This window comes from Dama dama, chromosome 21 (assembly GCF_033118175.1).
Source record: "Dama dama isolate Ldn47 chromosome 21, ASM3311817v1, whole genome shotgun sequence".
In the NCBI taxonomy this organism is placed as follows: Eukaryota; Metazoa; Chordata; class Mammalia; order Artiodactyla; family Cervidae; genus Dama; species Dama dama.
Genome location: NC_083701.1, coordinates 70,927,955 through 71,048,226, shown reverse-complemented (window position 1 = coordinate 71,048,226; position 120,272 = coordinate 70,927,955). Strand labels below are relative to the sequence as shown.

General features: G+C 38.3%; 2 protein-coding genes across 5 annotated transcripts; both read right to left on the bottom strand.

Moving 5' to 3' along the window:
* Positions 1 to 9,240: 9,240 nt before the first annotated feature.
* On the bottom strand, positions 9,241 to 40,145 carry C21H8orf88 (chromosome 21 C8orf88 homolog). 4 transcript variants are annotated; one of them, XM_061122870.1, is made up of 7 exons: positions 40,009 to 40,145; positions 31,923 to 32,021; positions 29,512 to 29,559; positions 28,902 to 28,975; positions 22,779 to 22,851; positions 18,837 to 18,943; positions 9,241 to 11,026 (listed from the first exon to the last, which is right to left on the bottom strand). In XM_061122870.1, the coding sequence occupies exons 2-7, from the start codon at positions 31,999 to 32,001 to the stop codon at positions 11,003 to 11,005; spliced, it is 405 nt and encodes a 134-aa protein (XP_060978853.1). In that variant the 5' UTR covers positions 32,002 to 32,021; positions 40,009 to 40,145; the 3' UTR covers positions 9,241 to 11,002. The 4 variants fall into 4 exon arrangements, with proteins under 4 accessions (XP_060978853.1, XP_060978854.1, XP_060978856.1 ...); XM_061122871.1 differs by lacking the exon at positions 29,512 to 29,559; XM_061122873.1 differs by lacking the exons at positions 9,241 to 11,026; positions 18,837 to 18,943 and adding an exon at positions 20,364 to 20,485.
* A 13,146-nt stretch (positions 40,146 to 53,291) lies between these two features.
* PIP4P2 (phosphatidylinositol-4,5-bisphosphate 4-phosphatase 2) lies at positions 53,292 to 116,929 on the bottom strand. Its single transcript, XM_061123813.1, has 7 exons — positions 116,771 to 116,929; positions 87,109 to 87,257; positions 79,922 to 80,028; positions 78,543 to 78,666; positions 71,397 to 71,449; positions 56,151 to 56,241; positions 53,292 to 55,467 (listed from the first exon to the last, which is right to left on the bottom strand). Exons 1-7 carry the CDS (start codon positions 116,874 to 116,876, stop codon positions 55,324 to 55,326), a joined length of 774 nt encoding a protein of 257 aa, XP_060979796.1. The 5' UTR covers positions 116,877 to 116,929; the 3' UTR covers positions 53,292 to 55,323.
* Between the last annotated feature and the right edge of the window lie 3,343 nt (positions 116,930 to 120,272).

Sequence of the window (120,272 nt, the reverse complement as noted above, 5' to 3'; positions counted from 1 at the left end):
CAAGAAAAAAAAAACAAGAAAAAAATTTTTTCTCTAATTAAAAAAATCGTAAAAATATATGAAAATGAAAGTTAAGGAGTAATGGGGGCGTAATAGGGAATTTTAAAAGAAAATAAAAGAGAAAAAATTTAAAAAAGAAAAAAAAATTTTTTTTTTTTAAATTTAAAAATGGTATATATATATATATCTAGGAATGCCTCTGGAGCTGTTACGGTCAGTGTGGGTTCAGTTCAATTTCAGATAGCTCCTCGTTCCAGCTTACCCTTCTCGATATCTATAGGCCCCTTCCGTTATAGTTGGTGTTACCTACAGGGATTTTAATCTGTTGCACCGGTCCTTTCTGTTTGCCGTCTCTTCGGTGTCTAATTTCCGCCCTGACACAGGTGGGTGGAGGTGGTCTCTTATTTAGGTTGGCTAGTTCAGTCCTGCTGCGGGGAGGGCGGGGCGCTGCAGACAGATATCGCTGTGTGTGGGTAGCGCTCACCGGGTTCCGGCCACACTGGGTTTGTCCCGGCTCACGGGTGTCTGTGCTTTCCCTCGTCTACACTACTCAGGCTCCCGGCTGCTCTATAGGGAGCGTGCCCTGCGTTGCGTGCGGTTCCAGTTTTCGGGTACTCCACAAAAGCGCGGACTCGGTTGCGCCTGCGTTTTGTGCCTTCCCCGGCCTGAGCGGCTCAGGCAGCCAGGGGCTTGACGGGCACACTCTCCCCGGGTGTGGCGCGCCCTTTCCCCTCCGTGGCCCCAGTCTCAATTTCTGCGTGCGCCAGCGGCTTGTGTTTGTTCTCAGGAGCTGGCCTCTAGCCGCGACCCTCCCGGCGGCAGATGTCGACCATCCAGAATCTCAGGAAGTCTTTGGATGGAAACTGGAGGCCTGTTTGCAGTGTGGGAGGGGATGCCGTCTCTGGGCCGAGTTTGCCCCTTTCCCCTCCCCCCGGCCTCCTACCTCCGGCGGGGATGGGCCGGTCCGCCGCAGGCTAGCTCTTCTCTGGAGTTTCCCAGTCCCTTTGTTTTGCGAACGGCCGGCGGTGTGTTCTGGCCGGTTAATTTTCTCTCTTGCTATCCCACAGTTTAAAAACGCTCCCTCCGATTGCTCTCAGGGCCTTCGGGCCTGGTCCTTACCCTAGGCAATGCCGCCCACTCCTCTCCGTTCTGCCCCCACACGCTGGTGGCGGATGCGGGCATCTGGGGTACTTTTCTGCTGGGAGTTGCTTTTAGGCATGTAATCTGTGGGCCTTATTTAATTTTTCCTCCCAGTTAGGTTGCCCTCCGAGATTCGAAAACTTCCCTCAGACTCGCCAGTGCGAGGGTTTCCTGGTGATTGGAAACTTCCTCTATTAAGACTCCTTTCCCGGGACGGGTCTCCGTCCCTAGCTCTTTTGTCTCTCTTTTTATCTTTTATATTTTGTCCTACCTCCTTTCGAAGACAATGGGTTGCTTTTCTCGGCGCCTGATGTCCTCTGCTAGCGATCAGAAGTTGTTTTGTGAAATTTGCTCAGCGTTCAATTGTTCTTTCGATGAATTTGTAGGGGAGAAAGTGGTCTCCCTGTCCTATTCCTCCACCATCTTGGCTCCTCCTCCAAGAAAATTAAATCTTATACTTAAAAAAAAAAAAATTGCTAACCCCTCAAGCCAGGTAGTATGTGTCCTTACTCCCATGGACATCCTCCTTTCATACACTCACTTCATAAAATCTGCATTTGTAAACTACGGGAGCATAGAAAACTGTGTCTAGCTTGGGCACTGTTGGATTCCTAGTGTTTATCACTTGGCCTAGCGTACATTAGGTGTTCAACTGCATTTGTTGAATGAATGAAACATTTAGAAATCTCTTTTGTAGATACTGATCATTAAGTGTGAAGTCACTTTGCTCATTTTTCACTTCCATGTTTTTAGTTCATTAGAAGTCTAACGTGTATGCTACCTATTGGATTTACTGCAGATATCCATGTTCAAGACAATTTTAGGGCTTATGCTTCAACAATCCTTACATTTCATTAGAAAGAAAAAGGAAAAAGTGTTACATTGATATTTACTATAGCTGAAATAAATTTTAGAAGACTTCTGAAACTCTGAAACACATCTCTAATTCTTAACGTTATAAATTGGTGCACAGATTTGTATAAATCTGGCAGTATAATATAGTTTTTACTGCATAAAAATCTGTCTATATGTATATAATTAAATTTTTAATGATAGATGAAATTCATTTTTATATGTGGCCACAAATAACTCTTGGCTCAAAATGGTATTTGTATTTTAGATAATCCTCACTTATACCTTTATCAACACTATTTTTCAGTACTGAATCTAAACATAGATATGAAAAATGACTATTAGACTCTTGAACTATTGAATTTCCAGCAGATCATACCTTATGTTTAATCAAAAATGATAAGTTAGAACTTGGAAAGTCAATTATAAAGCCAATTGCTTCCTCACACAAATTTTCCTATTTCTTTAAGTTGGAAAATGGAGACAGAAAAGATGGTGGTAAAATCAAATTTATAAACTACATTCTCTTTAAAAATTTTGCTTTCTATATTTCATGTTAAGTATGTTTTAATTAACACTGTCAAATTAATAAAGCCCTTAGAACTCAAAGCAATCCAGAAAGATTTTTCTTCTGAGAAAAAGTTGTTAATGAAAGCATGTTGTTAACATTTAGTCCAGGAAACCTCAACTTTATTCAACAAATATTTAAAAATAATTTATTTCCATAATAGGAACAGCAGTGTGGAGGAGGAATGATAAGTAAAAAGCAGGAAAAAAAGAAAAATATAAACCAAAAATAGTGAATTTCACACAGAAGCAAAGGAGCAGAGGGTGATTTGAGTAAAATACTCGTTATAACTTGTTAGTCACTTGAGCTGTAATATTCAAGATGTGACAATTTCCTATGCATTTTGAAGTACTAATTGCATGACAAAGTACTTTTAACCTTGACCCTGTAAGTTCTATGGGCTTTCATTTATTACTCATTAATGGGTTCAGACTCTTCTGTATCTGGACATATAAAGATGACTCTTAGCTTTCAAGGAAAATGCAATCAATTAGAGCAGATAAACAAGTAATTAAAGGGTGGTCCTTCCTGGTGGCTCAGAGGTTAAAGTGTCTGCCTGCAATGCGGGAGATCCGGGTTCGATCCCTGGGTTGGGAAGATCCCCTGGAGAAGGAAACGGCAACCCACTCCAGTATTCTTGCCTGGAGAATCCCATGGACGGAGGAGCCCTGTAGGCTACAGTCCACGGGTCGCAAAGAGTCAGACACGACTGAGCGACTTCACTTCAATATAGCTTAATTTATACTATAATACCAGAAATGCTAGTTTTCGTCACAAAAACATGCTAGGGAAATGATGCAAAAACTCTTCCTCAGGTTTTCATATGCAGATCCTAAAACAGTAATCAGATCCATTTCTTAAAAACTGCTGTTAGTTGTGCTTATAATAAGATATGCATTCTATAGCAATGATACTTAAAATTATTTTTGTATCTTCTCCCATATAATAAAGGGCTTCCCAGGTGGTGCTAATGGTAAAGAACCTGCCTGCCAATGCAGGAGACCCAAGAGATGTGGATTCAGTCTCTGTGTCAGGAAGATCCCCTGGAGGAGGGCACGGCAACCCACTCCAGTATTCTTGCCTGGAGAATCCCACGGACAGCGGAACCTGGCGGGCTACAGTCCATGGGGTCACACAGAGTCAGACAGGACTGAAGGAACTTTAACAAGCACACACGCATACAAGAAAAGCAACACTGCTTTAGTCAGATTTTACTTGACGTTAGTGTAAAACTTGGTTCTTTTCCCAGAACTTATGTGTGACCAGCCTGTTTTGTAGTTGACATCTCAGAGTAATTGCACAAGAAAACAGGGAAACAGTTAATTTAGCATTTAATATTGTTGGGGGAGAGTAAACCAGCCAAGATGGTGTGTCCAGGCTCTCTTGTGCCACGTTTTCTGGTCCATGAGCTGGACTTCAAAAGATGAGATTTGGACAAATAAAGATGGAGAAGAAGGGCCCTTAGAGGTGAATCGTAGACATGGACAACAATTCCAAGAAATGTTAAATGTGCTACATTAACTGGTGCAAAGATATGACTAAAGCGTAAGGTTTATATATGGTACACGTGCAGGGAGAGGAGAGGAGAGGAGGAAATGCGAATTGAAAATGTCATAATGTGGATTTGAACAACTTCTTGCAGTAATAAAATGGAGTCATTAAAGATTTTTGAGAGGGATAGTGAATGCTCTAATAGTGACTGTGACAGGAGGGGAAAAGGTGAATGTCATAGAGAGGAGAGAAATTAGGTAGGTAAGACAATCGTCAAGGCATCTGAATCAAGAAGATATCTATAGGGTTCCCCTGCAGATAAAGGGGACTGAAGCCTGATGATGACTGAAGCCTGGGATTGGTGACAAAGTGTGTAGGTAAGAAGAAAATACCTAACAGAAGGCAGGGGAACTGCCTTTTCTTAAAGGGCTGGAAGAGAGGAGCCTCCTTTCATTTAGGAGACTGAGGAGGACCAGTCAGAGATAGGAGAGTCATACAACTGAGCCACAAGGCAAGCCCAGCAGAGTATCAAGGAAACCACAAGAGGAGTAACATGCAAGGTACAGTGCTTCTTAGGGGGCCTCTATAGCAGAGCGTGACTGAAGAGCATGGGACTGCAAGTTGGACTTGACAAGAGAAGTTTTAATAAAACGGCAGCAATTTTAAAATTAGAGTGGATTTTGATGGATTGGGTAATAAATCGTAAGTGAAAAAGTCAATTCTTAAACTGAGGCTAGGTGAGGTGGTGGGGGAGATCAGGTGTGAATGCTTTAAGTTATCTGACCCTGACAGTCTCAGCCTGAGCTTTAGTTATGCGTTTACTCTAGATCTAAAGGACATGTGAGAGTTGGACCATAAAGAAGGCTGAGCACTGAAGAATTGATGCTTGGTTTTTTTTTTTTTGTTTTTTTGGTTTTTTTAGGATTGATGCTTTTGAACTGTGGCGTTGGAGAAGACTTTTGAGAGTCCCTGGGACTGCAAGGCGATCCAACCAGTCCATCCTAAAGGAGATCAGTCCTAAATATTCATTATAAGGACTGATGCTAAACCTGAAACTCCAATAATTTGGCCACCTGATACGAAGAATTGACTCACTGGAACACACCCTGATGCTGAGAAAGATTGAAGGTGGGAGAAGGGGACGACAGAGGATGAGATGACTGGATGGCATCACCAACTCGATGGTTGTGTTTGAGTAAGCTCCGGGAGTTGGTGATGGACAGGGAGGCCTGGCGTGCTACAGTCCATGGGGTCGCAAAGAGTTGGACACGACTGAGCAACTGAGCTGAACTGAATTGAAAGGACATGTTTATCTGGCCTAGAGATGGTAAACTTTTAGAATCTCTTTCTGTATATCTTAGATTTAACCTTCTAATAAGGAAGCCAAGAATATGGTTGAAATTTCTCATGATTAACAATTTGAATCATGCAGTTTAAATTAGGATGCACCATAGCTTTAGGAAAGTTATGAGTTCGTAACAAAGGCTGTGGAAGACCTCAGTGACTGCCTTAAAGTTACCAAAAAAAGTTTTAGCTTAACATTATACCAGACTTGAACGGTCTGTTATAAATGAGATGAAAAGAACTCAATAACCTCTAAATACGACTGCTACAGCTGTTGTGCATAGACATGCAGAGAAACAAGAGGCACATCTTGTTTTCACATCCCCTATCCCAGTGCAGGCTCCTCTGTCTATGGCGTTTTCCAGGCAAGAATACTGGAGTGGATTGTAATGCCCTCCTCCAGGGAATCTTCCCAACCCAGGTACTGACCCAGTTCTCCCGCACTGCAAGTGGACTTTTACCATCTGAGCCACCAGGGAAGCCTGAGAATAGTGGAATGGGTAGCCTATCCCTTCTCCAGGGGATCCTCCTGATCTAGGAACCAAACCAGGGTCTCCTGCCTTGCAGGGGGATTCTTTACCAGCTGAGCCACCAGTGAAGCCCCAGTCTACTCTCTACTTTTGTTTAAATATATTCACTCTTCTTAAATGTCTCCTATGACTTTATCTTTGATGTGTCTTTTAGCTCAACTTTCAAAGTTCACTATTACTCTCAGTATTTGCTGTTACATTGCTACATTGTAAACTAAAACCCTTTAGTCACAAAATCCTAATATATGAAAAAGTATGCATATATATGAAAATATATGAAAAAATATATATAAAGGAACAAAATTGAAAAAATATTTAAAGTGGTAACTTTTAGACTATTACTTCATAAGACAGCTTTTGTCAATGTCATAAGTTATAAAGGTTAAATAAGTGTTTTGTGATTTTTAAGTATCTGATTTTCCGTGAGTGGAATTTATTCTTCAGTAATACCTACTCCATTCCCAACTCATGAGGCTGTAACTATTCACTTTATGTTACTTAAAAAGCTAATGTATGATCCAATATGGCTGAAATACTTATAAACAGAGACAGACAGCAGGGATGCAGGTGCATAGAGAAAAGGCCACAAGGACACAGCAAGAAGGTAGCCAATAGCAAGCCAAGGAGGAAGGTCTCAAGAGAAGCCAACTCTGCTAGCACTCTATTTTGGACTTTTAGACTCTAAAACTGTGAGAAAATACGTTTCTGTTGTATAAGCTTAGAAAAGTTAGTATTAATACATGAGCATATACCAGCCTTCACTATAATTGATAGACTCTTTATCCATCTGTCAAGTTATAAACTTTTTTCGCAAGTGAAAAGTTTTGTGAAATGGTACCATTTACTAACGCAACACCATTATACCATGCATTAGTATCACCATTCCATGCATGTAAATTAAACATACCAAGAAAAGAGGGCAGCTTTAAGAAAATGTGGTTCAAAATTTTTGGCACATGACCCAGAGGTCTAAATTTTCTTATGAAAAATAGACATTTGCATTTAAGTAATAAACTCAGCAGTGGCCACAGGACTGGAAAAGGTCAATTTTCATTCCAATCCCAAAGAAGGGCAATGCCAAAGAATGCTCAAAGTACCATACAATTGTACTTATTTCACATGCTAGCAAGGTTATGCTCCAAATCCCTTAGCTAGGCCTCAGCAGTATGTGAACCTAGAACTTCCAGATGAACAAGCTGGGTTTCGAAGAGGCAGAGGAACCAGAGATCAAACGGCCAGCATCTGCGGGACCAGAGAGGAAGCAGTGGAGCCCCAGAAAAACCTCTATTTCTGCTTCACTGACGACAGTAAAGCCCTGACTGCCCCTGGAGAAGGAAACGGTAGCCCACTCCAGTCTTCTTGCCTGGAGAATCCCAGGGATAGAGCCGCCTGGCGGGCTACAGTCCATGGGGTCACAAGAGTTGGACACGACTTAGCGACTAAACCACCACCAGCACAAAACCTTTGACTGTGGATCACAACAAACTATGGAAAATTCTTAAAGATATTCCCATCTCTTTAAGAGATCAGACCACGTCACCTGTCTCCTGAGAAACATGTATGCAGTACAAGAAGCAACAGTTGAAACCAGACATGGAACAACACACTGGTTCAAACCTGGGGAGGAGGAGGACGGCGCTGTACACTGTCACCTGCTGTTTAGCTCCCATGCAGACCACATCATGGGGAACGCTGGGCTGGACGAGTCAACACTGCCCGGAGAAACAATCAATAACTTAAGATGTGCAGATGATACTCTTCCAAAGGCAGAAAGTGAGCCGTTTGATGAGCATTAAAGTGCAGAGTGAAAAAGCTGGCTTAAAATTCAACATTCAAAAAACTAAGATCATGGCATCTGGTCCCATCACTTCATGGCAAATAGAAGGAGAAAAAGTGGAAGCAGTGACAGACTTTCTTTCCTTGGGTTCAAAAATCACTGCAGATGGTGACTGCAGCCATAAAATTAAAAGACACTTGTTCCTTGGAAGGAAAGCTATGACAAACCTAGACAGCGTATTAAAAAGCAGAGACATCACTTTGCCAACAAAGGTCTGTATAGTCAAAGCTGTGGTTTTTCCAGGGGTCTTTCCTTGGAAGGAAAGCTATGACAAACCTAGACAGCGTATTAAAAAGCAGAGACATCACTTTGCCAACAAAGGTCTGTATAGTCAAAGCTGTGGTTTTTCCAGGGGTCATGCACAGATCTGAGAGTTGGTCCATAAAGAACGCTGAGTACTGAAGAATTGATGCCTTCAAACTGTGGTAGAGAAGACTCATGAGAGTCCCTTGGACAGCAAGGAGATCAAACCAGTCAATACTAAAGGAAACCAACCCTGAATATTCATTGGAAGGACTGTTGCTGAAGCTCCAGTACTCTGGCCATCTGATGCAAAGCTCCGACTCATTGGAAAGACTGATGCTGGGAAAGACTGAAGGCAAAAGGAGAAGAGGGTGAGAGAGGATGAGACGGTCAGATAGCAACACCGACTCAATGAATATGGTTTTGAGCAAACTCTTGAAGATAGTGGACAGAGGAAACTAGGAGGCAGGTCCATGAGGAGACATGACTTAGTGACTAAACAAAAACAACAACAATAATTCAAATATTTTAAAACCAAAATTTTAACCTAAGTGAACAAAGAATTATAAAATATGTATAAAACTTCAGGGAAATAATAAAATATGTAGCGGACAAAAAATATCTAACTATTTTACAGTTTCAACCCTAGAATGACTAATATCTCAGCATCACTAGATCAACTAAGACTATGTACCTTATATACTCTGCTGTACAAGCTCATAAATGAAATATTTTTAATATAATTTCTTTATTCTGATAAATACTGCTAATGAAAATTCAATGTATATAGAAATTTGTTACCATGTTATTCTCTAGTCCAAATTCCTTTGAAACTAGAGGTCCTCTGGGAAGCAAATATAAAGTGAATTTTTCCTATTTTTTTAACTGTTGGATAACTCAGACAAAAAGAAAGGCTGAACTAAAATTTTACTTTTTAAATATAAAAATTTATATAACATAAACTAATATAAAGTCTAACAAAGAACTTTATATACCCTCAATCAAGCCAAATAAAATTAAAGAATTTTCCATAGCTTCTACTAGAAGTAGGCAGTGAATACTGAAATACATAGTCATATTGTGTGTGTGTGTGTGTGTGTGTGTGTGTGTGGTAATTTATGTGAAATACGTGGTTATGTATGTGAAAACACTATGAAACAACACCTGGCTCAACTCTTTTAATTTATATACAAAGCAAAGAACAATATGAATAGAGATATACAATGATTATTTAAATACACTATACGTATGTACAAAGGCAAAGAGATAATAAAACAGTCTCTGCAGTCTCACTCTGATTATATACAGTAAGAAAGGATCAAAAGAGTTTGAAACCTTGGGGACTTTTGATATACAAACTCTTCTTGAAAATGTTGGTTATAAATGATTACAAAAATACAAATTATAGTCAATCAATATATTCTTCTGGCCGGTCCATTTCAGTAGATTCAGAAAATCCATCAAATCCTTTGGATACTAGGCAGTTTCTAAGTGGAATGGTAGTATGACTTTAAAAGGGTTCTGCCCTCAGTAACAGTGCTAAGTAAAGGGTACTTTATAGATTCCAAATTGGAATAGGTTCTATCACGTTTTTTAAGCAGAGTCAATAGCCTCTAAGAATAGGTAAATAATAAAACAAACCAAGTTAATTATATGGTAAATCTTTTTTATTACCATTTTAATTGAGATGACCCTAGCTCTTCTATAAATTACATGTATTTTGGTGTATGTATGTGACAGTGTGTGTTTATCATACACATATAAATACTAGAACCTATGATATAAACAGAAATAATAGGGCAAAAACAAGTGAAAAAAATTGGACCGTGGGTTTAAACTCATTTTTAAGTAAACCAATAAATTTATGGCTAGTAAAGGCTCTTTTTCCTATTTAAAGAGCAATCTTTTTCTGGGGAACAAAACAGTGAAAAGTAGTATAATAAAGACCAAGATGGGAAACCTTGGACTAAAGTTTGAATCCGGGTAACAAGCCCAAAGACATGAGAAGAAAAAGGTCATGGTTTTAGGAGTTCAGCATGCAGTTTAAGATAAACTTTCTGACAAATGATGTCCTTGGATTCCTTGCCAATGGACCCAGGGATCTGAGAGATTCAAACCAGGGAGAGTTTACACTTACCTTTATATCAGCAATTTTCAGTATCTGTGACATTGCGCTGGAACTTTTTTTTTTTTAAGAAGAGTAATATCCAGAATGAAAAATTGCAGATTTATTGTATAAAATTTCTAGGAGCTTTAAGTTTAAACCCCCAGATTCTTTATCCATACATGTTCTTGCTATAAGAAATTACAGAATTGAAATTTAATGCACCTCAATTATTTGCAAATGCCTCAATTATTCCTCTTTTGGAAATAAAAGAATCTTAGACAATGTTGTTATTATCACAAACCTAGAGATCAATCATATATTTGAAAAGAAATACCTCTTAAAATATTCTACCTCCTGTCATTAAGAACCGTTCATTGAACATCCTGAATTATTCTAATCCTCTAGGGAGATTGTAAAGATCCTTTTAAGTGCTAGTATGAAATCAGTGGGAAACAGAACAAAAGCAACTTTAAAGCAACAAGAAATTATGTATCATATATACATCATAGCAAATACTTTATATTTGTGAATCTTTACAGCTTACATTTCCATTCCATTATTACAAGTGGTGAAAAACAAAAAATTGCAAGTAGCATTCAAATTATAAATACACAGTCTTCCCATTTCACTCACCAAATTCTTACTTTCCAGTGTTACTTCCCAATTTATGCAGAAAACTGCCTACAAAGCTGAAACTGATTAGAAAATTTTTAAGGTTTAAAATCTCTTTCTCATTTTAGGAGAAACCAAATACCCAACCATCAAAATTAAAAATAAATTGAATTGGCACAGTCCATTACAGTTATTGTTACTAGATCCACTTCATTTGCAGGTGTCCAAAATAGAAAATGAATAATTCTTTATCTTCAAATACATATGTTCTTAAAATGCTACTTAAAGCTTTGGTTGTTTTCCTGTAATAAAGAAGAAAATGTTAATTTACCAATTAGGTTGAATGAATGTAGCTTTTAATAATTATTTTATTGAACAAATTCTGTGGCTTACTGTTTGCAGATCTAAATGCATGTTTCTATAGAAACTATTAAAGTAACTGGAATTTGTCAAATAAAACAATTTTTCATAGAAGAACATATGCAAGTCATTTTAAAACAGATTATATTCCAAACCAGCTTTGTTTCAGTAGTACCTAATTTTTTAACAATGTTATTAATGCAAAAAACAAAAGTAAACTCAATTTGAGTGTATATGATTTGTCCAAAATAATGTGAACCCTGTAGGTTCCAAGGCTGGGTTGCTTCAGGCCAAACAGCTAACAGGGAGGGACAACATCTCTCATGGGACAACAGCCCCAACCATCAGCAGAAAAGCAGATTAAAGCTTTAGTGAGCATGGCCCCTGCTAACCATACCAAGATCCAGTTCTACCCACCACCAGTCCCTCCCATCAGGAAGCTTGCACAGCCTCCTAGGTAGCCTCATTCACCAGAGGGCAGAGAGCAGAGGCAAAAAGAACTACAATCCTGCAGCCTCTAAAACAAAAACCATAACCACAGAAAGTTAAACAAAAAAGGGAGAGGATCATAAACAGATGAAGGAACAAGATAAAACCGCTCCAAAAAAATCTAAATGCAGTGGAGATAGGCAACCTTCCAGAAAAAGGATTCAGAATAATGACAGTGAAAATGACCTGGGATCTGGGGAAAAGAATGGAGGCAAATTGAGAGGATGCAAGTAATGTTACACTAAAGCTCAGCCAGTAAAGAATCTGCCTGCAATGCAGGAGACCTCGGTTTGATTCCTGGGTCGGGAAGATCTCCCACAGAAGGACATGGCAACCCACTCCAATATTCTTGCCTGGAGAATTCCATGGACAGAGGAGCCTGGCGGGCTACAGTCCATGGGGTTGCAAAGAGTCAAACACAACTGAAGCAACTAAGCAAAAGTACTAAAGAACAAACAGAGATAAATAAAATAACTGAAATATAAAATACACTAGAAGGAAACAATAGCAGAATAACTGAGGCAGAAGAATGGATAAGTGAGTTGAAAGATAGAATGGTGAAAATAACTGCTGATGAGCAGAATAAAAAAGGATGAAATAAATGACGACAGTCTCAGAGACCTCTGTGACAATATGCAACATACCAACATTCAAATCGCAGGGGTCCTAGAAGAAGAGAAAGGGAAAGGCCTGAAAAAATATTTGAAAAGATTACAGTAAAAAAATTGTGTAGTATGGGAAAGGAGACAGTCAATCAAGTCAAGGAAGCATAGAGTCCCAGACAGAATAAACCTGAGGAAGAACACATTGAGACACATAGTAATGAAATTGACAAAAATCAAAGACAAACATAAAATATTAAAACAACAAGGGAAAAAGGACAAAAAGTAAAGAGGAACTCCCATAAGGTTATAGGCTCAATTCTCAGAAGAAACTCTGCAAGTAGAAGGGAGTGGCATGATATATTTTAAGTGGTAATAGGGAATAACCAAGAATAATCTACCCAGGAAAGCTCTCATTCAGAGTTGGTGGAGAAATCAAAAGTTTTACAGGCCAACAAAAGCTAAGACAAGTAAAATGATAAACAAAAGCACCAAACCAGCTTTGCAACAAACGTTACAGGAATTCCTCTAAGCGGGAAAGACAGTACCAACTTAAAAAAAAAAAACCCAAACTTATAGATATAGGTACTGTTATATCAAAACTTCCTTAAAAAAATAGGAATAAAACCAACATATGACCCAGCAATCCCACTACTAAACATATACCCTGAGGAAACCAAAATTGCAAAAGGACACATGTACACCAAAGTTCATTACAGCACTATTCATAATAGCTAGAACATGAAAGCAACCAAGATACCCATCAACAGATGAATGGATAAAGAAGTTGTGGTGCAAGTAAGCCAGAAAGAGAAATATAAATATCATATACTAACACATATATATAGAATCTAGAAAGATGATACTGAAGAATTTATTTCCAGGGCAGCAATGGAGAAACAGACATAGAGAACAGACCTAAGGACATGCGGGCAGGGGAGGAGGGAGAGTGTGGGACGTATGGAGACACGAACATGGAAACTTACATGACCATGTGTAAAATAGAGAGCCAACGGGAATTTGCTCTATGACTCAGGGAACTCAAACAGGGGCTCTGCAACAATCTAGAGGGTGAGATGGGGTGGGAGATGGCGGGGAGGTTTGGGAGGGAGGGGACATGGGTGTACCTATGACTGATTCTTGTTGATGTTTGACAGAAAACAACACAATTGTGTATAGCAATTATCCTTCAATTAATTAAAAACAAAATGAACCAAAAAATCTTCATGTGTGCTCAGTTGTTCAGCTGTATTTGAATCTCTGCAACCCCATGGACTGTAGCCTGCCAGGCTCCTCTGTCCATGGGATTTTCCAGGTAAGAATACTGGAGTGCGTTGTCATTTCCTATTCTAAGACCTTCCGGAAATCTGAAGACAGAAAAGAAAAAGCTACCCAAACATAACAATAAAGATGGTCATCAAACCACAAGAGAACAAAAGAGGGGGGAAGAAAAAAGGCCTACAAAAACAAACCCAAAATAATTAAGAAAATGGCAATAGAAATATATATATTGATAATTATCCATAAATGTAAATAGATTAAGTGTGCCAGTGAAGAGACAAAGACTGGTAGGGTGGATACAAAAACAAGACAAGTATATATGCTGTCTATAAGAGACCAACCTCAGACCTAGAAACACAAACATAGGGGAAGTGAGGGGATAGAAGGTTTACCACACAAATGGAAATCAAAAGAAAATGGAATTATCAATACTCACATCAGACAAAATTGACTTTAAAACAAAGACTGTTATAATAGACAAAAAAGATACTTCTTAATGATAAAGGGATCAATCTAAGAAGATGTAACAATTGTTAAATATATGCATCTAACACAGGGGCACCTCAATATATAATGGAAATACTAACATCCATAAAGGAAAAAAATTGACAGTAACACAGTAATACTGGAGGACTTTAACTCCCCCACTTTCATCAATGGAGAGATCATCCAGACAGAAAATCAATAAACAAACACAGGGCTAATGACACGTTAGACCAGATACATTTAACTGATACTTATAAAACCTCCCTCCTAAAGCAGCAGAACACACAGAAGCAGAAGCTGAAGTGCACACAGAACATTCTCCGGGACTGACCACATGCTGAGCCATGCGAGGTGAGCCTTGATAAACTTAAGAAAATAAAGTCATATCAAGTATTTATCCAATCACAGATCACAGCACAATGAGATCAGAAGTGAACCACAAGAAAAAAAATTATAAAAATACAAACAGGAGGAAGCTAAGCCATATGTTACTAAACAATGGGTCACTGAATAAATCAAAAAAGAAATAAAATATGCCTAAAGACAAATGAAAGTGAAAGCACAATGATCTAAAGCCTGTGGGATCCTGCAAAAGCAGTTCTAACACAGAAGTTTATAGTAATACAATTTTACCTCAAGAAATAAGAAAAATGTCAAGTAAACAACCTAACCTTACAACTAAAACAACTAGAGAAAGAACAAACAAAACCTAAAGTTAATAGAAGGAAAAAATCATAGTGATCAGAGCAGAAATAAATGAAATGGAGACAAAGAAAATAATAGCAAAGAACAATGAAACTAAATGCTGATTCTCTGAAAAGACAAACAAATTTGATAAACTTTTATCCAGACTCATCAAGAAAAAAAAAAAAAGGAGAAAACTCAAATCAATACAGTTGGAAAAGAAAATGAGAAGTGACAACTGTCACCACAGAAATACTAAGGATCATTAAGAGGTTACTACAACCAACTACATGCCAATAAAACGGACAACCTGGAAGAAGTGGAAAAATTCTTAGAAAGGTAAAGCTTCTCAAGACTGAACCAGGAAAAAAACAGAAAATATGAACAGACCAATCAAAGAACTGAAATTGAAACTGTCATTAAAAAAAAACTTCTAACAAACAAAAGTCAAGGACTGGATAGCTTCAGAGGTGAATACTATTAAACACTTAGAGAGGAGCTAATCCCTATCCTTCTGAAACTGTTCCGAAAATTGCAGAGGAAAGAAAGCTCACAAACTCATTTTATGAGGCCAGCATCACCATAATACCAAAACCAGACAGACACCGTAAGAAAAGAAAATCACTGATGAACACAGATGCAAAAATCCTCAACAAAATCCTAGCAAACAGAATCCAACAACACATTAAAAGGATCATACATCATGACCTATAGTGGGATTTATTCCAGGAATGCAAGGATTCTTCAGTATACACAAATCAATCAATTTGATACACCATATAAGAATAAAAACCATACAATCATCTTAATAGATGCAGAAAAATCTTTTGACAAAATTCAGTACCCATTTATGACAAAAACTCTCCAGATAGTGGGCACAGATTGAGTATACCTCAATATAATAAACACCATATATGTCAAATGTGTAACTAACATTGTACTCAATGGTGAAAAGTTGAAAGCATTTCCTCTAAAACCACGAGTAAGACAAGGATGTCCACTCTCACCAAGTTCATTCAACACAGTATTGACAGTCTGAGTTACAGCAATCAGACAAGAAAAATAAAGGGAATTCAAATTGGAAAAGAAGTTAAACTTCTCACTGTTTGCAGATGACATGATACTATAAACAGAATATCTTAGAAAGATTCTACCAAAAAACTACTGGAGCTCATAAATGAATGTGATAAACCTGCAGGTCACAAAATTAATACACAGAAATCCATTGCATTTCTATATCCTAACAATGAAAGATGAGAACTAGAAATTCAAGAAACAACCTGATTTATCACTGTAGAAAAATGAATGAAATACTTAGGAATAAACTTACCTAAAGAGACAGAGGCCTGTATTCTGAAAACTGTAAGATGCCAGTGAAAGAAACTGAAGACACAAACAGAAGGAAAAACATACCATGTTCATGGAATGGGAACATCAATATCGTCAAAATGACTATACTACCCAAGGCAATCTACAAACTCAATGCAATCCCTATTAAATCACCAATGGCATTTTTCACAGAATTAGAACAAAAAATCTTACATTTTGTATCGAGACACAAAAGACCCCAGATGGCCAAAGCGATTTTGCGAAAGAGAAGCAGAGCTGGAGGAGTCAGGCGCTGACTTCAGACCGCATCACAGACGCAGCAGTCACAGCAGCGCGGCACCGCACACAGGAAAACAGGTCAACGCGACAGGACAGAAAGCGGAAATAAACCCGCGCACCTACGGTCAATTCGTCTGTGAAAAAGGGGATGACCACACACTGGGGAAAAGACAGTCTCTTCAACAAAGGATGTTGGAGAAACTGGACAGCTACATGTCAAAAAATGAAATTAGGTCATTCTTTAACACATACACAAAAAAAATCTCAAAATGCATTAAAGACCTAAATATGAGACCAGACAGAATAAAACTCCCAAAGGAAAATATTGGCAGAATACTTACTGACATAAATCTCAGCAATATCTTTTTCATTCCATCTCCCATAATAATAGAAATGAAAACAAATATAAACAAATGGGATCTAATTAAACTGAAAAGCTTTTGCACAGCAAAGAACACCAGAAAACAAAGTTAAAAGACAACCCCAGACTGGGATAAAATATTTGCAAATAATGTGACCAGCAAGGGTCTCTAAAATGTACAAACAGCTCACAAGGCTTAATGTCATCAAAACAAACAACCCAACAAAAAATGGGCAGAAGACCTAAATAGATGTTTCTCCAAAGAAGACATACAGATGGCCAACAAACACATGAAAAGATGTTCAACATCGCTTAGTTACTAGAGAAATGCAAACCAAAAATACAACGAGGTATTACCTCACACCCGTCAAAATGGGTATTATCAATAATCCACACTGAAATGTTGGTAGGAATATAAATTGGTACAACCCTAATGGAGAACAGTATGGAGGTTCCTTAAAAGACTAAAAGTAGCATCTGGTCTCATCACTTCATGGCAAATAGATGGGGAAACAATGGAAACAGTGACACATTTTATTTTCTTCAGCTCCAAAATCACTGCAGATGGGGACTGCAGCCATGAAATTAAAAGATGCTTGTTCCTTGGAAGAAAAAGCTATGACAAACCTAGACAGCATATTAAAAAACAGAGACATTACTTTGCCAACAAAGGTTCATATAGTCAAAGCTATAGTTTTTCCAGTAGTCAAGTATGGATGTGAGAGTTGGACCATAAAGAAGGCTGAGTGCTAAAGAATTGATGCTTTTGAACTGTGGTGTTGGAGAAGACTCTTGACAGTCCCTTGGACTGCAAAGAGATCCAACCAGTCCATCCTGAAGGAAATCAGTCCTGGATATTCATTGGAAGGACTGATGCTGAAGTTGAAGCTCCAATACTTGGGTCACCTGATGCGAAGAGCCGATTCATTAGAAAAAACCCTGATGCTGGGAAAGACTGAAGGAAGGAGGAGAGGGGATGACAGAGGATGAGACGGCTGGATGGCTGCCGCCCATGGGGTTGCAGAATCAGACAGGCCTGAGCGAGCGGACAACAGCAACAACAGAGCTACCATGTGACCCTACAGTCTCACTCCTGGGCATACATTCAGAGAGAATCACGGTCTGAAAGGATACGTGCACCTCAACGTTCACTGCAGCACGGTTTACAACAGCCAAGACGCGGACACAACCTAAGGAGTGGATAAAGATGATGTGGTACATATATACAATGGACTACTACCCAGCCATTAAAATAAAGAAATAATGTCATGTGCAGTAACATGGATGGACCTGGAGACTGTCATATTGAGTGAAGTAACTGATGGAGAAGAAGAAATATCATATGACATCCCTTATATGAGAATCCAAAAAGAAACGATACAAATGAACTTTACAAAACAGAAACAGACTCACAAACTTAAAGAAAAATTTATGGTTGCCAGTGGGGTGAGGATGGGGTAAGGGGTGGTTAGGGAAGTTGGGATCGACATGTACACACTGCCATATTTACGATGGATAACCAACAAGGTCTTACTGTTTAGCACAAAGAACTCTTCTCAGTGCTATGTGGCAGCCTGGATGGGAGGGGAGTTTGTGGGAGAGTGAATATATGTATATGTATGGCTGAGTCCTTTTACTATCCACTTAAAACTACCACAGCATTGTTAATTGACTATACGCAACAAAATGTTTCGAAAAAATAAAGGCAAAGAAACAGCAAAGTCATGTGGCAGAACATGTTGTTCTACTGTATAAAAAAAGTACATGAACAGGACAGACAGCCCGTAAACAGACCACACATAAACATAATACTAGATGGCAGGCCTATCCTTCTGCAAGATATTGCTAGGATGACTGGATATCCATGCAGTAAAAAATAAAACTTCATCTGTATCTCATAATATATAGTAAGATCACCTGTGTATCTCACAACTTATAGTAAAATCAATCATAAAAGTTAGTTGAAAAACAAAACAATAAGACTTTTAGAAGATAATGTAGGATCTCCTTCCATGACCTTTCAACAGAGAAGTATTCCCTAAAATGTAATTCCATCCTATTTGTTGACAAGAGTGGTGATTACTTACATAATTGGTCATATATTTAGATTTATGTACTTTTCTGAATTATATTTCACAATGAGAAAGATTAAAATGTTTAAAAGGCAAATATTTTAGAATTAAAATAGTATGAAAATCTCTGGTATATATTTAAAATGATACAAAATTAGAAAATGCTTACTGGTTTCTGAAGGATAATAGGATGATCAGGCAGAAAGTCTGGTTTTTTTCTGCAGATGGAAACACTTGAGAGCTTCAACAGGAAATCTCTGCTGTATTTGATTCTCTCTGTAGATACGGAACATCAAACGTAATGTTATAAAGCACAGAGTCTCTCAGAGCACCTTTGACTCATTTCTCACTGGATGTCCATTATCAGTCCGTTATTTTATAAAATGTAAGTAGTTTTTAACATAAAGCAGAAGGGAGGGGCATAAACTCTGACAAACATCTACTGCCTCCCATTTTCCTTTTACATGGAAACAAACCCAATTAGCCATGGAAAAATTTCAGAACATTGGAAATGCATGGCTTCTTTAATATGGTTATTCACAAGTAGTAGAAAAATCTTATAAAATATAGCAGGTATAATACCTATTGGGCAATTCATATCCTGCCAAAGTGGAACTCTAATAAGCCTATCTTTATGTTTTTGAATTAACTTATGAAAAATTTATACAATCAACATGAATTCAAGAAATATCTATTGTATACCTATTGTGAATCAAGGACTATTTGAGGTAATGGTGACAAAGCTCCAAGATAGGATCCCTAACTTTAAAGGGAACAATGATTCAGATACCTGCAGATTTCTCATCAGAGACTATCACCATCTTGGTCTATACTGGACATTTTCTGGGCCAGAAATAGTGGAGCTGTAATTTTTAAAATGCTAACAGAAAAGGACTGGCAACCGAGATTTCCATATTGTGAAATGATAGAAAAACTATATATTGCTCTGGTTCCTGGTACAGAGATTCTTTTCCTTTTAATTTCCTAAGTGATAAGAACACTAAGAGCATCTTTCGTTCTAATATTTCTTTCTTGACCCTGGGCTCCTAACACAGAGCTCCTAAATTCCTTAAAAATTTCTGGGTGATTTGGTCTTCTGTTTTAGTGAGATGATTCTTGGTGGGATCCTGGGTAGTGGCTGGTCAGCTAAAAGACCAAGCAATGATGAGAAGCGTGGACCTTTCAGCCACATCCCTACATCCTCTGAAGGGGACAGGGGTTGCAGACTGAGTTAAAGATAGTTTGTGCCTATGTGATGAAGCCTCTAAGAAAATCCCCAAATTACAAGGTTTGGGGGACTCCCTGGTGGCTCAGTATTGAAGAATCCACTCATCAATGCAGCAGATGTGGGTTTAATTCTAACCCAGGAAGATCCCACAGCCCGTGGAGCAACTAAGCCCATGCACAACTACTGAGTCTGCGCTCTAGAGACTGGGAGCCACAACTTCTGAAGCCCGTGCACCACAGAGCCCGTGCTCAGCAACGGCAGAAGCCCCGCAACTACAAGCCCATGCCCTGCAACTCGAGAGCAGCCCGTGCTTGCCGCAGAGAGAAAAGCCCATGCAGCAGTGAAGACCCAGCACAGTGAAAAATAAATAAATGAAAATTTAAAAACAAACCTGTTTAAGAAAAAAAGTTCAGGGTCTGGAAAGTTTCTGTATGGGTGAACACATCCATATACCAGAAGAGTGATATTATCAAATCTGTGGGGAAGAAACTCTTGCACTTCGGGTCCCTTCAAGACTTTGCTTCATGTATCTGTTTATTTGGCTATTCAGTTGTTTTCTTTTCTTTTTTAAATATTTTGTGGTTTTAAAACTGGAGGATAATTATGTTACAATATTGTGATGATTTCTGCCATATATCAACATGAATCAGCCATAAACAAACATATGTTCCCTCCTTCTTAAAACTCCTTCCCACCTCCATCCCCATCCCACACCTGTAGGTTGTCACTGATCACAGGCGTTGGGTTCCCTGCATCATACAGCACGTTCCCACTGGCTATCTATTTTACATATGGTAATGTACATGTTTCAATGCTACTCTCTCATATCATCCCACCCTCTCCTTCCCCCACTATGCCAAAAAGTCTGTCCTTAAAAAAACTTGACTTAAAACTCAACTTTCAAAAAACTAAGATCATGGCATCCAGTCCATGATGGCAGATAGATGGGGAAACAACGAAAACAGTGAGAGACTTTTTGGGGGGGGCTCCACAATCACTGCAGATGGTGACTGCAGCCATGAAATTAAAAGACGCTTGCTCCTTGGAAGAAAAGCTATGACCTACCTAGACAGCATATTAAAAAGCAGAGACATTACTTTGCCAGTAATGTCTAGTCAAGGCTATGGTTTTCCAGTAGTCATGTATGGATGTGAAGAGTTGGACTATAAAGAAAGCTGAGCACTGAAGAATTGATGCTTTTGAACTGTGGTGTTGGAGAAGACTCTCGAGACTCCCTTGGACTGCAAGGAGATCCTACCAGTCCATCCTAAAGGAAATCAGTCCTGAATATTCATTGGAAGGACTGATGCTGAAGCTGAAACCCCAATACTTTGGCCACCTGATGCAAAGAACTGATTCATTTGAAAAGACCCTGATGCTGGGAAAGATTGAAGGCAGGAGGAGAAGGGGACAACAGAGGATGAGATGGTTAGATGGCATCACCAACTTGATGGGCATGAGTTTGAGTAAGCTCCGGGAGTTGATGGACAGGGAAGCCTGGAGAGCTGCAGTCCATACAGTCGCAAAGAGTCGGACATGACTGAGCAACTAACTGAACTGATGGTTACATGATACTGTACATTTATAATGGCTTAAATAATGAGTTTTACTTCAATAAAAAAGATGAAAAAAGAAACCTAAGGATTGTAAAGAGGATGTCTCCAGATAAAAACAGTAAAATTCATTCCAGGACAACAGTTTCAGAGCAGTACTGAAGAGGAATTAATCCGTACTGGAACCAGATAATGGAGCAGTCTAAAAGAAAAGTCATCTCCAGGGGAAAAAATACCAATTCATACATTTTACCATAAGGAAAATATAGATAAGTGTGGCAGAGTTGCTGGAGCAACTGATGGGCAAAATTAACAATAGTTACATAGAAAAACAAGGTGAACATGAGCTCCAGAAAAAAGGATGGATTTTATGAATCAGGTATGTACTTTTCAGCTAGGCTACTGCAATTACACAGTTATATATAATATAAAGAGTGATAATACTCTAACTGAAACTTAAGTAACTATATGGTGGAGAGGGGGTAGATAGAAGAGCTGAAGAAATGAGGAGACTGATGTGGAAGATATAAGGCCTCATCTTCCAAAATAGGTTGTCAAAATATAATATAGAAATGAAAAATATAGAAACAATTTAAATATTTTATTTAGAATATGGAGTTAAGTACTAGAAGAAAATGTTAACAGGGTTTAATTACATATAAATTACATATACAGACTGGTTGACAAAATTTGGAAACTACATTAATAAAAAAAACCTTTATTTTAATAAAAAGTAGCTGGTGTGGGAGAGACTATCAGTTTTTCCCAAGAGCAGTTCTTCCATCTGCTTCTGTGATAAAGTGAGCTGGTTGCAAAGCTGAAGATTACATTTTCCAGTCTGCTTTGTATAGCATGACTAAGTTCCAGCCAATGAGACATTTGGTGGAAGTTATATACACAACTTCTGAGTCATAGTTTTAAGAATCTTCTTCCTCCCTACTTCCTTCCTGATGGCTAGAAGGAGAATGTGATGGCCGGAGCAGAGGCATTTATCTTGGGCATTAAGATAGAAGCCATGTATTAAAGATGGTAAAACCATAGGACAGTTTAATACTGGGGCTAGTAGCAACTTCACAGAACAGAATTAACACGCCAGCTTAAAATTTTACATATTACAGAAGATATAGAAATAAACTTCTATCTTGTTTGTCACTGTAATGATAGTCTCCTCTTTACAGCAGTCAAACCTATAATTTGTAATATACAGAAATCAACCAAAAGAATATAATAAAATTTCTAACATACATAAGGTTTGCAGGTAAGCAAATATTAACTGTACATGAATGCTAAGAATCTCTTATGAAAGTTGGTAATTATGGTAAAAATTTACCTTTTTTAACTGGAGAATGATGTTGTTGTTCATTAAGACCTTGAGAAAAGGCTTGCATTCCGTTCGTCTTACACTATTGATAGAAGAAAAAAATACACTTTTTAGCTAAGGTTTTAAAATTTCATATAACACTTTGTTTTTAATCCACTTTATTTTTCCACACGTTGTTAGGGAGCATTCTAATTTCATCCTTTTACGTGCAGCTGTCCAGTTTTCCCAGTACCATTTATTGAAAAGACTGTCTCTTCTCCACTGCATCGTCTTGCCTCCTTTGTCACAGATTCAGTGACTACAGGTGCCCAGGACTATCTCTGGGCTTTGTACCCTGTTCTGTTGATTTGTATGTCTGTTTTTGTGACAGTACAATACTGTTTTGATGACTGTAGCTTTGTAGTATAGCCTGAAGTCAGGGTGCTTGATTCCCCCAACTCCACATTTCCCTCTCAAGGTTGCTTCAGCCATTTGTTTCCATAACACAAGTTGCCTTAACTGTGGTAATCATCATATCACAATGTGCATGTATAATAAATCACCAGGTTGTATGCCTTTAAAACAAACCATGTTGTATAGCCTAAGTGTATTCAATTTGTATTTGTCAACATATCTGAATAACACTGAAAAACAGTAAATTTATTCTATCATGCCTGCACATATTAACCACTGAAAATGGAGATAATTTCAAATCTTTCATAGTATTTAAGAAAATGCACCTACTAAAATTTTCTAGAGTGTCTCACCTCATTTAATTGTCTTATCTCATTTAATTGTCATAGTCTTACAAGGAAATAAGGAAAGCGTTACAATTGCCATACTACAGGCAAGGGAAATCAAGACAAAAAGTATTTAGTAACAAATCCCAAAGTACACAGGTAAGAGGTAGTTGAGATAGCTTTTGAAACTGATGGCTACTGCATATAGTTATTAAGAATGTGCATCTGAAGGGGTACCACTCATAGCATGGATATAGCAGATTTCCTACCAGATGGCAGCAAATTATCTTATTTTAACAAAATCTACACTTTTGTATAATTTTCTGTTCCTCTTCTAATTCTTGTAAAGGCACCAAGTGGGCAGCAGTAGACTTTTTAAACCCACTCATTTATCAAAAACAAAGTGCTTGTTACATGACTGACAGTGTGCTTTGTATTGGGAATACAAAGATGGACACAACAGCCCAGGATTCATTTTTGGAGGACCCATAAACTAAAGGTAGGCAGAACAATAAAATACTAAATCACAATAAAACTTGAGAAGTTCTCTAAATAAAGATATGCTGAAAGTACAATGGGAGGAAGGGGCATCAAATTTGACTTAAAAATTTCAGGAAAGGCTTTACATAGGAAATGATGCATAAACAATACTTATAGGGTTAATAGGAGTTAGAACTGGATGACTGAAAAATGTATGTTTATTGAAGAAAAGCAGCCTTGAGCTGGAAAGCATGGTACTAAATAGCTAGCTTAGGGAATGAAAAAAGTTGAATAGGCTTGAGTAAAGCAAAATAAACATCAGGCTTTTTCCCCCAAGGCAAGGCATGTTGCAATTTACAGTAAAATACCCCATCTGCATGCCCAGGTATTCTATTGACCCTCTTCAATTTTCTAGCAAAAATGTTTCCAGCCCCTCTCACTCATCTTACACAAATGCACACCACCAAAATAAAGGAAGAAAGACAGGAAGAGACAAATTCATATCAACATCCATTTCAGGGTGAAAATTTAAACAGGAAGATTTATAAACAATATCAAAAGAGAAAATCTAAACAGGAAAAATACTCTTAAAGAGCTAATTTCTGTAGTATGAAAGAGCTCCCAGAAAACAATGAAGCCTATAAAAAAGGAAAGGGCAAAGGCCTTGAATTGGTAAATACAGATGAAAGGAAATTCATGTTACTCTTAAACAGATCAAAAATGGCCACAAATTCTTGACATTCTTTCATTTCTCCATTGAATCTGAGCAAGATCCGTGACTGCTCAAGACCAATCTAAAAATGACAGGCTAAAAATGACAATCTAAAAATTACAAGCTGGTTTCCAGGCCTCAGTCTTGAAGCCCAGACATTGTGCTGTAAAGAGCCCAAGCCCTTTGGAGAGGCCATTTGTAGGGGCTACCTCCAGTCTACAGGGCAGGTAAACTCTAAACCAAGAGCCAGCATCAACTACCAGCCGTGTGAGTAAGCCATCGGGCCATCCAATCCCGTCAAGACTTTAAAGCACTCCAGGCCTAGACGATATCTGACTGCAACCACATTACTGAGAAATGGCCACTGAAACGCACTAAGACCACAGACCCATGAAAGATAGTAATAAGGAGTTGTTAAGTCAATGTTTTCCGGAGAAGGCCTGGTGGGCTGCCATCTATGGGGTCACACAGAGTCAGACACGACTGAAGTGACTTAGCAGCAGCAGCAGCAGCAAGTCAATGTTTTGAAGTAATTTTTGTGAGGTAATAACAAAAAAAACAGACTAAAAGAAGTTGTTCAGACAGAAGGAAGGTAATGCCAGACATAAACATGGATTTACATAAAGAAATTAAGAGTGCTGAAAAAGGAATAAATGAAGGTAAAATAAAATTCATCCTTATATTTTAAAAAATTATTTTAAAAGATAGTATACAAAAGCAAAAATTAGTAACAATGTACTGTGTATTTATAGTACAAACTAAAGTAAAATTCTGACAATAGAGAAAAATGGGAGGGAATACACTACAAAAAGGTTATGAGATCTAAGAAGTGAGTTTAACAAGGTCAATGTACAAAAATCAATAGTATTTCCATATTCTAGCATCTAAAATGTGGAATTTGAAATTTATAAAAAAAAAAATACCACTTACAATAGTATAAAAAAATACAAAATGCTTATAAGTTTGACAAGAGTTCAAGACCCCTATTTAACAAGGTCACTGTACAAAAATCAATAGTAATTCCGTATTCTAGCATCCAAAATGTGGAATTTGAAATTTATAAAAAAAAATACCACTTACAATAGTATAAAAAAATACAAAATGCTTATAAGTTTGACAAGAGTTCAAGACCCTTATTCAAGACAACAATGCACAGAGAGAAATGCCTTGCTTATGGATCAGAAGACAATATTAAGATGGTAATTCTTTTCAAACTAATTTTCAAATAATCAGAATTCCAATAAGCCTTTTTGGCAGAAATTTACGGGTTCATTTGAAACTTCTGTGGAAATGCAGAGGACCCACAATAAGAGAGATAAATCTGAAAAACTATAAAGTTAGTGAATTTTCATTATCTGAGTTATCAGAAAGCTTATCAGAAAGCTACAACAGTCTGTAAAATTTGATGTGGACCTAAAGATAGGTAATCTAGGTAATCTAGTGTTCAGCAAGATGGCTATAGTTGACAGTACTGCATTGCATACTTGAAAGCTGCTAAAAGAACAAATCTTAATGTTCTCACTACAACAAAAACAACAACAAAATAGTGATTATGTGAAATGAAGAATATGTTAAGTAAACTCATTGTGGTAAACATTTTGCATTATAAACAGGTATCAATCAAATCATCACATTCTATACCCTAAACTTACACAATGTTATATGTCAATTATATATCAATAAAGCTCAAAAAATACATTATAAATCAGTAGAACATAATGAAGTTTAGAAATATTCACACAGTATGATATACTGATGTCAACAAACTCTCGATTCAGTGAAAGAAAGGTATACAACCCAAACAGTAAAAACATGCAAAAGATTTGAACAGACAATTCACCAGAAAGAAAAAAAGAAAAGAAAAAGACAGATGGCAAATAAACTCATGATAAAATGCTCAATCTCATTAATCATTAGGAGAATGCAAATATAAAATACAATGAGATACAACTACTCACACACTAAAATGGCTAAAAATTAAGACTGACTATACCAACTGTCAATAAGGATGTGAAGTAACCAGGACACTCACACACTACTGGTGGTACAACCACTCTGGAAAACATTTTAGCAGTTTCTAAACTGATTTAACATGACTCATCAACTCCACTCCTGGTTATTGTGTGTATGTATACAGAAAGACCTGAACACAACTATCTACAGAGCATTATTCATAATATTTATCATAATAAATAAACTATCCTATATTCATACAGCAGAATACTATTCCAAATTTAAAAGAAAATCACTACCAATATTTAATCTCAAAAACATTATGTTGAGCAAAAAAAAAATCTAACACCAAAGAATATATTGTGTGACTTCATTTATATGAAATTTTAGAGCAGCCAAAACTAATTTATAGCTAAAGAAAGCAGATGAGCAGATGCCTGGAGCAGGAGGGAGCACTCGGACTAATGGAAATGGAAATAGTAAGTGACTGAAAAGGAATAAAAGAGCACTTCTGGGGAAGCTGAAAATGTTCTATGGCTTCATTGTGTGGTTGGTTACGTGAGGTATATATTGATATTTGTCAAAACCCATTAATGAATGGATTCATTTTACTGTATGTAAATTATGCCTTAACAAAGTTGGTTTAAAAAACACAAAGAGTTGGTAAAAAGTGTCCTTCATCACAAATCATGTGATATCTCTGACATAGGTTCTGGTAGCTTTTGCATTACACTTGAAGCAGCAGACAAAATTTTTTTCTTTATTTTTTTTTTTTCCCTGCCCGCCCACCCCCAAAATTTTAAGCTTAGAAGTAAATCTAATTAATTTATTTTTTATAAGGTTTTGCAATATTAACATACTCCTTTTTACTTTCAAAAGAAGGTCAAGGGCTCCAAAGAAAGTTGTTATACTATACAATATTCTTACTGTATTAAGAAGGTAAATTTTAACTGCTGGGACAGATTAAACAAAACATTACAATGGCTTAAAAATTTATATAAAACAAGAATAATTAAGATATCAAGGTACTGACACAGAGATACACAAATAGATCAATGGAAAAGTAAAGTCCAGAAACAGTCCCTATTTATATAAAGATTTATACAGTAAAGATGGCATAAATCTATATGGAAGGAATATTTAATGAATTGTACTTTACTACTGACTGTATGAAAAAAATTGACTCTATTTATATCATATAAAAATTAATTTCAGGTAGATTATACACCTAAATATTAAGGCAAAACTTTAAACTTTTTAGAAGAATATGTAGGGAAAATGTCTTTTGAGCTTAGGGAAGGGAAGACTACATAAACAATGACACAAAAAGTGAAATCATAAAAAAAAATTGATAATATGCCTACATAAAGATTTTAAAATTTGAAAAAAGAAACACACAAAAATAAACAATTCTTTCACTGATCAAGAAAAATTGGCAAACAATATGCAGTCATAAATCACAAAAGAGAACATCCAAATGGCCAAATTAAACATAAAAAAAGATGTTGCATTTCAAAGCAATAAAGAATTAAAAATTAAAACCGAGAAAGATACATTTCTCACACATTAAACATGAAAAAAGTGAAAGTTTGCAATAACAAGGCAAGGCTATAGAAAAATCAGAGTACTTAATGCATTGTTTGTACAAATCATTCTGGAGAGTAATCTGACAGTATATAGCAAATCTACTCCAGGTTTATATTGCAGAAGACCTTTCAAACATGTATAAAATATAACATATAGATGGATGTTTATTATATAATAGCATTTATCATAAAATATTTATATTTCTATTATAAAATATAAACAAGTATCATACCACTCAACAAAAAAATGGAACAAGAAATGTGGTAGCTTTACACACACACACACACACACACACACATATATACACACACACACACATACAAACAAGTCTGTTTGTTATAGCAAAAGTACTAATACATTCATGGAAACAATGACAAATTGAGGATACTTATCCTGGGGAAGTACAGGAAGAAAATGGGGAGGTTCAAGGATATACAGGTGTTTTTAACTATATATGTAGCATCTTTTAATTTTCTAAAATAATACAAAATACTGAGATTTGAAAATGGTGAGCAATGGGCATAATGAGTAGTTTACTCTCTTAAGTGTATGCCTGAAATATATCATAACTTTTTAAAGTTATGTACGCATTAAGTATAGTACCTGACATACAAGAGCCATCTAACAACTGCTACTTTCCAGTCTGTAATGCTTCATTTTTTTAGAACTTCTAAGACTTACTCTGCTAACTCCACTTTGTAAGTACTGGGTGTTGCATGGATATTCATTCTGAAAGTTGAAAGGGAATCCTGCTCCTGTTAGGAGAGAAAAAAAAAACTGTTTTAAATACTTATTACTTCAATAAATCGTATAATACCACCTAAAAAACCTTATGCATCTAGGATATGCTAGGCACTGTTCTGAAATGTTTTCTGAGAGTTCATTTACTCAACACAATGAAATGTCAGCTACTGTGTTAGATGGGTTTATAAACATGAAAAAAGTTCAGAGATAAAAGACTTCATAGCCTATTTTTTAAAACAAGCTCATAAATAATGATTATAATAAAAATAAGTTATGTGACAGGTACAGAGGAGATACCAGGAGAGAGAAGATTGGGCTTTGGGCATATCAACTAAGGTTTAACAAAAGGAAATAATTCAGTCTGGGTCTTGAAGAAAAAGTAGATTTCTTTGGGGATGTGAGTTGCCCAGAGAATAGAGAAGTATGCTTTAATGCTAAAATTAATTTCTGATTTACCTAACTTTTCTGCTTAGTAAACCCCTACTCCTGTCCACAAGTTAAGAGGACATAATGAAATGAGAGATCAGGGCTACCAGCCCACTCTTACCTACTGCTAAAACAGCCTTCGAGGGAAAGAATCCGTGAAAAATGGAATCTGTACAAACGAGGGAGGGAGGGATACTGTAAAAAGGCTAGTCACAGAAACAAGTAGCTGACAATGGTTTCATTTCCTTTGCTTTAGGACAAAATGAGACTTGGCTCTACACAACTGCTTCTTCAGTGTACCAGAAGAATGCTGAATCACATCAGCATTGCTAAACTATGGTCCAGAAGATCTCTTCATTTCATTTTGTCTGTCCTAAGTCACGGCCATCTTCAGAGGAAACATGACCCAAGTGTAGACAATCTTCTTTGTAGGAACCAAAGATGGAAGAACAAGTAGAGGACTGAGGAACTGTATCATTTCTATCTTTTCCGCTTCATCTTTGTGTTCAATAAAAGTGCTATGTTTTCCCTTTTCTAGGTAGCCAGTTACTCAGTTGAACACATGGACTAAGCAGAATTAAAGTAACTTTTATACATATATATGTAAAATATAAGTATATGTAGCTAGTAATGAAAAAGAATAAAAAATTATTATTCCAATTTGGAATTAAATACAAAGTATTTCAAGAATTTGTCCAAAAGTTTAGTATTATGGCCAAGGGAAAATATTTTAATTTTAGAAAATTTTAGATTTCCTGAAAAATTACGACTTTCTGTTCAGCTAAAGCACAGCCCTAATCTGTAAGTGTTGCTTTGCACTAATTTTTTTCAATTAGGTATTTTATTAAAGGCTAATGCTCTCTCCAGCATGACTGCTCGGCAGTGATCAAAACCACAGGACATGATTTGCATTAAGAGTATCATTCTGAGCATAAGCCAGTTGTTAACCATGAAAATGAGACATAAAAAAAAATCCATGAGTTGCTCTTAAGCAAAAACTGTTCTTCCCATCTTTGCTGGTCTGGTAGACTATGGACTAGTAGACCATTAAGAATCCATTTCTTAATACAAGTCAAAACCACAATGAGGTACCACTTCACAGGTCAGAATAGCCATAATGAAAAAATCTACAAATAATAATTGCTGGTGAGAGCAATTCCAATCACTGTTGGTGGAAATGTAAATGGGTGCAGCCACTATGCAAAACAGTATGCTGCTGCTGCCGCTAAGCATGCGACCCCACAGACGGCAGCCCGCCAGGCTCCCCCGTCCCTGGGGTTCTCCAGGCAAGAACACTGGAGTGGGCTGCCATTTCCTTCTTCAAGGCACGCATGCCTGCTAAGTGGCTTCAGTAGTGTCCAACTCTGTGCGGCCCTATGGACAGCAGCCCACCAGGCTCCTCCATCCACAGGATTCTCAAGGCAAGAACACTGGAGTGGGCTGCCATTTCCTTCTCCAATGCAAAACAGTGTGGAGGTTCCTTAAACAACTAGAGTTATCTTATGGTCCAGCAATCCCCCTCCTGAGTATGTATCCAGAAAAGAGAAAAACTCTTTAATTTGAAAAGATACATGCATTCCAATGTTCACAGCAGCACTATTTATAATAGCCAAGACATGGAAACGACCCAAGTGCCCATTAACACATGACTGGCCTGAGAAGATGTGGTATATATACACAGTGGAATATTACTCAGCCATAAAAGCATGAAACACTGCCATTTGCAGCAGTATGAATGGACCTAGAGAATAGTATACTTAGTGAAGTCAGCCAGATAAAGACAAATATTATATGACACCATTTATATGTGGAATCTAAAAAATAATACAAATGAATCTATAGACAAAACAGAAACAGACTCACAGACACAGAAAACAATCTATCTTATGGTTACCAAAGCGGAAAGGGAGGAGCTGAGGGATAAATTAGGAGTATGGGATTAACAAACTATTATACATAAAACAGATAAGCAATAAGGATTTGCTATATAGCACAATTAACTATATTCAATATCTTATAATAACCTATAATGGAAAATAATCTAAAAAAAATATATGTATATACATATATATGTGAGTGATAGTCACTCAGTTGTGTCTGACTCTTTGTGACCCCATGGACTATACAGTCCACGGAATTCTCCAGTCCAGAACACTGGAGTGGGGAGCCTTTCCCTTTTCCAGGGGATCTTCCCAACCCAGGAAGTGAACCCAGGTCTCCCACATTGCAGGCAGATTCTTTACCAGCTGAGCTATCAGGGAAGCCCATACATATATATATATAAAACTGAATCATTGCTGTACACCTAAAACCAACACAGTATTGTAAATCAGTTATATACTTCGATAAAAAAGAATCCCTTTTCATTGGTAATAGTTCTAAATTCTTCAGAGATCATTGGTTTTCATTATCTTTAAATATCCACCATAAACTATTATGTATTTCATACATATTTATGTATTATTTGGCCTTTCAAATACTAATTAGCTATTAGCCAATTAATTTTTTAAATGTGGATACCAGATTACTCACCAGGGGGAGAACTCAGATGACGAACAGGTCTTGCTGGTTGAAGTGGTTTACCAATCAACTTTTTGGTTTCCATTATCATAAAGATCTTGAGGTTCCATACTTTAGGAGGGAAAAATACAAATTTCTTTAACACATATACTAACAAAACAATGACATTACCACCAAATGACCCAGGAATCCCACTCCGAGGCATATACCCTGAGGAAACCAAAACTGAAAAAGACACATGTATCCCACTGCTCACTGCAGCACTATTTACAATAGCTAGAACAGGGAAGCAACCTAGATGTCCATCAACAGATGAATGGATAAAGAAGTTGTGGTAAATAGACACAATGGAATATTACTCAGCCATAAAAAGGAACACATTTGAGTCCGTTCTGATGAGGTGGATGAACCTAGAACCTACTATACAGAGTGAAGGGAGTCAGAAAGAGAAAGATAAATATCATATTCTAACACATATATATGGAATCTAGAAAAATGGTACTGAAGAATTTATTTACAGGGCAGCAGTGGAGAAACAAGACATAGAGAATAGATTCATGGACATGGGGAGAGGAGTGGTTGAGATGTATGGAAAGAGTAACATGGAAACTCACATTACCATGTGTAAAATAGAGAGCCAACGGGAATTTTCTGCATGGCTCAGGAAACTCAAGCAGGGCTCTGGATCAACCTGGACGGGTGGGGAGGGAAGGGACGTGGGAGGAGGTTCAAGAGGAGGGGATGTATGTATACCTATGGCTCATTCATGTTGAGGTTTGACAGAAAACAACAAAATTCTGTAAAGCAATTATTCTTCAATAAAAAAAAAAAGAAAAAAGGACTAAAAAAAATAGAACTTACAATTAAAAAAACCATGGCATTCATTTGAAGATAACTATTTTATAAATTAAAGTGGAAAACACAAAACAAGAATTTAAAACAACCTGCAACAACCAGAGACCCATTTCAGCATCTGTCACAACTGAATATTCCCTCTTTAAAACATTTCCCTCCCTTAACTTCCCTCTTTTCTATAGGCTTTATTTCCTATTTCTTTGACTGCCTCTTTTAACTTCCTTAGATGATTCCTATTTTTCTCCAGTTAAATTTAGGGATTAGTCCAAATTTGGCTTTGATTCTCCTAGCTAATTTCATCTATTTTCATGACTGTAACTACCTATCTACATAAGTATGCCCTTATTTACACATCCAGCGTCTACCTCTCTTTTTAAATAACGTGACGATGATAAATGGTTTACTGTGCATGACACATGGATGTTGGCTTCTGTTTCCATTATTAATAATTCAGGAGGTGATGAATGATGACCTCCTGAGTATATTATTATATTAACTATCTTTCTAATTGCCAAAAGATATTCCAATTTATATCTTATAGTATGTACCTCAAATTCAACATATCCAAAATTAAATTCATTACTTTGACTCCAAAGATGTCCCTCCTGTTGTATTCCTTAAATTTATCTAAATTAGAGCCCCTCACCATAATCAGTCTCTAATTCCATTCTACTACCAAAATATCACTCAGATCTATTTTCTTTACTCCAACCACTACTCTTTCAGGCCCCGGTAGTTCTTACTGTATCTCCCTTAACACCTGCTGCTGCTGCTAAGTCACTTCAGTTGTGTCGGACTCTGTGCAACCCCAAAGATGGCAGCCCACCAGGCCCTCCCGTCCCTCGGATTCTCCAGGCAAGAATGCTGGAGTGGGTTGCCATTTCCCTCTCCAATGCATGAAAGTGAAAAATGAAAGTGAAGTTGCTCAGTCGTGTCCGACTCTTAGCGACCCCATGGACTGCAGCCCACCAGACTCCTCCATCCATGGGATTTTCCAGGCAAGAGTACTGGAGTGGGGTGCCATTGCCTTCTCTGCCCTGAACACCTAGTCTGATTTAATTAAATACTGCCTTTCCCTATGTACCTAGGTACCTGGGGCAAAATGAATATGGCCACATCATGGCACTTAGAGAACACTGTACTATACTATATACTAAACTGTGATGGCTGATTTGTCTTCCATACTAGCAAAAGCAAGGGACAGATTCTTCTCAAAGTAAGGAACAATATTTTCATTCCTCCTGTGTCCCTTGCAACTAACTCAGTACTTGGACTGGATCCAAAGTAGGTCCAAAACAAGCATTTGCTGAACAAAAAGGAGAATATAGCTTCTTTTCTCTCCAAATTATGATCCCTTTACACACATATCTGCTTCAAAAACTTTAGTTCCCCATCACCTGCTGAATTATTAATAACAGAAACATGAGCCGACATCCACGTTTCATGCACAGTAAACCATTAACTATGCCACATTATTTAAAATTCAGAACAACTTTATAAATTAGGCACTATTAACAGTTAGAGCTCAGGTCTTGGGTCAACCTACCTGGGTTCTTATCACAGCTCTACCACTTAGTTATATAATTATGGAAAACAACAACCCCTACCTCCTAGGTTTGAGGACTACACAAGAAAATCTGTATAAATCATTAGCACAATGCCTGTTACATCGTAAGAGTTCGATAAATGTTAGTTTTATAATTTTTTAAACCTCATTTTCCAGATAATGCTTAGAGAAATTAGGTAACTTGTCCCAGGTAATGAGTCTAGAAAGTGGCATATATGCCCATCCCCATGCTTCTAGAGTGAACACCCTACAGTCAAGCTAGCCCCTTCCTCTCTCTCCACCCCTGACATAGGCAGAACTTTCCAGGTTTCGTTAAGTACCTTTCTTTTATGTTCACAAAGCACCCTTGCACCCTCTTCCAGTGTGGTATTTATTACATTAGCTGACTATAAAATCATAGCTCCATCACTCTCTCTAACAGCCAGAACACTATCTAATACACAGCATCTCTCTAAGGGCCACCACAGTGTCTAATACACACTACATGTTCAATAAATTGCTGAATTCATAAATGTCATTATGCTTCACATATATCTATAAACTCAGGTTTTCTGGAGTTCCCTCACTCTTTCTGCTGCTCTTCTTTCAACACTAACATTAAATAAAATAGTTCACGTGAAGTTCTCTGTGTGGGGCTTACTCGCTCAGTCCTGTCTGACTCTTTGCAATCCCATGGACTGTAGCCGCCAAGCTCTTCTTTCCAAGGGCATTCTCCAGGCAAGAATAGTTGAGTGGGTTGCCAAGCCCTCCTCCAGGGGATCTTCCTAACCCATGGACCGAACCCAGGTCTCCTGCATTGCAGGCAGGTTCTTTACCATCTGAGCCACCAGGGAAGCCCAAAGATATGTGCTGTGCTGAGTTCCTCAGTCGTGTTTGACTCTTTGTGACCCCACGGACTGTAGCCCGCCAGGCTCCTCAGTCCATGGGATTCTCCAGGAAAGAATACTGGAGTGGGTAGCCATGCCCTCCTCCAGGGGATCTCCCCAACCCAGGGATCAAACCCAGGTCTCTTGCATTACAAGTGGATTCTTTACCATCTGAACCACGAGGGAAGCCCCAAAATACTGGAGTGGGTAGCCTATACCTTCTCCAGGGGAACTTCCTGACTCAGGAATCCAAATGGGGCCTCACATGTTGTAGGCAGATTCTTTACCAGCTGGGCTAACAGGGAAGCTCAGATGAAGCTCACAAGAAGTTCTCTAGTTCCTAACAAATGGTTAATAGTAAAATAACAAGAATAGAAACAACAATAATGATTTTCTTTCTTCCTCCAGTGGCCCATATTGTATTTTGACTATTAATTTTTCTAAAATATATCATACAAAAAATCTATCACAAGCCTAACTGATTAGACAGTTGAAGTAAAAAAAAAAACTGGTTTTGTGTATCTTAGTAGCTGCAACACAATCAGTTTTACTAAATACATCTATAAATTTAAATGTCTCCTATTTAATGAAAATTTTCTGATGTTTGAATGAATCAAGTTTTCCAAATTTTGATGCCTATCAAGACGAAGTCAAAAGTAAAACTCCACCAGATTTTCACTTAATCTTCCAGAAACTGATTCTAACCATATGATCTTGAGCAGAAGTTGGTCTAAGAGACTGTTTCCCTAAGTACAAAATGGGGTTAATCACTTTCTTTACACACCAAAGAAATGCTTTCATCTAATTCTTTTGGACATAATTCAAGTGTTAAAATCATAAATTTATAAACAACATCTCAAAGTTAGCAATGATAACTAAGCACAAAATAGTTCCTTTTTCTTGAAGTTTGGAGATAAACAAATCTGACGCGAAGAGATGACTCACTGGAAAAGACCCTGATGCTGGGAAAGATTGAGGGCAGGAGGAGAAGGGGACGACACAGGATGAGATGGTTGGATGGCATCACCAACTCAATGGACATGAGTTCAAGCAAACTCTGGGAGACAGAGGACAGGGAAGCCTGGCATGCTGCAGTCCATGGGGTCACAAAGAGTCAGCCACAACCGAGCAACTGAACAACAACATCCCAAGTTAGCACCCATCTAGATCTGTAATGGGTATGCTAACTAGTATTTCAGCATGGTGAGTTCTAAACAAAACTAATGCTGTACGTATTTGTTGACATTACACAAAAATAGGATATAATAGGAAACACAAAAAGTATATAAAGAAAAAAACCACTTTATTGACTGAATATTTTCATGTGAAAGAGATATTTTAACATGGACCTAAAAGCAGTCTAGTATTTCATTATTTAATATGTATTCTAACCACTTTAATTAGGACCCAAATGTCAAAACTTGTAGTAGTAACTTTCCACCCTGTTCCCCATGAAAAGAATACAATAGACGACTTTGGCACACACATTTTTTCCATTGCTCAGCTGAAATTGAGTTGGTACGTTGTAAAGTGTATTCCAGTTGCTGAGCAAAGCAAATCCACAGTATTCAAACCAGGGATTTTCAAGAGTTTAGGAGTTACAGAACTATTATATCAGTTTGCAATACAAGTAAATAAACAAACAAAAAAAACCACCAAAGATATTTCTGTACCCTCCTACCCTTTCCTTTTTCAATCTGTAGTAGGAAAACTACTACAAATTGAGAGGCCTGGAGGGCTAGAGTCCATAGCATTGCAAAGACTCAGACACGACTGAAGCAATTTAGCAAGCACGCACTCTTTCAATTTGTAGTAGGGAAACTACAGCAAAGGCTCCAGATATATAAATTCACATTTCATACAATATTCTATTCAATATGATTTTTTAAAAGTAAACTATGCCTGCATAGAGACTGTGATATTATAGGAAATAAGTTTGGGATGCATACTACATAACAGCATTATATCTTAAACAGTGTTATTAATGGAAAGGCAAGTACTTACTTTATATAATAATAAGCAATTATTATTGTAAAACTGATCAAGCATCATAATTTATGAAGGACAGGGCTCCACAAATCAAAACTTAATTCTCTTAATTTAATTCTTAATTAAGAATTAATTAATTATATTAAAAATTAATTCTTAATTCTCTTAATTTTAATTGTGTAAAAAATAAAGACAGCTGAACTATAAAGTCATTATGTAAAATAACTTCAGTCTTTAGCAAACTCTAATGTAGAACTCCAAAAGTTTCCTTTGAAGCTACTGGTCCTACCTAGTGTAGGCATTTATGATATCAAGTGTTACAAAGAACAGTTGTAAAAAAAATATAATCCTACCTACACCACTGGGTAGCAAGTAGTGGGTCTGTCATACAGTTGTCTTTGAAATGTAAATATATAGTTTTGTGGTATAAATGTTTCTTAAAGGACATTTTGATCCAATATCTCAAAAATTAATAGTATTAACTAACACATGCTGAGAAATGGTTATTAAAGTTTTTTTCAAGTTCACACATATTTAACAAATCATCTTAAAAGGCCAAGTGATATGTTGAGGTAGGTCCCTTCTATGCCCATTTTTTTTTAAGAATTTTAATCATAAATGGAAGATGAGTTTTATAAAAGGCTTTTTCTGGATCTATTGAGATTATCATATGGTTTTTATCTTTCAATTTGTTAATATGGTGTATCACATTGATTAAGGCCAAGTGATATGAATAGAACACTGGTTTGCAAGTCAGGAAATCTGTGTCACTGCTATTCTACATCTAGAATACTAACTATATCTTAGGTTATTTCTTTTTTTAAAAAAATGTTGAACTAAATATGAATCCTAAGGGCCCACCAACTCTGAAATTATAAATTAACCTAAAATTTTCTAAAATATAGTACCATGATATAATATAAGCATATATACCGATCAGATGGGGGCACAATTTCATTACCCAATATATGCTTTTCTTTTTTTAATTAAAACTTCATTTTTTGGAGATCTTACTACATACTAAATGCTTTACATATACTCTCTCATTTAATTTTGAGCCATACATTAACTGTTGCATATACTCATTATTAAGTTACTTTACAGATGGGAAACCTGAAGCTAAGAAAAATAAGAGAACTGCACAAATTTACACAGTTAGTAATTGGTAGAAACGAGGTTTTGACTGTAAAGTTCATGCCATCGTCTCTAAACTTGTGTGCTTGGCAAGTAAAACACACTTGACTCTCCACTACTCCATGTGGATGGACAGTACTTGTATCGAAAAAAATTATGAGAAGGAACATTTATATGTATAAAACCTTCTGAATCAGTTGATGTGTGCTAATAATTTTCATTTCCTCAATGTTCAATTTTTCTTAGACTACTAAATATATTGTGGGATTAATATGCTTTCCTCATTCTGCAGACATGGTACACTGCCATTCTAATCCATTAGATACTATACTTACTATGTACTATATGTAGAAACAGTATTATACTTAAAATATACAACTTAAATGCTAGATTTCTTTAGAAACTGCTGATGGTTCTGCTGAAATTAAGAAATAAGAGCATATAAAATTTAAGAAATAAGCTGAAAGGAGAAGTCAAAAGACATGCTTTCATTTATCTCATGTATATTTCCCATATAGGATTATATCAGATAAGATTTAATCTCAGTTTTCAACCTCAAAATACCTCTTTTACTAAGTTATGATTCCTTAAAGCCAAATGCTGATGTAATTAAGCAGCATAAACTGATAAACTGATAGAGGAAAAATAAAGGAAATACAGAGGACTAAAGGATAAACTAATTGTGACTTGAAAGACATTTTATATTCCACAAACTAGGTTGTCATATTTAGCAAAAATTAAATATCAAATATTTAAACTGAAATATCAAAAAGTTATAAGCCAAGAGTGTTCTGTTTTCTGTTTCATGCTTTCTGACCAAAAAAATTTTTTTCCCTGTGAAGCATCTTTTAGCACAAATACAATTTAACATTTAGGTGGGATAAATTGTCCAGGTAATGCGTGTTGGTCATTGTCATAACTGATGTAACTGTCCTTTTTCAGAGTTTTTATTTTTACAGTTTTGCGAAAATGTCAGCAACTATAAAGTTTTGATAAAATATTATGCTGTACATCTGAAACTAACAAAATGTTGTATGTCAACTTTCGTAAAAATGCGTATCCTAAGATACAAGTTGCACAGAACATCTTCAAATACGGTTCATTAGCCATTTACTTCTGAGAAATGACCATGTTATGTCTTTGGTTTCTTTATTCTTACTGGGTTTTCTTTTCTTACAGAATATAATTTCGTGTAATTAATTATTCGTTTGCTCTTTATTATTAACAAAAACAACTAAAGTAATCTCAAAAACAAACTGTTGGTCACAATTAGTACGGACGATGCCAGGATACGGGAAGCAGTCTTCAAACCATCCCACTTACCGACCACCAGGTCGTGGAGCAGGTGTCCATACACACTTACTTCTGGGGCATTTTGTTTTATTTTTGTTTTATCAACATTCCTTCAGCAGTGTAACTCCCCGGGCCACTTGCCTCTCGCCCGGTTTCCCCCGCCCCAGCCCCCGCGCCTTTCCTGCCGATCCGCTCGCCCACTTTGCGCCCTAAGAGCCGCATCTTGGGGACCCGGTGGAGGCCTTGCCCGACTCATCCCAGACCCCAGCCAGTTTTCTCCCCGACACCCCAACTTCCCCCACGTCCGTCTTCGGAGACGGCGCCCACTCGCCGCCTCACTCCCCGGAGTCCTGATTTCTGTTCGCCTCGCGGCCCGTCCTCCCCGGCAACCTACCGCCTGAAGATCCTGGAGGATTTCGGGGCCGGCAGCCGCGTCGCGGCGCTCAGTCCAGACACGACCGCGGAGCGCCGGGGGTGCCCGTCCGGGAACGGCTCCGGCGTCTCGCTCGAGGCCCCGATTGGCAGCAGCGGGGTGGGGCAGACGGCGGCCCCCAGAGGCTCGGGGCGGGCGCGGGGCGGGCGCGGGGCGCGCGCGGGGCGGAGCCTCGAGCGCCCGACCTACGGCGCTGCAGCAGTCGGGCGGGAACTGAACCGTTAAACTGGCGTCGCTTCTTTTCCTGGACGTATGGGGCGCGAGGGGCCGACGCTGCCCGCTCTGGAGGTCGCGCCTGGCGAGGAGGAGGCCGCGGGAGGCCTCTCTGAGGTGCTGACGGGCTCTCCTTGGACGGGGCGTGCCCGCATGAACAGCCTTCAGCACCCCAGCCGGCGGTCCGACCTGCCTGAGACCGGGAGGGGGCGAGGCAAGCCGCCGGCTCGGGGGGCCGGGCGGGGGCTCCAGGCCGCTTCTGTGAGCCAGGCCGCCTCTGTGAGCCAGGCCTCGGGCGCGCTGACGACTGCGCCCCTTCCGCGTCAGAGCCGCCGGTAGGCCCCGTCGGCGCTGCCCGCGCTGCCCCCGGCCTGAGTCTAAGCAGTGCTGAGATTTAGGGCGGTCAGGGAGTAAGGGACATGGTTAACTTCAGACAGGCGTACACAGCTCACACAGACCGCCATCTTGAACGAAACTGGTTGAAGCGACTTCATCTGAGTCTTTTCACTCATATTTTTTCACTGTTGTTTTTGAGAGTCCCCTCTTGGTCCTCTCACTCTACTAGGGGACGTGGAGGCAGAACACAGGTGAATAGGAAAATTCCTGTCATTACCCAGCTCACAATCTGGTGAGCCATGGGCCATGTGTACCAAGTGTTGGAATAGATTAAAGTTGGGAGCACAGAGCAAGGAATGCCTGAATTGACTCTTAGGCTTGGAATGTCATTTGTTTTCTAAGCAGCTTATGCTTGGTTTGTTGCCGCTGGCTGTGGGAGGAAGGCGAGAAGAGATGGTTCAAAGGGAAAAGAAAACTTGCCTAGTAAGCAGTAGTTGGAGTTGGGGCAAACAGCAGTGGGGAAAGAAAACAAGTTTTCTGTTTGAATCTTTCATAGCTTACCTTTTTGAATCTTGGAAAGGTCTTTCTCACAGCACGATGAAGGGTAGATTTGGGGGTAGGGAGTGTAAGGTATAGCAATGTTTATTAATGAAAAACGCATAACATGAGAGTTGTGAGTGAAGTTTTATTTGGGGCAATAGGAGAACTACTGTCCAAGAGTCAGCACCTCAGATAGCTCTGAGAAACTAATCCAAAGAGGGAGAGAGGAAAGATAGTATATATGTGATACTGGTAAAGACTGGTAAAGGGGAAGTGCATGCTATCAAGCATATATATTTTAGAAAGTTTCTGCTGGTCTCATGAGGCTTCTGCTAGTCACGAGAAACAGTCGTCACCATGAAGGATTTTAGTGCTTTTCTAGATTTGGGGAAATATAAGAATTGGGCTCGTAAGGTCAACTCCTGAGAATATCTGTCTAAAGACCTGTCCTGCCAGTTTCCTGGAGCATAAAGTGCCTCATTTCTGCTTTCCACCCAAGCTTCTTCAGAGGGTGTTGAAGGTCAGCAGCTGCAGCGGCATATGATTTAATCCCTGTAGAAGTAGATGGCAAGCACCCATGACAAGTGCCAACTTGTGGTTGACATATTAAACAGGCCACAGAAGTCTTCCTCCAGAGTGTTTGCAATAACTGTCAGCTTAAAAAATATTCACAATCCAAAAGTTGAGAGTTATGTTTTATTTGGTGGGACTTTTTAGGACTTAAGACCAGGAGACAGCATCTCAAGTTGCTCTGAGAGAACTGCTCTGAGAAGTTGGGGTTGGGGAAGAGTTATATAGAACTTTGCAACCAAGAGCAGGTAGTCTGAACATCAGAAGTATTTTTTTATGAATTAAAGAAAATCAGATATCCCAAGTTAAGGAATTTAGTGCTTTTCTATGTATGGTAAGATGCAAGAGTCTGGGATCACTGAAGTCATTCCTTTCATATGCATCTCAGCTATCTGGGGCCAGTATCCTGTATTTTTCACATCCTGACTTCCTCTGAGCTCACCATAGGGAGTGGCTACAGCCTGATGACTGCCAGATCACAGGTATTAGTCTTCTTGTGTACCCTTAGGGCTCAGGAATTTACATTTGGAAGGCCAGAATTGCTGATGACTGTGACATGGTTGGACTTCCCTCATGGCTCAATCTTTGTTTACTGTTATGGCAGGAAATATTCCATTTCTCAACTCCAATAGAAATAATGATATCTGAGATAAGTAATGAAGTATAGGGGATAGATCTGAGAGATGTTGCTAAAGTGAAATCAACAGTTTTGTGACAGATTGGACAGAAGGATTGAGTGAAGAAGAAGAGAATCTATGGGGGTTTCTGAGTTGGGTGAACAAGTGAATAGGTGGTGATGACATAAGATAGGGAACTCAAGAGGTAGAACAGTTTTGGGGAGGGAAATGATGAATTCAGATTGGAACTTGAAAATATGATATTATAAAAGGATATTTAAGTTAAGCTTTTTTATTTATGTACACATACAGAAAATATATACCCATACAGAAATAATGTATACAACATGTTATAGATAAATTAGAACATTAGGAAAGGATGTTGATTAAGAAACATATCCATTCCAGAAAGAAGAATTTAGAAAGGGGACTCAGAAGGCCAGTAATCTCCAAAGGAGGCTGTGTAAAGGCAAGCAAAGAAAACTTGACTAGAATGGTACAACTGAAGATGGAATGCCTCTTTGAAAAGGAATCATCTAAGCTAGAGGTGGATGCTGGTGTAGGATAGGAAAAAGGTATTTAGGGAAAAGGAAGTGTAGGTATTAATGTCCTGAGATGAGAAAAAAAATGAAGTTTAGCAGTAAGAAGAGAACAATAGTCTTAAGAGTATAAATCAATAAGTAAAATATAGGTAGTATAGGTAGCAGAAGTATTTACATGGAATAGAAGTAGTATGAGGAAAGAAATAATTCTGCTTGTGGGTGGAAGGGAGGAAAATATCATGGAACGGTTTACAGGGGAGGTAATGCCTTAGCAGGATTTTCAGGGATAAAAAGGAGGTTACCAAGTTAGACAGGGCTATTCCTTGCAGGCAGAAGGACCTGTCCAGAAGCATATAGAATTGAAATACCAAAAACTATCAGTAATTCAGTACTGCAGAAACACAAAATACGAGATACTGCTAGGGTAGTGGTTCAATATTAGGTAGAGAAAGGGAAGAGCCTTTTATCTCCTTTCTAAGGATGTGGAGAGAGCTGAAGGACTTTAGGGTATGATAAGATCCTATGTGTATATGAAAACTGATCACCTAATTGACTAACGTGGAAAATGGAGTGAGGAGAGGTACAGGCAGGCAAGGCAGAAACAGAAGCAGAGTGACCAGTTCAAATAGACTTTTACATGCACTGTTGATGAGAGCCACAATTAAGATAGGGAGGGAGCCATGAAGAAAAGTGCACACACTTGAGAGAACAGGGAGAGCTAATGGACTGTAGAGAGTGTGAGAAAGAAAAATGAAAATGGTGATGCCAGTTGTTGATTTAGGCAGCCAGATGGATCTCAGAAATAATGAAAAAATATTGTGAGTCCCCTGAGGAGGAATGGGATGAATCTAGAGGGTAGGTGGAGGGAAGGAACAAAGAGAAGAATAGATGAACTAAGGAAACAACCACTGTAAGAGGAAGGGAATCTGCTGTGCAAAGTGTGGTAAGGGGCCTTAGGACTAAAGTTTTCAAGTGGTAAGTGTGGGAAATTTGCAGAGAGAACTGAAGACAGGTAAGCAACGTTGAAGAGTAATTGAAGGTAAAGATCAAAAATATGCAGTGGCATTTATCTTTGTGGTTATGGGATTCACTGGTAAATATAGATGACAGACTGGAATAATCAGGAAATTGGAAGTGTTAAAGGTGATGTTTAGGAATGGCAGTACAAAGAGAGAATTTTGTAAGGACAGAGGACACATAAAATCAGACAGTGCCCATCTGAGTATTAGTTCGGAGATGGAGTAGTTCTAAGTACGGGCACCAACCGTGCAGCTACAGTGGTAAATAACAGACATGTAACGGAGATAAAGGTCATTGAACTTGAGGGAATCAAAGAACTGAGTCCAGACCAGAGTACTGGAGAGGCCATCCACACTGACATTTAAATCAATGGCATGTGATAAGAATGAAAATCAGGTACTGAAGTCTGCATTATGTGGGAGTAAAAGAAGACCTGTGGATGGCAGACAGTAGGCAGAGAGAAACTTTCAAAGAAAGGAATCGTATAGCAGATGTGTAGGAAGAGACCAGAAAACAATAAGGCATTGCGTAACCTGAGGAGTTCTCTACAAATATCCTGAGCTTACTCTTGATAAAGGCTGAATTACTAATAAAAATTTAATGCATTTTCTTCAAGATTATTTAAATACAAAATACTTGAAGCCAATGATATATTTGGTGTAGAATATCAGACACTGTGGCAAGGTTTTTCAGAAATTATTTGAATACTGGGAACTTATAGTAGTTCTATATCCAGACATTACACATATGCATAAGACATTTAAAAAGAGCAAAATCTGTGATCACTTCCTATTTTGTAAACTACCTTAAATGATTTATTTACACTTAAAAAACTGAAGACTGTCTCTGCAATAGATCAAAGACTCTTACTTGTTAATTGCAAACTGTACTCAGATCTTTAGCCTTATCTGAAAACTTAATGGGCTTTTTTTCCCCCCATTTTTCACATGGTATTCCAACTTAAGGTCAAATGTAGATACATTTATCAAATATAAAAAATCTTAGTATTTATTTAAATTTGAAACTGAGTATGTAAAATAAATATAAAAATTAACTTTTTTTTTTTTAGCATTTGGTGCTATTTAACAATCATTTAAATAAACTGCCATTACAAAAGAAAGAAGTTATTTTAATAAAAACTCATTGCAGGGACTTCCCTGGTGGTCCAGCAGCTAACATTCCATTTTCCCAATGCAAGGGGCCTGAGTTTGATTCCCGGTTAGGGAACTGGATTCCCACATGCCACAACTAAGTATTTGCATACCACAACTAAGTTAGCAGCTGCAACTAAAGATCCCAAGTGCTGCAACTAAGACTTAACAGAGCCAAATAAATATTTTTTTTAAAAAGCAACTATAAAAACTCATTGTATGTCAATTTCCATATATTTAATATGTAATATTCCTGTAATATTGGTTGTTACTCTATGTATTTATTTCATTTTTTATAATTGACAAAATCACAGAAAAATTAGCAGGATTATGCTGTAAAGAACAATACTGCATAACAACCTGGAATGTTAGATTCATGAACTAAGGTAAATTGGACATGGTCAAGCAGGAGATGGCAAGACTGAACATCAACATCTTAGGAATCAGTGAACTAAACTGGATGGGGATGGGTGAATTTAATTCAGATGACCACTACGTCTACTACTGTGGGCAAGAATCACTTAGAAGAAATGGAGTAGGCTCATAGTCAACAAAAGAGTTCAAAATGCAATTCTTGGGTGCAACCTCAAAAATGACAGAATAACCTTAGTTTGTTTCCAAGGCAAACTGTTCAATATCATAGTATTCCAAGTCTATGCCCCAACCTCTAAGGCTGAAGAAGGTGAAGTTGACTAGTTCTGTGAAGACCTACAATATCTTCTAGAACTAACACTAAAAAAAGATGTCTTTTTCGTTATAGGAGATGGGAATGCAAAAGTAGGAAGTTATGAGAAACCTGCAGTAACTCGCAAGTTTGGCTTTGGAATACAAAATGAAGCAGGGCAAAGGCTAACAGAGTTTTGTTAAAAGAATACACTAATCATAACAAACACCTTTTTCCAACAACCCAGGAGAAATCTACACATGGACATCACCAGATGGTCAATACTGAAAACACTGATTATGCTCTTTGCAACCAAAGATGGAGAAGCTCTATACAGTCAGCAAAAACAAGACTTGGAGCTGACTGTGGCTCAGATCATCAACTGCTTATTGGAATATTCAGGCTTAAAGAAAGTAGGAAAAACCACTAAGCCATTTAGGTATGATCTAAATCAAATCTCTTATGATTATATAGTGGAGGTGATGAGTACATTCAAAGAATTAGGTCTGGTAGAGTGCCTGAAGAACTGTGGACAGAGGCTTGTAACATTTTACAGGAGGCAGTGACTAAAACCATCCCTAAGAAAAAGAAATGCAAGAAGGTGAAGTGGTTGTCTGAGAAGGCTTTACAAATAGCTGAGGAAAGCTGAGAAAGAAAGGCAATGGAGAAAGAGAAGTAAGTATGAAATTGAATGCAGAGCTCCAGAGAACAGCAAGGAGAGAGATTTTCTTAAATGAACAATAGAAAGAAATAGAGGAAGACAAAAGAATAGTAAAGACTAGAGAGCTCAAGAAAATTGGAAATTTTAAGGGAACATTTCATGCAAGGATGGGCATGTTATGGGATAGAAATGGTAAGGACCTAACAGAAGCAGAAGAGATTAAGAAAAGGTGGCAAGAACATACAGAAGTGTTATACAAAAAAGGTCTTAATGACCAGGATAATCATGGTGTGATAACTCACCTAGAGCCAGACATCCTGAAGGGTGAAGTCAAGTGGGCCTCAGGAAGCATTACTGTGAACAAAGCTAGGGGAGGTTGATGGAATTCCAGGTGAGTTATTTCAAATCTTAAAAGATGATGCTGTTAAGTGCTGCACTCAATTTGTCAGCAAATATGGAAAACTCAGCAGTGGCTACAGGACTGGAAAAGGTGTTTTCATTCCAATCCCAAAGAAGGACAAGCCAAAGAAAGTTCAAACTACCATATAACTGCACTCATTTCACATGCTAGCAAGGTTATGCTTAAAATCCTTCAAGTTATACTTCAGCAGTACATGAACCAAGAACTTCCAGGTGTGCAAGCTGGGTGTTGAAGAGGCAGAGGAACCAGAGATCAAATTGTCAACATTATTGGATCATGGAGAAAGCAAAGGAGTTCCAGAAAAACATTTACTTCTTCTTCATTGACTATGCTAACACCTTTGTGTGGACCACAACAACTGTGGAAAATTCTTAAAGAGATGGGAGTATCAGACCACTTTACCTGTCTCCTGAGAAATCTGTATGCAGGTCAAGAAGGAACAGTTAGAACTGGACATGGAACAACTGACTGGTTCAACACTAAGAAAGAATACAACACTGTATGTTGTCATCTTGCTTATTTAACTTACATGCATAGTACATCATGTGAAATGCCAGGCTGGATGAATCACAAGCTGGAATTAATATTGCCAGGAGAAATATTAACAGCCTCAGATATGCAGTTAATACACCCTAATGGCAGAAAGTGAAGAGGAGCTAAAGAGTCTCTTGATGAGGGTAAAAGAGGAGAGTGGAAAAACTGGCTTAAAACTTAACATTAAAAAAACTAAGATCATGGCATATGGTCCTATCACTTCATGATAAATAGATTGGGAAACAATGGAAACAGTGACAGACTATTTTCTTGGGCTCCATAATCACTGCAGATGGTGACTGCAGCCATGAAATTAAAAGATGATTGCTCTTTGGAAGAAAAGAGCAAACCTAGACAGCATATTAAAAAGCAGAGATATCACTTCACCAACATAGGTCCATGTAGTCAAAGCTATGTTTTTTCAGTAGTTATGAACAGATCTGAGAGTTGGACCATAAAGAAGTCTGAGTGCTTTTGAATTACGGTGCTGGAGAAGACTCTTGAGAGTCCCTTGAACTCCAAGGAAATCAAACCAGTCAATCCTAAAGGCAATCAACCCTGACTATTTCATTGGAAGGACTGATGCTGAAGTTCAAGCTCCAATATGTGGGCCACCTGATGTGAAGAGTCAACTCATCGGAAAAGACCCTAACGCTGGAAAAGATTGATGGCAAAAGAAGGAGGTGATGGAGGATGAGATGGTTAGATGTTATCACCTACTCAATGGACATGAATTTGAGTACTCTGGACAATAGTGAAGGACAGTGAAGCCTGGGTCTCAAAAGGTCAGATACAAATTAGCAACTGAACAATAGCAACATGTATTGTTAAGATAAAATGAAATAAAAGTAATAAAGTTTGATATAATAAAGTAAAAAATACTTTTAAGCTATAATATTCTATTCTTCATGAAATAAATATGTAGGACAAGTATTTTCTTTTCTTTCCAGACTTGAGTTACACACAGTGAACAGCAGGGGACACAAAATTCAGAAGTTATTCTCTACATAACAATGCACAATGAAACCTCAAGTTGTAGTGGAAAGCAGATGAACTTTGGAGGCAGACAGACTGTTTCATTTCACCTTACTCCATCACAGGTAAGCTGTGTGTGTTGTGCTCAGTCTCTTAGCCATTTCTGACTTTTTGTGACCATTTGGACTGTAGCCTGCCAGGCACCTCTGTCCATCGGATTTTTCAGGCAAGAATACTGGAGTGAGTTGTCATTTCCTCCTCCAGGGGGTCTTCCAGACCCAGGGATGGGACTTGTGTCTCCTGCACTGAGAGCAGACTCTTCACCACAAACCATTGGGGATGCCCACATATAAGCTGAGTGACCTTTAATTATTTAACCTCTCTGACTTAGAATCATGATAAGTATAACATGGAGATTAAATCAGTATATGTAAGGCAGTTGAATAAATACTAGGGTTTTTTCTTCAGTGCTTACTGTATAAATATGTGCATGTACACTTGAAGCCACACTGAACAAATGCACATTTAGATTTTATGGTCAGTTTTCCAAACCATGAACATGGAAATGGCTATAGTTTCATGATAGAATAGAAACACAAGTATAGTGAGATCAAAAATAAAAGCTAAGCAAAAGAAATGGGTTGTGTATGAGTTGCTACTCACAGCCAATCAAGGTTTTTTCTCTATATGAAAATGTGAATGCCAGAGAAAGTGCACCTGAACTTGTGCTGTGTACACTTTCAGCATGGTTTAGTACAGAGTATGTTTCTCAGAGTATGATGCAGGAAAAACCAACATCAGAATCAACGGGGAGTGCTTGTTGTCTGCAGTTGCATGTTTTACACAAAATCTTTTTCAGATCTTTGGGAATGGCACCTCAATTTCCTCTGGCAAAGGAGAAACAAGAATCCTTGCTTCTTAGGATTCCTGTGAATATTAAACAGCACGTGTTGTGAAGCTAGCACCGTACTTGCCACATATCATTAGAATTCTTTCTTTTCTTCCACATTGACACATGTATACTCACAAATGACTTGCTCAAAAACACCTGATCATGGTTCCATCTTTTTCCCTCTTTAATAAGAAATAAGGCCTCTTTTTTTTTTTTTTTTTTGCTACTTTGGTGCACAGGGGACAAGTAAATCCTTCCTTTTCTGACGTGGCTATATTCTTTCCAATCATGTTTTCCCGGCGCTTTGTGTCCCACTTCTGTACGAGTCACTGGAAGACATGTCCTATTTGAAATAACACCAGTATAAGGTGTCATAAACTTGGATGTAGTTAATGAAACATACATGATAATTCATACAAGACTAAGCTTGAATACATAATGTGTTAATTTTAAACTTAAGGTTTTAGGAATGAAATCCATTGGGTTGGATTTTAATAAATTTAACTCTTTTAGAATCTAAATGACAATGTAACAAATATTGATGTGATCATCACTTAGCATTCTTATCTGTTTATCAAAAGGAAACTTATGACTTTCCAACTATTAATTTAGTACAGAAATAAAGTAAAAATCAGTTCTCTTTTGTCATGCACAGAAAACAAATTCTTACATTTAGTGTTTAATGATCCTTAGTTTCTTCAACACATAATATGTAAAATTATTTTTAAGAAATGAATTATACTCTACATATTGTGAGCTGATTTTGTCTCACAATATTTTGTAAACTATTCCAATTGGACAGATGAAAAATTTAATTGCTGCCTGTTATTTTACAGTATAGATACACCATAAATTATTCCACCTATGCATGCTCAGTTACTAGGTCATGTTCATCTCTGTGCAACCCCGTGGACTGTAGCCCACTGCTGTCCGTGGGATTTCCCAGGCAAGAATACTACAATGGGTTGTCACTTCCTCCTCTAGGGAATCTTCCTGCCCCAGAGATTGAACTGGGGTCTCCTGCATTGGCAGGCAGATTCTTTACCACTGAGCCACCTAGGAAACCCTGATTTATTTCACCTAGTCCACATGATTGAATTTTTAGACATTTTCTTCTTTTTAACCCCCATTATAAATAAAGATGTGATAAACATTGTTGTACATACACATTTAATATTTTATCCATAACACCTTTAGGATAAATTCTTAAGAGACAGAATTGCTAGGTCCAAGGATGTGTGTATTTTTCCCATATCTTCAAAACTGCAGGAATATTCCAATATTTCTGCTTTATTTTACTTGTGTTATGGTAGGTTAAATTTTTTTCATATAGTTTTTAATATATAGCCTTTGAAAGCAAATTTTTAAAAGCTGATGTATTTCTTCTTTTTTGAATGGCTTTAGCATATTAAAAAGCAGAGACATTACTTTGTAAACAAAGATCCATTTAGTCAAGGCTATGGTCTTTCCAGTAGTCATATATGGATGTGAGAGTTGGACTATAAAGAAAGCTGAGTGCTGAAGAATTGATGCTTTTGAACTGTGGTGTTGGAGAAGACCCTTGAGAGTCCCTTGGACTGCAAGGAGATCCAACCAGTCCATCCTAAAGGAAATCAGTCCTGGGTGTTCATTGGAAAGACTGATGTTGAAGCTGAAACTCCAATACTTTGTCCACCTGATGCAAAGAGCTGATTCATTTGAAAAGACCCTGATGATGGGAAAGATTGAAGGCAGAAGGAGAAGGGGGCAACAGAGGATGAGATGGTTGGATGGCATCACCGACTCAATGGACATGAGTTTGGGTGGACTCCGGGAGTTGGTGATGGACAGGGAGGCCTGGCATGTTGCTGTTCATGGGGTTGAAGAGAGTCGGACACGACTGAGCGACTGAACTGAACTGAACTGATGGTAGCTCTATTTTTAGTTTTTTGAGGAACCTAAATACTGTGTACCATGTATCTGTACCTATTTGCATTCACACCAACAGTGATCAGTAATTCCTTATGATTCACATCCTCACCAATACTTGTTATTATCTTTTTTATAATAAATATTCTGTGAGTTGGTATCTTGTAGTTCTGGTTTGCATTTCCCTGATATTAGCAATACTGAGCATCTCCTCATGTGTCTGTTGACAATTTATATGTCTTCTTTGAAAAATGTCTATTCAGGTCCTCAGCCCACTTTTTAATTTTTTTTGATGTTGAGTAGTATGAGTTTTTTGTATATTTTGGATATTAACCCAGTATCAGATATATTGTTTGCAAAGATCTTCTCCCATTCAGTAGGTTACCTTTTGTTCTGTTGATAGTTTCCTTTGCTGAGAAAAAGCTTTAGCTTGATGTGGTCCCATTTGTTCACTTTTGACTTTGTTTCCCTTGCCTGATGAGACATATCCATAAAAATATTGGTAAGACTCGACTCAAAGAACATACTGCCTATGTTTCTTCTAGGAGTTTTATGGTTTCAGGCCTTACATTTAAGTCTTTAATCCATTTTGAGTTTATTTCTGTATGTGGTATGAGAAAGTAGTCCAGTTTGATTCTTTTACATCTAACTGTTCACCATTTATTGAAGAGGTTACCTTTACCCATTGTATGTTCTTGCCTTCCTTGTTGTAGATTAACTGACCATATATGTGTGGATTTATTTCTGGCTCTTGATTCTTGATTCCATTGATAATATGTTTGTTTTTTTGCCAGCATCATACTGTTTTGATTACAGCAGCTTTGTAGTATAGTTTGAAATTGGGGAGTATATCTCCAGTTTTGTTCATTTTTCTCACAATTATTTTGGCTATTCAAGGTCTTTTGTGTTTCTGTAAAATTTTAGAATTATTTGTCTTAGTTCTGTGAAAAATGCCATTGGTGCTTTGATAGGGATTACATTGAATCTTATTTTAGCAGTATTAATTCTTCCAATATATGAGAATGGCATATCTTTTCATTTGTTTGCGTGGTCTTCAATTTCTGTCATTAATGTCATAGTTTAATAAGTCTTTCACCTCTTGTAAAAGATTGATTTGATTTAGTCCTAGGTATTTTATTCTTTTTGATACAATTGCAAATGGATCGTTTACAAATGATCCATTACAAAAATGGGGTTTTCTTTCTGATAGTGTATACAATTCAACAGATTTCTATATATTAATCTTTTGTCCTGCAATGTACTGAATTCATTTATTAGTTTTAGTAGTTTTTTGGTGGTGTCTTTGGCATTTTCTGTATTTATATATATAGTATCATATAATTGGTAAACAGTGACAGTTTTACTTCTTCCTTTCCAGTTTGGATTCCTTTTATTTCTCTTCCTTATCTGATTGCTGTAGCTGTGTGTGTGTGTGTGTGTGTGTGTGTGTGTGTGTGTGTGTGTGTGTGTGTGTGTGTGCGCGCGCGCGCGCTCCATCGCATCCGATTCATTGCAACTCCATGGACTGTAGCCTGCCAGGGTCTTCTGTCCATGGAGTGTTCCAGGCAAGAATACTGGAGCGGGTTGCCATTTCCTACTCCAGATGCTCTTCCCTGCCCTGGGAGCAAATCCACCTGGCCTGCATTTCCTGAATTGGCGAGCGGATTCTTTACCACTAGCACCACCTGGTGGCGGAAGCCCCGACTGCCATAGCTAGGACCTCCAATACCATGTTGAATAAAAGTGGCAAGAGTGGACACCTTGTCTTTTTCCTGACCTTTGAGGAAAGGCTCTCAGCTTTTCACTGTTGAGTATGATATTGCTGTAGGCTTGTCATATATGGCTTTTCTTATGTTGATGTATGTTTCCTCTACACCCACACTATTGAGAGGTTTTTTTTTTTTTAATCACAAAAGGATCTTGAATTTCTTATTAATATCTGCTTTGAGGTTCTACTTGGAAAGTCTTTCCTTAGCACAAGTCTATACAAATATTTACCTATACATAGTATATAAGAATTTAACATACCAATTCATTCAATCATTTATTCACTTGTGCAACAAGCATCTATTGAACACATACACACTAGGCATTGTTCTAAATGCTGGAAATAAAGCAACAAATAAGATCAAGTTTCTTGCTATCATGGAGTTATATTCCAAAAGAAATATGATCATATAGGATATAATTTAATGTGGCTTAAAGTTAATGGGGAAGGAATGTATTATTCAGTATACAATGCTGCTACTAACTAGTCAACCATTGAGAAAAAATAGATTATTTCATACCTAGGATCAAGTATATTACAAATGAATTAAAAATCTTTATGTTTAAATATTTAAAATAAAGCACAAACATACTGGAAAAAATGTAAGTGAATATCATACAAAGGAACATCATATGCATTCTTGAACATAACTTTAGAGTAAGATCTCAAGGCAACTTTGCAAAGACCTCTTTTTTTTAACGGAATAGAACAAGGTAATTTTTGAACAATAATCTTTATTAGTGTATTTTCAAAGATACATATAATCCTGAGCTAGTGCATTTATACATTAATCATTTACTCCTTGAAGTTTATGAGCATTTTGCCCCAAACTCTCTGATGAGCACATTGTTATACTAATCAGGAACATAATTAAAAATATTATTCTTATCCCTGGAACAGCCAACTGATTTACTTAGATCACCTCATTATCTAATTCTATTCAGTACTACTTCAAAAGCTTTACCTTTCAGCTAAGTAATTTCTTTTTAAAACTATAAAGATGGGCAGTGCAAGAGGTGATTCTCTAAATTCTAGTGAATTCCTAGAAAACTACATTGCTTTTTGTCTTTGATCTGTATTTGGAATAAATTTGGCAATCATTTGACCAGCTATCTTTGAGAAGGATGACAAAAGTAACTACATCTAATTTTAATATTTTAGCCAGTGTAAAATGTCACAGGTTTCCTTCACATTTTAGTATTCCATGCGTGTGTGCTCAGTTGGGTCCGACTCTTTATGACCCCATGGACTGTAGCCCTCCAGGCTCCTCTGTTCATGGAATTTTCCAAGCAAGAATACTGGAGTGGGTTGCCATTTCCTCCTCCAGGGAATCTTCTCGACCCAGGGATCGAACCCAAGTCTCTTGCATCTCCTGCATTGGCAAGCAGATTCTTTATCACTGTGCCACCTGGGAAGCCCCAAGTATTCCATAAATTAAGGGCATGGCAACCCACTCCAGTATTCCTGCCTGAAGAACTCCGTGGACAGAGGAGCCTGGCAGGCTCAGTCAGACACGACTGAGTGACTAAAACACACACATGCGCCCCAATAAGAAAAATTAACCATGATCTAACGAAGAGGAGGACAACCTAATACAGACACATTTTTGTAAACGGTTAAATATTATGAAACATGTTATGTGAAACACTTTCTTCAATCCATAAAGGAATACATAGAGCTGGTTAATATTAAATTTCATAAATCTAGGCCAGAACTTTTATAATTAGTACATTTTCAAACAATGACAAAAATGAAAGACAAAAGTCCTGTGATCTTTGAGAACAAACATTTATCCAACATATCTCCAACAGTGGACAAATAAATATTTTTATTCTTATATTTTAAATTACTACCAAAATATTATTTATTTCTACAAACAACATAAAACAAGCATACAGTATCTAGAAATGGTCTTTATCTGACAAGAATGTCAAGTCTTTGAAGGTACACTAAACATTTTTTCCTGAACAATGTCACTATGATATTAGGTTAAAGTTACTATAAGCAGTTCAAGCAAAATGCATATTGCTTAGATTTTAAAGCAAGCAATTGTGACACTGTTTAATTAAAAAGTGAGTATAAATGTGAAGCTATTACAGCAATATTTATAAACACTTCTTGGGAATATTCACAGACCAGCAAGTAATAGAATAATTGATTTAAAAATAATGAAAGCGTGGTGTTATGTGTAATGTTTGGGAACAAATCAAAGATATCTTTAAGAGATGTAAAAGAACATGAAGACCAAGCTTTATTATTTGGAGCTTGAAAACTTAGCAGCAAAACAAACTATTTGCCTATAATGTAGTACAGTAAACGTTTGTTCATATAAGGCTCCCAAAGTCTTAAAACTTCATACATAAATGAAAATGAAATCCGTTAGGTAAATGATTTAAAGATGTCCAGAGTAGCTTATCAAGAACTGCTAGATACCCTCAACCGCATCACAAAGTTGTAAATAAGCTTATGCAAAACTATGTTCTGGATAACTCACTCTTATGGCTCCCCAGTAACAAGCTCGGATAAGGCAGACCAAACCTAAGAGATAAGCAATTGCCCAAGAAACATAGGTTGCATGAAATCGTCTTGCAAAATCTTGGGTGCCAACCTAAAATAAAAAGCAATATAAAAATAAAAGGTTAGAAACTGAGAATTTGTGTTGGCTTTTTTGGTGATTTTTATGAAACATATTCCCAAGATGACAAAATATGACTTGCTGCATTTGTTGACTAACACTGACAGAGCAAAGTTTCATAAAATGACATAGCAGGTTATGTTAACTATAAATTTTATGAAATAAAAATTCCATTAAAACATTTATAAAGGAATTTAATCTAGAACCCTGATGCCATTCCCATATTGATAATAAATCGTTGTTTGACTTGAATTAAAAGAAGAATTTTTAAAATTTTATTTATTTATTTTTAAAAGAAGAATTTTTTTTTAGACCATCGTAGCTAAATGAGTATTGCTTCAGCTCTGGCCATGGCAAAACTGGTTCTGGCACTAAATAAAAACAAATGGGCTTTTTGTTAAATGGATGATAAAGTTCCCAGTATCAAGAACCTTCAGAGGGATACCAAGACATGATTTCACCTGGATGAGCAAATTCCACTGAGAACAAGCCCATGGATTGCCTTCAGATTGCTCAAAATTTTTCAGAAGCTTCTGGCCTGGTATGTCAGGGAGGCAGGTTCTTTAGGGATCAATGAAAGTTGTTCCAAACCTCACCATTTACTACTGATCAAGTTAAGAGGAAAGAATTCTAACAATGAATAGAGTGATACTCACAGTTAATCCAATTCCAATGAAAATACATATCATTCCAATGGTAATATATACACAGCAGCGTCTTCGAGGAAGTGCACTACCCACTGAAGAACTGTAAATTCACGAGAAAAAAAAGAATATTAAGTATTTACATGAAGGTTCTCCATATCATCTTTGTGAGTACTAATCCATGGCTTTGGTAACACATATACTTCCATTTATTTCTTCAACTTGAGAGACAAGAACGTGCATAAGAAGAATGATATTTTGGGGGACATTCCTGGTGGTCTGTTGGTTTAGAATTCACCTTTCAATGCAGGGGACGTGGGTTCAGTCCCTGGTCAGGGAACTAAGAACCCACATACCGCAGGGCAATTAAGCCCTCGAGCCAGAACTAGAGAAGCCTGCAAACTGCAATAAGAGACGCCTGCTCACTGGAACTAGAGAAAGCCCATGTACCACAACAAAGAGCTTGCAGGCCACAACAAAGACCCAGCGCAACCAAAATAAAAATAATAAAAAAGTGATATTTTTAATGGGTTATCTAAATCACAATTAGTGAGCTTGTGTGTGAATCATTGTGGCTTTAAACAAAATTCAAGTCTTGGTCATTGACAATATCCACCAAAACCCACAATAGTCAACGATGATTTTCCAAGATAAAGTTTTATTTCCAAAAAACTCTATTTCAGAATGGAAAATAGGTGCTATCTTAAAAATAGCATTTGATTCTCCTACATTTATAACTGTTGGTATATGTTTAGCATAGAAAATTTGAAAATAAGAATAAAGAATAAAAAGGAAAATTACCTATAATTCCACTACCATGAATACCACTGAACATTTTGGCCTATTTTTCTACAGCCAGCTTTTCTAACTTAGTAATTTAGCATAAGCGTTTTTCTACATTATTAAGTATTCTCAAACTAGAATTCTGAAAGATGAATATAACATAACGAATCCCCTACTATTGGACACTTAGCATTTTCCTTCTTGTAAATGATGCCAGACAAGCTTCCTTGGTGGCTCAGCTGGTAAAGAATCCACCTGCAATGTGGGAGACCTGGGTTCGATCCCTGGGTTGGAAATATTCACTGGAGAAGGGAAAGGCTACCCACTACAGTATTCTGGCTGGAGAATTTCATGGACTCTATAGTTCATGGGGTTGCAAAGAGTTGGACATGACTGAGTTACTTTCACAAGCAACATCTAAAATCATTGTGCTTTTTAAAAAATGAAAAGTAGAGGTGATTTACAATGTTTTTTTAAAATTTCTGCTGTCCAGCAAAGTGACTCAATTTTACATATATATATATATATGTGTGTATATATATATACATATAAATTCTTCAATATAAATTATTATTTACATTCTTTTCCATTATGATTTATCACAGGATATTGAATATAGTTCCCTGTGCTAACATAGTTGGGCCTTATTGTTTATCCATTCTATATTTACTAGTTTGCATATGCTGAACCCAAACTCCCAATCTATTTCTCCCCTACCCCACCACTATGGCAACCAACTTACACTCCCAGTAACAGTGTAGGAGGGTTCCCTTTCCTCCACTCCTCTCCAGCATTTGTTATTTGCAGAATTTTTAATGATTTCCATTCTGACCAGTGTGAGGTGGTACCTCATTGTAGTGTTTGCATTTCTCTAATAATTAGCCAAGCTGAACATCTTATAATGTGCTTTTTGGCCATTTGTATGTCTTTGGAAAATGCCTATTTAGGTCTTTTGCCCATTTTTCAATTGGGTTGTTTGTTTTGTTGCTGCTGTTTCTATATTTTGGGAAATTTAGCTCTTGTCAGTCACATCATTTGCAATTATTTTCTCCCAGCCACTAGTTTTCTTATCATTTTCTTCATGGTTTTTTTGCTGTACAAAAGCTTATAAGTTTCATCAGTCCCATTTGTTTATTTTTGCTCTTATGTCTACTGTCTTGGGAGACTGACCTAAGAAAATATGGGTACAATTTATACTGGAGGATGTTTTCCCTGTGTTCTCTTGTAGGAGTTTTATGGTGTCATGTCTAATGTTTAAGTCTTTAAGTCATTTTGAGGTTATTTTTGCATATGGTATGACAGTGTTTCTAATTTCATTAGAGATGTAGCTGTTCAACTTTCCCAACACCCCTTGCTGGAGAGACTGTTTTTCCCTATTGTATATTCTTGCCTCCTTTGTCAAAGATGAATTGACCATAGGTGCATGGATTTATTCTGGGCTCTCTATTCTGTTTCATTGATCCATATATGTTTTTGTGTCAATGTCATGCTGTTTTGATTACTGTAATTTTGTAGTGTAGTCTGAAATCTGGGAGCATTATGTCTTCAGCTTTGCTCTTTTTCTTTAGGATTGCTTTGGCAATTCTGGGTCCTTTATGATTCCATATGAATGTAAAATTATTTGTTCTGTGAAAAAGGTCATGGGTAATTTGATAGGGATCTCTTTAAATCTGTATATTGCTTTGGGTAGTATGGCCATTTTAACAATACTAATGTTTTGCATTGTTAGGATTAGAAAATTAAAGATATTAAACTTTTAAAAATCTTAAATACATATGCAAGAAGCCTATGGAAAACTCATAAAATATATCTTTCAACTGAAATTCTAAATTCAATAGTTTTCAGTTCTCTCTACTTCTGATTTTTAAAAAAATTTCAGAATAGTAAAAGTATAGCAAAGGTCAAAAAGCCAAACTAGTACTTTCTCCTTTCCTAAACAAACATACATTAACACATATCCTATATCACATATTGTGTTAGTGGGTGATATTGTTGTTCGGTTGCCCTGTTGTGTCCGACTCTTTGGGACCCCACAGACTGCAACACACCAGGCTTCCCTGTCCCTCACCATCTCCCGAAGTTTGCCCAAGTTCATGTCCATTGCATCAGCGATGCCATCCAGCCGTCTCATCTTCTGATGCCCTCTTCTCCTTCTGCCCTCAATCTTTCCCAACATCAGGAACTTTTCCAATGAGTTGACTGTTTGCATCAGGTGACCAAAATACTGGAGTTTCAGCTTCAGCATCAGTCCTTCCAATGAGTATTCAGGGTTGATTTCTTTTGAAATTGACTTGTTTGATCTCCTTGCAGTCCAAGGGACTCTCAAGAGTCTTCTCCAGCACCACAGTTGGAAGGCATCAATTCTTTGACTCTCTGCCTTCTTTATGGTCCAGCTCTCACAACCACACAAAGCCACTGGGAAGACTATAGCCTTGATTATACGGACCTTTGTCGGCAGAGTAATGTCTCTGCTTTTCAGCACACTGTCTAGGTTTGTCATAGCTTTCCTGCCAAGAAGCAATCGTCTTCTGATTTCATGACTGCAGTCACCATCTGCAATGATTTTAAAGCCCAACAGGAGAAACTCTGTTATTATTTCCACCTTTCCCCCTTCTATTTGCCATGACGGATGCCATGATCTTAGTTTTTTTAATATCTAGTTTTAATCTGGCTCTTTCACTCTCCTCCTTCACCCTCATCAAGAGGCTCTTTAGTTCCTCTTCGCTTTCTGCCATTAGAGTGGTATCATCCTCATATCTGAGGTTGTTTGTGTTTCTCCCACCTATCTTGATTCCAGCTTGTAACTCATCCAGCTCAGCATTTCTCATTTTGTCCTCAGTGAACAGGTTAAACAGGGTGACAGCAGACAGCCCTATATATATATATATATATATATAATTATCTGATTTGTCTGTGTACAGCCAGTGTCAACATTATACCTACCATGTGGTAAATTACTCATAGAATGTCTATTGAATAAATGAAATATAGAAATGCATCACTTACTAGGCATAATTTAGGAGTGTGCTATTCCATAAAGGTTACTTTTGCATAACAGAAAAGTAACTTCCTTTAAGTCCCAAATATTTTTAAAAATGGATGAATATTGTTGCAAATATGTATCATAAAAAGTCCAGCATACTTGAACCAAAACAGAAACATCTGGATGATCTGGGGGTGGGGGGTGATTATCATTAATTGCGGTAGTATATAGCCTATTATCTGGAGTTAATAGGGAATCTGTGATTCACTGCCTGTATGTTATATTTAACCTTTGACTACTTTTAATAACCATGTGTGCATTTGGTGATTTCTCCTGTGTTATACCTCACAGCTGGCCATCATTTCTCATTTACCTACGTATCTGCCTCTGCAGTCTAATGTACAATGGAAGTGAAAGTGAAAGTCACTCAGTTATGTCTGACTCTTTGTAACCCCATGGGCTATACAGTCCATGGAATTCTCCCGGCCAGAATACTGGAGTGGGTAGCCCTTCCCTTCTCCAGGGGATCTTCCCAACCCAGGGATTGAACCCAGATCTCCCGCATTGCGGGCGGATTCTTTACCAGCTGAGCCACAAGGGAAGCCCAATCTACCATGGGTTAGAAGGCAACTAAATTAAGTCAAAAGTTTCTAAGTGCATACTGTAGCAGCTTTTCTACGAGCCAAAGGAACACACTTTTGTGTTTAAAGTGTGTTTAAAAACACACGTTAGTTTTCTAATATTTAGAAAACCCGTGCTCATGTTTCATCACTCAACGTAAAGTCTCTACCTCTGGAAAATCTTCATAGAAAAGAAATAATTTACCGCTACTTTACAACCCAAGTGCCATCTTATCACAAGGAAAGGCAATGACCAAAAACACCTATTGCATGGATAATAAAATCTCTATACATTTAATACAAATGTGGTATCTGTATGTAACACATAATATTGTTTTGCAAGTGTTAAAACTTTTTACACAAACATGTGTTAAACTGTATGTTCTGTGACTTGTTTTTTTTCCCCTTGATACTCTACATGACTTTTCCATATTCACATGCAGAAATTTACTTCATTCATTTTCACAACTATCTTCCATTATACACATACACACACACAAACAGCTTGCTCAATCTTCTTGTTGATGGACAGTCAGGGACTTTTGAAAAAAATTTTTTTGCTATTGTAACAAGACTGTTTCAAATACACTCTAAATGTTTCTTTATGTAAATATGCAGGAATTTATCAAACATATACCTAGGAATAGAATTGCTGGGTTGTGCTGTAGACATATCTTTAGTTTTAACAAATGCCAAATTTATATCTCCACCAACACTATATGAGAACTTCTATTGTTCTACCTATATCCTCATTAACACTTCAACACTTGGTAATGTTCTCAGGTTTGAGAATTTCATGAGTGTGAAAGGTATTTCATTGTGGATTTATTATGTATTAATATATAACTAATTTGTAGCGAGGGCAGACAACTTCTCATATGCAGGTTGACTACTGATTTTTTCTATTATTTGCTTGTTCATACCTATCGTCTCTTTGTATTGGGCTGTATTTAGATAATTCATAGATGATACTTATATAGTCTGCATACTATTCCATGCAGCTATATATCCACACATATCTCTTTTTTTAAAGCATCTTTTTATATGGACTATTTTTAAAGTTTTTATTGAATCTGTTACAATAGTGCTTCCGTTTTGCATTTTGGTTTTTTGGCCACGAGGCACATGAGGTCTTAGCTCCCTGCCTGTGATTGAACCCACAGCTCCTGCACTGGAAGGCGAAGTCTTAGCCACTGGACAGCCAGAGAAGTCCCTATACATATCTTCTTATAGTCTGTTTTTTACAAATTCATCTTTAATAATGCATTTTAATATGAGTATTTACTAGTGATACCAATGTAATACAAAGTACTTCCAGTATAGTCAAAACTACCAATCTTTTCCTTTAAGGTTTGTACTTTTTTAGGAAATTCTTTTCTACTTTTGTCGTAAAAATATTTTTCTACCTTTTCTTCTAAAGGTATTACAATTTTGCTTTTGGCATCGCCAGCTACAAATTGGCACTTGCCAGCTACCTCTACAAGGGTTAAATCACAAGCCACTGCAGCTTACTGACCTTTAACACTCCCTGAAAGGAGTTCAGGGTGGAGTTCAGGAATGAGACACTTCGATCTCTGAGAAAATCTGGCAGACCAGGTCTTCAGATGAGATATTTTCAGGAGAAGATTTTATGAGCCCAATTTTTGCAGCTCCTCATTTCTAGAAAAGCACTAATGTCTACTCCTTTTATGTCTACTAGGGGTAGTAAGAGTCCCCAGTAGCACCTAATGACTTCATAAGACCAGCAGTAACCTTCTGCAAAAATCGATCCTTGATTGCAGGTACTCCCCTTTTACCAAAATCACACATATACTGACCTTCCTCCCTACCTCTCTGGAGCAGTTTCTATTCCCGATAAAACTTAACTCCCAACTCTGACATTGTGCCTTTCTTTTTAGTTGACAGCATTTATGTTGATTGTCAAGAGCATAGTTCTTATAATTATTCATTTTTATTTTACATGTATCAAAGTTAGATTACTTCTTGCACACAAGTTTGTATTTCCTATGAAGTGACCATAATGATAATAATACCCTAAAGCATATGAGATAATTAAGGTATATGCTAAAATGCTATAACAGAGAAATCTATAAAACAGTAGCTTTATTTCTCTTGCACATAAGAATTCAAAGGTAAATGGACACCCAAGGGCTGGTAAACAGTTCTGTTCCATGACTGCCACTGACTCAATATGGTAACAAACGTCCTGCTGCAGTTGCCTTCTCCAAGCAACTGGAAGAAGGGAGAAAAAGGCAGGACAAGCAGTTTTTGTCTTTAAAGAGAGGACCAGGAAGATGTATTCACCACTTTTGTTCATATTCCATGGTCCTCAACATAAACACATGCTCACAGCTATCTGCAAGAGAGGTTAGGAAGTGCAGTCTCTAGCTGAGCGGCCATTAAGACGGTGAGTTCCACTGAGAGGAAGAAAAGAACAGCAGTCTCTGCTATTTCACCTGGTATCACTACTTCTCTTTTACTGTTGGGGAGCGTTTGCCTCGTATTCCTTTCCTTTTGGTGAGTGTTTCATGGTTTCACCTTTTACTTTTACTCTATGTTCCCATATTTTATGTGTTTCTTCTTCAAATTGCATATAGAAGTACTTAAATCTAGTCTGATAATCTCTCACACGTTTTATTAAGTTAATATATATTCTGACAACTAATACACACTGATTATTTCTTATTTTGGTTTCCTACTCTCTGTTTTCTTTGCCCTCCCATCCCCTTTTCTATATTTCTTTTGGATTGACTCTGATGCTTTTATTTCATTTGCTACTTCTCTTTTGAATTTTAATGATGTATATTCCTATTGAATTAGAAGTGGAACTTAAATTTTAACATGCATACCTTTTAAAAACTAAAATCATTTGAAAAATCTATCTTCCCAACAAATGCAAGGATCTTAGAAAGCTTTAACTCCAAATACTCCACTCCCATGTTATGTGTTTTTGTTCTTTGATATGTCAGTTCAGTTCTATTTTTGTTTCTCTAAATTTGTTAGCATTGACACAGTGTTACTGTTATTGTTTTCTTAAATTTATTAAATTAATAAATTAAATTTATTAAAATTTATAGTAAATTAAATTTATTAAATAAAAATAAAATTTTCGTTATTTATTTATTATTTATTTTATTATTTATTTACTTTGGCTGCTCTCGGTCTTTGCTGCTGTGGGGGGGTTTTCTCCAGTTGCGGCAAGTGGGGGCCACTCTCCAGTTGCAGGGTGCAGCTTCTCACTGCGGGGGGCCTGGCCTGTTACAGAGCAGGACTCCAGGGCATGTGGGCCTCAGTCCTTACAGCGCACGGGCTTAGTTGCTCCACGGCAGGTGGGATTCTCCCCGACCAGGGATCGAACCCACGTCTCCTGCAACTGACAGGTGGATTGCCTACCACTGAGCCCCCAGGGAAGCCCGTTATTGTGTTTTTCATTTATTTACTTTGGCTGCGCCAGGTCTTCGCTGCGGCGCACAGGCGGGCTCTCGCTGCAGTGAGCCGGATCCACGCTCTGGCTGCGCGGTGCAGACGTCTCACCGCCGGGCTTCCCCTGCGCTGGAGGACAGTCTCTCGGGCGTGTGGGCTTCAGCATGTGCCCTGCGGGCGCTCAGTAACAGGGGCTCACGGCCTCCAGAGCCCAGGCTCAGCACTGTTAGCGCTCGGGCTTATTTGCCTCCCGGCATGTGGAGAAGGAAACGGCAACCCACGCCAGTATTCTTGCCTGGAAAATCCCATGGACAGAGGAGCCTGGCAGGCTACAGACCATAGGGTCGCAGAGTCGGACACGACAAAGCGACTTCACTCACTCACTCACTCATGCGGGATCTTCGCTCCCAGATTAGGGGTCAAACCCGTGTCCCCTGCACCCGCAGCGGGGTTCTTAACCACTGGACCTCCCGGGAAGTCCCGCTGTTACTGTGTTTGCTATGTTACACTCAGTCCTGAAATGTTCAGCATTTCTTGGTTTATACTTTCTTTACGCTTGTGCAGAAATTTCTTCAAGGATATTTTCCCTAAGTTCATCTTCCATCAGTTTCTTTAGTGAGGGTATCAGAATGGTAACCACTCTCTTTTGGTTTTTACTGGTGGTGAGTTGGGGCTTCCTTTGTGGCTCAGCTGGTAAGAAATCCCGCCTGAAATGTGGGAGACCCAGGTTTGATCCCTGGGTTGGCAAGATAGTTCTGCATTAGCAAATATCTTTTTTTAAACTTCATTAGCCTGTGATGGTTTAGATAGGTCTACAACAACAGTTTGACAATTGATTTCTCTTAGAAAGTTGAAGTATTTTCAAACTTTCTGGCTTCCCTTGTTGCTATTGAGAGGCTTGCTGCCAGAACTGCTATCTTTTTCATACTAAAAAATCTGCCTTTTCTGTCTCTGCTTTTAATATCTTCTATTTATCTTAGTTGTCTTCAATTTCACTATAACTCATTTGTTTATTCTGCTTGGATTTCATTGTGCTTTTTGAATCTACAGGATCATATCTATCATATCTCTGAAAATCCTTAGGGATTATCTCTTCAAAATACCTCTATTCCATTCTCTAGTTTTTCCTCCTAGATTAGAAATATATCAGATGTTCTTACATATATTCCTTTTAATTTTATTTTTATATTTCTCTCTGATGGATTCTGGGTAATATACTTAATTCCATCTTCCAATCCACAGCTTCAACTGTCAAATTAATCTCATCTGCTGTTTAGCTTGTTCTACTATATTTTCACTTCTGTAATTCTTAATTTCTAGAAGTTTCATTGTGTTTTTAAAAACCTGCCTGCTTATTGTTTGAGTTAATTAATGTTTTTTGTTTTAGACAAATGTCGACTCAAAAGCAGCTATAAGAACCAATACAGAGAGATCTCATTTGTTCTCTACCCGGTTTCCCCAATGGTAACATTTATACAATATTATAACCAATGTATTGACAGTAATACAATCCACTGATATTCATATTTCCTGTTTTGTTTATATTCATTTGTGTGTCAATACTGAAATCAGATTGATTATATTATATTCTTTGCAGTCAAATATGGAGGAGCTCTATAGAGTCAGCAAAACCAAGTCCAGGAGCTGACTGTGGCTCAAATCATGAACTCCTGATTGCAAAATTCAGACAAAGTGAAGAAAGTAGGGAAAACCACTAGGCCATTCAAGTATAACCTAAATCAAATCCCTTATGATTATACAGTGGAAGTGACAAACAGATTCAAGGGATTAGATCTGATAGACAGAGTGCTTGAAGAACTATGGACAGAGGTTTGTGACATGGTATGGAAGGCTGTGGTCAAGACCGTCCGCAAGAAAAAGAAATCCAACAGGCAAAATGATTGTCTGAGGAGGCCTTACAAATAACTGAGAAAAGAAGAGAAGTGAAACGCAAAGGAGAAAAGGAAAGATATACCCATCTGTATGCTGAATTCCAAAGAAGAGCAAGGAGAGATAAGAAAGGCTTCTTAAGTGAGCAATGCAAAGAAACAAAAAACAATACAATGGGAAAAACTATGGACCTCTTCGGAGAAGGCGATAGCACCCCACTCCAGTACTCTTGCCTGGAGAATCCCATGGACGGAGGAGCCTGGTGGGCTGCGGTCCGTGGGGTCACTAAGAGTCAGACACGACTGAGCAACTTCACTTTCACTTTTCACTTTCATGCATTGGAGAAGGGAATGGCAACCCACTCCAGTGTTCTTGCCTGGAGAATCCCAGGGACGGCGGAGCCTGGTGGGCTGCCGTCTATGGGGTCGCACAGAGTCGGACACGACTGAAGCGACTTAGCAGCAGCAGCAGCACAGACCTCTTCAAGAAAATTAGAGATGCCAAGGGAACATTTCATGCAAAGAAGGGCTCAATAAAAGACAGAAACAGTATGAACCTAACAGAAACAAAAGAGATTAAGAAGAATACATAGAAGAACTGTACAAAAAAGGTCTTAATGACCCGGATAACCACGATGGTGTGATCACTCAGCTAAAGCCAGACATCCTGGAGTGTGAAGTCAAGGGGGCCTTCAGAGGCATCACTATGAGCAAAGCTAGTGGAGGAGATGAAATACCAGTGAAGCTATTTCAAATCCTAAAAGATGATGCTGTTAAAGTGCTGCACTCAAAAAACCAGCTAATTTGTTCATTATAATCACATCTGGAATTTTTGAGAAAGTAACAGTACCTGGGCATTTGAATTTTTCAGAAAATTCCAAATAATTCTAATGTACATCTGGATTTTAAAGAGTGATTATAGGTTTTTATATAAAATGGTAGTTAGTGATATCTAATTCTGATATATAATTAGATACATATATATAGTGATATATAATTATATTATTTAATTCAACATATTAAAATGAATAATAGTTACATAATCACTATAGTAAAAGATACTCATCCATTTTCACAATCAATAGCCAAAGAAAAAATAAAAGATAATTACAATTGCAAGCTGTAATGGAAACATGATTAACCCAATAGCATTGAAACATGTACATTACCATATGTAAAATAGATGGCCAGTGCAATTTTGATGCATGAAGCAGGGCACCCAAAACCGGTGCTCTGGGACAACCCAGAGGGATGGGGTGGGGAGGGAGCTGTGAGCAGGGTTCAGGGTGGGGGGACACGTGTATACCTGTGGCTGATTCATGATGAAGTATGGCAAAAAACACCACAATATTGTAAAGTAATTGTCCTCCAATTAAATAAAAATTTTAAATATTTAAATACAATTTGGGGGGTTAAGTAGAGTGATGTGGTAAGTGGAAGTGCATACATGCACATGTATGCCAGTCTATGTCTTTTGGTTAGTGTGTGCATGCTAAGTTGCTTCAGTTATGTCCAAATCTTTGTGACCCAATGGACTATAGCCCGCCAGGATCCTCTGTCCATGGAGAGTCTCCAGGCAAGAATACTGGAGTGGGCTCATGCTCTCCTCCAGGGGATCTTCCCAACCCAGGGATCGAACCGGTGTCTCACGGCTTCTGCATTGCAGGTGGATTCTTTTTCACCGAGCCACTGCGGAAGCCCTTGGTTCATGCATTTAATCCATTTACATTAAGGTAATTATCAATATATATGATGCAATTTTCTTAATTGTTTTGGGTTTATTTTTTGTAGGTCTTTTCCTTCTCTTGTGTCTCCTGCCTAGAAAAGTTGCTTTAGCATTTGTTGTAAAGCTGGTTTGAAGGGCTGAATTCTCTTAACTTTTGCTTGTCTGGAAAGCTTTTGTCTTCTCTGTCAAATCTGAACTAGAATCTTGCTGGGTAGAGTATTCTGGGTTGTAGATTCTTCCCTTTCTTCACTTTAAGTATACTGCATCACCAGTCACCTTTAATAGTCCTCTTTCCTGGAAGCTTCCTTTCATATTCCCTTTCCCTCCAGTCTGGATTAGGATTGCTTCAGAGCAGAACATGCTAGGTATAACCTTCCAAAGCACTTTATCATACAACTTTATTGTAATTGTCTGTTCTCTTCCATACACCCACAAGACATAGACTCTTGAAGGCAAGGTGATATCTTTATTTTGAGCAGCTAGTACCCAGCACCGGAGAAGGCAATGGCAACCCACTCCAGTGTTCTTGCCTGGAGAATCCCAGGGACGGGGGAGCCTGGTGGGCTGCCGTCTACGGGGTCGCACAGAGTCAGACACGACTGAAGCGACTTAGCAGCAGCAGCAGCAGTACCCAGCACAGGACTGTTGAATTCATGAATAATTATAAAGAAAGCGCTAATTTATGAGAATTTGTTGTTGTTTAGTTGCTAGGAGGTCTTTAAGTCCTTTGCAACCCTGCAGATTGTAGCCTGCCAGGCTCCTTCATCCCTAGGATTTCCCAGGCAAGAACACTGAAGTGAGTTGCCATTTCCTTCTCCAGGGGACATCTCTGATCAGGGATCGAACCCATGTCTCCTGCACTAGCAGGCAGATTCTTTACTACTGAGGCACCAGGGAAGCCCCAGCTTATGAGAATAAGAAGCTTTAAATTGCTCTTGTTTAAAATGGCAGAAAGAGATTCCCACAAAAGTACCTCAGTGATGTAGAAGGAAAGATATTCATTGATAATTATCATGGATTAAGTCATCATGTCACTAATTGTAAACCCATTAAAACATTTTCATGGAAAAATTGTCCAGGCTGTCATTTCAGAATGCTAGGACTACAACTCCTGTCCAGCATTAGCCACAAGTTGCCTAATCGAGAGAGAAACCTCACCATTAGCTGTAATAGCCTCAGTGATCGCATGAATAAGAAACAATGAGACTCAAAAATGTTTTACGGTCTCTGGAGCCCTGGGGGAAGGTATTTCCCCCACTTGTTTTGTGAGATATAAAAATAATGCTAGTTCCATAGCAATGATTTAGTAATTTCTATAACAAAAAATTTTAGGATATTTGCTATTTGAGTTTAAAAATAAAAATCTCAGATTTTTATAGATTCAATAGATGACTCATCGTTTTGTTAAGAAAAATATTCAAAGAGAAAAGAAATCTAGATATGACCCGTGAGTGTTCATGTGATAACATGATCTTTCCTCAAATAAGTAATGAATGTCCTAAGTCCTCTCGTGTTCAGCATGTGATTCCAACTCTATACACATTCCTCTAAGAATGACATTTAAGCTGATTTATTTCAAGTGAATTTCTAGGCAAATTGTTCCTTAAGAAAGAGATACAAATTCTTCTTACACTAAAACACAGTCTTGTGATAGAGAATCTAAGCATTCAATACTTCTTTCTTATTAGCAAAATATTGCCATTGTTCTAAATAATAAACCAACCAAACAAATCACTTGAGCAAAATCATTATCCTTCCTAACAGCTCCTCATTTATAAAATGAGGATAATAATTCCTGCTACCCAGGACTTGTAAAGATGACAGCTAATATATGTGCATACAAAGGAACGATCACCGTGGTTAGCACACAATCTGCTAATCACGAGACGTCTCCGTTTTTTTATCTTCTAAAAGATTTTTTAAAATTCAATTTAATCCTTCTGGTGAGGATGCAATTTAATTGTATTCATTTTAGGGAAAATATAGGTAACATACAGAAAATATGGATTATTCACACACATATTCACACACATGTGTGTTTGGTATGTCCCTGAAGTATCCATTTTCTGTGCACTTATCTGGGGTTATCCACTTTGCTTCACCATGTGCAGATTTGTCCTAAGTCTGCTAAGTTACACATTCAGATGATTAATTTCACAAATAAATAAAAAAGGAAATATCTGTTCCTTTGAAGCTAGAAATATGCTGTAAAGAAGTTATTCTCATAGGATTATATTTAGCTGGAATCATAGCAAGCACAAATAAAAGGAGATATCTTGTTACATATGTTCTACTTCTCAGACATTTTTAAATTCTTTCCTCCTATAAACCATTCTTAGAATTACTTTACTCTCAAAATAGATACAGTATTTACTTCATTCAAAGGATCACAAAAATTTAACTATGAGTTCATATTTTTCATTTTAAATATTGAATTACCAAAACATTCCAGTTTAATTTCCTTTGCTTACTTTCCACACATGTAAGTGGAAAACAGTAATTTTTGGATTGAAATTTTATTATCGAAATAAGATTTTGTTGTGCAGAAAACAGTTAATACAGCTGGCCTAAGACTGCTATCCTTAGACAAGCTGCCTGACTCCTGGGAACTTGGATTTCAAAAAAGCTCTAACTATTCCCTTTCTGATGAGTGGTTTGCTAGGCCTAAACTGCTTGTAGCAAGCAAACTATGGCTCATGTCGAATACCTGCTTTCCTTCTGGGAGTACAGAGTTGTGGTATGTGCTATGCAACAGGGGCCTATGTGACCAGCTCCAATTATACCTTGGACACTGAGTCTCTAATAAGCTTCTCTGGTCAAAAACACTTCACATGTATGTATGCTTAATCATGCCCAACTCTAAAAGACCTCACGGACTGTATGCAGCCCACCAGGCTCTTCTGTCCATGGAATTTTCCAGGCAAGAATACAGGAGTGGGTTAGCATTTCCTCCTCAGGGGATCTTCCCGACCCAGGGATACAGCCCACATTTCCTGCATTGCAGGCAGATTCTTTACTGCTGAACCAAGGGGGAAGCCCCCCCAAAACATTTCACATGTTTTGTAACAGTTTACTGATGGAGCAATAGGTCCTGTGTGACTCCACGGGGAGAGGACTCCTGAAAGCTTGCTCCTGGTTTCCTCCGGATTTTGCCGCATGTGCCTTTTCTCTTTCGCTGATTTTACTTTGCATTCGTTCACCATAAAGCTGTGAGTACAGCTGTATACTAATTCCTACTAGTTCTCCTAAAATGTCAAAAACTCTTAGGGTGACTGGGGGACTCTCAACACAAATGGCATAAAATGTCTTTAATCAAAATATCTTCTACTTTTTCCCATTTTTATATTGCCTTTTGTTATTTCTCCTAGGTACACCGTTTAGGAACACAGAGAAACTGAACAGTTAAGAGAGATAAATAATCATGAAAACGTTGCCATCCAACTACCTAATTATTAACTCCCCAAAATTTGGCTTTCTTCTAGATTACAGCCCACTTTAAAAATATAAATTTTAGATTATTTAAAACAAATTATAACCAATTAGAACATTTGAAAATTCTTACTAGGTTACAGTTAGTTTTTGTAATTTCCACCTTCTTAGAAACTGATTTACCTTTAGAGAATAGGTTAAGTCCAATCATTTTAATTGCAAAATGTAATACATTAATCAGTTCAAAGATGTCTTTTTTTTTAGTTTTGAAAAGCATAAACATGTTAATCATGCATACATTCTGAACTATATCTTAAAATCGAAATTGACATCAGTGAAAATTCTGAACTGTTTAAATTGTTCTCAAATATTTCCCAGTAGTATTTCCAGTGGTACAGAACTTACATTTTTTTGCAGTGTGGGCATTTTGCCAGAGTGTTGAACCTCAATTCCATCCACTGTAAAATAAATAAGAAGAGAGGTTGAAAAGAAAAACAGCTGAAAACTATCCAATCTGGTAAGCTGTTTCTTTCAGTTCAAATGTTCTCAGGGATCACAACAGAAGCCATCAATGTTTTCATGTTTATATGAGCTTTCCCTCTCCAACTCATCTCCCCCTCCCTTAAAATAAAGGTTACACTTCCCCTCTGAAACAGTTCCCAAAGTTTTCCCAATTTTCTGATGCAGTCTAGGTTTGCTTTACAATGAAAACTGAATGTCATGTCGTAATTGGGGTCATTTTATTCAGTTTTATGTCTCAGTCCACTGCCAGAAAATAAAAACATATTTCATGTATCTTCCAAGTTGTTTTTTCTTTGAATATTAATGCCTACCTTTTAAAAATACATGAATATTTAGACTCGATACTAAAATACAATTATCCTATTTATGTAGAAAATGCACAAGGTAAATAAATGAAACAAATTAGATACAAGTAGAACTAATGGCAACAGTGATGCGAAGAACTGACTTATTTGAAAAGACCCTGATGCTGGGAAAGATTGAAGGTGGGAGGAGAAGGGGATGACAGAGGATGAGATGGTTGGATGGCATCACAGACTTGATGGACATGAATTTGAGTAAACTCTGGGAGTTGGTGATGGACAGGGAGGCCTCGCTTGCTGCAGTCCAAAGAGTCTTGGACTCTTTGCTTGCTGGGGTCACAAAGAGTCAGACATGACTGAGCGACTGAACTGAACTAAGAGAGTAACTCAAAATCCAAGTTTGAAGGCTAATACATTAGCAAAGAAATTCTAGAATTTTTGGAAGACCAACCTACAGGAGATTATTTAGTCAGGTTCTATCATTTTAGCACAGATTATGCATGATGAATTTGATTATAACTGACAACCAACCAAGACTCTGTTGTATAATTAGTAACTTATACAGGCAGCAACTTAGTACATCTGGTTTTGTTGTTATCTACAAGAATTCTTTTAAATGTAGCAAACTAAGACTAGAAAAACATGTATTAGTAGAAATAACTTTGTCATACTCTATCTGAATGAATGCAAATACCCGTCCTTTTGAAAGGATTTACCTCTGTTCTCTTATCTAAAATGCAGCCTCTGCGCTCTTAAAATTTTATTGCCAAACCTTGAAGTGTCGATAGAAAAAAAATCTAATTTTTCCTGTTTTTAACTGGATAAATTTGATAGGTAACATTGTATAAATTTAACATGTACTGTCTACTACTTTCATACATTGATATATTGTAACATAGTTGTCACTGTAGTGACATTTATCACATTTATAATTATAATACAATATTACTGTCTATATTCATTATACATTCCAGGAAATCGTGAAGGACAGGGAAGCCTGGCGTGCTGCACTCCATGGGGTCGCAGAGTCAGACACAACTGAGCGACTGAACTACAACTACAACAATGTTCATTATACTGTGCTTTATTTAGATCTCCATGACTCATTTACTAATTGTTACAAGTTTGTACCATGAGTCTTATCCCCCACCTCCCATATTCTGATTTCTTCTGGTACCCACCATTTTCCTGTTTTTACAGGTTTAATTTTTTTCAGTTCTATATATAAGGGATATCATGCAGTACTTCTCTTTCTCTGTCTGACTTACCTTGTTTAGCAAATGTGCTCAAGGTCCTCTGTGTTGTCACAAATGGCAGAATATCCCCCATTTCTTGTAGGAGTAGTGTTAGTCGCTCAGTAGTATCCAACTCTTTGTGACCCCATGGACTATAGCCCACCAGGCTCCTCTGTCCATGGGATTCTCCAGGCAAGGATACTGGAGTGGGCTGCCATTCCCTTCTCCAGATCATTTCCTGTGGCTGAATAATATTCCATTGTATATTTCTGTTTGTGTTCAGTCGCCCAGTCAGGTCCAACTCCTTGTGGCCCCAGGGACTGTAGCCCACAAGACTCCTTTGTCCATGGAATTTTCCAGGCAAGAGTACTGGAGAGGGTTGCCATTTCCTATTCCAGGGGATCTTCCAGACTCAGGGATCAAACTCACGTCTCTTGCCATCTCCTGCACTGGCAGGCAGGTTCTTTACCACTAACACCACTTGGAAAGCCCCACATCCTTTTTATCCATTCATCCATTGTGGGCATTTGCATTGTTGCCATATTTTGGCTATTATGAAAATTATTTTCTTTCAGAAAGGTTAAAAGCAACTTCTCTAAAACCCAATTGTTTTTAGTAGAGGTCTTCCAATATTTGGCTTATTTCTAACCATTCTATAACACATAATAGATAAACTGAGTTTCCCCAACGTATATTTTTAAATCGATCTTAAGAGGCATGTAAGAAAGTTATACTACTAAAAGCTAGTCAGCTGACAGTACTCGACTAGATTTTATTTTCTAATGGGTACAACAGATGACTGGGGTCATTCGATCCCTGGGTCGGAAAGATCCGCAGGAGTAGGAAAAGGAAACCCACTCCGGTATTCTGGCCTGGATAACTCCATGGACAGAGGTGCCTGGGAGGCTGCAGTCTATGGAGTCACAAACAGTCAGGCCAGCTGAGCGACGGAGCATGCACACACACGTCCTTACTTTAAAGTATGTTCACTGTTGTCACTCTCTGCTAAGCAATCAAACTACAGGACCTCTGAACAAGTGAAGAAAATCGGAACCTGTCTGAAGGTACTGTGTTGGCCCACTTCAGGGCAAAGTTTGAACTGTCATTTGTGGTTCAGGCATGTATGATAGGTTGTGTTAGATTTCACTGGGAAACGCCAACCCTACCCAGCATGTGGAACTGCCTTCCATCAGTAACAGAAAACACCTACCCAACACAGATGCAATATTAAACTCTCTGCTGTTTAATTGTTTTAAGAAACCTCTTAATGTTCATGGAGAACTAGTCTGTAATGCTTTTATTTTTCTGGAAAATTATTTTCTAAACAAAGTCCCCCAAAACATTAGTCTGGTTAGACAATCCCATCAAAACTGTTTGGACATCTTAAAATGTTTACACATACTACATAAAACTTCCTCTTGGATCTTAATATTATTTAATTATTTATAAGAAATTAAGTTTAATTAATTTAATTGTAATAATTATTTAATGGTTTAACATTAATTATTATTATTTTAACATATTATATATTAAAAGTGCTGAAGAATATACCTATAAAAATTCTGCTTAATTTTTTTATCCTAGCAATTCCTTATAATTAAATGAGCATTCTAATGAATATGCTTTGGAAAACACAAATTTAGCTTTTCTCAACACTATCCACAGTTCCAGACAGGCTGTTAAACGAATACTGTGAATAGTGTGAATTTCTAGTAAATATAATTTTAGCATTATGGCAGTGATACTATATTATATTGTATTACATTATTTGTTATAAATGAAAAATATCATTGAGGACACAGTCCATTATACTTTTAATCCATGGGAATGATTTTCTGTTAGGTCTCAGTATTCCAGTAAAAGCTGGGAACTTTTCAGAAAACATCACAAATATCTTGTAATAGATCATGTTTTCCTCTTTTCATTAACCATACAAGTTCAGTTCAGTTTAGTCACTCAGTCGTGTCCGACTCTTTGTGACCCCATGGACTGCAGCACGCCAGGCCTCCCTGTCCATCACCAACTCCCGGAGTCCACCCAAACCCATGTCCACCGAGGCAATATGCCATCCAACCATCTCATCCTATGTCATCCCCTTCTCCTCCTGCGCTCAATCTTTCCAACCATACAAGGCTCACTGCTAAAATCCAGTCTAATTTTAACAACTGCACAGGACTATTATGCATACTTATATTCTTATATATGACTTCATCATATTTCTGCCTTATTTTTCATCTTCTTGATTTTGCATGTTTTATTTTCAAAGCTACTGGACTTTGTAACTTGTACTGGGCCTTGTAAACCAAGGCTGAAACAAGGTATGGAATAAGTAGATGAATTAGCCTATTAGATAAAAGTTTGAAGGACAAAGATTACTACAGAGAATCTAAGATTACTTGGATTGGCATAAGAGTAAGGACGAGCTGAAGTTCTCAAGTGAGAATGGAGAGTTTATTCTTTGTAACCCTCAGCATCTCTCATTAGTCTGAAACTCTCAAAGGTAATAGCCACCCTAAAGGTATGTACTGTGTTCTCTTAATCGCCAAAAACTTTGTTTTCTGGGAATTTTGAAATCATCTTTAAATACCATGGGTGTGAATCCAAAACACCCTTTCCTGCCAAAGACATAAAATTTTAAAATCATAATTACTATGCTAATAAAATTCACGTGCTTGCACTGAATGTTAAGTAAGTTACAAGTTCATTTCTGGCTTACATAAAATTTAGTGATTTTCTTCTGAGGGGAAAATATTTAAAACCCCAAATTTTTTATGCATAAATGTATAAAGTCATGTCACATACATCTATCTAACCTCTTAACTTAGATCATTTTCTAGAATTCATTTCTAGATGATTCCAAAAATTAAATATATAGCTTTGTAACAGTTGCCTTTAATTTTATTTTTTTCTCATTCCCTTATCTATCCTAATATCAGTTTGGCAAATTCTCTCTCAAATTTTTTATGCTATTCATAACCACTGTCATCATTTTTTTGAATAATAAAGCCTAAATATCTTATGTTTCTTCAGACTTGCCCATATGCAATCAATTATATAAATAACATCCACATATACATTTTAATTATAAATCTCTACTTTAGCTTTCCATTACTCTTAGGATAATGTCACTTCATCTAGCCTAGATGTTTCTGTATATACACTGAGAACATTCTGTATTTCTCTGCTGTAGCCTAAATAGATTTCACATAATTCCTGTTTTAACTGTCTCCTGCTATTATTGGAAAATCCCATGAGGGCAGGGACTGCACTTTCCTGTTTCCCAAGCATGTAACCCAGTGTCTGGTACACACTCAATATTTATTTTTGAACAATAAGTCAGCTCACTTCTAATGTGGTTTATAAGAATTATCCATGTCAAGGATTTGGATAACCCAAGGAAGAACTATGGATGTAAGTTTGGGATATTGTACAGGAGGTGATGATCAAAACTATTGCCAAGAAATAGATTTGGAAATAATAGATTTGGAATGCAAGAAATAGATTTGGAAACAATGGAAACAGGACAGACTTTATTTGGGGGGCTCCAAAAATCACTGAACATGGTAAGTGCAGCCATGAAATTAAAAGACACTTGCTCCTTGGAAGAAAAGCTATGAGAAACCTAGATAGCATATTAAAAAGCAGAGACATTACTTTACCAATAAAGGTCCGTATAGTCAAAGTTACGGTTTTTCCAGTAGTCATGTATGGAGGTGAGAATTGGATCATAAAGAAGGCTGAGTTCCAAAGAATTGATGCTTTTGAACTGTGGTATTAGAGAAGACTCTTGAGAGTCCCTTGGACTGCAAGGAGATCAAACCAGTCAATCCTAAAGGAAATCAGTACTGAATACTCATTGGAGGGACTGATGCTGAAGCTGAAACTCCAATACTTTGACCACCTGATGTGAAGAACTGACTCACTGGAAAAGACCCTGATTTGGGGAAAGACTGAAGGCAGGAGGAGAAGGGGATGACAGAGGATGTGATGGTTAGATGGCATCACTGACTCAATGGACATGAGTCTGAGCAAGTTCTAGGCATTGGTGATGGACAGGGAAGCCTGGCATGCTGCAGCCCATGGGGTTGCAAAGAGTTGGACTGAGAGACTGAACTGAAATGGACTGAGTTTATTCCCTTAACTTCAAGTTTCATATTTAAAAATCAGAAAAATTTTGATAAATTATAATAAGAATATTTCTTGAATCTAGAATCAAGCAAGGCCACTGCCTGAGGCTGTATGTTTTGTGCTCTACTAAGGAGGTGAGAAATGCTGGGCTGGAGGGAGCACAAGCTGGAATCAAGATTGCCGGGAGAAATATCAATAACCTCAGATATGCAGATGACCCCACCCTATGGCAGAAAGTGAAGATGAACTAAAAAGCCTCTTGATGAAAGTGAAAGAGGACAGTGAAAAAGTTGGCTTAAAGCTCAACATTCAAAAAAGAAGATCATGGCATCTGGTCCCATCACTTCATGGGAAATAGATAGGGAAACAGTGGAAACAAGTGTCAGACTTTTTTGGGGGGCTCCCAAATCATTGCAGATGGTGATTACAGCCATGAAACTAAAAGACGCTTACTCCTTGGAAGGAAAGTTATGACCAACCTAGATAGCATATTAAAAAGCAGAGACATTACTTTGTCAAAAAAGGTCCATCTAGTCAAGGCTGTGGTTTTTCCAGTGGTCATGTATGGATGTGAGAGTTGGACTGTGAAGAAAGCTGAGCACTGAAGAATTGATGCTTTTGAACTGTGGTGTTGGAGAAGACTCTTGAGAGTCCCTGGACTGCAAGGAGATCCAACCCGCCCATCCTAGAGGAGATCAGTCCTAGGTGTTCATTGGAAGGACTGATGCTGAAGCTGAAACTCCAATACTTTGGCCATCTCATTGGAAGAGTTGACTCATTGGAAAAGACCCTGATGCTGGGAGGGATTGGGGGCAGGAGGAGAAGGGGATGACAGAGGATGAGATGGCTGATGGCATTACCGACTCAATGGACAGGAGTTTGAGTAAACTCTGGGAGTTGGTGATAGACAGGGAGGCCTGGTGTGCTGTGATTCATGGGGTGGCGAAGAGTCGGACACGACTGAGCGACTGAACTGAACTGAACTGAAGCAGGTGAGGGTAGGAGGTAGATTCAATTGTTCATTAAGCCAAGATACCCAAGTTGCTCTGCCTAGAGGACAAGGTGCTTGTTTATTATTGACCTATCCAGAGAGGCCCTTTTTGCAAATGAATAAATCAGATAATATAAATTATCTTATATGTAATTAAGTCATATAAATTACCTTATATGTAATTTACAAATAATGCAGTACATTTTTAACTGCAGTTCTGATTAATTATCTTTCTTTAAAAAAGTTTTTATTTTAATCCTTTGGTCAATTCGCACTTGGACCAAACTATAAGACTTCAAGCAGTGGTCAAATCTGTGTGATCATGACCTACATTGAATAGATTGATGCTTCTGACAAATGTCTTGTTACATACCAGGAATGTGTTTCCACAGTGCCCACACACGACTCTTGTACCTTCTGGTTGGACGGGCAATGCAGGTTGAGCGGGCTGCTCTTCAGAAATAAGCATTACTGGGCCAAGGTTAATTATGCGTCTACTGTGGAAAGAGAAAGGGAAAACCTCATTATCCCACAAATGGAGAGAGGGCAACACCTACAATGTAGGGCCCAAACGTGATATAGCATTGAAAGTTAAGATAAACTTGCTTTATAAATTAAGTTAATTAAGTTTCAGCATTTAGGGCCAAAATCATAGAAAATAGCAATAGTCAGTATTTTAAAAGTAACAAAACAAGATGGATTTGGGCCTAATCATATCATCTTAGGAACCATTTAACTGCTCCATATTTTCAAATCTTATCATTCTTCATCTTACCTTATCTTATCTTATCCTAACTAGGAAGACAACTTGAGTTTGATAAAAGACTAAAGAAGTTAAAATATTCTACATTAACATTTATATGTGTGCCATGAAGATACTGAAGTGCTGAGTCAAACCAAAATTTTCTGGGTAGGCTGGTACTCCTTAATATCTATTTCATAAGAGTTGGATAGAAAAGAAAATGGTAGGCTCCCTTCCTTTCTGTTTCCCAAGTTACCATTAGATAGGGTTTCAACTGACTAACATTCAAAATGACAGAAATCACAGGGAAAAAATACAGTTAAGGTTTTGATATACTCCTGTTTGGGCACTTCCATATGCATTTGGCAGGGGCAAATAACTATAGAATTTATTGTGTAGATTATACTTAGCAAGGACTTCCCTGGTGGCTCAGACGGTAAAGCATCTGCCTACAGTGGGGGAGGCCTGGGTTCAATCCCTGGGTCAGGAAGATCTCCTGGAGAAGGAAATGGCAACCCTCTCCAGTATCCGTGCCTCGAAAATCCCATGGACGGCGGAGCCTGGTGGGCTACAGTCCATGGGGTCGCATAGAGTTGGACACGCCTGAGGGACTTTAGTCACTCACTCACACTTAGCAAAGACTAGTATATGAACACATAGTAAAGTACACAATGATTACTAAAACACTTCCAAATTAAGATGAAATATGTCAAAGATTCAAAGATAAACTAATTGGTTATTTTTAATTAAATATAATGTCACTGATTTATTACAGTGCATTAAATAGTTATATAACATTGTTCATTCAAGAATATTAGTTTATGAATACCTGTAACCATTAATTTCAAACTAAGCAGTATCATTCCTTTAACAAAGAAAAAATACTATAGGTCTTATAATTACTTTGAGGATAAAGACTCTGTTTAGAACAAAATCTGCCACATAATCAATCTTTAATAAGCACTTGTCAAATGAACAAAAGAGTGAAGAGATGGATCTTTATGTCTTACCAATTGGGTCTTGGACATCCTATTCGCCGTGATGTGTCCTTACAAATGAGGAGACAGTTACAAGGGCATCTAACATATTTCTTCCCTGTTGGAGGATTTTTGATTGGCTAGATAAGAGAAGAAAATACAAAGCAAATTAACTGAAGCACAGATTACCAAAGCTTGTTTGTGTATAAAAAGGAAATGAATCCTAAAAATCTAAGGCTCCGCATAGTGCTACCAAAGTACAGATTAAGGAAAATTATATTATAAATGATTTATTTTATTGAAATATAGTTGATTTGCAACATGGCGCTAACTTCCACTGTACAGCAAAGTGACTTGGTCATACATATATATATTCTTTTTCATATTCTATTCCATCATGGTTTGTTGATGGAATGTTTCATATCTATTTCATCATGGTTTATTGACAGACTATTGAATACAGCCCTTTGTGCTATGCAGTAGTGCCTTGTTGTGTATCCATCGTATGTATCAGCGGTGCCCATCCTTTTTGGTACCAGGGACTCGTTTCGTGGAAGACAACTATCCCACAGACCGGGCAGGGCGGGGGTGGGGGGGGGTGCGCAGTGCCAGATGTTTCAGGTGTATTACATTTACTATCCTGCTGCTGATCTGACAAGGGGTGGAATTCAGGCAGTGATGTGAGCGACGGGGAGCAGCTGCAAATACAGACAGAGTTGTGCTCACTCTGCCGCCACTCACCTCCTGCAGCCTGGCCTGGTTCCCGACAGGCCACAGACCAGCACCGCCCAGGGCCCAGGGGCTGGGGTTGCTCGGGACCCCTGCTGGATCTAAGAGTTCGCATCTGCTAGTCCCAACCTCCCAGTCCTTCCCTCCCCGACCCCCTGCCCTCTGACAACCACAAGTCTGTCCTGGATGTCTGTGAGTCTATTTCTGCTTTGTAGGCAGCTTCGTCTGTATCATATCTTAGACTCTCCACAGGTAAATGGCATCATATGGTATTTGTCTTTGTCTTTCTGACTTACTTCCCTTAGTGTGATAATCCCTAGGTCTAGATATCTGTATATCTCACATCTTCTGTATCCATCCGTCAGTGGACACTTAGGCTGTGTCCGTGTCTTGGCTATGGTGCGTAGTGCTGCTGTTGTACCTTTCCAAGTTAGATATGTGTCTAGGTATTTGCCCAAGAGTAGAATTGCTTGATCATATGGCAACTCTGCTTTTAGTTTTTTTTGAGGAACCTCCCACACTCTTTTCCACAGTGGCTGCACCAGTTTCCATTCCTACTAACAGTGCATGCTGCTGCTGCTGCTAAGTCGCTTCAGTCGTGTCCGACTCTGTGCAACCCCATAGACGGCAGCCCACCAGGCTCCACCGTCCCTGGGATTCTCCAGGCAAGAACACTGGAGTGGGTTGCCATTTCCTTCTCCAATGCATGAAAGGGAAAAGTGAAAGTGAAGTCACTCAGTCGTGTCCGACTCCTAGCGACCCCATGGACTACAGCCCACCAGGCTCCTCTGTCCATGGGAGCTTCCAGGCAAGAGTACTGGAGTGGGGTGACCATTGCCTTCTCCGAACAGTGCATGAGGGTCCCTTTTTCTCCACAACCTCTCCAGCAATTATTATTTGTAGTCTTTTTAATAATGGCCATTCTGACTGGTATGAAGTGGTACCTCATTGTAGTTTTGATGTGTATTTCTCTAATAATTAGTGATGAATCATAAGTGATTTTAAACAGCTCAAGTATTTGGAAACACTCTATAAAATCTGGGGGACTGCAGAGATTGAATTATGAAGGGCATGTTTCAAAATTAGTTTGTATTGGCCTGGAATTGTCTTCCATTTGAAATTCACAAGATAGGGTCATCTATCTGCCTGGCCAAGGGTTTTTGCACATGTCTGAGGAAAGCAAATTCAAGAATAGTAGGGAAAGAGAAGCATATCCCAAGTTTGAAACGTATTACAGCTCTTAATGCTAGTATTTCTTCACAGTAAATTTAAAAGCTAGACTAAGTAACACTAAAGAAAACACTCCTTTCATTACTAGGATGTAAGCTTGTTAAAGTAAATAAGCTATGCTGCAGTGAGAGGAATAGAACACCACTCCTGCGGCATACTTGCCAAAGATGTATAACCTGATTCTAATCATGAGAGAGCATCAGACAAACCCAAACAAGGAACAGTCTATAGAATATCTTACCTGTACTCTTCAAAATTGTCAAGGCAATAGAAGACAAAGACTAAATTTCTGATTAAGGAAGATTAAAGAAACATGATAACCAAATGCAATATATAATTTTATATATTTTTATAATCTTAATATTAAATATATTTATATTTATTTTATCTATATATTATATAATATGTTAAATACATTTAAATTTTTAAAATAATTTTTAATTGACTTCTGGATCTGATTTTCTTTTTTCACTGAAACAATTGGGCAAATATGAACTAACTTGGGACATTCCCAGTGGTCCAGTGGCTAAGACTCTGTACCCCCAATGCACAGAGCTGGGATTTGATAACCGGCCAGGGGCCTAGATCCCACATGCACAAATAAAGGTCCTGTGTGTTACAACTGAGACCCAGTACAGCCAAATAAATAAATAAAAATAAATATTAAAAAAATCATGAATTAAGTCAAAAGATTAGATAACAGTATTATATCAATGTTTATCTCTGATTTTATAACTTACTATAATTATATAAGTGAAACTTCTTTTTATTTTTTTAAGGAAATTCTCATTAAAATGTTCAGGGGTTGAAGCGCACCATGTCCACAATTACCTTAAAAGATTCTGAAAAAATTATTTATTTATTTGGAGAGAGAAAACTACTTTGTAAAATATCAATATTTACAGAATGTGGGTAAAGAGCCTACCCTATGGGGATGCTCCATACTATGTACTATTATTTTTCTAGCTTTCTGTAAGTCTGCAACATGTATTTTTTTTTAAGATTTAAAAATTTTAAGTAAATAACCTTGGTAGAAATATGTATGTTAGCAATAAGTCAACTGTAATTTATTAAACTATAATAGAATATGACAATCTAAAATATCCAGAATATATAGCTATACAATATAAAGTATCAAGAACCAGAATTTGTGTTAATTTCTCTAAATGCATATTTACCAGTAAGTAAACATGTTGACAGAACTTCCCTGGTGCCTCAGACAGTAAACAATTTCCCTGCAAGGCGGGAAATTCGGGTTCTATCCTGGATTGAACCAGGGGTTCTCCATGGGTTGGGAAGATTCCCTGGAGAAGGGAATGGCAATCCACTCCAGTATTCTTGCCTGGAGAATTCCATGGACAGAGGAGCCTGGTGGGACATGACTGAGCAACTGACTGACTGACAATGGAATATTACCCAGCCATAAAAAAGAATAAATAATGCCGTATGCAGCCACATGGATGGCCCTAGACATTATCATACTAAGTGAAATGTCAGGCAAAAAAAAGACCCATATCATATATTATTGCTTGTACATGGAATCTGAAAAAAAATGATACAAATGAAGTTATATGCAAAACGTAAATAGACCCATAGACATAGAAAACAAACTTATGGTCACCAAAGTGGAAAAGGTGGAGGAATGAAGGATAAATTAGGAGTTTTGGATTAAACACACATACATACCATATACAAAACAGATAAGCAATGAGTACCAACTGGATAGCACAGGGAATACACTCAATATTTTATAATAACCTATAAGGTAAATGAAGATGAAAAATTATATATATATATATATATATATGAATCACTTTGCTATACACTTCAAAGTAGCTCAGCTGGTAAAGAATCCCCCTGCAATGCAGGAGACCCCGGTTCGATTCCTGGGTCAGGAAGATCCGCTGGAGAAGGGATAGGCTACCCACTTCTGTATTCTCAGGCTTCCCTGGTGGCTCAGCTGGTAAAGAATCTGCCTGCAGTGCAGGAGACCTGGGTTCGACCCCTGGGTTGGGAAGATCCTCTGGAGAAGGGAAAGGCTGCCCACTCCAGTATTGTGGCCTGGAGAATTCCATGGACTCTACAGTCCCTAGGGTCACAAAGAGTTGGACACAACTGAGTGACTTTCACTTTCACTTTCAAACTAACACATTGTAAATCATACTTTAGTAAAAAAAAAAATTGCAAGGTAAAGTAACGAGTTCTGATGTAGAAACTGCAGCAAGCTATTCAGAAGATCTAGTTAAGCTAATTAATGAAAGCGGCTACACTAAACAACATAGTTTCAATGTATTTTCTTCTTCCCTGTATAGGAGAAACATGTCATCTAGGATCTTCACAGATAAAAAAGAGAAATCAGTGCCTGATTTCAAAGGACAGGCTGACTCTCTTGTTAGGGGCTAATGCAGCTGGTGACTTTAAGTCAAAGCCAATGCTTATTTACCGTTCTGAAAATCCTAGCGCCCTTAAAGAATTATGCTAAAACTGCACTGCCACTAGAACAAAGTCTGGATGAGAGCACATCTATTTACAGTATGGTTTATTGAACATTTTAAGTCCATTGTTGATGCCTAATGCTGAAAAAAAATTCCTTTCAAGATGTTACCTCCTATTGATAATGCACCTGGTCACCCAAGAGCTCTTACAGAGATGTACAATAAAATTAAGTTGTTTTTCACGCCTGCTAACACAACATCCATTCTGCAGCCCGTGGATCAAGAAGCAATTTCGACTTTCAGGTTTCATTTTATAAGAAATAGATTTCATAAGGCTACAGCTGCCAGAGATAGCAATTCCTCTGATAGATGTGTCACTGTGGATTTAACCAACAGCCTAAATCTGGCTCTTTGAAGTGATGAGTTCATACTGGATCAATAAAATTTGGCTATAATAAGCTACTTCTGGACATAAAGAAAATTGGGCTGGAATTTTTATATGATTTGTTGTTGTTCAGTCACTCAGATGTGTCTGACTGTTTCTGACCCCTTGAACTGCAGCACACCAGGCTTCCCCGTCTTTTACTATCTCCGAGTTTGCTCAAACTCATGTCCATCGAGTCAATGATGCCATCCAACCATCTCATCCTCTGTTGTTCCCTTCTCCTCCTGCCTTCAATCTTTCCCAGCATCAGGGTCTTTCCCAATGAGTCAGCTCTCAGCATCAGGTGGCCAAAATATTGGAGTTCAGGCTTTAGCATCAGTCCTTCCAATGAAAATTCAGAGCTGATTTTCTTTAGGATGGACTGGTTTGATCCCCTTGCTGTCCAAGGGACTCTCAAGAGTTTTCTCCAACACCACAGTTCAAAAGCACCAGTTCTTTGGCGCTCAGACTTCTTTATAGTCCAACTCTCACCTCCTTACATGAATACTGGAAAAACCACAGCTTTGACTAGAGGGACCTTTGTTGGCAAAGCGATGTGTCTGCTTTTTTAAATATGCTGTCTAGGTTTCTCATAGTTTTTCTTCCAAGAAGCAAGTGTCTTAATTACATGGCTGCAGTCACCATCACAGTAATTTTGGAGCCCAAGAAAATCAAGTCTGTCACTGTTTCCATTTTCCCCCCATCTATTTGCCATGAAGTGATGGGACCAGATGCCACGATCTTAGTTTTTTGAACGGTGAGTTTTAAGCCAGCTTTCTCACTCTCCTCTTTCACCTTCATCAAGAGGTTCTTTAATTCCTCTTCGCTTTCTCCCATTAAGATGGTAAAGGATCTGCCTGCAATGCAGGTAGACCCAGGTTTGATCGCTGTGTTGGGAAGATCCCCTGGAGAAGGGAATGGCAGCCCACTCCAGTATTCTTGCCTGGAGTATTTTGTGGACAGAGGAGCCTGGCGGGCTACAGTCCTTGAGGTGGCAAAGAGTTGGACACGACTGAGCAACTAACGCTTTGTATGATTACTACCCCTAATAAGCAAAGAAATGTAAATAATTGTGAATATTCTAGAGAAAATGAATAGTATTTAATTAGATTGCCTTGTATGGAATTAGTAATATTACAAGGGAGGAAAATAAGGTGGAAAAAAAACCCCAACACTTTAAGGAATGTTCTCAGGCTTCCCAGGTAGCACTAGTCGTAAAGAAGCTGCCTGCCAATCCAGGAGAGGTAAGAGATGCGGGTTCAAGCCCTGGGTGGGGAAGATCCCCTGGTGGAGGGCATGGGAACCCACTCCAGTAGTCTTGCCTGGAGAACCCCATGGACAGAGGAGCCTGGCGGGCAACAAACAGTCCATAGGCTCCTCTGGAAAGAGTCGGACACAACTTAACATGTACATACATTCAGTTGAACACTAAAAAACAAAACAGCTAGTTTTGTAGGTATCATCTATTTATACAATAAAGTTCCCTAAATGATATCTCTTATGAAGATGAATTACATTGCTTCATGACTTAAGGTTTTATTTTATAACTTTTCCACAAAACATATAAAGTCCCCCATATTCATCTTTTATGGTTCTTAGAGACACAATAATCATTGGTTGACTTTTTAAAGACTTTTTCTAAGGAGAAAAAAATGCAAATACCCAAAATAAAATTATTAATTAATTTCAAATTTTGAGAGATTGAAAATTTAAAGCTAAAGCCTAACCATGAAAGCAGAAATATAATTAACCAGTATACACTTTACCAGTTTATTACTTAAAATCTTAAAAATCTTACTTAAAATTGAGCTGCTCATCCCAAAGTTCAGTAAAAATAAAAATGCCCTTCAATTTTAATATTTCACTAAATTAATAAAAAAATTGAATAATATACAAGTTGTTAATAAGCACTTCAACACAAATGTCAGTAACAAACTCACAGTCACAAAGTCCCAGAAAAACCATACTTACATCCTACAGGTGTAAACAAGTTTAAATAATTTTCCACATAAGAAGTACAAAGTCCACATTCATAGGGAACTTCAGTATATTTCATTTTGGTAAAAACCAGAATAGATTCAGTTGAGATGTGGATAATACTGAAGATAATTATAAATGATTGCTTACATTCAGCCTCATTTTAGAAAATAAAGAGCCAAATGGCATTATATTTAAATTCATCATGAAATTTTCATAATGGAGCTAGCTTTAAACACTGGAGGCATCCTTGTACGATAAAAGAGAAACAGCCAGAGAGAAGAAAGAAACGTTAAAAAAAAAAAAAAAAAAGGCCATTTCTGTATCCAGCCCACATCTAATTTAAGTAACAGTATTGATACACTCTTTTCGGGAGAAGATTTTAAATAATACTTTGGGCTTTATTAATGGAAATCTGCACTTACCGTCGCTTCATTGCAAACTGTGCACTTGACCACATGCTGGTGAAGCTTGCCATCCAAGTTGATGAGAGACTGGCACACGCGGCAGTTTATGACTGGAGTACCGCCGGCGTCTGGGCTGACGATGGCTGTGTACGGAGGCGGGAGTTCCGCTAAAAACACAGTAGCCACTGAATCAGAGTCTCAGAGCTGTTACGACTGATTTGAGCATACGAGCAATAGAAGCAAAGCAGAAAACTATTAATAAGTATATCTCCTGTGCTTTATGTTTTTAAAGTTGGCCAACATTATATAGTTTCAGAACAGAAACACACATAGAACTATATCATAAAGTAGGATAATTCCTAACTCCTAAAATCCAATTCATGCTTACCTAGGTTCACATCTTTTATTAGCCTACACTCAAAAAATCCACTCCATTCCTATGTGCAAATGCCTAGAGTTTATAATAGGAAAGTGATGATGTATGCCTAAGGTAAAAAATCTTACACTAATGATCTGACTCCTATGAAACAGAAATAGTCAATGAGGACAGAGTTTTAAAAGCACTTTATATATATATATATATATATATATATATATATATATATGCATAAATTGTGTAGTTGCTGAGGTCTGTTTATACTAGAACCAGTGTAATAACTGCTGAATATGATAAGAACAAAATACGGGTTTGGTGGCAGTCAAGAAGAGACAAAAATGAACTTAGGAAAACTAAACTTATCAACAAGGAACATGTTCTAATTTAATGGAACTATGCTAGTTTCAGACAAAAACAAGAATGAAGTAAATTCAACAATTTTTGTCTCAAACTTTCACCTAACATTAAAATTCTAGGAAATGTTTCAAAGTATTTATGGGTAAAAATATGTTACCTGGGATTTAGTAGAAATGCTGCAAGAAAAAAATGGGTTAATAGATGAAACAGAAGCAGCAAAATGATGATATTAAAGACACAGAAGATATTTTGTTCTTACTACTTTGTGTGTGTTTGAAAATTCCCAGAATACAAAGATACACAAGCGCACACACACACACAAACATACATGCACACACACGGACACACTATTTTTTCTGAGAGTCCTTAAGGTGACTGATTGGGTGATTGGGTAAAGGGTAGAAGCCCAACTTCAGAACTGTGTTCCTCAATCAGAAGTATTATTTGTTACAAAGATCAGAGAAAAGAAAGCTAAATATACTATACCAGGATGTAATTTCTAAAGGGGACTTGCCTAACCTCTTTGTGTGGCTATCTTAATTACAGGCACAGGAGGCCCTTTCAAGGCAAGGTATTGTCACAGGCCACCTAGAAAAGGCTACACCTCAATACACGATTGAATCCCCACTAAAGAGAACTGATAGGTTCAGAGGCTTCTGTGACACTATAAAATATAACCACACTAGCTAATCATGAAAAGAGATATTTTTGAAATAAAGATTTTTCTATCCACTGGATTAGATTCTGAACTCTGTGATACTGTGAGCTGACAGAACTGAGTTAGAGAATAGCACATTATGGTTTGTTCAAAATACCACGTATTACCGCCTGGCAGGCTTGGGGTACATCATGGAGATACATTTAGACTTAAAAAGGATTAGTAACCAGTGATATTCATTCAAATATTCATAAGAAGCCAAATTTCTGCAGCAGCTAAGGCTCTGAAAGAGGCCACATTGGAAATGATAATATGCACACATCTCTGGGAGGCTTATCCCAGGATGCTGCCAAACACTGAACTTAAGAAGAAGCTGTAGATGTCTAAATTATAAAAATAGTTTTAAATCCTTGGAAGAGTTTAAGGCTGATGCACAGTGACCTGTAATGTATTAATCAAGAATAAAAAAATGAGTTAAAGGATCAATGTGTCAGCAGTACATCTGAGCCCCTTGCAATTTGCAGATTACTCTATCAGAACTCAATAAAGAAAGTATTGTCCTGGGAAACAGAATACACACCTTACTAGAAATTCAAGACACACTGCCTGGTATGCAACAATAAGTATTGCTTTAATAACTATTAGCAATAGCATTATTAATAAAAGCTTCCTCTTTTGCCTTGAGGATGAGGGGGAAAGGCCACATATTAAAGCCACAAATAAGGATGGTAAAATCCATCCATTTCAACAGGCAAAAGTTTTGCTCAATGGAATCTCGTAAAGATTTCAATGGTTGATCTTCTGAAGCATTTGAAGTCTATCAGAACCAACAAAATCCTGTGAACTTTTCCTCTAAGATTTGCCCTACATAATTTTTAACCTGTAAAAAAAGAAAAGCTTTCAATGACAAAAATATGCTCAAACCTTCTGGAGGTTTAGGAAATTGAAGGAGGGGGTGAAGAATGAGCAAGGATTAGAAGTCTAATGGGACTTATGGGAGAGACTAAAGCCTCCATGAGGCCAGGGCCATATCTGACTTGCTCAGGTCAGATTCGGCACTTGTCACAGTGCCTGATCTGTGGCAGATGCTCACTACACATTTACGGAATGAATGGTGGGTGAATAAGTGAATCACTGAAATTTAATGGACTCATCTCTTTCTCTTGGGAAAATGACACTAAGTATTTTACCACCACTCTCCTTAAAGAGGAGCTGGGATCCTAGCAGGGGAGCACAGCTTGACTGTGAAAAAGGCTTTCTCCTATACGTAGACTAACCTCTCCAAAACACCCACCGAGACAGGGAGGGGATTAGGAGACACTGGCCTGGTCCGCCAGATAAGTACAATCAACCCAAGAGATCAATAGAATGACAGATGTTACAGCCTAATTGCTCCACTAAACAGTGCTTTCAGGCCTACCGTTTCAATTTTCTGTCCATTACTTCAGCCCTAAACTGACTTAGAGATATATCTTGTACTTTTATCTCAAGGAAACCTTCACCTGTAACTACAACTCCTCTTGAAAAGGACTTGTAATTCTAGAAATTTGTTTCACAGTCAGTAAGCCTGCAGTAATTAGCAACTTAGATTGTTCATTTTATTTCTTTTCACTTTAAAACAGTCAACAGATCACCACTATTATATCTATTTTAAATGTTTGCCCTGTCTAAAAAGTCCACTGCAATCTCAGAATGTGGGATCGTTGGATATTAAGAGACACAAAAGTTCTTCATTTTGGAAGAGTCTTACCTGTTATTTAAACAATGATCAGTTTTCCTATGTGGGTTGCCTAAGTGAAAAATTTTTTTCCTCCATGTGAACAATATTTATTAAAGCGGTAGTCTTCAAACCTGAACCACTCCGCACAAAGTTCCAGAATTGTACAGTGTTAGAAATTTATGCAATCTTAGTCTAATACATAGCCTAATTTATTCATTTTATGGAAGTGAAAACTGAAGCCTTAAAATACTAACTTTTGGATAGACTTTTATATAGCACTTCAGCAAAACCAAGAGCTGAATCTTCCCCAGAGGTCTCTCCATGATGAAAGCTGCCTCTCTTAATGAGTAATGATTTAATATATGGAAAAGATTTAAGGACTAGTTAAAGGGGGTTGGGGGATAAGAAAGAATAGTCAGGGAAAATGACGATTAGAATATAATATGAAGAAACAATTCATTCATGATAAAAATTTCATAGAAAAACAGGCTCATAAAATAGACAAGATAAAACAATATAGACCACAAGACACACATAATGGTCTTCCTTAAAGCACTCAAAAAGAGCCATTATTATTCTGTAAACCCAAAGTGATCAAATTACACTTTCCCATCATAAACACTGACCTGAAATTTATCTATTTCAAGCCAAAAAAGTCTCTATTTCCAGCTAAGTGATTCTGGTATAATAATCCATATTTCATTTTTTACCAGATGTACCCAGATATAGCATTTTAAAGGTTGAAAATGTTTTGCTGGATAACTCTAGTCTTTATTACCTGTTATCCCTTTATAAATTTCTGCAATGACAATATTGTCCAGTTTAATTCACTTATTTCACTAATATACTCTTCATATGCATTCATTCAGGCTCTTGACAAAGATACTGTATCAGAATTGAAAAGTGACATCAGATTAAACTAAGAGATATTTTATAACACTATGATTATAAGATGAGCAAGAAAAGTATAAAGAACCAGCCTGCAAGGAAAACTCTGGCTTTCTCTCCTCCATAGGATCTTTGTAAAGAGCATAGTCAGGGACAGGGTGCACCCAGATGCTATGGAATATGTACTTCCTATATAAAATGTCTCCAGTCCAGCTCAACACAAAGAAAGAGAAGACCACCTTCTGTTCCTACCCTCTCTGAAACCAAAGGAATAAGATTATTCCAGGAGGCTCCTGGGTTCTTCTAGAACCATCATACCCTCAGAAGGATCCATCTGGCTGAAGCCAGTCTGCAAGGTAAATGTGCTAGCTATTAGGTTACCAACTCTCAGCTAATTCACATTCTATGCTTTGTCATACCGGAACTAAAACTCTGCAAACTACATTTTTTCTCTGCCAGTTGTCTGCAGGTTATATTCTGTTAATAGGAGGTGATAAAACAGAAACTGCAAGGTTGAAGAAAAAAGAAGGGACTTGCAGTACTTTCCCCAGGTATATAAAATCTTTCTCCAGAGCTCAGAGACTTCAGCACTAGCTGGTTGGTGCCTCTTGGAAGTCATGTTTCAACTATGTTCCACTAAATTACTAAATTTTATTTTTTTATTTTTTAATTGGAGGAAAATTGCTTTACAACATTATGTTTGTTTCCACTATACAACAATGCAAATCAGTCATAATTATATACATACACATATACATATGTATATATATCCTCTCCATCCATCCCAGCTCCAGACAGGGCTCCCGGTATCATACAGCAGTTTCTCACTAGCTATCTGTTTCACGCATGATCTTGTATATATGTCAATGCTATTTTCCCAATTTGCCCCATCCTCTGCTTTCCTTGCCACAAGATCATTCTCTACATCTGTGTCTCCATTTCTTGCATGGAAATAGGTTCAACAATACTCTATTTCTAGATTCCATATACATGTTTTAATATATGTTATTTGTTTTTTTCTTTATTATTCATTTCACCCTAGGTTCATCCACCTCTCTACAACAGACTCAAATTTGTTCCATTTTATGGCTGAGCAGTATTCCAATCCTCTTCATCCATTCATCTGTTGATGGACATCTAGGTTGATTCCATGTCCTGGCTCTTGTAAACAGTGCTGAAATGAACACTGGGGCACATGTGTCTTTTTTAATTGTGGTTTTCTCAGGGTATATGTGCAGTAGTAGGATTGCTTGGCTATATGGTGGATTTATTCTTAAGTTTTTTATGGAATTGCCATACTGTTCTCCACAATGAGTGGAGTTTGTATAAGTTTGTACTTCCACCTGCATTCCCTTTTCTCCACATCCTCTCTAGCATTTATTATTTGTAGAATTTTTAATGATGGTCATTCTGATTGATGTGATACCTCATTTTAGTTTTGACTTGCATTTCTCTGATAATGAGTGATCTTGAGCATCATTTCATGTCTTTTTTGGCCCTCTGTATGTCTTCCATGGAGAACTGTCTGTTAGTTCTTCTGCCAATTTTTTAAATTGAATTATTTGTTTTTCTGTTATTGAGCTGCATGCATGTATATTTTGTATATATTTGGGGGATTAATCCATTGTCAGTGACTTTGTTTACAATTATTTGCTCCCAATATGAAGGTTGTGTTTTCACCTTATTTGTAGTCTCCTTTGCTGTGCAAAAGCTTTTAAGTATAATTAGGTCCCATTTGTTTATATTTGTTATTATTTACATTATTCTAGGAGGTGGCTCAGATAGGATTCTGCTGTGATTTATGTCAAAGAGTATACTGCCTATGAGCTTCATGTGGTGATTTAGCTGCTCAGTCATGTCCAACTCTTGCAACTCTGTGGACTGTAGTCTGCCAGGCTCCTCTGTCCATGGGATTTCCCAGCAAGAATATTGGACTGGGTTTCCATTTCCTTCTTCAGGGGATCGTTCTGACCCAGGTATTAAACCCAGGTTTTATACTTTATGGCATTACATTTAAGTCATTAATCCAATTTGAGTTTATTATTTGTACATGGTGTTTGGAAGTGTTCTAATTTCACTGTTTTACATGTAGCTCTCCAATTTTCCCAGCACCACTTATTGAAGAGGCTGTCTTTCCTCCACTGTATATTCTTGCATCCTTTTTCAAAGATAAGGTACACACATATGTGTGGATTTATCTCCAGACTATACATATTGTTCCATTTGTCTACATTTTTGTTTTTGTGCCAGTACCATACTGCCTTGATGACCATAGCTTTGTGGTATAGTCTGAAGTCAGGAAAGTTGATTCCTCCAACCTGTTTTTCTTTCAGAAAAATTGCTTTGGCTATTCAGGGCCTTTTGTGATTCTACACAAATTGTAAAATTTTTTCTTCTAGTTCTATGAAAAAACACCATTAATAAATTGATAGGGATTGCATTGAATATGCAGAGTGCTTTGGGCAGTATAGTCATTTTCACAATATTGCTTCTTCCAACCTAAGAACATGTTATATCTCTCCATCTGTTTATTTTGTATTTATTTCATCAGTGTCTTATAGTTTTCTGCATACAGGTCTTTTGTCTCTTTGAGTGAGTGAAGTCTCTCAGTCGTGTCTAACTGTTTGTGACCCCATGGACTGTAGCTTACCAGGCTCTTCCATGGGATTCTCCAGGTAAGAATACTGGAGTGGGTTGCCATTTCCTTCTCCAGGAGATCTTCCCAACCCAGGGATTGAACCCAGGTCTCCCGCATTGTAGTCAGATGCTTTACCGTCTGAGCCACCAGGGAAGGTTTTTTTCCTTTTTCTTGTCTCTTTATGTAGAATTATTCCAAGGTATTTTATTCTTTTTGTTACAATTGTGAATGGGATTATTTCCTTAATTTCCCTTTCTGATTTTTCATTGTTAGTGTTTAAGATTACAAGGGATTTCTGTGCATTAATTTTGTATCCTGAGCCTTTGCTCTATTCACTGATTCATTCTACTAGTTTTCTGGTGGCCTCTTTAGGGTTTTCTATGTATAGTATCATGTCATCTGCAAACAGTGACAATTAAATTTTTCTTTTCCAATCTGGATTCCTTTCTTTTTCTTCTCTGATTGCTGTGGCTAGGACTTTCAAAACTATGTGGAAAAATAGTAGTGAAAGTGGGAACCTTTGTCTTGTTCCTGGTCTTAGAGGAAATGCTTTCAGTTTTTAACCATTGAGAATAATGTCTGCAGTAGGTTTGTTGTATATAGCCTTTATTATGTTGAGGTAGATTCCTTCTGTGATTTTCTAGAGGGCTTTTCTTAAATCACAAATGAGTATTGAATTTTGTTGAAAGTTTCTCTGCATCTACTGAGATGATCATATGGTTTTTGTCTTTCAGTTTGTTAATATTGAGTATCACAAAGATTGACTTGGGTATATTGAAGAATCCTTGCATCCCTGGGAATAACCCCACTTGATCATGCTGTATGATCCTTTTCATATGTTGTTAAATTCTGTTTGTTAGAATTTTGTTCAGGATTCTTACATCTATGTTCATCAGTGATACTAGCTTATAAGTTTATTTTTTGTGATATCTTTATCTGGTTTTGCTATCAGGGTGATGGGGGCCTCATAGAATGAGTTTGGAGTTTTCTTCCATCTGTAATTTTTTGGAAGAGTTTAAGCAGGAAAGGTATTAGCTCTTCTCTAATCATTTGATAGAATTCACCTGTGAAGCCATCTGGCCCTGGACTTTTGCTTGTTGGAAAAATTTCTATCACAGTTTTGGTTTCAGTGCTTGTGATTGGCCTGTTCATATTTCCTATTTCTTCCTGGTTCAATCTTGGAAGGTTGTAATTTTCTGCAAATTTGTCTGCTTCTTCCAAGAAGTCCATTTAGTGGCAGATAGTTGCTCGCGGTAGTCTCTTACGATCCTTTCTATTTCTGCATTGTGTACTGTAACTTCTCCTTTTTCATTTCTAATTTTATTGATTTGAGTCGTCTCCCTTTTTTTCTTGATGACCATGGGTAATGGTTTGCCAAATTTGTTTATCTTCTCAAAATTCCAGTTTTCAGTTTTATTGATCTTTGCTATTGTTTCCTTCATTTCCTTTTGCTATGATTTCCTTCATTTCCAGTTCATTTATTCCTGTTTCATCTTTATGATTTCTTTCCTTCTACAAACTTTGGGGGGTTTTTGTTCTTCTTTTTCTAATTGCATTAGGGGTAAGATTAGGTTATTTGTTTGATGTATTTCTCATTTCTCGAGGAACGCTTGTATTGCTATAAACTTCCATGTTAGCATTGCTTCTACCGCATCCTACAGGCTTTGAGTTGTTGCGTTTTATTGTCATTGGTTTTTAGGTGTTTTTATTTCCTCTTTGATTTCTCAAAACACATAACTGGGCATGGTACTACCCTTCAGAGAAACAAGATCCAGCCCCACCCACTACAACACGGGCACCGTCCTCCCCACCAGAAAGCCTTCACAAGGCACTGTCCAACCCCACCTACTGGGGGTGGACCTCACAAACAAGAGGAAGTATGGCCTTGAAGCCTGCAGAAAGGAGACTTCAAACACAGTAAATTAAACAAAGTGAAAAGACAGAGAAATACACAGCAGATGAAGGAGCATGGTAAGAATCCACAAAACAATGAAGAGGAAATAGGCAGTCTACCTGAAAAAGAATTAAGAGTAATGATGGTAAAGAGAATCCAAAATTGGAAATAAAATGGAGGCACAGATCAAGAAGATACAAGAAATGTTTAACAAGGACCTAGTAGAAATGAAGACAGAAAATCAACAATGAACAACAAAATAATTGAAGTAAAAAATACACTAGAGTGAACCAAAAGCAGAATAACTGAGGCAGAAGAACGGGTAAGTGAGCCGGAAGATAGAATGGTGGAAATAAATGAGGCAGAGCAGAATAAATTATGAAAAGAAATGAGAACAGTGTCAGAGACCTCTAGAACAACATTAAAGGCACCAATATTTGAATTATAGGAATCCTAGAAGAAGAAGAGAAAAAGAAACTTGGGATGGGGCCATCTAATTATACCCAGACAGACCTGACAATGTAAAACTCCTGAGTCACTCTGAGCCTCCTCTGTGAGTGAAACACAACATTCCTTTTATGTCTGAGAATATGAGCCTCTCTTAAAGGAAAACTGTAGTAATCTCACCTGAAGCAGTTATCTTACAAGGAGACAACCACTGGCCTTGAGACCCATCTAAATACTTTGGTGCCTCAAGATTTATAAACTAGGATCAGATCTCAAAAAGCTTTAGGAGGACAGGTACAAAGTGTGACTCAGAAAGAAGCGACCTGTGCATCAAAAGAATTGGAATGTTTTGATAATATATATTGTCAGAAACCTAGAGAATATATGTGGGAGTGAATCTTATAGGGGTTAAAGCAAAGATGATGGAATACAACACTGAATCAAACCAAATTTAATAATACAGAGTACCTGCCAGATATCTGGATTCAATGCTTTTTTTAAGCTAGAAGTGGCTCTATCAGTTTACTTGTTGACTGGTGAGACCTGGCCTTACATTTAATGAGGCTGAAATGTCGAAACATCCCCAACATGTTGCAGAAAAAGCAGTCAAAGGTTTTAAGAAGTCAGGAATGTTAGACTGAATTTATCATAGGATATCTGTACCCCACACCACACCGCATCCCCTGAAAGAAATCCAAAGTTAAAGTTATACCTTTAACTATGGTACTGATTTATACATTATTTAGGAGAACAAAAGCATTCTGCTGTGGTGGGTCTCCTACCACAGCATTCTCTAGGCCATTCATTCCAGTGCAGGGTGACTCCAACTGAGATGATGTAATTCCAGAGTGAAAGTGGTCAAAGGGCAGCATCTAAGAGTCAAAGACAAGGTGGGTGCATTTATTCTAATGGGAAAGAGTGGATATTATAAAATTTTGATCCACAAGGACCTTTGGCTCATTAAAACAAGCTTAAGAATGAAATGAATGGGTAACCTAGACAAATGTTACTTTTTCGTTATATATAATAGAAAAATCGAGGTCTTAAAACCAGCAGCCTGACTTGAGTAGCCACAGTGGCGAGTCAGTCTTTCAACCAGTTTCCAACAAAGGCAAGTTCACAGATTCAGAGCATCTTTAATGAGGGTTTGTTGATGTTTCTGAGAAATGAGCCAGCAACACTACTAAAAGTATGTATTAGAAGTCTCCGAGTCTTCCCTAAAGAGACCTGAGACCATTTACCAGAGTGACTGTTCACTAGGGAAAAAGAAAATACCCAGATATTTCCGTTATTACCAGAAATTGGCTTGTAAATGGTGCTGATTCCTCAAGACTCAAAACTCCACTGTGGCCCACCAGGTTATCGATGGCCATCGGGTTATAGATCAGGGGTCCCTGGGCCACAGACTGGTAGCATAACAGGCCCATAGCCTGTTAGGAACAGGGCCACACAGCAGGAGGTGAGCAGAGGGCAAGCAAGCGAAGTTTCATCTATAATTATAGTCACTCCCAATTGCTTGCACGACCACCTGAGCGGTAATCCAATGCTGCCACCTCCATCAAATCAGAGGCAGCATTAGATTCTCATAGGAGCATGAACCCTACTGCGAACTGTGCATGTGAGGGATCTAGATGCAGGAGAACAAGCTCAGGTCTCCCAGTGACTCTGCGTTTCGGTCAGTTGTATAATTATTTCATTATATATCATAAAGCAGAAATACTGCACACATAATAGAAATAAAGTACACAATAAATAGAATGTGTTTGAAACATCCCAAAACCAACGTCCCGCTCCTCCCCCCAGCCCCCAGTCCGTGGAAAGACTGTCTTCCAGGAAACTGGTCCCTGGTACCAGAAAGGAAAAGGACTGCTGTTATAAACGTAGTCTTACCCCAGACCCACCCCTACTGGTCAAGTGGATCTGGGGACCCACTTTGAAGTTATTTTCCTGGTTCCTGAATATATTATTGGGACAGACCTTGCTGTCAACCATCAAAATACCTAAATTGACTTTCTGGTCCATAAAGTAAGGTAGGAAGGGTCACAAAAAGCAACTACCAAAAGCAACTCCACATTCCTAGAAGGACTACAGAGATAGTGCCACTCTGAAAGATACAGGAGTGGTGATAACTGTCACATCTTCGTCCAACTCATTTATTTACTAAGTTTGACTGTTACTCCAAGGAAATTCTAGTTTTGGAACTGAGGAGAAATGATATAAGCCCCCTCGATGAGCTCTGATGCTAGAGAAAGTCAAGAGGCCTTCAGCTATAATTAGCCAAAAAGCAGAAGCAGCCAGCCAGGCCCTCTATGATGGATTTCCAGGAGTCAGTAAGCACTCAGTCACAAGTACTTAAGCATCTGTTCTGCATCTGGTACTGTACTGAATGTATGTCAGGGGTATCACCAGAAGAAGACATACTCCAGGGCTCAAAGAGCTCACATTCTTAACATGTAGAAAAACAGTTAAAATGGCAAGTAGATTTTGGTGTGGTCAATGCTCTAATTAGGATGCACACACAGGGGATGTGGTGGGGGGGGTGCTACAGAAGAGGGCATATAAATTCAACGAAGGAACCAGTATGTCAGGAGTGAGGAATAGAGGAAGGAAGAGTGGTGACAAAGTCACTCTAGCACAATCTAGCATTCAAGTATTGCAACTTTTCTATGTATTTAACCATTAACTCCCTCCTTCAAACAAAAGCCCTAGAAAAACAGCTATACCTTATTAAGTTTGGTTGTGACATCAGCTTGGCATTAATGTCATCAATCTACATCCTAGTGCCTCAGTACTGTTTGTAGGTAGGTGTTCATGTGGGTCCATGGTAGACCCCGGACTTCCCTGGTAGCTCAGCGGTAAAGAATCTGCCTGCAATGCAGGAGTCGCAGGGGACACAGGTTCAATGCCTGGGTCGGGAAGATCCCCTGGAGGAGGGCATGGCAACCTACTTCAGTATTCTTGTCTGGAGAATTCCATGGACAGAGGAGCCTGGTGGGCTACAATCCATAGGGTCGCAAAGAGTCAGACATGACTGAAGTGACTTAATACACACACACACACACACACACACACACACACGCACATGGCATAGACCCCATGGCAACAACAAACTAGGCATTCTTACACAGCCGGTGATGATGAGTGCTGAGTCCCACTATGGGCAGTTGATCTGCTGCTCTTCCCTCCCTGAGTGTTCTTAGGCATTTGGGTTGTATCCTGCTACATAACTGGTGATACTGGCAAGAAATGCCCAATGATCTGCCAATGACCAATTCCTGGATGACAAAAGCTTCTGCTCTGTCTATTTCTCATTAAGCAATATTTTTACCTCATTCTAGTGCATTTCATCAGTGGCACTAGTACTTCCTTCCAGTATTGACGGTTAATAAGTTACATATTCTTCTCTCATTTCATCAACTACTATGCTTATTTTTATTGAAAAAGCGAATTTTTTCTGACCCTATATATGTGAAATCATATTGTTTGTATGCATGGCTCCGTTCTTAACTTGTTGTTTACAATATTGCTTCCAAGAAAGTATGTGTTTCAAGAAAAATAGATACTCTTTTTTAGTACAGAAAAATAGTTTCCAAGGCAAAAAAATACTTGCCTAGAAATTCAGATGCTTCTCCTATAGCATGAGGAGAAAACAAATTCCTACTCTGCCACTCTTCCTAGACAGCTCATTTTCACTGTCACAGATTGTGCTCATTTTCTGAGAGAAAGCAAGCCACTCCTTTGCATATAACTAGGTATACACGCTAAATGATAACTTGCAGGTTACAAGTATTCATGAATCACAGCTTTAAAATACATTTAAATATAACTGAACCCCAAATTTGCTTTAAAGCATTTTAGATGAGAAAATATGGGAAGATCAACTCAGTGTATGTGGAAGGGAACAAGCTCAACTGGATTTGTGATGTGTTATTTGCTTAAATACATGACACAGTATAGCATAATGTTAAGCTCTGATAAAATTAGATGATACGATGCATGAAGGATTATGTTACACTCAATAGTTTTCTATTTTGAAACACTTCACTCATTTAAAAAAAAATGACCTAAGGATTAATAGATTATAGACAAAAGCTGTTGCTGTCGTTTAGTCACTAAGTGTTGTCCAACTTTTTGTGACCCTGTGGACCGCAGCACACCAGGCTTCCCTGTCCTTCACTATCTCCTGGAATTTGCTCAAACCCATGTCCATTAAGTTGGTGATGCCATCCAACCATCTCATCCTGTCATGCTCTTATCCTCCTGCCCTCAATCTTTCCCAGAATCAAGATCTTTTCCAATGTGTCAGCTCTTTGCATCAGGCAGCCGAAGAACTAAAGCTTCAGCTTCAGTATCAGTCCTTCCAATGAATATTCAGGGCTGATTTCCTTTAGCATTACCTGGTCTGATCTCTTTGCTGTCCTAGGGACTCTCAAGAATCTTCTCTAGCACCACAGTTCGAAAGCATCAATTCTCTGGTGCTCAGCCTTCTTTTGTGTTCCAACTCTCACATCCGTACATGACTACTGGAAAAACCACAGCTTTGACTATACAGACCATTATCAGCAAAGTGATGTCTTTGCTTTCTAATATATTGTCTAGGTTTGTCGTAAATTTCCTTCCAAGGAGCAAGTAACTTTTAATTTCATGGCTGCAGTTACCGTCCGAAGTGATTCTGGAGCCCAAGAAAATAAAATGTTACTGCTTCCACTTTTCCCTTTCTATTAAAATATAAAAAATGAGAAACCACTAAGAAACAATCCAGAAGTTAATCCATTAAGCGGCAGGGGGGTGGAGTTCCTCATTGTAGTCAGCTGGAAGTACAATAGTGGAGCTCCTATCCACCTTTTGTTCTCACGTTCTTCCAGCTCCTTATAAAACCTTCACTCCCTAAGTAACTTCAAAATCACCATCATGTATCCTTCTTTGTTTTCTCATTCATTCATTCATACAACTGATAACTTGTTCAATGCCTAGAATTATACGATCCAGTGCAAAGGACTATGTATAACTTGGAGATGAAAGATACAAGAATCCTGTCTCCCTCCTTGTCTTCCTTGATAAGGTCATGTACACAAATTAAGTTTTAAAATATATAGTAGAAATGTTGAGAGATATTGGTTTGGAAATAAATGTTGTCCAGTAAGAGATGAGAAAGGATTACATGGAAAGAAAGGACTTTTGATGAATGGATAGAATTTGAATGTTTCAGTTTCCAAAATCCCTTTCCTACTAACCTACCCACAGGTAGCAAAAAGTAAATCTTTGTCTAGAGTAGATTAGAAGTGGCTAATAAATGCTAGTGGTACGAAGCAGTGAGTATGGTCTTAGGAAAAACGTACACTTAGTGATACATGTGCATCTGCATCATTTCCCATATGAAAACAGGATACTTCCTATTAAAGTCTTGACAGTTGGAGTAATGGGCCAAATCAAACACAAAGAAATGCAAGGTTCTGCTCCAGGGACCTGTACAGAGATGTAAGGATAGGGTCTAAAAAATAGCATATGTTAAAGTACTCAGGGTCCCAGTCAAGGATAAAATCTACAAGAATCAATAACATAATGTGGCCAAAGTGCTTTCTAATACATTAAATTTTTATAAGGAACATATTTTCATGGCTCAAAAATCAATATTCATGCAAAAAATGTAGCTTAGAATTGTTTCCCCAATTTCTGTGCTAATTCATTGTGGCCCATTTAAAAGATTTCCATGAAAATCATTTTTTAAAGTCCTTTCAGTGATTTTTAAGCCTAGTAGAAGTAATAGTAATATACACATGCACATATTCTCATTTCTCCACCTTTTGTACCAAAAAACGTCTTCATTGTTCTTCATCTGACGTTTTTCATTTTATTTTATATCCTGGCAATCTTTCCATAATGGTATGTAGAACTTCCTCATTTCTTTTCCAGCTGCATAGCGTTTCAGTTTGTGTATATATCACAGATTATTGTGGTGGTTTTAAATATGGCTGCAAAATTCTTTGACACTCTTCCCGTTAGAATTGAAGTCTACATTTCTTCACCTTACATGCTGCTGCTGCTGCTGCTAAGTCGCTTCAGTTGTGTCCGACTCTTCACGACCCCATGGACTGCAGCCCACCAGGCTCCTCCGTCCATGGAATTTTCCAGGCAAGAGTACTGGAGTGGGGTGCCATTGCCTCCTCCACACCTTACATGCAGGTGGCTTATAACTGCTTTGACCGATTAAGCGTGGCAGAATGACTTCTTAGACTAGGTCTTAAAAGATGTATGTCTTCCATGAAGCTCATCTTATTTTCAGGCGTGTCTGGTAGATTTAATAACCACCTATGTTCTCATTAGAGATTGTCAGTAAATATAAATACTACTTTTTTTGTGCAAGGCATTGCACAAAGCATTCCATCTATATAGAGAACCAGAACAGGAGCCCTGAATTCTGAAAATCTGGAAAATAGTTTTCTTATAAATTTTAAAAATAATTTTGTATTAGCTGGTAGAACCTACACAGCTCAGTAGAAATCAGTGTTTATTTGGGACATTCTTATGCTCTAGGATTAATAACAACTCAGGTGTCTGTGAAAGTCTCTTATTTTAAATCTGTTCACTATCATTTCTAACTATTGTTTTTCCTCTGGATAGTGAATCTTAGCACTTTAATCTCTGAAATTTTAAAACTTCACCTGTTCAGATGCTGAACTATTAGAAGCTTTCTGTATACTGGTTTTAAATCCATATTATGGATGTGCAAAGCTTAAATATATCAACTTGACAAAGCATGGGAAGAAAAGATATTTTTCCACTACCTTTAGAAATACATGCTTTGAATCGAATACTCTAACTGGTCATGTGGCACAGAAAAAATATCACATGCTAGTTGGGCTTTTGATGCTTAAAAGAGCTATGTAACACTCCTTAATGTTCAATATACTGTTTTTGCAATTTTCAAAAGTATACTGGAAGAAATGGTAATTTAAGTTAAAAAAGGGCATTGGAAGTAAAAGAGTGAGGTAAAAACAAAGGTAATAATCAGTCCCTTGGACAGCAAGGAGATCAAACCAGTCAATCCTAAAGGAAATCAATCCTGAATATTCACTGGAAGGACTGATGCTGAAGCTGAAACTCCAGTACTTTGGCCACCTGATGCTAAGAACTGACTCATTTGAAAAGACCCTGATGCTGGGAAAGATTGAAGGCAGGAGGAGAAGGGGAGGACAGAGGATGAGATGGTTGGATGGCATCACTGACTCAATGGATGTGAGTTTGAGCAAGGTCTGGGAGTTGGTGATGGACAGGGAGGCCTGGCGTGCTGCAGTCCATGGGGTCGCAAAGAGTAGGACACGACTAAGCAACTGAACAATGACAATATTTTAAAGTTACAGATATTTTTATTTTAGGTATATCTAGATTCCTTACCAGGAACAATTATGTCATGAGATATAAAAGCAAAAGGGAACACACTATATTACTCCTTCTCAAGTGGGAAACGGAACCTAGAGTTCTAAAGTAACTACTCTGAGGTCACAACTATTAACTGGCTGGAAGAATTCAGAACAGTCCCTTTAGGCCAAACCACACCCGTTGGCAGATCATCTCAGGCTATCCAGGGATTTAGATACACAATGCTTGAGGAACTTACCTGAAGACCAGGGAGAGGAGACACATTTTTCATTTCTTTTTCACATATTTATTTATATTCTTTCAGAGAAAAAGAAAATCACTTTATAACAGGAAAGGAAAAAAATCTAGGGAAGTGCCAAAACAACACAAACTTTGATGCACTCTCCACCCAACCTCAAAAAAATAAAGTAGAAATTCTCTCAAAAGAACAGAGTAGCAGGCAGAATGCATTCCCTTTTAAAATTGATTAAAGAGTTGTCATTCTTAGGTTGTACAATATCTCTTCATCCTTATAAAAAGGAAACTCGTAATAGCTGAGCATAAAGCTGTATTCAGGGTTGTCTGCTTTCCTCCAAAGTGGAAGGCTTAGGGTTTCCACTGATCACTTCCCAGACAGTTGCTTACTGCTCTGAAATATAGTTGTGAACATACATCCTGCTATGAGTCTCCTCTCTAACATCTGTATATATCTATCTAACATCTGTATCCATCTGGCAAATCTTGCAAGATTTTGACAGAATGCTGTAACCTAAAAGTCTGACATTTCTGAAGGGTCTGAAGAATCCTTGGGAATAAATGAGAAGCTGAAAGTATCATCTCCCACTACAGCAAAGTCTTACCATACATCTAATAGGTAACTGTTATATGAAATGTATTCCTCAGGCCTGATCTCTCCCTAGATTCCAGACTTGTATATCCAACTGCATACTGGACATTTCCAATTGAGTGATGACTTGAAGGTATTTCACACTCAACTTGTCTGAAACAAAATATTTATTTCCACTGACCTTCTTTCTTCTCATCCCCCTCCACACACCAAACTCTTCCAGTTTTCCCATTTTAGAAAAAAAGTACATATTTTACCTAGCTATTTAGGTCAGTTTTGGAAATTTGTGATTCCTTTCTTTCCACTGATTCAATCCTTCAGCAAGTCCTGCTGCTCTTTACTTAAAATATGTCTTGAATCGAACCATATTCTGCAGCTTCCATCACCCCTACCTTGGTTCAGAGCACATTACCTCTTGCCTATTCCACTCCAACAGCCTCCTGATTAGTTTCATGTCTTATTAGCCTCTTCTCATTTGCCCCCACCCCCCCTCCCCGCATAATTCATTCTCTAAACATCAACCAGGATGATCTACTTAAAGGTAAAGCATTTTGCATTTCATGTCTCTCGTTTGCTTCAAAATTTTCATGGCTCCCGTTACCCTAAGCACACAGTCCCATCTCTGATGGTGGCCGACAAAGCTGCCATGAAACCCGTTACCCGCCATCTGCCTCTACAAGTATGAAGTCCTAGCCCCTGTAGCTGCTGACCTTCAGCACGCCCTGAAAGGAGTTCAGGGAGGCGATCAGGGATGAGGCATTCTCTGTCCGGGGGTAAAAACTGGCAGAACAGGCCTTTAGAGAGGTAGGTATTTCCAGGAGAAGATTTTACAAGCCCAATTTCTTGCATCTTCTTTTTTTTAAACAGATAACTTTATGGATTATTTATTTTTCTTTTCTGACCGTGCTGAGTCTTTGTCACTCTAGTTGCGGCAAATGGGCGCTGCCCTCTAGCCGCGGTACAGGGGCTTCTTGCCATGGCGGCGCCTCTGGTTGTGGAACATGGACTCTGGGGGCGCAGGCTTCAGCAGCTGGGGGACCCAGGCTCTAGAGCAGGCACTCAGTAGTTGTGCACGGGCTGAGCTGCTCCAAGACACGCTGGGATCTTCCCAGCGTGTGGGATCTTCCCGGCCCAGGGACTGAACTTGTATATCTCCTGCATTGCAAGGCAGATCCTCTACCACTGAGACACTGGGGAAGGCCCTTTGCATCTTCTCATATCTAGAAAAACACTAAATTCATTAGTGGAGAGACTTCTGCTCCTCATGCCTAGTGGCAACATTCTGCCAAAATGAGTGCTTCATTGCACGCATACCCCTTTCACTAAAATCACATATATGCTGACCGCTCCCTTACCTCTCTGGAGCAGTTTCCCAGGGCTATCTGAGGGGCTGTCTCCCAGGCTATGTTCCCCATTTAGCCCCAAGTAAAGCTTAACTCATAACTTTCACTTTGTGCATTTTTTCATCAACAAAGCTCTTCTGGTCTATCCTAGTCTAGACCTGTAACACTTTCTACCATACTTCCCCCAAGTCACTACACTCTGAACAATTGTCCTCTTTGTTTTAAAACAGCATGTTGTTTTCAGCCTGTTGTTCCAGCTGCCTGACATACTCCTCCCTTAATCTTCCAACAACTGATTTCAACTTCTTTTTCAGGTGTCTGAGCAGTTGTTATCTCCGAGATTTCTTTTCTGAACACACTGCCTGAAATACTCCCCACACGGCCAGTTAACTATCCTCGTGACCTGCTTCATTCTCTTCAGTTTCTGGAATTGTAAAGCTTGCCAAAGGTATCTTTCACTGAAATGTAAACTCCTTGTCATCTGCATCAGTGCAACAGGTGCTCAAATATTTGAAATGGTTGAATGAAATATTCCTTGATTAATGTTTTCAAGATGTTTGGTAGAGCCAGGAGGGTACGCGGGCATTATAAAATAGAATCATGGAGCTTTATTCATGGAGCCTGCTGAATAGGATTATAACAGAAAAGGATTATAATAGGAAATAGGCTTGCCAGAATATTGGAAAACTGGAAGAAGATATACTTCAGGAATGTTTGGGCTCTATTTTCCCTTCATAAGGATATGGTCTCAGTGAAGCAGATTTTGATTCAAGAACTGTTTTGTACAAGCGGAGCACAGGGAACTATATTCGATATCTTGTTAATAAATTATAATGGAAAAGAATCTTAAAATGATATAAATATGAAACTGAATCACTTGGCTATACACCTGAAACAACATTGTAAATCAACTATATTTCAGTAAAAAACAAACAAAAAAAGAATTATTTGGAAAAAATCTCCTTAAATGGAGGATGAGCTTCAGCACAGCACAAAATCAAGCTTTCCCACCTTCCCAGTACCACAGCAGGTACACACCCTTACTGGGAGCTTCAGGAGCTGCTTTCAAATATGCTGCATCTATTTCCCCTCATTGTGACAACTGGTTTCTGGTGGGTTTTCAGAAACCTTGGCAAATAAAATGAGAATTGAATTTAATCTTACAGGAGATAAGTGTAGATCTCTGGGTCGACATTATCTGTTCCTGCCGATCCACAGCCAACCTTAAACTCTGCAAGGATGCAAGGAGGTTCAAAAATTTAAGACTGCCCCAAGAGATTAAAGAATGCTAGCTCAGTGCAATGGACTGAATGTCATGACCCCCTCAACATTCATACGTTGGATCCTACCCCCCTCCAATATGATGGTATTAGGAGGTGGGAACTTTGGGAGATAATTAGGTCATGAGAGTGGAGATCTCATGACTGAGACTGGTGTTCTGAAAAGAACTCAAGGGAGCTCTCTTGCCCTCTTTCTGCCACATGAGGATACAAGCAGAGGTCGGGGGTCTGCAACCCAGAAGAGAGCTCTCACTAGACACTGAATCTGTTGGATCCTCCATCCTGGACTTTCCAGACTCTAGAACTGTGAGAAGTAAATGTTTGCTATTTAAGCCATCCAGTCTATGGTATTCTGTTATAATAGCCTGAATCAAGATACTCACTCTATAGCATCTAGTGAAACTCTAGCCTAGTGTAGGACGTAGCTCTAAGTGAAATAAACTTTGCCCCACTGTAAAGACTTTAAAGTGAGGAACCATTTTCACTTAGATTTCTTTAGGGAGAGGACATAAGAGAATCACTGAAAACATACCTTGCTTATTGTACAATTTCTAAGTAAGATGTACAAAGGCTCATATTAAATAACTTACCTCTCCAAACAGGAGTCAATTTATTTTCTAGTCACTGAAAGCAGTTCCTCAAGCAACTGTGAATTTACACACTTTTTAAAGTACAACAAGGTGAAAAGGAAATGTCAATGCCTTCTAAAGTGTTTCATAGGTAATCTAAGTTTGTTTTCGCAATAAAGGAGTATTAACCTCTTCATTGAAGTTGATTTGAGGTAATTTTACGATTAAGACAAATGTACATTAGCACATTACATTAGATGGAAATGAACAGTTCTTCAGTTCTTTTAAAAAGGATTTGCCTATAAACATATCTAAACAATTCTCCACAAGGTCACTGATAACTTCCATGACACTAAATTCAAATGACATTTTTTAGATTATATCTGTCTGTTCTTTCTTGTAGCTTTTTACATGTTTGATCATTCCCTTCCTGAAATGTTTTCTTCCCCTTGATTCTGTAGTAGTACCGTCTCCTGGTTTTCACCCTACATCACTGGAAGAAACTTACCAGCCTTTTTGCAGGTTCATCTTAACGTAACTGGCCATTGAATGTGGGAGTTTCCCAAAGCTTTGTCTGGGGCTCTCTCCTCATCCCATGCTGTTCTTTCCCTCTAAGTGGGCTCATATAAAGCTTCCAACTTTTTAACATTTTGTACACAGAGAAAATGATAATCTTTGTATAGATACTCAGAGCTGGAGGCCACGGGCCTAAAGGCTTCTGCTACTCCAGGGATAGAGGATAGTTAACATCTTCACACATGTATGTTCTATCTCATCACAATCCGTGGCACACTGGCGGGGATCTAGGCAACTCTAAATGAAGATCCATGTATTTGGCTATCACCAACATGTAACACAATTTTATATTTTCAGCCCAGGCCTCATGATTAGCCCTAAACCCCTAGATCCAATTGCCTATCTGACATCACTTTTTGGATATTGGAAAGTACCTTAAACATAACATGTCTAAAACTAAGCTCATGATTTGTGTTCTTCAAAACTTGGTCCTCTTCTGGTGTTCTCTATGTCTCAGTGTAAGCAATCATACCAAGTTGCACAAGTCAGAATTCTAGGAACTATCCTGACACTTCCTTCTCATTCCCACATTTAATCTATCATCAGCCCCTCTTCAGTAATTCCTAATGCCTTCTTATCTCTCCACCTCTACCACTGCCTGAGTCCAAGTTACCATCCTGGCATCCAGTCCCATCATTTCATGGCAAATACATGGGGAAAAAATGGAAACAGCGACAGACTTTCTTTTCTTGGGCTCCAAAATCACTGTGGTCGGTGACTGCAGCCATGAAATTAAAAGATACTTGCTCCTTGGAAGAAAAGCTATGACAAACCTAGACAGTGTATTAAAAAGCAAAGACATTACTTTAAGGGCAAATGTCCATATAGTCGAAGCTATGATTTTTCCAGTAGTCATGTATGGACATGAAAGTTGGACCATAAAGGAGGCTGAGCACAGAATTGTTGCTTTTGAACTGTGGTGTTGGAGGAGACTCTTGAGAGTCCCTTGGACTGCAAGGATACCAAACGAGTCAATTCTAAAGGAAATCAACCCTTAATACTGGAAGGATCGATGCTGAAGTTGAAGCTCCAATACTTCGGCTACCTGATGCAAAGAACAGACTCATTTGAAAAGACCTTGATGCTGGGGAAGATTGAAGGCAGGAAGAGCAGGGGATGACAGAGGATGAGTTGGTTGGGTGGCATCACTGACTCAATGGAAATGAGTCTGAGCAAGCTCCGGGAGAGGGTGAAGGACAGGGAAGACTGGCGTGCTGCTGTCCGTGGAGTTGCAAAGAGTCGGACACAACTGAGTGACAGAACAACAAATGCTACAGGAGAAGAGCAAAGAAATACCTCCAGAAGGAATGAAGAGTCTGGGCCAAAGCAGAAACAATGCCGAGCTGTGGATGTGTCTGGTACTGAAAGTAAACTCCGATGCTACAAACAACATTGCATAGGAACTGTAATGTTAGATCCATGAATCAAGGTAAATTGGAAGTGGTCAAACAGGAGATGGCAACAGTGAACACTGACATTTTTTAAACCAGTGAACTAAAATGAACCAGAATGGGTGAATTTAATTCAGATGATTGTTATATCTATGACCATGGGCAAGAATCCCTTAAAAGAAATGGAGTATCCCTCATAGTCAACAAAAGACTCTAAATGCAATACTTGGGTCCAAACTCAAAAATGACAGAATGATTTCAGTTCATATCCAAGGTAAAAAAACTCAACATCACAGCAATCCAAGTCTATGCCTGAATCACTAATGAAGATGAAGCTGAAGCTGAACAGTTCTGTGAAGACCTACAACACATTTTAGAACTAACAGGAAAAAAAGATGTCCTTTGAAACACTGGGGACTAGAATGAAAAAGCAGGAAGTCAAGAGATACCTGGAGTAACAGGCAAGTTTGGCCTTGGAGTACAAAATGAAGCAGGGCAAAAGCTAACAGAGTTTTGCCAAGAAACACTCATCACAGCAAACACCCTCTTCCAACAACACAAGAGAAGACTCTACACGTGGACATCATCAGATGGTCAATATCAATATCTGACATTATATTCATTGCAGCTGAAGATGAGAATCTCTATAGAGTCAGCAAAAACAAAACCAGGAGCTGACTGTAGCTCAGATCACGAACTCCTTATTGCCAAATTCAGACTTAAATTGAAGAAAGTAGGGAAAACCACTAGGCAATTAAGTCATGAACTAAGTCAAATTCCTTATAATTATACAGTGAATGTGACAAATAGGTTCAAGGGATCAGATCTGATAGAGAGTGTGTCAGAAGAACTATGGACAGAGGTTCATAACATTGTATAGAAGGTGGTGATAAAAATCATCCCCAAGAAAAAGAAATGCAAAAAGGCAAAATGGTTGTCTGAGAAGCCCTTATATATAGCTGAGAAAGTAGAGGAGCAAAAGCTCAAAGGAGAAAAGAAAATATATACCCATCCGAATGCAGAGTTCCAAAGAATAGCAAGGAGAGATAAAGTCTTCCTAAGTGGACAGTGCAAAGACACAGAGGAAAACAATAGAATGGGAAAGACTAGAGATCTCTTAAAGAAAATTAGAGATATCAAGGGAATATTTCATGCAAAGATGGGCACAATAAAGGACAGAAATAGCATGGACCTAACAGAAGCAAAAAAGTTTAAGAAGAGGTGGCAAGAATACTCAGAATAACTATACAAAAAAGGTTTTAATGACCCAGATAATCATGATGGTGTGGTCTCTCACCTAGAGCCACAGACATCCTGGAATGTGAAGTCAAGAGGGCCTTCAAAAGCATTACTCTGAACAAAGCTAGTGGAGCTATTTCAAATCCTAAAAGACGATGCTGTTAAAGTGCTGCACTCAATGTGCCTGCAAACTTGGAAAACTCAGCAGTGGCCACAGGACTGAAAAGGGTCAGATTTCATTCTAATCCCAAAGAAGGGGAATGCCAGAAAATGTTCAAACTACCACGCAATTGCAGTCAATTCACATGCTAACAAGGTAATGCTCAAAATCCTTCAAGCCTGACGTCAACTATATATGAACTGAGAACTTCCAGATGTACAAGCTGGATTTAGAAAAGGCAGAGGAACCAGAGATCAAATTGCCAACATCCATGGATCACAGAAAAAGTAAGAGAGTTCCAGAAACACATCTACTTCTGCTTCACTGACTATGCTAAAGTCTTTTATTGTGTGGATCACAACAAACCGGAAAATCCTTAAAGAGATGGGAATACCAGACCATCTCACCTGCCTTCTGAGAAACCTTGAAACCTTGAGTATGCAACTCAAGGAAGCAATAGTTAGAACTGGACATGGAACAATAGACTGATTCAAAACTGGGAAAGCAGTACGTCACCCTGCTTATTTAACTGATATGCAGAGACCATCATGCGAAATGCTGGACTTGAGGAACTCAAGCTAGAATCAAGATTGTTGGAAGAAATATCAATAACCTCAGATATGCACATGACACCACCCTTATGGCAGAAGGCAAAGAGGAACTAAAGAGTCTCTTGATGAAAGTGAAAGAGTAGAGTGAAAAGCTGGCTTAAAACTCAACATTCAGAAAACTGAGATCATGACATCCAGTCCCATAAGTTCATGGCTAATGGATGGGGAAAAAATGGAAACAGTGACAGACTTTACTTTCTTAGGCTTCAAAATCACTGTGGACAATGAATGCAGGCATGAAATTAAAACACACTTGCTCCTTGGAAGAAAAGCTATGAGAAACCTAGACAGTGTAGCAGGGACATCACTTTGCCGACCAAAGTCCATCTAGTCAAAACCGTGGTTTTTCTTGTAGTCACGTACGGATGTGAGAATTGGACCCTAAAGAAGGCTGAACAGCAAAGAATTGATGCTTTTGAACTGTGGTGTCGGAGAAGACTCTTGAGAGTCCCTTGGACAGCAAAGAGATCCAACCAGTCCATCCTAAAGGAGATCAGTCCTGGGTGTTCCTTGGAAGGACTGATATTGAAGCTGAAACAACAATACTTTGTTCACCTGATGCAAAGAACTGAGTCACTTGAAAAGACTCTGATGCTGCGAAAGATTGAAGGCGGGAGAAGAAGGGGATGACAGAGGATGAGATGGTTGGATGGCATCACCGATTCAATGGACATCAGTCTGAGCAAACTCCAGGAGATGATGAAGGACAGGGAGGCCTGGCGAGCTGCAGTCCACGGGGTTGCAGATAGTCGGAGACAACAACAACAAAGCAGAAGCCGGAAGACCTCTCGTGGCCTAGTCTCCAAAGTCACCCAGGTCTCTATTACAATATTCTGTTGGCTAAAAGCAATCACAGTATCAGTCCAGATTCAAGGAGAAGAACTGCCCAAGGAGTTGAATATCAAAAAGCATAGTTCTTAGGAGAGGAAGGGAAGTCTCTGGAGAACATGAGCCACACCAGCCTGTCCACTCCCATCCTGCAGCACCTCTCCTCTTGCAGTTTCCACTCTCACCACACTGGCCTTCCCTCAGGTCCTGGTACTCACCATCCTCTATTCTGCTAAAGGCTTTTGCACATGCCTTTTTTTTTTTTCGCTTAGAGTGTTCTTTTGATCCCCAGTTTGCCAAATTAACCACTGTGCCGCTTTCATACCTAAATTAAGTCTGAGGAAAGCCTTTCCTGACTTTCCTAACCAGGCTAAATCTTTTCATGATATCTTCTATACTCTCAGGGCACAGGATATATTTTTAGCACGGTCCTCTTCCCCACCGCACTCTGTATTTGTTTGAATGACTACGTAATTTTTGACTCAGTATCCCCCACTAACCTGGAAGAAGAGCCATGTCTGTTTTACCTTTCTTACCACAGAGCCTGGCTAGTATTCCAGTATTTACTTTCTGAATAAATAATAAACAGAAATAAACTAAACAAACGAAATATCTCTGTATAACAAAGTACCCTTTTCCCTACAGAATTATAGTGAAGTAGATAATCACATTCCCATATTCCATGCATAAATAATTAGACAACCCAAATATAAACCATTTTTTCACAGATGCCGTCTCATGAATTTAGATGTCATATTCATTTGCCATATCCTACCTACAAAATTAGCAGATGAAAGCTAGTAAATATAGCTAAACAGAGTAAGTTTTGTGGTATTTTTCTAATCTCCTTTCAAATGAGGCTAAAACGTTTCAATTTTAATTTCTATGATTTAAAAAAAGCAGAAAAGTGTACCAAATGGAGAGGTGATTTCCTCCTCTACACAGGAAGCCAATACTGATAGCAAAGACCACTAGAAGCATTCCACTTAGAAACGCAGGGGGATTTGATACACGAATAAAACGAGACACGAATGTGAACTGCCTCCCTCTATGTTATCAATAAAGAAGTGAAACTGTCAGTCGCTCAGTCATGTCTGACTTTTTGTGACCCCATGGACTGCAGCCTGCCAGCTCCTCTGTCCAGGGAATTCTCCTGGCAATAACACTGTAGTGGGTAGCCACTCCCTTCTCCAGAGGATCTTCCTGACCCAAGGATCGAACCTGGGTCTCCTGCATTGCAGGCAGATTCTTTACCATCTGAGCTATAACTTGTCTATAAGTAAACACTATCAAGTTTCCATTTGAAATGAAATATTTCATCTTGTGGTGGGATCTCACATTCCTGTTCTTAGAAAGTTACACGAATAGTGAAAGGCTGAACTGAAGGAAATATTCACGGTGCTTAGTCACTCAGTCGTGTCCGACTCTCTGTGACCCCACGGGCTGCAGCCCGCCAGGCTCCTCTGTCCATGGGGATTCTCCAGGCAAGAATACTGGAGGGGGTTGCCATGCCTTCCTCTAGGAATCGAACTCAGGTCTCCTGCATTGCAAGCAGATCCTTTATCATCTGAGCCACCAGGGAAGTCCAAATATTCACTGGTTATGGCTATTAGCCCATCTATAATTACCCAGACTTTAAAAAATTTTTTGTAGAAGTAGTTAATAACCATAATATTCACTAGTTATGGCTATTAACCACTTCTACAATTTTTTTTTAAAGTCTGGGTAATTACAGATGGTAATTATCATAAGCCAAAGTTCTTTATCAAAAAGTACATTTTATTTCTGGGCTTTTGAATCCCAAGCCTCTCAACTCTAATTCTTGTCAACTACTGAAAATATCTGGTCTAGGGAAAGACTGTTTCTTGCAATCTGAAATGATTCAATCATGTCTTTACTTATTCTTTCTCCACATGACAATGTGGATTCCATGAAGGCATGAATTTGGTTAGTTTTGTTTGCCTAGAGCAATCTCTGGCACATTGTCCTGACCAATGAATTACTGAATGAGTGACTCACACTGCTCTTCTAGAATCAGATTCTATGTATTACTCAAAATATTTATCAATATTCTTATTTGTTATTTATTAAGAAAAAATATTTTGCCAAAAATGCAAAAAAAAAAAAAAAAGCCTTTTACTTATCATTTATGCTTCCTGGGTATTACAGCATATGAAATTAGTGTCTCTAATTATCTAACCAGTCTCAATGACCAGTTAAGAAAAAAATTCTACAATAGGTGGAAAGAGCTTTTGGCTAAGTCCATTGTTAAGAACAAGACAACAAGCCCAAATTGGAATCACTTATGCAGACCTGGGTTCAATCTCTGGGCCAGGAAGACCCCCTGGAGAAGGAAATGGCAACCCACTCTTGCCTGGAAAATCCCATGGTCAGAGGAGCCTGGTAGGTTACAGTCTATGGGGCCAAAAAGAGTCGGACAGGACTGAGCAACTTCACATTCACCTTTCACCGTTCATGCTTCCCCCAGAAATGGAATGTTAACCTAATCAATCAGGAATCTCCTGATCAGCGCCAGTGAGACAACCCACCTGATAGAGACCTGCCAGCCTCTAAAGAAAAATGACCTTGCCACAATCAATCCACTTTTTGCTAGTATAGTTTCCTCGTCCCACTGCCTTCCGCCTATATTGGCCTTTAAGCTTTGTACTTATAGCTCCTTTCTATATGCTAGATGGGATGCTGCCTGATTCATGAATCAACAAACGAAGCCAATAAGACTTTCAAAATTTACTCAGTTGAATTTTGTTTTATAACACATTGAATTTCTTTGTTTGTTAAAAGTTTTCTGGAATAAAACTTCATTTTCTTAGTGACGGAGCTGGAATTTGTACCTTATTGTGTGATTTCAGAAGTCTTATCAGATTAAACAACTGCATGGCAAATGCTAAAGAAGTCTACAAGCAGATCCATGAGTATGACTATTTTTGTGGGATAATTTAGCTATTATTTGACTAAAAATTAAAAAAAAAAAGATACCAGATAGAGGGCATGAAAATCTGTTATAAAACAGTTTCTTAAATCTAAACTCTGTCTCTCAATAAATTGTCAAATATTTTGTCTTAAAAAGGTGACTTGATAAGTTGAAACAGTCATTAATAAGTATTTAAACCTATTGGAGGCTATAAAATTTAGATAATAGTAAATATATTAACATCAAATTTGCCTGTTAAAGGAAATTCCCCCAAGTGGTCCTCTAACACAACTTTAATGCTGGCCAACAAACATGACTTGTGGGTTTTCAATATGTGAGTATCTGTACCATTTTGCACCTTATTTCTCAACTCATCAATCACACTGAATTATTGATGACTAAACATCTTTTTCCTTTGTCCTGCCTCTTGTTAGGTGTGGATTAAGATCTAGTTGCTGTTTTTAAAGTTATAAAGTGCTCAACAGAAATTTTAAATGCTCGACAAGTTCAACCTGCTCCACAGCTGCTCCAATTTCAGACCTGAACTTAGAAAAAGTTGTGTTACAAGAAACATGATCCAGTCACATTTTCAAAAGCATTAATGTGTGCCTCCTTAAACCACTCACATTTATCCAAAAAAGAGATACACAACCTACATTTGCAAGAGCCATATTTGACCCATCTTTTCTCTAGTCTTAGTGTTTTTTCAGTCTAGCCCTCCATTTCCTATAACCCCTGACTCTGCTCTCCAGTTATCTTTAACTCCTGAGTCTGCCTTATTTCTGCTATAGGCTTAGAACAAGGATAGTTACTGGAATAACTATAGTTTGCTAAATAGATTTCCCCTCATTTTCTTCAGATCCCACTGCCATCAAATTTCTTGACTGCACCTTGAGAAGAGAAATAAACAGAAATATGCAATGTTATCCAGTCCATTTCAGTCTCAGATATCCATCAAAAATATTCCATCTTGCCTTCTATTCCTTTGCATTTACCACTCAAACTAACACATACTCCTTACAAGCAGGAGTAATAAGGGCAGAGGTTTCAGATGCATCAGTAACGTCCATTTCTTCTGGTAAGGCAACTCCCTGATTGAACGGAGTATGGTGGGAGATGAATATTTTTCGAACTAAGCCCTTTCAAGGACAGACGCCAAGGTTGAGCAGTACTCCGGCTTCTCGGCCACCCGAAAGGAACTGTGAATGACTACGGAAGATCTGCACCAAACCATCCAGATGCAGCTGAGGAGCTGCTGCGAAACAGCAAAGCCCAGCCTGGGAAATTCATGTCACATCCCGTACGTGGGTCAGAAGGGGCGAAATGCAGACCCACAGAGCAAGGATAAGACAGGCTGCAGACACATACATCCCTTACCAGTGGGGAAGCAGGGGTGAAACACACACAGACACACACACACCCCAAACTACACCCCGAGAAAGCCCTCGGGGCGGGGGGCTCAGGGCAGGCAGCCTCTGTCTTTCCCAGCCTCCGCCTCCGAAATCGCGGTCTATTGAACGTCCGAGGCTTCCCCCCTGTGAAGTGCAAAGGGCCACGCCGGCCTTACCTCGGGGGCTGCTGTCCTGGAGGTACGGGGGCGCCGTGGGAGTGACACTCCCCGAGTGGGACGCGGACAGCAGCGGCGAGCGCTCGTCCACGCCGTCAGCAGCCATGACTGCGGCAGAGGCGGCCGCGCAGGCCGAGTCCGCGGCCCCGGGAGGCGGTGTCGGCGGCGCGGCCGCTCGGAGGACCAGGCGGTGTCACACGGTAGGAGGCGGCGGGGCGGGGCGGGGAACGGGGGGCGGAGGAGGGCGGGGTGGGGAGAGGGGAGGGCCCACTGGGGAAGACCGCGGGAAAGCGGCCAAGTCCCCGCCAGCACAGAGGAGCTAAGGGATGCAAGGGGTACCGCAAGCGCAGAGGAGCTAAGGGATGCAAGGGTCACCAAAACACAGAGGAGCTAAGTGGGATGGAAGGGGTACCAAAACCTCAGAGGAGCTAAGTGGGATGCAAGGGTCACCAAAATCACAGAGGAGTTAAGTGGGATGCAAGGGTCACCAAAATCACAGAGGAGCTAAGTGGGATGGAAGGGGTGCCAAAAGCACAGAGGAGCTAGGTGGATGGAAGGGTCACCGAAAGCACAGAGGAGCTAAGTGGGATGGAAGGGTCACCAAAATCACAGAGCAGCTAAGTGGGATGGAAGTGTTACCAAAAACACAGAGGCGCTAAGTGAGACGGAAGGGTTACCAAAACCTCAGAGGAGCTAAGTGGGATGGAAGGGTCACCAAAAGCACAGAGGAGCTAAGTGGGATGCAAGGGTTACAACTCTTTCCTTTTTGTACTTGACATTTTCTTAGCTAAGGAGAAAGAAGGGGAAAGAGGAAGCGTGAAAGAGGATAAAAAGGCCTGTGGCTTGATGACAGGAAAACTACAGCCAACACAAATCCACGTTTAACTCCTCCAGGGCGGAAAGAGGAGTTCTTTGCTGTCAAACTTGCTGCGGTTATATGAAGAGAGCTTATTTAACCCTAAGAAAGCTTAGGGTTATGAATTCCTTCTCGAGGGCTGCTGCTTTTGTCGGGAAATCATTTTTCAACCTCTGCTGTCTAAGAGGAAGTAGATTTTTGGAGCATCAGTGCCACTCCCTCCTTTTCTTTGTTAATTTTTAAATATGTTTGGTGCTCTAGTAACAGTACCTTATGGAGATGATGCATAGTGTGTTGGCTTTTACAAGTTTCATTTTACAAAATGGATTGTCATGTTAGTTTTGTTTTTGTACTGTGTAGTCTCTGACACACATATGATAATAAGTTTATGAATAATGCAAGACAAAACTGTTTTCTTTAGCTAATGGTTTAAAATAATCTTTCACATGTACAAGAGAACATAAAAAACAAGCTAGGTCACAGTTCTCATTTTGACTTTTGTCTTTTTCTTTTCTTTTTTTGGTGGCTTACTAGAATGGTTTTAAAATCAAAGTTTTGACCATACCCAGATTAAAAAAAAAAATGCAATGGGAAAATAGTCATTGTCTCAAACCAATAATTTTTCTGCAACAGTTCTGAGTCATTCATCACATATTTATCATGTGATCACTGGTCTGCAAAGATGAGTAGGGCATGGCCTTGGTCTTCAAGATGCCCATGAGGCAGCAGAGTCAAAAACAAATGAAAAATGAGGCTGGTAGTCTTTAAATGGGCTGTGGCTTTAAAGGAACAAGGGGGAAAGCGAACTGTAGACATTTGAAACTACCTCTTATATTACATGCCCTCTAAAGATGTTCTTTATTCTGAAAAATCCATTTAGGCGTCAGCTGGAAATTCTAAGGGAAAATCAAAGTATAATGTTTTCTATCATGCAACATCTTTCGTGGGTCAGTAGTATCAGAATACAATAACATATAAGGATTCCTATAGGATATAATCAAAGGGCATTTATAGGTCTCCGAAACCTGGAATATGAGGGCTCAAGATATAGCACTCCCTGCAAAAGTGAACACTTAACAAAAGAAACAGCACTGTTTTTACATTTGCAGCCTAGAAGCTGTGGAGATAAAGAAAACTTTAAGACGAATCAACAAAATCCTATTTCTGTAAAGTCGGTCCTCCAAATACATGGGTTTCCACATCCAGAGATTCAACCACAGTTCAAAATTTTTTGAAAAAAAGATTTCAGAAAATTGCAAAAAGCAAAATGTAAATTTGTCAGGTTTAGGCAACTGTTTACATATCATCTACATTGCATTTACAAATATTTACATATTATTTACATTGTATCAATATTAGGTATATTGCAAGCAATCTAGAGATGATTTAAAGTACATGGGAAGATGTGCACAGGTCACATGCAATACTGTGTAATACTGTGCCATTTTATGTAAGGGACTTGCGCATTCAAAGACTTCGGTATCCTTTAGGGGTGGGATGGGATGGTCTGGAACCAATCCCCCAGGGACAGAGAAGGACAAAGGGCGACTGTAGTGTCTTATCCTGTCACCTGTCACACTTTACTGTAATACCATGTTTACATTTTCATGGCCCACTCACCTTTTACCCCCAGCTGCCTTTGTGAGATCAGAAACCAACTCTATCTCATTCACTATTAATCTCCAGTATCTAATACAAGGCACAGCACATTAATAAGCGCTCAGTAAATGCTTGCCAAATAAACAACAAGTGAGTGTATGAACAAATCCTTCACAGTCCCAGAATCTTACTAAAATGAATCATTAACAGGAAAAAAGTTAAAAGAGTATTTCATGACATTTTGATATCAGAAGATGAGAGTTTTGCCCTTTGACTATGTTATTGTTCAGTTTTATCTTTGCAACTAGAGTTCTGTTATTGCCCAGGTATAATGATCAGTATCAATTTTTTTCATTCTTTATTTCTCTACGTGATTTCTCTATTCATTTCAGAATTCATTTGAGGATGATACAGTTAATGGGTATGTTGAGATTATATTTGCCACAATGTCAAATTTTATCAAAAGTAAAAAAACTTTTTTTAGATGACTATCACTTCATTCTAGTTTAAAGATAATATTATAGTTTATGGTTACTCAGTAAATGTTCAGTGGTGGTGGTTTAGTTGCTAGGTCGTGTCTGACTCTTGCAACCCGGTGGACAGAGGAGCCTGGCAGGCTACAGGCCATGGGGTTCTCCAGTCCAGAATACTGGAGGGGGTTGCCATTTCCTTCTCTACGGGATCTTCCCAACCCAGGGATCTAGCCCAGGTCTCCTGCACTGGAGGCGGATTCTTTACCAACTGAGCTGCCCACAATTCTGAGGAGAAGCCCAAAATACTGATCAATCGAAGACATTTTATGATTATGATGTTTTGCCATCACTATTTACTTTCACTTTTGGAATAATAGCATGGTATAAGCAGATATGTCTGTACTAACAGTATGGTATAAGCATCTTTGTGCATCTTGTCATCTAAATCAAGTCCAGGTTTAGACAAAGTTCTTTGAATATGATTCTGCAGATTCAGCTCCTTGGGTGCAGCACCCGTTTATTCAGAGAACCATGAACTGAAAAAAGACAAATGATGTGCCTTCCTCATCTCCGT

Bases quoted from the DNA above. Each gene is read 5' to 3' on its own strand.
- PIP4P2 (XM_061123813.1), bottom strand. From the start codon at position 116,876: ATGGCTGCTGACGGCGTGGACGAGCGCTCGCCGCTGCTGTCCGCGTCC. The intron at 71,450-78,542 runs GTATGTAACAAG...TTTATTTTACAG, and splicing joins ACTGTGGAAACACATTCCTG to TGGATGGAATTGAGGTTCAA. The intron at 55,468-56,150 runs GTGAGTATCACT...TTTTTATTTTAG, and splicing joins TCATTGGAATTGGATTAACT to GTTGGCACCCAAGATTTTGC.
- C21H8orf88 (XM_061122870.1), bottom strand. From the start codon at position 32,001: ATGATAATGGAAACCAAAAAGTTGATTGGTAAACCACTTCAACCAGCA. The intron at 28,976-29,511 runs GTAAGAGTGGGC...CTCTCCTAACAG, and splicing joins GAAGGCTGTTTTAGCAGTAG to GAGCAGGATTCCCTTTCAAC. The intron at 22,852-28,901 runs GTAAGTCTTAGA...TTCTATCAATAG, and splicing joins TACAAAGTGGAGTTAGCAGA to TGTAAGACGAACGGAATGCA.